General features: G+C 41.4%; 1 protein-coding gene across 1 annotated transcript; it reads left to right on the top strand.

Annotated features, from left to right (window-relative positions):
- Nucleotides 1-20,603: 20,603 nt before the first annotated feature.
- LOC142204483 (zinc metalloproteinase-disintegrin-like VLAIP-B) lies at nt 20,604-91,916 on the top strand. Its single transcript, XM_075275795.1, has 29 exons — nt 20,604-20,682; nt 22,319-22,401; nt 31,527-31,603; nt 33,841-33,919; nt 34,431-34,507; nt 35,392-35,572; nt 37,562-37,624; nt 37,733-37,804; nt 38,948-39,117; nt 40,224-40,308; nt 41,402-41,535; nt 41,846-42,017; nt 43,693-43,782; nt 44,479-44,674; nt 45,541-45,601; nt 45,856-45,994; nt 51,455-51,535; nt 53,066-53,129; nt 54,154-54,259; nt 54,921-55,017; nt 56,399-56,461; nt 77,789-77,865; nt 79,005-79,083; nt 79,193-79,269; nt 79,692-79,872; nt 88,307-88,369; nt 88,462-88,533; nt 88,748-88,917; nt 91,751-91,916. The coding sequence occupies exons 1-29, from the start codon at nt 20,631-20,633 to the stop codon at nt 91,914-91,916; spliced, it is 3,027 nt and encodes a 1,008-aa protein (XP_075131896.1). The 5' UTR covers nt 20,604-20,630.
- The last annotated feature ends 33,048 nt before the right edge of the window (nt 91,917-124,964 follow it).

Consider the following 124,964-nt stretch of genomic DNA (forward strand, 5'->3'; position numbering starts at 1 on the left):
ACCGGTACAGAAACACCTTTATCCACAATGGCTTCAGACACTTTATTTGTGGGGACAACATATCCCAGATCATTTTTCTTAGGGACTCTTGTTCCACACTTTTGATGACCCTGCACCTTATTTAATATCTCATGACTCTCATAGCACTGGACCCGCTCTGTCACAGGCAGTGTGTGAGTAATCGCAGTCTGTTCTGTTGTTGAACCTTTTTTGGCTGTTTTATTGTATTTTGCAGGAAGTCCTCCTACACCAGGAACTTGAGGAGGTCGGAGTTCTCCCGAACCCGTTGGCTTTTCATCAATAGTTACAACTTGCAGTGTTATAAGTTTTGCATCATCCACTGTAGCATCATCTTCCTGGGGAACTATACCGTTCACCTGAAGTTTTACACAACATGCTGCTCCATTATAATCCGATCCTTGTTATCACCATCACTGGACAGGTCACTTATGTCTGTCTGAGTCTTTTCCTCTCCTGTAACTCTAAGGCAAAGACTAAGAAATTAACACGGATTACATTCCACTTTTGTTGAACCAGTCAACATGTGTACCGTATATACTCGAGTATAAGTCGACTCGAATATAAGCCGACCCCCCCTAATTTTACCACAAAAAAATGGGGAAAACTTATTGACTTGAGTGTAAGTCGAGGGGGGAAAATGTATGACATTCTGTTTGTGCTCATGTTAATCCTAGCCGGCTTCAGGCCTATATGGTAATATCCCAGATGTCACATGGTCTGGGATATTACCATATAGGCCCAAAGCCTGTGGTAGTAGTAATAGCCTGTTTGTCAGAATCTGTGTGTAAGAACCTGTGTTTCATCATCATGTGAAGATACTGTTCCAAGGATCTCCACTAGTGGCCGCTATTCAAGTGTCATTACTACTCCCACCACTGGAGGCTGCTGTTCCCTGACTCTTGCCCACAATTAATATGGCGAGTATTGTCTCATGACCATGGCCATCTTGTTTCCTGTTTAGCCCTATATATACCCAGAGCATATTATAAACAATGCTTGAGTATTGTGTTTGTTCCCAGTCCTCTAGCTCTGAGGTATTCTTGCTCAGTATACCTTGGCTTCTCCTGCTTACCCGCTCTGTGTACCGACTCCTTGGCTTCATCTGACTACCCGCTCCGTGTACCGACTCCTGGCTTCCTCTGACTACCCGCTTTGTGTACCGACTCCTGGCTTCCTCCGACTACCCGCTCTGTGTACCGATCTCTGGCTATCCATTGACCAAGTCTCCTACTCCGCAGCATCTGCCGTCCTTCCTGGCTATCGGATTCCAGCTGTATCACCAGTAGCGTAACACTGTTACTGCTAGCACAGGCTTTGGGCCTGTATGGCAACAGGCTGCTACTGCTACCATAATGCTTTGGGCCTGTATGATAATGCCCCAGACGTCTTATGGTAATTCCACTTTCCTTTCTCGGCCTCTATGCCGGCAGCTTTCTCTGATTCCAACGTTTTCCATAGCGCACTAATCTCCATTTCTAGCTTCAGAACTTTCTTTACTGCCACATCTTTCTGAGCAGTCTCAATCTCAATTTTTATTAGCGCAACTTGCAAGTCTTCCACCTGTTTGTCTACTTGCACCTTTAGTTTAGCATTATGCATTATTAGATCTACAATCTGAGCAGATAAATTAGACATGTTTTCCTCAAACTGAATCCTCATGTCTTCTATCTGGAGGTCCAATTCTTTCTTGGCCTTTTCCAGCTTGTCTTAAGCTTTGGCTTTGTCTTCATACAGTATCTGCCGAGATTTCAGGTTTGTTTCAACTTCTTTGTGATTCGTCTGTAATCTTTGTAAATTCTGAGCATGGACAGAAGACATCTCCATCAACATTGCATACTTTCTTGCCATCAGCAAGCACTTTACAGACTTCTGCGCCACAGTAAACAAAGTCCATTACCTGGATTCCTCTTCCAGAGTTTTACTTTCACCAGTTTGCACACAGGTTGCAATTTTGTTCCACTCACCCCTCCTGGGTTTCTTTTTCAACTGTAGGCTGCAATACACATTCAGCGATACTGCAGTTTACCAAACACTTGTCATCCAGAACTTGCGTGGATCTCTTTATGCCCGCATTCTCCACCATATGTGACAATTAGAGGAAGTTAGCATCAAAGGTAGCGGTTTTGCTGGACTCAACAGAGGTGTTGATGGCGCTGGGTGCCAAATAAACAGCAGGTCCGGTGATGCAATCCAAAATAAGTGCCTTTATTCAGCTTATAACAGAACAAAAATAACAAACAGCCTAGCCCACATATAGGGCACTACCTCACTTCTTGAACCCTGACATATTTACTAAGGGCAAGATACTTCTCTGAGGCTTCTTGTCAGCAGTCTGGCTCACACTGAGCTTAAACAAGTCCCATTTGGTTTTCAGTTTCCTTTGGACAGACCTCCTGTCTGTCTCCAACTGGTCCACAGTCCACTCCTGCTCCTGCAGGTCACCAGCAGCCCTCTCCTGCTGTGTGCACTCCCTCTGGAGTTGAGCCCCTTTCTCCGGTATGGGTGTGGTCAGAGTCCTTTTTAACCCTGTTTTTGGTCATTCTACAGCGCCCTCTAGGTTCACACCTTCACACTATAGACATTACATGGATGTTGGGCAGCCATGAAATATGCATGGGGGTACTCCTGACTTTCCTTCAACAGCGGATGTCAGGGAAGATAAGGATTGGGCAGTTGGAGTTCAACATGTCCCATCCTTTTGGTGCTGGAGAAATAAGCTGCTGCCAGAGGAGTCTGGGGGCTTCTTTTTTTTCTTCCTCATCTTGTTTAGACCATATGCCAAACTGGATTGTGCGTGTGTGTGTGTGTATGTGTGTGTGTATATGTGTGTGTGTGTGTGTGTATGTATATATATATATATATATATATATATATATATATATATATATATATCTGCTGTGTATCATTAATAACCCTGCTATTCTCTTGTTACAGACAACAGGACCCGGGTGGTACTGCAGCCCCTCTAGTTACATCACTGAGACCTGCGGGTGACTGCACCTACATTGTCCATCTATTCTGTTGTTCATTAGTTTTAAGCAATGTCTTTATAGTTCAGTAACTTTTCATTTAAAGTTGTTATTTTATAGGGTTTTTCTGTTATAAGGGATTTCAAGTGTTCATCTGCAATTTATAGGGGAACCTGTTAGCAAATGTACATGTTTGTTGCAGCGCCACTACAGGAAGAATGATGTATTACATAGATGTCATTAAAATAAATAGTCTGTAACCGTTCTCTAATTTCTCTAATAAATGAGGATAATGAAATCGGGTGTAGTGAAATAGGTTTTAAAATAGTCCATCTAAATGGGATATTTCCTCCAGTGACGACATTCCAAATTCCTGAGAACATAGAAATTGTGAAATCTACACGGTACTACTACAACTATTGCTAACTTTTAGCTCTTGATCCCCAATGCAAAATATGTAATGGGCCCCCATGTACCATGTGTTACATATAATACTGCTGCTCTATTCTCCAGGATGTAATTAGGAGAACAGTGCCTCTGTATGCCGCCCTCTAGAGGGCAGCCTCCTTAACATCATGCATGACTCAGTTAATAAGCCTACTAACATGATGCGGATTTAATTGCCAAATTAGTATTTCTATTCCAAAAGGAATAGAAAAGGAATGGCGTTGGAATATTGCATTTTACACAAAACCTTACAATTCTGAAACATCACTACAGTCAGTAATACTCTTCAGTCCTCCTGACAAACGGTCTACAGGCTTAAAAGCAGCCTTTTATTCCTAAGCAGATAAGCTAAGGCCTGCTTTCAGAGAATGTTCTGGGGTGATTGATCATCTATACAACATCTACTTGTTCAATACCTCTCCTGGCAACAATGGCGGTAGCTTTGAATGGTCACACAGGGCAAGTTGTGTGTTATTTGGTATACAAATTTGTGGCTGTCGGCTACTGGAAAAGTGATGAAGAATTGGCTTTTCAAAAAAGAAAAAAAAAAGCCACCAAAATTATCCCTTTATGGGAGCAGGTGTGAAATCAATTTTTTTTTTTTTCATATGAACAAAATTATTATTTTTCTTTAATATCAACACTGTGTTAATGGCACCAACAGTGTGCTATGGTGGAATGTGATGGTGGACCAGGCTGTAGGACATCCCAAATCACTTTGGAGGAAGAAATGAACCTGTATGATGCTGTCAGTTATCACTGTATGGGAGTGAATTCCACATCAACATCGTGTTAACGGAGTGCCAATTGACAAAATTTTAAGAAAAATTTGCACACCACTTTTCTGGCCCTGTCATTTTTAGCATCATTTACTTCAATTTTCTAGTATTAATGATGCCAGAGATCTATACCAGCAAGAAACTGGTGTGGAGTTATGTTTAGGTGCAACCTAGAACAGGCACCAGCGTAACAATACGGTGGGAAGTTAGCTGAGGTGGGGACGACAACTCTCAACAGCTCCAAGGCATCAGTGAAATTGAAAGATTTGGGGGAAAAATAAGGGAAAAAGTTATTTTTGTGTGTGTAGAAGTAGTACTTACCTTCCACACTGCTGGTCTGAGCTCCTCTGCTGAATCCTGCCACTGTGCACAGCGTCAGGATGTCGGTGACACTTGGAAAAGCAAGTGCAACTGGATTGGCTATCACAACTGTCCATCAGGAGTTAGGCTAGGCTACAGGGGGCGGGCCCACAAAAAGGTACTGACGTTCTCTTGCCACTGCGCTACGCCAGCAGCAGGCCATCTTCACGGCAATGTTTCCTGCTGCACCTTGAGGTGCCCGATCCAGCCCCTGACCTCTACCAGTGTTCATTTTGGCAATGCAAATGCATTGCTCAGGGGCCCAATCGGGATGGTCATGGGCCCTATCAGGCCCCTAACTATTCTGATTCGGCCCCTGACCATCAGGTCCCTGATCAAAGCATTTGCATTGGCAAAATGAGGACTAATAGTCAGGACTTGGGGCCCAGTAGGAGATTCATGGAGATTCCCCAAGAGGCCAGTCCGACCCTGCTGCCAGGCAAGGTCCCCAGATCAGTCCTGTGACTGAGGACATAAGGTAAAGTGAAATTTTTGAGATGTGTTCACATGGTGCCAGGCTGTATGGTGTCTGTTACTGCTGTAGAGCTGTGTATGTGGGGTGGGGTGGCCCACCTGGTGGCTTGGCCTGGCAGCAGGTTGGGTCACTCTACCTGTGGTCGTTGTGCTGCAGTGATGGTGGTTGCTGTGCACTGCTGCAACCAATAGAGACACAGTATATGGAAGTTGCTGTGAAGTGTCTAATGCACTTATATAGACAGATAGATAGATACGGGTAGGTAGATAGATAGATAGATAGATAGATAGATAGATAGATAGGAGATAGATAGATAGATAGATAGATAGATAGATAGGAGATAGAAAGATAGATAGATAGATAGATAGATAGATAGGAGATAGATAGATAGATAGATAGATAGATAGATAGATAGATAGATAGATAGATGTACCGGGATGTGCGGTCCATTTTTTTCTTTTTTATCTAAAATGTTAGTTTATTATATTTTCTGTATATTGGTGATTCATTAATATTTAGATTTCTAAGGAAATGCAGAAATAATTTTTATTTCATTATTACTTCTTGTCTAGATAGGTCAACCCCCAGAAGTTATCCGCAATGTGGAAAAACCTGGCTGTATGTGTTCACTTTGCCTGCATTACTACCGCAGAAGAAACAGAGCATTAAACAATTTTCAATAGAATCAGTAGCTTGTCTGTGTAATGAGCACACATTTCACAATTTTCACAAAGAATTACCAAAAGTGGGAAGTGGATTTTCTAAACTTCAGTATAAACTGTTCAAGCAGACTGGCCAAATAATAATAATAAAAAAATCATCTGTATTAAATATAGTGACATTTTAATAATTTTTCATTTTCAAGTCCCAATATTAAAACAAATCTATAAAACAACTGTGGGATTAAGGCCTGGTTCACATCTGCTCATGGGTTTCCATTGGGGGGTCCGCTTGGGTTAAGCGGTTATCTTAGGAAGCCCGTGAACCCCATAGATAATAATGGGGTCCGTGTGGTTTCCGCACGAAAAATGCGGAGAGAAAAGTGCTTCTTGCAGGACTTTTCTCTCCGCATTTTTCATGTGGAGAGGGGAACGGAATCCCCAAACTCAGATGTGAACCAGATGCTCACTATACCCCTTAATAAATTCCTTAATGAAAAGCGATCCCTTTATGGAAGCAGAATGCCACACCAACATTGCACTGGTATTATAAGAATCATGGGGTTATTTATTTTCTTTTCTTGTTATTATGCCAATAGAATGGCAGTGGCCACAACAGAATTTTAAGAAAAATTTGTGGCACATTGTCAACATGCCTGCTATTTGAAAAGTGACGTGATAAAGAACTGACTTTATGAAAAAATACAAAAATTATCCCTTTATGGGAGCAGCTGCAACACAAATGAGTAACAATTACAGAAATTGAAGAAAAATCTATAATATCTTCTGAAATGGAAGTATTTTATGACCCTGAGAATTGCACTTTGGAGACAGAATAGAACCTGGAAAATCCTGATGATTATCTCTGTATAGGAGCAAATGCCACATTAATATTGTGTTGGCAGAGTGACAATTTACCTAATTTCAGGAAAAAATTGTGACACTAAATCAGCATGCCTTTCATACAGGCTGAAAAATCTAGAATATCTTCTGACATGGAAAGGATTCTATGTCCACACTTGAGAGCCAGAAAAGAACATGGATTATCCAGTCAGTTATCCCTGTATGGGAGTACATGCAGCACCAAAGTTTGACAATTTAGAGAATTCAAAGAAACAATTGTGACACACTATCAGTGTGTCTGTCCTGCCAGTTGAAAAAGCTAGAATATTTACTAAAATGGAAAAGATTCTCATGACTATAAGAAGAACACTTGGGAGCCAGAAAAGAAACTGGATTATCCTGCAGGTTATCCCTGTATGGAATCACATGTGGCACCACGTTTCTAGAAAAAGTTATGAAACACCATTAGTGTGCCTGCCAGTCCAAAAGTAATAAAGAATTGCGTATAGAAAAAAAGACAACAAAAATGATCCCTTTATGGGTGCACATGTGGCACCAAGTAGTGACAATTTACAGAATTTCAAGAAAAATTTGTGGCACAGTCCAGGGTATAATAGGGTAAGGATATCTTTCCAATTGTGGCATCCTCTTAGGGTGCATTCAGACTACGTAACGCCGGGCGTGTATGAGAGCCGTACACGCCGGCATTACGGCAGACTGCCGAACACTTCCCATTCACTTCAATGGGAGCGCTCGTAAACGCCGCTGTTACGAGCGCTCCCATTGAAGTGAATGGGAAGTGTTCGGCAGTCTGTCGTAATGCCGGCGTGTACGGCTCTCATACACGCCCGGCGTTACGTAGTCTGAATGCACCCTCACTTTGGACTTCTCACTCGGGACTTGAGCCATTCTTACTGATCCTCATCTTTGTTACTTTCTATTTACCGTATTTTTCGGACTATAAGACGCACTTTTTTCCCCCAAAATTTGGGGGGAAAAGAAGGGTGCGTCTTATAGGCCGAATGTGGCGCCTGGCACCCGCCGTAATAGAGAGGCGGAAGCCGGCAAGTGATAGACGCCATTACAGGTGCCGGGGCCTGAGACATCGCTGCCCTGCCCTGCATGAAGCCAGCAGCGGGAGGAGTGATGCTATTCCGCTCCTCCGTGCCCCCGCCGCTGGCTTCATGCAGAGCAGGGCAGCGATGTCTCAGGCCCCGGCGTCTATCCCTCCCCGGCATCCGCCTCCCTAGTACAGCGGATGCCGGGTCAGTATCAGCGGCCCCTTCTCCCCCGGGGCCGGTCCCCACCGGCCCCGTACCTGTAAAGATGCAGGCCGGCTCCTGCGTGGCGATATCGCAGGAGCCGACCTGTTCGGGTGACAGCCGGGAGCCTAATGAGGCTCCCGGGCCTGTCACTGCTGTATTAGTATTGCGGCTGGTCTCTATGACCAGCCGTAATACTAATAGATAGAATGTCCCATAGACGGCAATACAGTTGTATTGCCGTCTATGGGACTTGCGATCAAGTGACCGCAGGTTCAAGCCCCGGGGGGGGAATAAAATAGTAAAAAAAAAAAAAAAAAGCATTAAAAATATATAATAAAAATATGAAATAAATAAAAGTTCTAAATCACCTCCTCTCCCTAGAATATATATATAAAAGTAGAAAATCATATATCATAAACCACCGGGTTTTTTTTTCAATAAAAGGTGGTCTAAGCAATAGATATTCCCCAAAATGGTATAACTAAAAAGTACTTCTGGACCCGCAAAAAAAACCACTCTATGCGTCCCCGTACAGCTGCAGGGTCACCTGTCAATGTGGCCTTGCAGCTGTTGCAAAACTACAACTCCCATATATTAAATATTTTACCAGTTTTTTCTTCAAAATTTTTTTTCCCTATTTTTTTCCTCTAAAACCTAGGTGCGTCTTATAGTCCGAAAAATACGGTACTTACGTTTCCTTTTTATATAACCAGGAATAATGGATTGGTATTCGGTATTTTTTACGGAATTGGTTGGCGAATCCATATTTGTGAATTCTAGACATTGATGTTTATGTTCTTGTGCTATGTGTAGGCCACTATCGCTCTTTTTAATCTTAATTTCTTAAAGGTTAAATTTTATGTAGGTCCATTTTGCTGAACTAATATTTGATACGTGAACCAAAACTGTGTTGACAAATTTATGCTCGGCCTACATTTTGCAACATACACGGTGACTTGTGCTGTAATAGTGTTTAGTGTAATTTCCTTGATCTGTGATGTTGTCTATCTATAAACACACAGATGAGGATGTTTCTCCACTTTTCTCATGAATGACTGAGGCAGACAGAGACCCCCCTTCTGCCTCCGCTCCCATTCACTGTAATGAAAAAAAAAAAAATTCCTGTGGTTGCAACTTTTTCTTCTGTTAGAAAAGTAAACAAACTTTATGGCAGAAATCTTAAATGGGTTGACCAAGTTAACCATTTATTTACAAGGAGGCTGGGGAAGGTAAAATAAACCCCCCCAAAACCAACCCATACTCACCTGTCCCTGGTGTGCTGTTGTCTCCCATAGTGGTGCGGTCCTGCTACGCTAAATTTTTGTTTTGGCAGAATTCCCACCACATGTAAAGGAACCGGGAAATCATTAGAACATTAGTCATGTGTGGGGTGGACTTCCATCAAAACAAGACCCCGCAGTATTAAGACAGGACACCTTCCACGGCCTCCTTGCAAAAAACCTGGTTATCCTGGAAAACCCTTTCAGGCTGAGTCGACATGTTCCAGAAACGCAGATTTTTTGTTGCAGATTTTGCTGCAGTTTCTTGAGCCAAAGCCAAGAGTGACTACAAAAGGAATGGAAAATATAAAGGAAGTTTTTAGGATTCAGAGTTCAGACGGAGTTTTTTGGTCAGGATTTTGAGGCGTATTCGCCTCAAAATCCCGACCAAAAAGACGGCTCCTATTGAAATCAATGGGAGCCACTCAGGAGCTTTTTCCAGGAGCCGGCACAAGCGAGGTGCTTCAGGCTGTTTCGCCTAGTGATTCGGCCTGAAGATATACCCTCCTCCGGACTAGGCCCATTCATTGGGTCTAATCCGGAGAGCAGTGCACGATTGGATGCTGGTGCAGTGCACCGGCTTTCAGTCGCGGCTACCTGGTTTTTGGACCGGAACCTGTTCCAATCCAAAAAACCTCATCTGAACTCACCCTTATACTTCTCTTTTCTGCTCAATCCATTTCTGACTTTGGCTCCAAAAAAATCTGCAACAAAAAAATTGCAACGTGGGGCCTCAGCCTTAAGTCACTTTTTATACATTGGAATGAATGGGAATGGAAAGCGAAAATATTCTTGGGGCTGCTATATTGTGAGACCCATAACATTATTATTTCTCACTGGCAGAGCTATGTGAGGGCTTGTTTATGTGAGGCGAGCTGTAGATTTTATTGGTACTATATTGAGGTGCATATGACTTTTCATCATCACTTGAACATATAAGAAAATCAAAAACATACAGGAGATTGAATAATTATGTGTAACCAAATATAAAATCTCCTATGTCCAATAGGCCCTCAAAAAAGCGTGTCCTTACCATGTATAACAGTACCACCAACCAAAGAAAAGGTAAGTAGGACACTCAACATATGAAGAATATGCAAATCTGTCTTCCATGATGTAATTAGGAAGTCAGGTGCCTCAGTGTTGCAAACCAATAGAGGGCGCTCACTGGAATGTGCAAGCCTGTCTTCCCTGATGTAATTAGGAAGACAGAATCTCAGTGATATAGCCCAATAGAGGGCGCTCCCTTTAACATCATGCTCGACCTTCCAAGAGGCCTTTGTTTTGCAATGATGCTGGGATTATTACCAGGTATAGTCTCTCAACCGAGGACGTTGTTCTGTCCCCACATGAGGCGAATGAAGATGTGGCAGGTGGATAGGGGCTGGGAGAGGTCCTACCTTCGTTTCCTCAATGCAGGGCAGACAGGACCATGTTGCTCAGCGTCCGGAGAGATGATGCACATCAGGAATGGTGAAGTTCAGGCTTGTTTATTTGGAAGACTGGACATACAGCATGTGATGGAAATGCAGCACTTCTCCAGGAATACAGGTGTAACAAGCAGGATGGTACAGCAAGTGTGAGCAACTACTCATAAGTGAAGTTTGTGATAAGTGAGTGTGAGTATGTGTGGTCGAAAACTGATGCCTTCTGCTGCTCAGTCCAAGGGTGTCTCTCCCAGAGAAAATGGAGACTAATGATAAGTGAAAACAGGAAACAGTTACCCTGAACCAGGAAGTGAAGGCATGTACAGAATTAACTACAGGCTGTCATACAGAAAAAGGACAGCAGGTGGCAGCAAGCATTAAAAAGAATACAATCTATGAATGAACGGTATGATTATATCTGGATGAAACAGCACACTCCCCGTCTGAAATTCCGTAAGGGATTTCACTATATATATTTTTTAAAGTCCAATAACCTAGAAAACAAACACAAATATGCATACAATGTAATAATAACTTCAAACGAGGTAAATGACAGGCAGTTCCTGAGATAATCCAAAGATACCCATCTTCGGATCGGAGAAGCCGCACTAGGCCAAACTATCTCCGACCCAGTTGTAATCCAATGAACGAAGTACTAGGGTAGTGTTCTGTTCATGGTTCATCCTACCGGAATGTCCTCAACTGGTAGTATCAGTACGAGCTCGTGGATTGGCCTCTGAAATATCTTAGGTTCACCTTTCCTAAGGACCTTCAGCTCCACCTTCCGGACCTTACCGTCTTGACTTGGGAAAGTCTTTGTAACGATTCCCATAGGCCAGTCGATTCTTTGAGCTTGTGGTTCCTTCATTAGCACCACGTCTCCTTCTTTCAAGTTTGGTTTATTCTGTCGCCATTTTCTTCTTCCTTGGAGAATCACGAGATATTCCTTTCTCCACCGGTTCCAAAAGTAATCAGCGAGGTATTGCACCCGTTTCCATTGCTTCTGATAGGTGTTTGCGTGAGTAAACTCTTCGCTGATGGTTAGTGGGTTCCCAGTCTTTTGGGTGAGAAGAGTAGCTGGCGTAAGAATGGTCGACATTTCGGGATCCATTGACACTGGGACGAGTGGTCTTGAGTTGATTATGGCCGAAACTTCAGCCAGGAGAGTGACCAGAGTCTCATGGGTGAGCCTTGAAGAGTTCACGTCCATAAGCATAGAGTTTAGGATGTTGCGTGAGATTCCAATCATTCTTTCCCAGGAACCTCCCATGTGAGAACTATGTGGAGGATTGAAGATCCAGGTACAACCTCTTTCTGCCAATTGATCCTGAATTGGCTTGATGTTGATATCCAGATCTCGACAAGCACCAATGAAGTTGCTTCCACGGTCGGACCTTAACTGTTTCACTGGTCCTCTGATCGCTAGAAAACGCCGGAGAGCGTTGATCAGGCTGGAAGTGTCCATAGACTCTATTACCTCTATGTGGACAGCACGTACACTCATACAAGTGAATAATACAGCCCAACGTTTGCTGTTGGCATACCCGCCTCGAGTTTTGCGTGCGGATATCATCCATGGCCCAAAGACGTCTAGGCCAACGTAGGTGAAAGGCGGTTCGGCACTCAGTCTGTCAGAGGGCAGGTCAGCCATTTGTTGATGTACCTGTTTTCCCCTGGTTTTACGACATTGAACACAGCGATGTAGTGCTCCTGCTACACGTCTTTTCATACCTATGATCCAAAGTCCTGCAGACCGTAATTTGCCTTCTGTAATCTGCCTGCCTTGGTGTTCGGTTTTTTCATGAAAGTGCCGGATTAATAGATCAGTGATATGATGTTTACTGGGTATGATGCAAGGATGTTGCTCTGAAGCCACAATCTTGGCTTGATTCAAACGACCACCGACTCTCAGCAAACCAAAACTGTCCATCACTGGATTTAAATGAGCAATGGGGCTTTTGAGAGGGATTTGCTGCTTGTGGTATAGGCATTTCCATTCAGTACTGAATACGCTCTGCTGGACGCAACGTATTATAAGGGACTCACAGTGAGAAATGTCCTCGGCAGAGAGTGGTTTATGGCAAACGTGCCAACCGTGACAGTCTTTGTCTTCATGTGAGTTGTTATAAGATCTCGCAATGTGGACTAACCTTGCTATAGACTTGACAAGTTTCATCCAATTGGAGAAGCGTTCAAAGCGTTGGCAACCGAGGCTGGAGGTTGTTTTAGTGTTTGTTGTCAAAGCACTAACCTCGGAGCGGACTTCTGGGTCACCATCCGGATCCTGAATGCTGAAGACTTCCTGGACACATTCACTTCCCTTCTGTTCCAACAGAAACTTAGGACCTGAAAGCCAAGAAGAGTTAGCGAAGGAACTTATAGACATACGTCTAGTGGCATGGTCAGCTGGATTAAGTTCGGATGGGATATAGTACCATTGTTCGGGCTTGGAAGATCTCCTTATTCTCTCAATGCGGTTACTGACGTACACATAGAAGCGTCTTGTTTGGTTGTAGATGTAACCTAAGACGATCTTACTGTCACTGTAGTATTGTACGTTATCTATGTTGACGTCCAGCTCGTGCTGTATATAGTCTGCGAGTTCTACTGCAAGCACGGTGCCACAGAGCTCAAGCCTGGGAATAGTGTGTTCAGGCTTAGGAGCCAACTTAGCTTTGCCGAAAACAAACCCAACGTGATCTTGATTGTCGGGTCCCGTTACCTTCAGATAGGCAACTGCTGCAATGGCCTCCATGGATGCATCCGAGAACACATGAAGTTCCCTTCTAGTGCTAGCAGCGAGTGAGGTTCTGGCGTAACATCTTGGTATATGGATTTCATCCAAGGCACACAAAGATTGTTTCCAGGTTTCCCATTTTGATTCCTTATCAGGGGGAAGTGGGGCATCCCAGTCTTTGACTGTTTCGGAAAGTTGTCGCAGAAGAGATTTACCTTGTATGGTTATTGGTGCTACGAATCCCAGCGGGTCGTATAAGCTATTCACCACTGACAGGACACCACGTTTAGTGAATGGTTTATCTGCGCAATTGATTTGGAAACTAAAGGTATCGGCTGACAGGTTCCACCTCAAGCCTAGGCTTCTCTGCACAGGTGGACAATCTGATCCCAGGTCTATGTCCTTGAATACTGGAGCGTAGTCACTCGACTCAAAGGCTCTCATGACAGCCGGACTGTTTGAAGCAATTTTGTGCAGTCTAAGATTAGCTCGGTACAGCATACCTTGGGTCCTCTTGAGTAGGTCGATCGCCGCTTCTTCTGTGGGTAGAGATTTTAGTCCATCATCTACATAGAAGTCTTTCTCTACAAAGTCTCTGGCGTCTATTCCATATTCGGACTCTCCTTCTTGTGCGGTTCTCCGCAGACCATAGGTTGCCACTGCGGGGGAAGGGCTGTTCCCGAATACGTGCACCCTCATGCGATACTCCACCATCTCTTTGTTGGGGTCATTGTCCTTGTACCACAGGAACCTGAGGAAATTCCTATGGTCCTCTCTGACTATGAAACAGTGAAACATCTGTTCAATGTCAGCGGTGATGGCAATGGGCTCTTTCCGGAACCTCATCAACACTCCTACTAGGTTATTTGTTAGATTAGGACCTGTGAGGAGGACATCGTTGAGAGATACGCCTTGATGTTTGGCACTTGAATCAAAGACAACTCTAATTTGCTTAGGTTTCCGTGGGTGATACACTCCGAATGAGGGTAGGTACCAGCACTCTTCATTTTCCTTTAAGAGAGGCGCTGGCTCCGCATGGTTATTCCGGAATATTTTGCTCATAAAGGTGATAATGTGTTCTTTCATCTCTGGTTTGTTGCTAAGTGTACGCTGGAGGGAGTTGAATCTGGACAAAGCTTGTTCACGATTGTTCGGGAGTCTTACCCTGGTGGCTCGGAAGGGTAAGGGAAAAACCCAGTGATTAGTCTTGTCTTTAAGGAACTCATTGTCCATTATCCTGACAAATTCCTTGTCTTCCATTGATGGGGCTACCTTGTTGTCATCCTTAGTTGTATGAAACACTGATTTTCCCAAGTCGTCTGCATAGGGAGAAGGAATGGCATCAGGTAGTTGTACGGGATCTGGGGGCTTCTCTTTCACATCATAGTGACGAGGGCATGGTTTGCAGAAAGTAGTTCGACCGTCCCGGCGTACATAGGTCTTAAAGGAATCAACACATGTTCGGTCCAAGCACACATTTCCTATGATTACCCACCCTAAGTCAAGTCTCTGTGCGTAGGGGGCGTAGTCAGGACCATTGCACTGTTGGCGGACCTTATGTATCCTTAAGTTGTCTCTGCCAAGCAGAAGTAGTATTTCAGCGTCTGTATCCATAGGTGGGATAACGTTGACTAGGTGCCTTAGGTGTGGTTGATGGAACGCAGCTTCTGGGGTAGGAATCTCATCCCTTTGGTTTGGTATTTGATCGCATTCAATTAGAGTAGGTAGGGGTATTTCTACGCCTCCATTGATGGGAGAAGCGATGAAACCTTGTGCCCTCCTGCCACTAGTTTCTATGCGGCCTGAGCAAGTGTTCAGAGTGTAGGGCATCGCTGGTCCTTTGATTCCAAAGACTTCAAAGAACTTAGGTCCAGCTAGGGATCGATTGCTCTGATCATCAATGATGGCATACATTTTTACTGCATTCTCTGGTTGCCCTTCTGGATAAACTCTGATTAGGCATATCCTAGCACAACATTTATCACTTTGGCTCTCCCCACATACTTCTGAGCATGAGCAGGAGACCGCTGTGGTAGACTTGGTGTTAGCCTGTGGCTCCCCGCCATGGCTTGTAGCCGGACTAGAGGTAACTGCGACTGCTGGATCGCTGGTGGCTGAGGTTGGATGCAAAGCTGATGGGTGTTTGTCACTATGACACTCTTCACACTTAATGGCAGATTTGCAGTCCTTGGCCATGTGTTCTAAAGAGGCGCAGCACTTGAAACACACCCCAAGTTCACTGAGTATTTTCTTGCGCTCCAGCATAGTTTTGGACCTGAAGCCTCTACATTTGTTCAACGAGTGTGGTTTTTTGTGAATGGGACACTCACGATTGAAAGATTTATCTCTTGAGGAAACAGTGTGCTGTTTATCAGTGGGTACCGCAGGTAGTGGCAGGTTAGTCTTTCTGACACTTACACTGCTCTTCAAATCCTTGCGTTTATGTGTGACGCTTTCATACCTTGGTGAGGATGTTGCTGTGGCTGCGGTGTTAGACTCCAGGAAGTCTAGGCTAGGGTCATTCCTCATTTGGGCCTGTTCGTCGATGAACTTGCAGAATTGAATGAATGGAGGAAAGGTGACATCATGTGACCGTTTGTACCTGGAGACACATACCGCCCACTTCTCTTGCAGACTATGTGGCAGCTTTGAGACGATTGGGTTCACCCCATGGGCGGTGTCTAGGTAGCACAATCCAGACAGACGAGGATCTTTTTTTGCAAGTTCCAGCTCCATAAGCAGATCACTCAAGTCCAGAAGCTTGTGGGCTTCCTTAAGGTTGATCCTTGGAACATTTTGCAGTCTCTTGAATAGGGACCTTTCTATGGCTTCAGCGCTACCGTAGGTTCTTTCGAGTCTTAGCCAAGCAGCAGCGAGACCTGATTCCGCTTGCCCCACATAGACGGTCCGAAGACTTTTGATACGGTTTGAGGAGTCAGGACCCAACCATTTAACCATAAGGTCGAGTTCCTGTTCCGCAGATAGGTTGAGGTCGGCAATGGCGGCCTTGAAGGTAGCCTTCCAGGCTCTGTAGTTCTCTGCACAATCATCAAACTTTGAGAGGCTGGTACTGATCAGCTCTCTGCTCACCATAAACCTGGCAAATTCAGACATGTCTGATCCTTCACTCCTTGTTGCCGTGTTAGCTTGTGGTGCTCCTTGGGCGTATAAGCTGTGTGGCGTGAAAGGGTGAATTGCTCCTGGGTAGAATGATGTCGCTGCAGGGTTGAGCTGTGGTTTAACCTCTGGAGATTTCGATGACTGCGGCTTGAACTGTGGAGATGGGCTGGAATGCGTCTTGTGGTCGTCTTGTGATGATTGCTGCTCCTGAGGGGACACATTATGTATGTGCTGTATAACTAATAAAGTGCATGGTCAGAGTCATAAGATCTCCAAATTACAAAAACAGTAAGACTAATGAACAACCACGTATTGAACATAATATTACCAGTAGAAAGAGATAATGAATCAGAACTGCTGACAAATCATGTATCACTAAAAGTCAGTGTATCATGATCACCATTGTATACAGAGCCTTGCAAAAGTATTCGGCCCCTTGAACTTTTCAACCTTCTGCCACATTTCAGGCTTCAAACATAAAGATATCAGATTTTAATTTTTGGGGGAAGATTCAACAACAAGTGAGACACAATTGTGAAGTGGAACGAAATTTATTGGATATTTTAAACTTTTTTAACAAATAAAAAACAGAAAAATTGAGCGTGCAAAATTATTTGCCCCCCTTGCGTTAATACTTTGTAGCTCCACCTTTTGCTGCGATTACAGCTGCAGGTCGCTTGGGGTTTTGTCTCTATCAGTTTTGCACATCGAGAGACTGAAATTCTTGTCCATTCTTCCTTACAAAACAGCTGGAGCTCAGTGAGGTTGGATGGAGACGTTTGTGAGCAGCAGTTTTCGGCTCTTTCCACAGATTCTCGATTGGATTCAGGTCTGGACTGTGACTTGGCCATTCTCACACCTGGATACGTTTATTTGGGAACCATTCCATTGTAGATTTTGCTTCATGTTTTGGATCATTGTCTTGTTGGAAGATAAATCTCCGTCCCAGTCTCAGGTCTTTTGCAGACTCCAACAGGTTTTCTTCTAGAATGGTCCTGTATTTGGCTCCATCCATCTTCCCATCAATTGTAACCATCTTCCCTGTCCCTGCTGAAATAAAGCAGGCCCAAACCATGATGCTGCCACCACCATGTGTGACAGTGGGGATCAGGGTGTGTTCAGGGTGATGAGCTGTGTTGCTTTTATGCCAAACATATCGTTTTGCATTGTGGGCAAAAAGTTGGATTTTGGTTTCATCTGACCCGAGCACCTTCTTCCACGTTTGGTGTCTCCCAGGTGGCTTGTGGCAAACTTTAAACAAGACTTTTTATGGATATCTTTGAGAAATGGCTTTCTTCTTGACACTCTTCCATAAAGGCCAGATTTGTACAGTGTACGACTGATTGTTGTCCTATGGACAGACTCTCCCACCTCAGCTGTAGATCTCTGCAGTTCATCCAGGGTGATCATGGGCCTCTTGGCTGCGACGTGCGTTTAGGCGCTATCACCTTCATCGGTGGATGGGGTTTATTACAGGTCAGAAGGGTTTTAAATGAGTAGCCGTTGCTAAAATTATTCAATCAGCGTGGTTCAAAAGGCCATGGTAATAGTGTTGCCCTATCGATGGTCCGTATCGGCGCATGAGAGCATCACGTGACCTGATCACACGCTGAAAACGAGGCCCGGGTAAAGTAAAAAGCATAATATGTATTCCAGGCCTTGTTATGATTCAGCTGCGTCACGTGACCAGAGATGCTCAGTGAGCATGCGCACAGGGCCACTCAGTGGCATGTAGATTGAATAAAGATCCTATAGAGCTGCGGTGATTGGCTGGATTCAATAAACTGTAATGGAAAGGATATGGCACCATTATGTATAACAAAAAAACTGTCTTTATGGAATATTATTGAAAATAATGTATCATTGTGCAATGGTGAACCGCTTACTGCAATACCACATTTATATACTTTTTCATGTGTTTTATTACTTTGACAAAATAAAATCCCCTTTTTTAAAGCAAAATTATTCTTGGGGCTGCTATACTGTGAGACCCATAACATTATTATTTCTCACTGGCAGAGCTATGCGAGGGCTTGTTTATGTGAGGCGAGCTGTAGTTTTTATTGGTACTATATTGAGGTGCATATGACTTTTCATCATCACTTGAGCATACACTAGCTTGAAAAGCTTGTATAATATGCTGCAATACTTTTTTTTAATGTAGATTGTCAGCCCCACATAGAGCTCACAATGTACATTTTTCCCTATCAGTATGTCTTTTTTGGAGTATGGAATGGAAATCCACGCAAACATGGGGAAAACATACAATTGCAGATGTTTTTTTGCCCTTGGCAGGATTCGAGCCAAGAACTCCAGTGCTGCAAGGCTGCAGTGCTAACCACTGAGCCACTGTGTGACCCCTCAATGTGCTGCAATACTTCTGTACTGTGGACCTGCATATTAGACATTTTGGTAGATACCTACATGATTTCTGATCATACTTGAACATACAATTGCTTAATCACTTGAGCAGTATACTGCAATATTCTGTACTTTGGTGCTGCATATTGTATATTTCAGCAGAGGCATATTAGGCCCTGCCTCTGGCTGAGCCTAATAGCATACCTCCCAACTTTTGAAGAATCGAAAGAGGGACAAAATGTGCGGCGCGCATAGCGCGCTGCGGTAAATTGAGCCCCGCCCACTTTTGTGTTGACTCCGCCCACTCATTAATTTTTCATGTGCCCGCACACAGTATAATCCTCCTACAGTCACCAGTAAATTATATGTCCCCCCTCTATCTCTCCCCCAGTTTCATATACACCCTTCATCTGCCCCCAGTTTCATGTCCCCATTCCATCTCTGCCCCCAGATTCATGTCCCCTCCATCTCTGCCCCCAGATTCATATCCCCCATCTCTGCCCCCAGATTCATGTCCCCCTTCCATCTCTGCCCCCAGATTCATGTCCCCCATCTCTGCCCCCAGATTCATGTCTCTACATCTCTGCCCCCAGATTCATGTCCCCCCAGATTCATGTCTCCCCTCCATCTCTGCCCCCAGATTCATGTCCCCCCTCCATCTCTGCCCCCAGATTCATGTCCCCACATCTCTGCCCCAAGTGTCATGCCGTCCTCTCCATCTCTGCCCCCAGTGTCATGCCGTCCTTTCCTTCATCTGCCCCCAGTTTCACGTTCCACCTCCACATTAAACTTACCTTCTCCTCCGCTCCCTCGCCACTCTCTGCGCGCCTCTCTCGCTGACACCTATGCGGCTGAAGCGAGGAGCTGACCTGTGTCAGCTCCTTGCTGCGCCGCTGCTGCCGGCTACTGGCTTGTAGACGCGATATGTCACATGACACATCACATGTGTCACATCGCGTCTACAAGCCAGGAGCCGGCGGCAGCGGCGAAGCGAGGAGCTGACACAGGTCAGCTTCTCGCTTCAGCCGCATGTGTCAGCGAGAGAGGCGCGCAGCGACGAAGCGAGGAGCTGACCTGTGTCAGCTCCTCGCTTCAGCCGCATATGTGTTCAACTCAGATCTGCGTCCTCTGGACGCAGATCTGAGTTGAAATCGGGACATGCCTCCCTCCAACTGGGACCGCGGGACATGTCACCCAAATCGTGACTGTCCCGCGGAAATCGGGACGGTTGGGAGGTATGTAATAGGCATTAGTACATGGCAGGCTTCTAATAGTCATAACAACCCCTCAGCACCCTATGGCCGCCTCATGAAGGGTGGATGAAGGAAAGAAAGGGAGTCCACTAAGCAACCACATAGATGATATGATCAGTATTGGTAGGGGCGAGGTTTTTGTCATTGTTTCATGACTGTTTGACCTTGTTCTTAGCTTGCTGCTAAGTATTAACAGGGTTCGAATGAGACACCGTGGAAAGTGTTGCTACAGCACTTTATGGCTACTTGTTACTCTGAACTTAAAACCACACAAACCTCGTCATACTCTTGTGGTCATGTCAAACTCTTCAGGTCATGTCATACTCTTGTGGTTTGTTTTTTTGGGGGGTTTAAAATACTTACATTAACAGTATGTAGGTGGAGACGAACTAAGAAATCACACATTACATCACACAATTGTTGTTATTAGATTGTAACCTAATAAGGAATTTTGGAATTTAGGCTGCAATATTTGCTACATATATATATATATATATATATATATATATATATATATATATATTTATATTTATGTAAAGTACCATTGATATCCATCTGCAGACACAGACTATAAACCCTTGCACTCACTTCCTCTGACCCTTGTTCGTCTGAGACAGAATAGTGAACATCAGCAATGCAGAGGACTATACTGTTCCTCCTCGTACTGGTGAGCGTCCATGGCCAAGGTAAGTCCTTACAATAATATATAAGTGTCAAGGTCTACAAGGATTCTTAAGATTGATTCTATTGGTGCTTAGTTGTGATTGTTTTACAAATAGAGGACAATATAGACTTCTTAGGATAGTTGGGTCCTGTAGCAGATTTTGCACGGGAGTCCAGATACATCAAGTAATATTCACCTCTCAGGGTTGGAGTGTGTGCAGATATCTCATGAGCCTCAAATCTCATTTAAGGTTGACCTTGAAAGTGTTCAGTATTAGAGATGAGCGAATAGTATTCAAAACTATTCGTCAAATACTTTGCTCCCATAGGAATGCATGTAAGCGGCCAAACACCAAGGGGTTACGTGGCGCCGCCGCTTACACGCATTCCTATGGGAGAGAGGTATTCGAATCTGCTATTCGGTCAACACTATTCAGTATATAAATTACATTTCCATCATTTTTTAACATTGAGGTGCATGCAGAAAGACAATTGACGGAGGAAGGTCATCATTGAATGCCTGTTGCTCTCATCTTGTATGGTGCTGCCATATTGGACCCGATCACCACCTATCAGAAAATCATTGGAGGCCATAGACAGCGTGTAATAGAAATGAATGAATTACACAATATACTAAAATACGGTTTAATTGTGGTATATTGTATGGGCAATAAGAAACCCTAGGGTTCAAGTACATTATTAGAATTATTACCATTAGGCTTACTTATATAACACCATCATATACTGCAGCGCTTTACAGACATTGTCAGTCCTGTCCCATGGAGGGCTCACAATCTACATGACCACAGAATATAGGTAACGTGTCATTTTTTTTCTTATGAACGATGAATAATGTAATAACAAAGTCTGTAAGAAAATTGTGCAATTGCGTTTTTTTCCCCATTCCATTCTCATTTTTTTTTCCAGCTTCTCAGCTTTTATGGAAAATTACTTGGTACCCCTATGAAATACAAAAAATTGGCTTAAAGGGTTAAATAACAGAAGCGTGAAAAGTGTGAATTTACCCTTATAAAATAGTTTCTCTCCACAGCATCAGTCTTGCTCATGGGATAGGTTTGGTAGTTCTTTTCCTAGATTTTAATATCAATAGCCTTAGGCTGCTGCAGCCATTATTACTATGAGATACCTTATGAAGTTTTACTAGTCTGTGTAACTGAATCCACTGAACAGTCCCCCAGATTGTCATACGGGGGTTTACAAGAGGATATGGAGTCGTGTGGTATGTATGATCCCTTGTCAGGATCTTGGAATGAAATGTTGAGTTGTCAGGTTCTGGGATTTTGTAACTATTTAAATTACTATATGGAAAAGGACAACAGCTACAAGGAGTTTGCAGGTCCCCCTGTGTATGTGTGGGTTTCCTCCGGTTACTTCAGTTTCCTCCCACACTCCAAAGACATATCGATAGGGAATATAGATTGACAGTCCTACATGGAACAATGTTAACTGTGCAAATCTAATAACAAGGGGACAATGGCTGAGAGTCTGTAAAGCGCTGCAGAATAGGTTGGTGCTATACATCCAACATATACAAGGGTATAAGAGGGCGGTAAGCTCCTGTCCAAGCTTCTTCTATGATACCAGTACTATATGTAATGTTACTATATGATATCAGTAATCATTGACCATTCCCTGCAGGCAGTAATGATATACCAGCGGGGCAGAAATATGAGGTGGTGTTCCCCCGAAAACTGCATGTACATCACAAGAGAGATACTAAGGTATTTATCCTATTAATATTATAAATGTGAAAGTTTGTGAGTTTGTGGGTTTGTGTGTTTGGATGTTTGTTCCTCAATCACGGAAAAACCGCTCCACCGATTTGGCTGAAATTTTCCACAAACATAGTTAATACACCCCATTGCACAATAGGCTACTTTTCGTCACAATAGCGCACATACGTTTGTGCCAGGACCCCCACAAAACCCAAACTCACACCACCATCTCTGCAATCTCACACACTTTGGACCATAGCAAGCCACAAAATTCATATTGCCCTCTACAGCCTCGCCCCTAACCCCACACAATCTCGTATACATATACTTTACCACTTTGCCCCTCACCTTAACGATACTCCAGGAGGCTCTCTTTAACGCTCCGGAGCAGCCATGTTTGCCCCCACCGCTCTGACAATCCGCGACACCGCCCACCCATGTCAATACCCCTAGGTGGTCTAATAAATGCAAAAAAAAAGTTTAAAAAAAAGTAAAAAAATATAAAAACAAATAAAAAGGATTAAAAATTCAAATCACCCCCCTTTCCCTAGAACACATATAAAAGTAGTTAAAAACTGTGAAACACATACATGTTAGGTATCCCCATGTCCGAAATCGCCCGCTCTACAAAGCTATACAAATATTTTTCCTGTTCGGTAAACGCCGTAGCGGGAAAAATGGTCAAAAGTGCCAAACCGCCATTTTTTCACTGTTTTGATTCTGATAAAAATTTGAATAAAAAGTGATCAAAGCAATAACATTTCCCGAAAATGGTAGAACTACAAAGTACACCCGACCCCGCAAAAAAGACACCCTATACATCCCCGTACACGCATGTATAAAAAAGTTACGGCTGTCGGAATATGGCGACTTTTCAAAAAATAATTTTTTAACACAGTTTTGGATTTTTTTAAGGGGTCAAAATGTAAATAAAACCATATAAATTTGGTATCCCCGGCATCGTAACGAAACACAGAATACAGGGGACATGTCATTTTAGTTGCACAGTGAACGCCGTAAAACCAAAGCCCGCAAAAACCACCCCATTCTGAATTTTTTCCCTGCTTCCCAGTACATTATATAGAATAAATAATGGCGGCATCATAAAGAAAAATTTGTCCCAGGAAAAATTAAGACCTCATATGGCTCTGGGAGCGGAGAAATAAAAAAGTTATGGGGTTTAGAAGGAGGGGAGTCAAAAACGAAAATCAAAAAATGCCATTGGCAGGAAAGGGTTAACTTCAAATACTTCTGTCCCAAAGTCACTATGTAAAGTTTATACCAACACCGTATATATAGCAGCTCAAATACAAATTAACTTCAACACAAAAGTCTCACGTATTCTCAGAATTACAGAAAAAACAAGATACAAACTTACATTTCATATCCCAGACCTTATACACACTACGAAAACCTTACCCACGCCTGTATATACCCACTGCTACAATCACCGCAGACGAAGTCGCGGGTACCAGCTAGTATTGTATATCTGCTTTATATCAACCTATCTGCTTATTTAATTTAGATCAGTATTTTTCCTATCTATCTATCTATCTATCTATTATCTGTCTATCTAAACTAATATCTATCTATTTATTTATCATCTATCTATCTGTCTATCCATCCATATCTATCCTATCTATCTATCTATCTATCTAACTATCTCCTATCTATCTATCTATCTATCTATCTCCTATCTATCTATCTATCTATCTATCTATCTATCTCCTATCTATCTATCTCCTATCTATCTATCTCTCTCCTATCTATCTCCTATCTATCTATCTAACTATCTCCTATCTATCTATCTATCTATCTATCTATCTATCTATCTATCATCTATCTATCTCTCACCTATCTATCTATCTATCTATCTATCTATCTATCTCTCTCCTATCTATCTATCTCCTATCTATCTATCTATCTATCTATCTATCTATCATCTATCTATCTCTCATCTATCTATCTATCTATCTATCTATCTATCTATCTATCTCTCTCCTATCTATCTATCTCCTATCTATCTATCTATCTATCTATCTATCTATCTCCTATCTATCTATCTCCTATCTATCTATCTATCTCTCTCCTATCTATCTCCTATCTATCTATCTAACCATCTCCTATCTATCTATCTATCTATCTATCTATCTATCTCCTATCTATCTATCTATCTATCTATCTATCTATCTATCTATCATCTATCTATCTCTCATCTATCTATCTATCTATCTATCTATCTATCTATCTCCTATCTATCTATCTATCTTCTATCTATCTATCTATCTATCTATCTATCTATCATCTATCTATCTCTCTCCTATCTATCTCTCTCCTATCTATCTATCTATCTATCTATCTATCTATCTATCTCTCTCCTATCTATCTATCTATCTATCTATCTATTTCCTATCTATCTATCTATCTATCTATCTATCTATCTATCTCCTATCTATCTATCTATCTATCTATCTATCTATCTATCTCCTATCTATCTATCTATCTTCTATCTATCTATCTATCTATCTATCTATCTATCTATCTCCTATCTATCTATCTATCTATCTTCTATCTATCTATCTATCTATCTATCTATCTCCTATCTATCTATCTATCTATCTATCTATCATCTATCTATCTATCTATCTATCTATCTATCTCCTATCTATCTATCTATCTATCATCTATCTATCTCTTATCTATCTATCTATCTATCTATCTATCTATCTCCTATCTATCTATCTATCTATCTATCTATCTATCTATCTATCTCCTATCTATCTATCTATCTATCTATCTATCTATCTATCTCCTATCTATCTATCTATCTATCTATCTATCTATCTCCTATCTATCTATCTATCTATCTATCTATCTATCTCCTATCTATCTATCTATCTATCTATCTATCTATCTCTCTCCTATCTATCTCCTATCTATCTATCTAACCATCTCCTATCTATCTATCTATCTATCTATCTATCTATCTATCTCCTATCTATCTATCTATCTATCTATCTATCTATCTATCTATCTATCATCTATCTATCTCTCATCTATCTATCTATCTATCTATCTATCTATCTATCTCCTATCTATCTATCTATCTTCTATCTATCTATCTATCTATCTATCTATCTATCTATCATCTATCTATCTCTCTCCTATCTATCTCTCTCCTATCTATCTATCTATCTATCTATCTATCTATCATCTATCTATCTCTCACCTATCTATCTATCTATCTATCTATCTATCATCTATCTATCTCTCACCTATCTATCTATCTATCTATCTATCTATCATCTATCTATCTCTCTCCTATCTATCTCTCTCCTATCTATCTATCTATCTATCTATCTATCTATCATCTATCTATCTCTCACCTATCTATCTATCTATCTATCTATCTATCTATCTCTCTCCTATCTATCTATCTCCTATCTATCTATCTATCTATCTATCTATCATCTATCTATCTCTCATCTATCTATCTATCTATCTATCTATCTATCTATCTATCTATCTCTCTCCTATCTATCTATCTCCTATCTATCTATCTATCTATCTATCTATCTATCTCCTATCTATCTATCTCCTATCTATCTATCTATCTCTCTCCTATCTATCTCCTATCTATCTATCTAACCATCTCCTATCTATCTATCTATCTATCTATCTATCTATCTATCTCCTATCTATCTATCTATCTATCTATCTATCTATCATCTATCTATCTCTCATCTATCTATCTATCTATCTATCTATCTATCTATCTATCTCCTATCTATCTATCTATCTTCTATCTATCTATCTATCTATCTATCTATCTATCTATCATCTATCTATCTCTCTCCTATCTATCTCTCTCCTATCTATCTATCTATCTATCTATCTATCTATCTCTCTCCTATCTATCTATCTATCTATCTATCTATTTCCTATCTATCTATCTATCTATCTATCTATCTATCTATCTATCTATCTCCTATCTATCTATCTATCTATCTATCTATCTATCTATCTCCTATCTATCTATCTATCTTCTATCTATCTATCTATCTATCTATCTATCTATCTATCTATCTATCTATCTCCTATCTATCTATCTATCTATCTTCTATCTATCTATCTATCTATCTATCTCCTATCTATCTATCTATCTATCTATCTATCATCTATCTATCTATCTATCTATCTATCTATCTCCTATCTATCTATCTATCTATCATCTATCTATCTCTTATCTATCTATCTATCTATCTATCTATCTATCTATCTCCTATCTATCTATCTATCTATCTATCTATCTATCTCCTATCTATCTATCTATCTATCTATCTATCTATCTATCTCCTATCTATCTATCTATCTATCTATCTATCTATCTCCTATCTATCTATCTATCTATCTATCTATCTATCTATCTCCTATCTATCTATCTATCTATCTATCTATCTATCTCTCTCCTATCTATCTCCTATCTATCTATCTAACCATCTCCTATCTATCTATCTATCTATCTATCTATCTATCTATCTATCTCCTATCTATCTATCTATCTATCTATCTATCTATCTATCTATCTATCTATCATCTATCTATCTCTCATCTATCTATCTATCTATCTATCTATCTATCTATCTCCTATCTATCTATCTATCTTCTATCTATCTATCTATCTATCTATCTATCTATCTATCATCTATCTATCTCTCTCCTATCTATCTCTCTCCTATCTATCTATCTATCTATCTATCTATCTATCTATCTATCTATCTCTCTCCTATCTATCTATCTATCTATCTATCTATTTCCTATCTATCTATCTATCTATCTATCTATCTATCTATCTCCTATCTATCTATCTATCTATCTATCTATCTATCTCCTATCTATCTATCTATCTTCTATCTATCTATCTATCTATCTATCTATCTATCTATCTATCTATCTCCTATCTATCTATCTATCTATCTTCTATCTATCTATCTATCTATCTATCTCTTATCTATCTATCTATCTATCTATCTATCTATCTCCTATCTATCTATCTATCTATCTCCTATCTATCTATCTATCTATCTATCTATCTATCTATCTATCTATCTATCTATCATCTATCTATCTCTCTCCTATCTATCTATCTATCTATCTATCTATCTCTCTCCTATCTATCTATCTATCTATCTATCTGTCTATCTCCTATCTATCTATCTATCTATCTATCTCCTATCTATCTATCTATCTATCTATCTATCTATCTCCTATCTATCTATCTATCTATCTATCTATCTATCTATCTTCTATCTATCTATCTATCTATCTATCTCCTATCTATCTATCTCTCTCCTATCTATCTATCTATCTATCTATCTATCTATCTATCTATCTCCTATCTATCTATCTATCTATCTATCTATCTATCTATCTCCTATCTATCTATCTATCTATCTATCTATCTAGCTATCTCCTATCTATCTATCTATCTATCTCCTATCTATCTAACTATCTATCTATCTATCTATCTATCTCCTATCTATCTATCTATCTCTCTCCTATCTATCTATCTCCTATCTATCTATCTATCTATCTATCTATCTATCTATCATCTATCTATCTCTCTCCTATCTATCTATCTATCTATCTATCATCTATCTATCTATCTATCTATCTATCTCCTATCTATCTATCTATCTATCTATCTATCTATCTATCTATCTCCTATCTATCTATCTATCTATCTATCTATCTCTCTCCTATCTATCTATCTATCTATCTATCTATCTCCTATCTATCTATCTATCTATCTATCTATCTATCTTCTATCTATCTATCTATCTATCTCCTATCTATCTATCTATCTATCTATCTATCTATCTCCTATCTATCTATCTCTCTCCTATCTATCTATCTATCTATCTATCTATCTATCTCCTATCTATCTATCTATCTCCTATCTATCTATCTATCTATCTATCTATCTATCTATCTATCTATCTATCTCCTATCTATCTATCTCTCTCCTATCTATCTATCATCTATCTATCTCTCTCCTATCTATCTATCTATCTATCTATCTATCTCTCTCCTATCTATCTATCTATCTATCTATCTGTCTATCTCCTATCTATCTATCTATCTATCTATCTCCTATCTATCTATCTATCTATCTATCTATCTATCTCCTATCTATCTATCTATCTATCTATCTATCTATCTTCTATCTATCTATCTATCTATCTATCTCCTATCTATCTATCTCTCTCCTATCTATCTATCTATCTATCTATCTATCTATCTCCTATCTATCTATCTATCTATCTATCTATCTCCTATCTATCTATCTATCTATCTATCTATCTATCTAGCTATCTCCTATCTATCTATCTATCTATCTCCTATCTATCTAACTATCTATCTATCTATCTATCTCCTATCTATCTATCTATCTCTCTCCTATCTATCTATCTCCTATCTATCTATCTATCTATCTATCTATCTATCTATCTATCATCTATCTATCTCTCTCCTATCTATCTATCTATCTATCTATCATCTATCTATCTATCTATCTATCTATCTATCTATCTCCTATCTATCTATCTATCTATCTATCTATCTATCTATCTCCTATCTATCTATCTATCTATCTATCTCTCTCCTATCTATCTATCTATCTATCTATCTATCTATCTATCTCCTATCTATCTATCTATCTATCTATCTATCTTCTATCTATCTATCTATCTATCTCCTATCTATCTATCTATCTATCTATCTATCTATCTATCTCCTATCTATCTATCTCTCTCCTATCTATCTATCTATCTATCTATCTATCTATCTCCTATCTATCTATCTATCTCCTATCTATCTATCTATCTATCTATCTATCTATCTATCTATCTAGCTATCTCCTATCTATCTATCTATCTATCTATCATCTATCTATCTATCTATCTATCTATCTCCTATCTATCTAACTATCTATCTATCTATCTATCTATCTATCTCCTATCTATCTATCTATCTATCTATCTATCTATCTCCTAACTATCTATCTATCTATCTATCTATCTATCTATCTATCTCTCTCCTATCTATCTATCTCCTATCTATCTATCTATCTATCTATCTATCTATCTATCATCTATCTATCTATCTCTCTCCTATCTATCTATCTATCTATCTATCTATCTATCTCTCTCCTATCTATCTATCTATCTATCTATCTATCTATCTATCTCCTATCTATCTATCTATCTATCTATCTCCTATCTATCTATCTATCTATCTATCTATCTCCTATCTATCTATCTATCTATCTATCTATCTCCTATCTATCTATCTATCTATCTATCTATCTATCTCCTATCTATCTATCTATCTATCTATCTATCTCTCTCCTATCTATCTATCTATCTATCTATCTATCTATCTATCATCTATCTATCTATCTATCTATCTATCTATCATCTATCTATCTCTCATCTATCTATCTATCTATCTATCTATCTCCTATCTATCTATCTCCTATCTATCTATCTATCTATCTATCTCCTATCTATCTATCTATCTATCTATCTATCTATCTATCTCCTATCTATCTATCTATCTATCTATCTATCTATCTCCTATCTATCTATCTATCTCCTATCTATCTATCTATCTATCTATCTCCTATCTATCTATCTATCTATCTATCTATCTATCTATCTATCTCCTATCTATCTATCTATCTATCTATCTATCTCCTATCTATCTATCTATCTATCTATCTATCTATCTATCTCCTATCTATCTATCTCCTATCTATCTATCTATCTATCTATCTATCTATCTATCTCTCTCCTATCTATCTATCTATCTATCTATCTATCTATCTATCTATCTCTTTATCTCTTATCTATCTATCTACAGTATCTATCTAGCTATCTATCATCTATCTATCTATCTATCTATCTATCTATCTATCATCTATCTATCTATCTATCTATCTATCTATCTATCTCCTATCTATCTATCTATCTATCTATCTATCTATCTCCTATCTATCTAGCTATCTATCTCTTATCTATCTATCTATCTATCTATCTATCTATCTATATTCTATCTATCTATCTATCATCTATCTATCTATCTCATATCTATCTATCTATCTATCTATCTATCTCCTATCTATCTATCTATCTATCTATCTATCTATCTATCTCATATCTATCTATCTATCTATCTATCTATCTATCTATCTATCTCCTATCTATCTATCTATCTATCTATCTATCTCCTATCTGTCTATCTATCTATCTATCTATCTAATCCAATATCTATCTATCTATCTATCTATCTATCTATCTATCTATCTCCTATCTATCTATCTATCTATCTATCTATCTATCTATCTATCTCTTATCTATCTATCTACAGTATCTATCTATCTATCTATCTATCTATCTATCTATCTATCTATCTATCTCCTATCTATCTATCTATCTATCTATCTATCTATCTATCTATCTCCTATCTGTCTGTCTATCTATCTATCTATCTATCTATCTATCTATCTATCTATCTATCTACAGTATCTATCTATCTATCTATCTATCTATCTATCTATCTATCTATCTATCTATCTATCTATCTATCTATCTATCTGTCTCCTATCTATATGTACTTCAGAATGATTAGCCTCATGCATGTTGTGCAGCACTGCAGGGTATTGTAGCTTCATACTGATCACATAAATGGGGTGGAACTGTAATACCCGGTATTTTCCCTACAATAGTAAGTAGACATTATGCTTGTAGGTGGACCAAGGTAAACAATATAAAATCCGTATGACCTGTACAAGCACTGCAGTCTCTTCAAACCAATCTATGGTCTTGTTTAAGTGACTGTCCACATATACAGATATATTTCTGGTCCCGTGCAGTGAGAGGCGCTGCTTGTAACTACTGTGTATTCTGGGCAATAGAATAAGGTCCAAAAATGCCCCCCCCCCATTATTATGGGATAACTTAATAAGGTATTTGATATTAGGTGTTTCATGTATTGAGATGACTATATTTCGCCGTCACGTCTGCACTATTTCTCAGTCAGTCACGTACATGTGCTTCTCCTCTCTGCAGAGCGACTATCCAGACCTGGTACAATATGGCCTAGAAGTGAATGGACAACCAGTGGTCCTTCATCTAGAAAAAACTGAGTGAGTGTCCTCTGTATGTCCACAATGGGCTATTTACTGTATATTTGCTCACAATGTCATTGCAGAAGTTTTACGTATTACGGTATCTTAATATTCTGATGGATATCAACAGCTATTAAATGGTCACTCATTTTTCAACAAACTTTGGATAGTTATATAGTTAGAACGGGGGAACAAAGACATATGTCCATCAAGTTCAACCAGGGGGTGGGAGAGGACATGACATTCTAAATTCTTCCATAGCTATCAATGCTATTTAGCTCTAAAAAGACATATAAATCTTTTTTTGAAGCTGTCACTGCTGTAACCAGCTCCTGGGCTAGACTATTCTACAGATATACAGTCCTTTCGGCTCTTGGATAAATCTTTTTTCCCCAGATGGAGAGGGAGACCCCTTGTCCTCTGAGGAAATTTTCCATGGAACAGTTTTCGCCATATTTCTTTTATGGGCCATTTATATATTTACAGTCCTATGAAAAAGTTTGGGCACCCCTATTAATCTTAATCATTTTTTGTTCTAAATATTTTGGTGTTTGCAACAGCCATTTCAGTTTGATATATCTAATAACTGATGGACACAGTAATATTTCAGGATTGAAATGAGGTTTATTGTACTAACAGAAAATGTGCAATATGCATTAAACCAAAATTTGACCGGTGCAAAAGTATGGGCACCCTTATCATTTTATTGATTTGAATTCCCCTAACTACTTTTTACTGACTTACTGAAGCACAAAATTGGTTTTGTAACCTCAGTGAGCTTTGAACTTCATAGCCAGATGTATCCAATCATAAGAAAAGGTATTTAAGGTGGCCAATTGCAAGTTGATCTCCTATTTGAATCTCCTCTGAAGAGTGGCATCATGGGCTACTCAAAACAACTCTCAAATGATCTGAAAACAAAGATTGTTCAACATAGTTGTTCAGGGGAAGGATACAAAAAGTTGTCTCAGAGATTTAACCTGTCAGTTTCCACTGTGAGGAACATAGTAAGGAAATGGAAGACCACAGGGACAGTTCTTGTTAAGCCCAGAAGTGGCAGGCCAAGAAAAATATCAGAAAGGCAGAGAAGAAGAATGGTGAGAACAGTCAAGGACAATCCACAGACCACCTCCAAAGAGCTGCAGCATCATCTTGCTGCAGATGGTGTCACTGTGCATCGGTCAACAATACAGCGCACTTTGCACAATGATAAGCTGTATGGGAGAGTGATGAGAAAGAAGCCGTTTCTGCAAGCACGCCACAAACAGAGTCGCCTGAAGTATGCAAAAGCACATTTGGACAAGCCAGCTTCATTTTGGAAACAAAAATTGAGTTGTTTGGTTATAAAAAAAGGCGTTATGCATGGCGTCCAAAAAGAAACAGCATTCCAAGAAAAACACATGCTACCCACTGTAAAATTTGGTGGAGGTTCCATCATGCTTTGGGGCTGTGTGGCCAATGCCGGCATCGGGAATCTTGTTAAAGTTGAGGGTCGCATGGATTCCACTCAGTATCAGCAGATTCTTGAGAATAATGTTCAAGAATCAGTGACGAAGTTGAAGTTACGCCGGGGATGGATATTTCAGCAAGACAATGATCCAAAACACCGCTCCAAATCCTCAGGCATTCATGCAGAGGAACAATTACAATGTTCTGGAATGGCCATCCCAGTCCCCAGACCTGAATATCATTGAACATCTGTGGGATGATTTGAAGCGGGCTGTCCATGCTCGGCGACCATCTAACTTAACTGAACTTGAATTGTTTGTCCAAATACCTTTATCCAGGATCCAGGAACTGATTAAAAGCTACAGGAAGCGACTAGAGGCTGTTATCTTTGCAAAAGGAGGATCTACTAAATATTAATGTCACTTTTCTGTTGAGGTGCCCATACTTTTGCACCGGTCAAATTTTGGTTTAATGCATATTGCACATTTTCTGTTAGTACAATAAACCTCATTTCAATCCTGAAATATTACTGTGTCCATCAGTTATTAGATATATCAAACTGAAATGGCTGTTATAAACACCAAAATATTTAGAACTAAAAATGATTAAGATTAATAGGGGTGCCCAAACTTTTTCATAGGACTGTATATAGGTTTATCATATCTGCCCTTAAACACCTCCACTCCAGACTAAACAGATTTATCTCCTTTAGTCTCTCCTCATAACTGAGGTCCTCCATGACCTTTATCAGTGTCCCTCCGTTGTACTTTTTCCAACTCAAGAAAAATCCAATTTTTTTTTTGCAGAGACTTAATTTCTGAGAATTACACAGAGACCCATTACCTGAAAGACGGTTCCCTGGTCACCACCAGCCCTGAGATAAAGGTGCGGTATATTATATTACTCTTCTGTGTATGTATGAGGCACGAACACAGGAGGTTTTCAGTGTGTGTATTTTTACATGTGGAAGGAGTCACTAATGGGAGGGCAAGAGGGGCAATCATGTCAACCCTCCCAAGAAGAACATCATGCTAGTGAAATCCAACGTGTTGGAACCATGAACCATGGCACTGCCCTCATAAACATTACATTGTCCTTTGGTCTGATCGAACATATTGGGATTTGTCAAAAACTGTGTAAGCTATTGCTAGTGGGGAGCAACGCCACAAATTTTTGGCATTGTTTTCACCTATGTTGATTAGATTCTTCCTACTCATATACACACACACAATTGGCTTGTCTTTAGTGGAAAAAGGGGAATAAATTGCTATCAAACATCCCTCGCAGTGGCTTAAATCCAGGTGGAAAGCCAACATGCAAGACCGCCACACGCAGGAGATCCTTAATTTCTTATGTGTATGGCCAGGTGACAATTTTATCTATCTGTATCTTGTAGGATCATTGCTTCTATCAAGGATATGTGAAGAATGACAGCAGTTCACAGGTCAGCCTGAGCACGTGCAATGGATTAAGGTGAGACCCAGGGGTGAATCTGACCCCCATACACTATAATACACCCTTTTGTAGCCCTCAACTCATAATTTGACCCTATTTTTTTTGGCCCACACACAGTATATGGCCTATTTTTAGCTCTCGGACAGTATATGGAACTTTTTTTTCTTGGCCCCCAGGTATATGGCCCTCTTTTTTTCTTGACACAGAGTATGTAACCCCCTTTTTCCTTGATGCCCACGCAGCATTTGGCCCCTTTTTGGCCTAATCACAGTGATATGTTACATACCACCCAACTTTCAAAGGACTGAAGGAGGGAAGGAATGTGTGACGTTAGCCCCGGCTACTTCCACTTCACCCATTACCATCCATTAATGGCTGGCATTCTTCAGCGTTGTGAAATAACATATGACAGATGTGCCCTTGGTGAGACCTATATAGCAGGAAAATATTCTGTTATAGCAGGAAAGCAACAAGTCATGAAGACACAATGAAAACTAGAAGAAAATCCGAGGCCCTTCCCTAATCTAGTAGTAATTTACAGGGATTATATTGATGCAGAAAACGCCTCGTCATACACCTTATTAATTCTCAGCTATTTTAGAGGGGTCAGTATCCTCATCTCTTGGTCATAGTGAAGAGTGGTGTGACAAAGTGTGTTTGGAGGACTTATCTTGTCCTGCATTACACAGACAACCCATTGATTTGAATTGGGGGCGCTACAGAAAAATGGCACTCTGTTTTCTCCACAGCTTACAGCTGGTTAGCATGGGGATACTGAGATTTCTTTATTGGCAAAGTCGGGATTGTCTATTGCAGAAATGTTTTTAATATTAGGAGTTATACGCATTATTTCTGGAGATGTAGAATTGATCTGAACCTGATATTGTAATATTTCCCTTTAGTGGCATTATTGCAACACAAGAAAATAAATTCTTGATTCAACCTCTGAAGATGTCTGAGCCTGGAGCGCATGCTATTTACCAGTATCAGGCCCAGGAGACTCCAGAAACCTGTGGAGTGGATGATACAAGTATCAATGAGACAATAATGACCAAGACAGACTTCTCAAGTAGTAGTCAAGAGGTGAACGAGAAGCTACAATATCTCACATCTATCTATCTATCTATCTATCTATCTATCTATCTATCTATCTATCTATCTATCTATCTATCTATCTACAGTATCTATCTATCTATCTATCTATCTATCTATCTATCTATCTATCTATCTATCTATCTATCTACAGTATCTATCTATCTATCTATCTATCTATCTATCTATCTATCTATCTATTATCTATCTATCTATCTATCTATCTATCTCCTATCTATCTATCTATCTATCTATCTATCTATCTCCTATCTATCTATCTATCTATCTGCCTATCTATCTATTATCTATCTATCTATCTATCTATCTATCTATCTAACTATCCTCATAGACATAACTGTTGGCACCACTGAAAATGAGGTATTTCTCAAAGAAAATTATTGCAATTACACATGTTTTGTTATACATATTTTAATTACATTTATTTCCTAATTGTGTAATTGCAACAACATAAAGAAATCAGAGAAAAAATACAAAAATGGGCCAAACAAAATTGTTGGCACCTTTCAAAAATTGTGTGCAAATAACTTTGTGATGGTCAGTCAAACTCAACTATGGCAAGTAACAGGTGTGGGTAATATAAAAATCACACTTGAAACCAAATACAAAAAAAGAGACGTTGACCCAATCTTTGTATTGTGTGTCTGTGTGTGCCACACTATGGAGAACAGAAAGAGGAGAAAAGAATTCTCTGAAGACATGAGAACCAAAATTGTGTAAAAATATCAACAATCTCAAGGTTACAAGCCCATCTCCAGAGATCTTCATGTTCCTTTATCCATGGTATGTAACAAAATCAAAAAAATCACAACCTATGGCACTGTAGCTAATCTCTCTGGATGTGGATGGAAGAGGAAAATCCATAAAAGGTTTCAATGCAAGATAGGCCGAATGGTGGATAAACAGTCTCGATCGAGTTCCAAAGAAATTCAAGCCGCAAGCTCAGGGCGCATCAGTGTCAGAGCAAACTATCCGTCATGAGATCCAAGCTAGACCGCAGTTTACAGCCAATATGTACTTGAATGAGGGTTGGTTCACACTAGCGCTTGTATTCCGTCCGCAAGCAGTCCGCATGGAGACCTCCCGGACGGAATACCAATGCTAATGCAAGCGCTGTGCAGTTAAGCACATGGAGCCCATAGACTATAATGGGCTCCGTGTGCTTGGCGCACACTGCCCGCACAATTCATTCATGTGGGCAGTGCGCGGCAAGCACACGGAGCCCATTATAGTCTATGGGCTCCATGTGCTTTGCAAGCACATCGCTTGCAATTGCGATTGCATTCCGTCTGGGGTGGTCTCCATACGGACTCCATGCGGACGGAATACAAGCGCTAGTGGGAACCAACCCTAAGCCAAAATCCTACTGGGAAAAGTCTTGTGGACAGATGAAACCATGATAGAGCTTTTTGGTAAAACACATCATTCTACTGTTTCCCGAAAACAGAATGAGGCCTACAAAGAAAAGAACATAGACCAGACAGTCCCATATGGTGGAGGTTCATGAACTACTTTCCTCTCCGCATGACTCGTGCGGAAACCGCACAGAAATCACACAGACCCCATTATAGTCTATTGGGTCCGTGTGCTTTCAGTGCTCACTGCTTGTCAATGTCCCCATGCGTACTCCCCAAACAGAATACCCAACACAGATGTGAACCAGGTCTTAGGCAACTTTAAACAGAGTATGGCTCTGGATCCTACTTGCTCTGTGTTCACATTTGTAGACCTATTCCGGGTCCAAGACAGGTGTGTTTATTTAGTGAACGGATTGAAAATTAGCACCAATCTGAATGAGGTCACCTAAGGAAGAATGTGTAATGTCTATGTGTAGTGCTGGTATTTAGCTATAGGACTAGGACAGACTGAACCTTCTCCCCAGGTGAAGATAAGTCTGACCAGGATAAATGATAACTCCATGATATAACATGATATTGATATTCCTCTGCTTTATCTATATAGAAACAAGAATTCCTAAAGTCAAGAAAATATATCCAACTTGTTATGGTGGCAGATAATGCTATGGTAAGTATATATATCATCTGTAACACGGCATATCTGTAACACGTAGTATATGTTATGTAACATGGATATTACATGTGCACATATTATTAATGATCTCCTTTCTTCTAGTACATTAAATATCAGCGCAAAAGTGATGAAATCCGGGAAAGGATATATGGCATTGTTAATTTTCTCAACCAGGTGAGTTACTGTAGTCATATACAGTACATATGTATGTACAGAAACACATGGGCGTAACAATCAAAATTGGGCCCCCCAGTAAACTTTTGACTTAGGCCCCCCCCCACACACACACACTGTATAGTGCTCCCTTTCCTGGCCCCCAGACAGTATTACACCCCATTTATGCACACTATAATGTCCCAAAGTGGCCTCCAGACAGTATAATGTCCCATAGTGGCCCCTTCACATGGTGAGATGTGCTATAACCACTCCTTCACACAGTATAATGTCCCACAGTGGCCCCTGCACACAGTATTATATCTCATTGTGGCCCCTGTACACAGTATTATGTCTCACTGTGGCCCCTGTACATAGTATTACGTCCCACAGTGGCCCCTGCACAGAGTATTATAACCTGCAGTGGCCCCTGTACACAGTATTATGTCCCACCGTGGTCCCTGCACATAATGACACTGGCCTGGCCCGCATGATGTCTGGGACATCACTAAAGAGTCCCGAAGACTGCCTGGAGAATGCAGAAGTGTAGGAGAGTAGAATAATGCTGTTTCTTATGTTAGCTTACATCTCCTGGGCCTCCGATCATTATACTGCAGAGTCTGAAAAGACCCCAGAATATAATAATAGTAGTATTTATTGGAGTTCATTCAAAAAAATAATCTTGCCGCGGGCCCACAGCCTTACTTACAGGTCCCCGCTCCTGCTCACAGCCACCTACGCTTCCCCTTCTTCCCTCCAGAGGGCCCCAGAGACATGATATGGGAGGCAGAAAAAGAAGCGGAGATGGCCATGAACAGGAGTGGGGACCGGTCAGTAAATAGGGCTTTTTACCTGCTGGGGTTACTTCAGCAGGTAACGGCCTATTAAAAAAAAAAGCATCCGTAGCCCGCTGGGCCCCCTAAGGTCCTGGGCCCTGTGGCCACCGCAACTGCTGCTATCGTGTATTAATGCCACTGCAGAAACCTGTTTACCGTGACCATCCTAAATGGCTCCCACTGTGATAGACCCGGTCCACCCATGCATTACATGGTCAGCCATTGGTGAATGGACAGTATGCAGTAGAATTACCCCTTTGGCGGTGGTATTTTGTGACAAATGACAGTCGCTCATCATAATACATGTCATATCTAACCCCGACCTTAGGTATATAAACCCCTAAATATTTTTGTGGCTCTAACTGGACTAGAAATTTGGAGCAATGGAGACCAGTTTGAAGTGGTTAGAAATGCAGGTGTGGATCTAGGGCGATTCTCCGAATGGAGGCAGAAAACATTGTTACCTCGAAAACCTCATGACAACGCTCAGTTCCTAACGTAAGTCTAAAATCTGGAATCTGTGAGAATGTTTATGGGGCAGTTTTCAAATCTGGGTAAATTTGGTGAGGTGCAGTTTATTAAATGGGAAATTTTGGTTATGTTGAATCTTTTCATGTTACATTCTCCATTCACATTCATAGCGTTGCTTTAAAAAAAAAAAAAAAAAATGGTTGCCCTTGTATACAGACAACATATCTTCAGTGTGTTGTCAGACGTGTTCTGTATAAGTGTGTCTGAGCTCCCATAAGGCACTGCTGTCTGGGAACAGGAAAAAATGCAGAATCAGATTACTAGTAGATATGAATGATAAGGAGACAGTATGTATTCCAACATAAGTAAGAGCAAGGAAGATACGCAAAGATACTCAATACTATTTCTAAATTTTATTTTCAGAGTTTGATTTTCCCCTTGAGGGCTAGTTCGCACGGGACAAAATGGTCAGGATTTTGACGCGGAATCCGCGTCAAAATCCTGCCGCCTCCCATTGAAATTAATAAGAGCCAGTCATTTCCTTTTTCCGTGAGCGGTTTGTTACCGCTCGCGGAAAAAAGAAGCTAGCTGCCCTTTCTTCAGGCGGATTCCGCGGCTGATTCAGCCCCGGCGTCCGCCTCGCAACACCACCCTCCAGACTAGGCCCATTCACTTGAGCCTAATCCGGAGCGGATAGCCGCGACAGGATGCCAGTGCACTGCACCGGCATCCCATCATGGCAGCCGTGGCAGAATGTGTTCACGCGGAACCCCGTGTGAACTAGCCCTAAGGGGAGTCTGTCACCATACCCCAGCATATCAACCCAGCCCCATAGATAGATGGGTTAGGATCACCTGAATCAAATGGTATATTCCACTTATGCCTCTACAAAGTTACTGTTTTTGTGAATATGCAAATGAGCTCTTATCTATTTGGAACAATGGCTACGTTCTCATTGCTCTGAAGAGCTCATTTGCATATTGTTTATTCTTCAGTATATTGGCGACAGAGGGATAGTTAGTTCTGGTGATGATAACTAATCTATCTGCAGTGCGGGATTTTGGTGACAGATTCCCATTCATTTATACCATGTATAAGAGCAGTCTCACAGTTTTCCACCTTGTGTTTCTCAGGGCCATTGATTTTGAAGGCAGTACCGTGGGCGTTGCCTTCATGAGAAGCATGTGTAAAGCTGCCCATTCCATAGCAGTTGTACAGGTAAGGCATATATTATTAGAAAATACATTACTTATTAAAAAAAAAAAAAAAAAACCTCCCTCTTTTATTGCCCATGCCCAATAAACTGAAACTTGTTAAAGTATAAAGGTATAAAATATATTTGATATATGTATATACCCTGGCAGTCTAGTTCCCCTTAGCTCAAACAGCACAGGGGCGTCCCCTGTGCTGTCCAAAAACTCTCCAGGAAAATGGCCGACAGCCATGTGCAGTCGACGCTTTTGGATGAAGGACCGGCCAATGACCCAGTGAAGAGGCGGTCTGGAGAAGAAGGCAGAGGGTTTGCTGGAGAGTTTTTGGACAGCACAGATGAAGCCCCCAGTGCTGTCTGAAAGCTTATTTACATATGGAAGAAATAAGAAATTTCTCAGGAACTGCGGCACAGATCAGCAAAAGAAAGGTAGGAGAAGAATAACCTTTCTTAAGGCTATTCCGAGGTGTACTTAGTTAAAAAAGAGATTCTAATGATAGAATCTTCTTCAGTTCTTGCAAGGGTTCACAGCTTGAGTTTGTGCTCCTGTTCCTTATTGATTATCTGTGTACTGACCTTGGCTTGTTTCTCGACTTTGTTACTGACTCCGTTCCTGCCCTGCTGATCTGCAGTGTATGACCCTTCGGCTTTCCACTTGACTATGCTTTTGCTTGACTCTTTGGTGCTTCACACCGGTGTCTCTCTTGCCTTTGGGTCAGCTGCCACCTATAGAAGGACTACCCCTAGAGGTAGCAATATGGTGGTCCCCTGCAGCAAAGACCAGTCCCTGTACAGTGGTTTAAGGGTGAAAACAAGAGGACCACTTAGAAGGCACCCTCAGGAGTAGCCCAAAGTCATACCAATTGGGTCCACAATCCACTGTCTGTGACATCCAGTAATGGAGGGAGGTTAAATTCCTCTCACAACCAATGGACGGAGAAAGTTAATATCTAGGGTGCCCAATTCTTGACATTCTGTGATTTCCGGAGGTGAAAGTGACATTACTCCATCCTATAATATTCCAAATTTACTTATTATCTAATATTACTGTTGTGTAAAGTGTCAACCTCATATCATCAGGTTTTAATATTATGTTCCCAGGATCACAAATCTAATTATATTCTTGTTGCCGCAACTGTTGCTCATGAAATGGGACACAACCTGGGAATGAAACACAATTATCATTGCCACTGTCCAGCCGAATCTTGTATCATGGCTCCAAGGTGGGTACATTTGTTCCCATACACGTAGAGTAACTGAACCTGCTGACTTTCTTGTTAATGGTCTATTATCTAATATTTATGGGATTCTCTTTACGCTACCCCTACAGATAATGATAGGGGAAAGAAGTATCAGACTTGTTCAATTGTTGAATTTCATCAAGCCCGCTCCTTTTGTTTGTAGGGGAGATAGACAGCTGTGTGAGATTTCTGGCAGCGGCTTAATCCCCTCTCCCTATTTCGGAACACATAGGAAATACCCTCTTATCTGTAGTAAATATCTCACTGGTGCAATTGCCTCTTTCTCCACAAACAGAGGTTCTAGCGTCCGAAGAATCTTCAGCTCCTGTAGTCAGCAAGACTATCAGAACTTCATCTTGAGTTATATGCCTCTATGTATGAAGGACAGGCCAATGAAGGAGGAAATCCTGTCCGATCCTGTGTGTGGTAATAATTTCACAGAAAGAGGAGAGGAGTGTGACTGCGGCATGGAGGAGGTAACTAAGTCTTTGTCTCCCTACTGTCAGTGCTCCTATTACATTATTGACTCTATAACGTCTTTTCTGTAAGGGCCCCTTCACACGGCGTAAGCGCTCAGCTCATTCCGAGCCGTACACGCGAGCGCTTCTAAACACTTCCCATTCACTTCAATGGGAGCACGCGTAAAGCCGGCTTTACGAGCGCTCCCATTGAAGTGAATGGGAAGTGTTTAGAAGCGCTCGCGTGTACGGCTCAGAATGAGCCGAGCGCTTACGCCATGTGAAGGGGCCCAATCCCATTGCCTGGAAGCTCTATGCCCGGCGGACTCCCAGCTGACTAGTCCACCTACCCAGCTACAACTGCTCCATTTCCATCACACCAACTGCCACCAGGAACTCCACCTACACTTGTACAGAGCTCCGACCTCCACCTAACAAAAACAGCATAGCAAACCATAGCACACAACCCACTCACCTATTTGTCGATCCAGGAAAAATCCTCCCATGAGTCCTGGTGCATGGGAACCAAGCCTCTCGGTTAGAGGTAAACATAAGTCCAAAAGTATTGACTATGTAGCCAGCATCCAAAAGGAATCAAACTTTGACTTTTTTTTAGATGGTGGCTACACAGTCACTACTTTCCACTCCACTCCATCAGAAAAGTGTCCATATTTACCCCTTAAAGATTCAAAAAAAGTCAAAAAGTCATGCCCCATTTTTCAAAATCGACATGTGTCACTTTGTGGCAATAACTTTGACATTCTTTAACTTAACCATATGATTCTGAGATTGTTTTTTCGTGACACGCTGTACTTCATGTCAGTGATAAACATTGATCAATAATTTTTTGCATTTATTTATATAAAAAAATAGGAAATTTGGAAACATTTGCAGTTTTTTAAATGCTAAATGCTCTGCCATACCACCCATTAATAAATATTATCTGCCATATATCTGCTATATAAAATTGTCCTTTAATCTATTTTGGATGTTAGAAGGCTTACAAGTGTAACAGCGATTTTACAGATTTACAAGAAAATTTCACAAACCCATTTGTTACAGACCACTTTAGTTCTGAAGGGCCTTTATAAAAATATTAGTAACTTCCCATAAATCAAAAAATTTAAAAAAATAAAATAAAAAATGAAATGTGATCAGTGTGACGTTTGGACATGTCTAATGATTCTGATTGGTATATTAGAGGATCATATCCTTGGAATACCTTATAATGACAGTAATACACTGAGACACTTTGGTTAAATTAAAAAAATCTAGAAATGTGTTTATGACATTGCTCATATTACACGGACAGCCCATTGATTTGAACAGAACGGCGTAATACTTAACTTCTCCTGTGGGGGTGCTGCAGGAAAATTGAACACTTGCTGCTGGATTGTAATTTACAGATGATCACTGTGGGTTCACAGATTAGGAAAACTAGTAACAAAAAGAAAAAATTGGCAAAAGCAGACAACCCCTTTAACTGTGTAAAAAACTTCAAAGTTATGGAAAGATCTTGTAAAGTCTTTCTTAAGGTATTATACATGTAAGATAAATCTTTGGGGTGGTCGTTATAGTTAGTGCATGATCACGTTTATTTCCATGATCATATAACATCATCTCATGATCACAATGTCTACTTTAGGAAATATTTTGGGTACAGGGGTAACCATCTATCTCCTTGACATTGTAGGAATGTACTGACAAGTGCTGTGATGCTGCCACCTGCAAACTGAAAGAAGGTGCCCAGTGCAATGAGGGTGAATGCTGCTCCGACTGTAAGGTGAGTTATATCTCACAGCTAGTCTATGCTTCTGTATCAGGTTATCTTCCCTCGTTGAGGACCAGACATTTTTTAGTTTTTTTGGTACATGCGGTTCTAAAGGCTGTTACATTTTTTTTCCTTTGGATTATTCAAGTAATTTTTGCATCTTTTTTCGGTAATAAATAGGGCTTTGTTTTTATGTTTTTATTTTTCCAGGTTTTTTAAAACTTTTAACTCCTTCCCAACATCCACCATAATAGTACGGTGGATGCCGGGTATTTAAATATGGTGGCCTCTCAAGAGCAGAGCAGCTGCCATAGCTGCCGGGTCTCTGCTGTATTATACAGCAGACACCTGACACTAATGATGATCGTGGGCATTAAGCCCCTCTGGCACCTTAGTCAAAGCTCACCGAGGCGCCATTTTGCCAGGAATCACCGGCACCTGGAGCTAGATCCGGGGACGGCGTCCCAATGGCATGACATTCGGGAGCTTATTGAATGCTCCCAGGCTTGTCTGCCATTTACTTCTATTGCAGGCTGCAATGAAATTTTTTTGCATTTAAGCTATAAAAGTACATATAAATAGGGGTATGTCCTAGTGAGGTAGCCTTGTCAATATAGGGGTCTCTTAGTAGAAGATGGCATAAGTTGGGAAGTAATGTAATTAATGGCTTAATGTAATTAATTGGCTTCATGATTTTTCCACCTGCAGTTCAAGTCAGCTGGATCTGTATGTAGATCTGCCAAAGATGAATGTGACTTGTCCGATATGTGTAATGGGAGATCTTCTACGTGTCCTTCTGATCGCTTCCAGATAAATGGTTCCCCTTGCAAAAATGGGGAGGGTTATTGCTATAATGGGACGTGTCCCACGCTTAGAAGCCAGTGTGAAACATACTGGGGAGCAGGTAAACCATACAATATTAACCTCATAACCCCAGGAATTATCTTTATCATCCATGTGTTATTTTTATGTGGCTGGCAGTTCCTGCTTTCTGAGCCACTTTATACAGTCATGGTCATCTTTGTTGGCACCATGAAACTTTTCCAGAAAAAAAGCCAAAAATTATATAATTTAACGCAAAACTCCAAAAATGTGCCTGACATCCCCGGCTTAATATTTGGTTGCACACCCTCTGGAAAAAATAACTGAAATCAATCGCTTTTTCTGACCATCATCAGGCTTCTTACACCTCTCAAATGGAATTTTGGGCCCCTCTTCTTTTGCACACTGCTCCTGGTCTCTCATGCACACACTGTGGAGATGGATTTGTAACCTTGAGATTGTTGACATTTTTCCCATTTCAGTTCTCAAGTCCTTAAACAGTTTTCTTCTCCTCTTTCTGTTCTCTGTGCTTAATGTGACACACAGACACACAATACAAAGATTGAGTCAACTTCTCTCCTTTTCATCTGGTTTCAGGTGTAATTTTTATATTGCCCACACCTGTTACTTGCCACAGGTAAGTTTGAAAGCAGGTTATTTACCCACAATTTTGAAAAGGTGCCAACAATTTTGTCCAATTTTTGGAGTTTTGTGTGAAATCATGTTCAATTTGTGTTGCTCCAATATACAGATAAGAAGCAATAATTTTCTAAGAGAAACACTTCATTTTCTGGAAAAAATTCAAGGGTGCCAACACTTACAGGCATTACTGAATTAGGATGTTATAAGTTTCTTCAGGAGGTGATAGTTCCTTTTTTGTATGATGTTTTTGATTATGTCTTTTAGAAATTCACTCTTCTTAAAAGTTTTGTCTTGTTCATGTACTAGGGGCTGTACCAGCGGAGAAATCCTGCTATAATACTAGTCAAAATCATTGCCCTCAGTCTAGGTAGGTGTTGCCTTCAGATTATAAGAACATGATAAATCATGCATGCTTATACTTGCCAACTCACCCAAAAGCTTCAGGAGACTCCCAAAATAGAGGACTCCCACTAGAGCAGGCAATGCTCCCAGGCCGCTATATATGTGACTTGGACACTTTATGTGCTGGGGCAAAAATGGACTCCCCCAGCCAAACCTTGGCAAATATCTGTATGGAGTATCTTGCAGTGGGTCTAATTTTCTATCTCTCCATATTTTTAGATATGGGGAATGTGGAGTTTTATACTGCTCCGAAGGTCAGAGTAAACCCGTCAGGTCTGATCACTGCACTGTTGAAAAATGTAAAACTCTGAAGCCAGAAGTATTTGTGGAAGATGGAACAAAGTGTGAAGATTGGGGAGTAAGTTCTCTACATTGTTATACTCCTAACTATGGTCAGTACTGTTCTCCAAACCCCCTGTTTAGATATTTAGGCATAGTTTACCTGCTTGACTGTCATTGCCACTAAGGGGAGGTAAGGAGTATTAAAGGGGTTGTTAATTGATACTTTTACACTAAATTAAACACTTTCCCCCACCTATCTTCTAACTTACTTATTACCAAAAATATATATTTACCCAGTTCACACCAGGCACATTTTCTGATTTTCTGGGGACATTCCGTTTCCGGAAACAGAACATCACCAATAGTACCCCCTCCACCCAACCCTTCCCTGTTTTCCTGTCCGGATGTTGCTGGGCACAAAACATCATTTCCTTCAGCACACTGGCTCTAGGCTCAAGGTGAGAAGGAACCAGATGAAAGTGATCTCCTCTGCCACGAAGATCCAGATAGGAAGACAGGAAAGTATGATGGGGTGGGCTGAGTTCGTTAGGAAGGGCTAGTAGTGGGTGGACTAACTAGGGAAACAGGGAGGGGGTGTGAGGGAGTGAAAGAAAAAGGGGGAGGGAATGAGAGGGGGATCTGAGTGAAGTGCAATGCATCATGGTAGTTGTAGAATAAAAGTACAGGAAACTATCCATGTAAACAAATGCAGAGGATGCCAGGAGCTCCTAGATAAACCCAGAAATCACTCAAAACACTGGGTGCACTTATTAATCCATTAATAGCATTAACAGATTTTTTTTTAAGTTGTTTTTTTTTTGCCTGGAAAACCCCTTTAAATACATTGAATATACAGTATATGTAGTAAGTTCCGGGGCACCCTCTAGAGGTGGCAGAAGAAATGTATAATGTCTTAGTGAGGGATTGAGAAATGAAATTTACATTACACGGGGATGGGAACTTTCCAGTCTTTGGGTTCCAAACTGTGGTGCCGGAATACCATGTGGAGATGTAGTTGGGTGCAGCAGAGGCTGAATGAGCCCTTCTGTTATGGGGCTGTAGGTGCCCCGTGTGTTACCATATGGAGCTTCACTGTGTTTGTAGGATAGAATAGCCCTGTATTACAGGACTCGAGGAAGAATAGTGCAGATCTATTTTGTCTGATTCCGTTTCTGCCTCTGTATGGATCCAGAGGCCTCCAGACGTACACTATATCGCCATACACTTGTATAAGCACCATAGTGCCTAACATGATGCGAGCATGAATCCTTTCTCACACTGTGGGAAGGAAGTGATTTGGCTGAGTTCTTCTTTATCATGATTTGCAACACTTCCCCATGCTGCATACCATTTCAATCTTATGTCTTGAGAGATAGTCTAGATATGCTTTAGCCGCTGACCTTACCTTCTGACTTTACCCCCTTTGTTCCTTTTGTTTCTTCCCCTAAAAAGAATACTGACACCATAGTTGGAAGGAAAGGCCACATGAGTGTAACATCTCTGCCTGTTCGGGTCATTGCGCCACCCTCTGCTCACATGCTGCGATGCAGGAGGCGTGTGCAGATTAATTCCTTGCTTAGAGTTTTTGGTTGCACTGTGTGAATACGGCTCTAGTTCTGTAATTGAATTTCCACAACACCCGTCTTCTGCTCTTGTCTGCCTCTGTTTATGAAGTGGTTAAGTTTAGCCTTGCCCTGTGATTGACAGCCTATTTACCTATCAACTCCAGGGCGGGTTCTTCCTCCCTATTTATTCTTGACTCACATTCACACTGGTGCCTGTTATTGCCTCGTGCTTGCTGGTTTCTCTTGCTGTTTAGTCACTTGTATTCTTTATCCTGACTTTGGCTTTCCCTATTGACTATTCTTTTGGACTCTGATTTGACACTGCATTGCTCGACTGTTACCGAACCCTGGCTAGCTGACCTCCCTTTGTTGTTGTTCGTCTTGTCTGCGTTTTGTGTGTCATGTACTGTATATAGGAAGGGATCGTCTCCAAGTTGCCACCTATTACGTAGGATAGGACTAGGCAAGCAGGAAGGGACAGTGGCGGGGTTGCAGTTGTGCCAATTGACCATTTGGTAGTGGGGCTCCACTGCACCCTAAGCAGTAAGTAATGTCATCTTACAGCTCATGCATTTAGTGGTGTCATTACAGATTATGTACATAGTGATGTCACAGTACAGGGTTAATATACACAGTGATGTCACAGTACAGGGATAATACACACAGTGATGTCACAGTACAGGGATAATACACACAGTGATGTCACAGTACAGGGATAATACACACAGTGATGTCACAGTACAGGGATAATACACACAGTGATGTCACAGTACAGGGATAATACACACAGTGATGTCACAGTACAGGGATAATACACACAGTGATGTCACAGTACAGGGATAATACACACAGTGATGTCACAGTACAGGGATAATACACACAGTGATGTCACAGTACAGGGATAATACACACAGTGATGTCACAGTACAGGGATAATACACACAGTGATGTCACAGTAACAGGGATAATACACACAGTGATGTCACAGTACAGGGATAATATACACAGTGATGTCACAGTACAGGGATAATACACACAATGATGTCACAGTACAGGGATAATACACACAGTGATGTCACACACAGTAAAGGGATAATACACACAGTGATGTCACACACAGTACAGGTATACTGCACATGATGATATCACAGTACAGGAATAATGCTCACTAGGACATCATAAAAGGAAAATGTTTGTTTTGGTACTGTGTTAGCCAGTGGTTATAAAATATAAAAAAAAAAAAAAAACTTTGCAAGTCTTCAGTAGGTGATACCTTTTTTAATGGCTAACTCATAATGATGACAGAATATGACGTTTCGAAGCTTTCCTCTGAGCTTCTTCTTCAGATATAACTAAAAAACACTCTGTAGAGGCTGCATATTTATAACTGGACACAGGGCTAGAATTACAGGAGGGAGGGGGGAAGAGGCTTATTACTATATACTTATAACAACAAACAATCAATTGCCAGATCCCCCAGTTCTTATCTTAATGGCTGTCTTAATGATGTGTATAAAAAGACATAAACCCACGTGAGATGTTCATCCCATTGTCCAACGTCTGGAATAGGGTCATGGCCTTGTACTCATAAATCAGTCGCTGTTTCCTTGATTTAAAGTTCCCTTTTAAGATCAAGATTTTCATGTCATTGATGATGCTGTGGTGTTCCTGGCAAAAATGATTTGGCACGGGAAGATCAGTTCTCTGTTGTTTGATTGTATGGCAATGTGAATTAATTCTCATTCTGAGTTTCTGACCAGTCTCTCCAACATACAGATTTTCAGTGGAACATTTGGTGCAAATGATCAAATACACTACATTAGGTGTGTTACATAGGTTCATTCAGCTGTCTGTGTGCCTCCTGTATGTAGTCTGATGTGAAGGATACAGCCAGCTACCTACAGGATACTACAGACCTATTAAACAAACTATCCACTATAGGTCCCCTTCCAGATGGAACCATCCTGGCCACCATGGATGTAGAATCCCTGTACTCCAACATCCCACACCAGGACGGTATAAATGCCTGCCAGTTTTTCATGGAAAAGCGAGGTATGAACGCTGAATCGGTGGTGAAACTGACAAAATTCATCCTCACTCACAATTACTTCTCCTTTGGTGACTGCATCTATTTACAACGGACCGGCACCGCAATGGGGAGCAAAATGGCGCCACAGTACGCTAATCTCTTCATGGCCAAGCTGGAGAGTGACTTCCTCTCCACCTGCACCATTAGGCCTCGGGCCTACTATCGCTTCATTGATGATATCCTAATCATTTGGACCGGGTCTGAGGAACAGCTGAAAACCTTCCATGAACAGTTCAACCAGTTCCATCCCACCATCAACCTGACGCTCAATCACTCCTTCTCCGAAATAAACTTCCTGGATGCAGTCATCAAGATACAGGACAACAAAATTGAGACATCGCTGTATCGGAAACCAATTGACCGCCCTACGTACCTAAGATGGGATAGTTTTCATCCTAAACACATAAAGAACTCCATTGTATACAGCCAGGCCATCAGATACCATCGCATATGTTCAAACCCTGCAGATAGGGATGAACACCTTGGGGGCCTCAAAAACACATTCTTGAGGCAGGGTTACCATCCAAGAACAGTTGATAACCAAATCACCAGGGCCACCAGGATACCAAGATCGGAGTTATTAAAATACAATACCAAACAGGAGAACACTCGGGTACCCCTGGTTGTCACATATAACCCCCACCTGGAGACGCTGAGAGGTATCACACGCAAATTACATCCACTACTGCAAAAAGATAACCGTCTAAAATCCATATTTTCTGACCCCCCTCTCCTATGCTACAGACAGCCACCAAACCTCAGGAATATGATTATTAGCAGCTCTCTGTCACCTCCAACTAACAAAGGAACATTCCCATGTGGACAGAAAAGGTGCAAAACCTGCCCCCACATACTGACCACTGACAGGATAGAGATACCAAACTCTAACAGGGAATATAAAATCCCAGGTACGTTCACCTGTAACACACCCAATGTAGTGTATTTGATCATTTGCACCAAATGTTCCACTGAAAATCTGTATGTTGGAGAGACTGGTCAGAAACTCAGAATGAGAATTAATTCACATCGCCATACAATCAAACAACAGAGAACTGATCTTCCCGTACCAAATCATTTTTGCCAGGAACACCACAGCATCATCAATGACATGAAAATCTTGATCTTAAAAGGGAACTTTAAATCAAGGAAACAGCGACTGATTTATGAGTACAAGGCCATGACCCTATTCCAGACGTTGGACAATGGGATGAACATCTCACGTGGGTTTATGTCTTTTTATACACATCATTAAGACAGCCATTAAGATAAGAACTGGGGGATCTGGCAATTGATTGTTTGTTGTTATAAGTATATAGTAATAAGCCTCTTCCCCCCTCCCTCCTGTAATTCTAGCCCTGTGTCCAGTTATAAATATGCAGCCTCTACAGAGTGTTTTTTAGTTATATCTGAAGAAGAAGCTCAGAGGAAAGCTTCGAAACGTCATATTCTGTCATCATTATGAGTTAGCCATTAAAAAAGGTATCACCTACTGAAGACTTGCAAAGTTTTTTTTTGTTTTTTATATTTTAGGACATCATAGTACATTGATAATGCATACACAAAATGATCTCGGTGTGCACCATGACATCACATTATACATGAAAAAAGTAATTCTAATGATGTCACATGCAGGTATTATGATGTCCCAGTAAAGTAATGGAGGGACAGTCAGTTTTTCTCATCCCCTTCCATCATCCATAGTTATCATTAATTGCACCCTATGTATTAGTAGAGATGGGCCCCCTTAGGTGTTAGACCCCACAGCAGCTGCTATGTCTGCAACCTCGGTGGTTACATCAATAGCTGACAAGTCTTCTAATCCTGGATCTTGGTTATTAGATTATTTTTTCTATTTCTAACAGATCACATTGTCATTTTCTAGGTGTGTGTGAATGGGAGATGTACTGCAGTCCCAACAGCCCGCCAGTCTGCAGATTGTGCCGCCAAGTGCCCCGGACATTCGGTGAGGCCTGGCCATATACACTTGTATTACATTGTGCTTGCTCTTTACCCCATGTTAATCTGGTTGTGTATGGATTTAGAACTCAACATTTCAACCCTCTATAAAGAATAAAATATCAATGAATCTTGGTTCTATAAGCTGGAGGTTTGTTACATTGTATCCCCTGCAGCCAGTCCCTGAACCGTGCAGATCTCCTGCCCTGCCTGCACTGATACATAGGAACAAACTTCAGTTATGTGGCCAAGACCAGATCTAGAGCCCCAATGGTTCTCTCCATATGATAAGTACCTTGTATCCATCATTCCCATTTATGCTTACTTTACAACTTTATTATGTTGGTCAGAGCTGGTTTCAGGTATATGTGGACGCTGGGTGGCATAGTACATATGGGCCCCCTGTGTACTTCACCCTAGGCTTGTTTAAGGTAGTGTTCACACATAGGAATTTGATTCTGAATTTGAGGAAGAATCTGCACCAAAATCCTCTTCAAATTCTGCCTGAAATCTGCCTCCCATTCATGTAGCTGATTTTTTTCTGTTAGTGGAAAAAATAACTATCCTGCTCATTTTTTCAGACCAAATCTACATGTAAACTCCCATTGTAATGAATTGGAGGTGCAGAATTTAACGTGGAATTTGTTAAAATCTGGTCACAGAATTTGGCCCTGCCCAATAAAGGTAAAATAGGGAAAATACAGTGTCACTTTTCTTCAAATTATGCTGCAAATTCAGCATCAAAATCTGCTTCAAATTCCTAAAATTTAGAAAATTGAAATTTTCTGCTTGACAAATTAAGCATCAAATTCCTATGAGTGAACACGACTAGCAAGATCATCAATCGAGCAACGCCAGGTCCTTTCATCCCTGGTATCTGCATAGTGCTGACATTGCCCTTATCTTGGTAAAAATAGAAATATCATATATATTGTAAGCCGGTGGCTGGGATAATACCGGAGGGGGTTTACATCTCACCCAGATTGCTTAGATGGGTGAGATGGTGAAAATTCAGAAAGAGTTTGGTTTTCATCAAACAGCTTGGTTTGCGGAGCATTGTTTAGTGCCGTGCACTGGGCTGGATTTTTAAGGAATGACAGGTAGGTTGGTAGTGGGACTTGTCATTTCCATCCCCTCCATTCCACACCTTGTGGACGTTCCTGCAGGAACCCAGCTGTGTCAGGTTGTCTCTCCCAGCAGACTGGGTCAGAGCTTGGCTAGAAAGCCACCTGAGAGGTTCCTGACTATTTGAACTGGTTACTATTAATAGTTGTGGCCACCAACTTTTATTTAGTTAGAGCCCAGACGGGCAGGTGTTTATTTTGCATTTTTCTTTGCTGCTGCATGTACCGCTGACTGGGAGTGAATAAAACGCTACATTTTGGACTGACAACTTGGAGTTTGTGTCTATGCAAATCATCTAGTAACCCCAGATCCTGACAATATATATATTATTTTATATTTATTATTTTATTTATTTATATATATTATATTTATTTATTATTTTATTTTATATTTTATTTTATTTTTTTTACAGGTTTGTGACCATGAGCTTCAATGTTATTGTAAGGAAGGCTGGGCACCCCCTAACTGTAACAATGGTAAGTGCAAAATATATATGTGCAAGGACAGACCATGAAAGTAGGGGGACCCCGCACAAGTACAATATATGACTACTTACTCTTGAATCCCGTAGCATAGAGCGCACTCTTATATCTCTGTAACAGTCGACCAGTAATTCTAAACCATAACTTCAATCTCTCAGACAGTAGGAAGCTGCTAGATGCTTTAGGGGCCGTTCCTCCATGTCAACTTACCCTTAGGCTAAGACCCCACACCCAAAGCCAAGAATGGTTGCAAAGAAAATAGGCATAGGAAATATATAGAAGGCTCTTATACTTCTACATTTTGCTCAATCCATTCCTGACTTTGGCTCAAAAAATTACCAGAAAAATCTGCAACAAAAAAGCTGTGTTTCCGCAACGTGGAGCCTCAGTCTTAAGGTGGAAAAGAAAAATTTTAAATTGTAAAATTCTTTAAAAGGGTTTCCTGGACTTCAATATCTACGCCTAATTTTTAGGGTAGGTGATCACTATCAAATTGATATGACTTTGACCCCAGCACCGCCACCGATCAGCTGTTCAAATCAGCATCATCCAGTGAGCACCACGTCACAGACCATATCACATTCATTGGTCACATGGCTTGTTTGCAGCTCAGTCCCATAGAAGTGAATCGGGTTGAGCTGCAATACCAAGCTCAGCCACTATATAGTGTACAGCGCCATTCTAAGCAATGAGGAGGTTGTCCAAGATAAGCGTTTTTTTGCAAATGAGGCCAGGAAAGGTGAAAAAAAAAAGGAAAGGACACAGGTTGAGACGTCCTGTGTCCTTAGCTGAGGCCGCTGGTTGGCCGTAGTGGTCACATGAAGCAGGGACCGTAAGAAGTCTCAGGGAACAAAAGGACTGGAGACATTGGAGCACCAGGACAGGTGAGTATTTTTTTTTTTTTTACCCTTCCCAGGCCCTCTTGCAAAAAACTTGCTTATCCTGGACAACCCCTTTTTAGGATATCAATAATTCAGCTCCATAAAAACCCTTTCATTCTATTCTGCTTTGTGAATAGGTAACTTGGGCACCATTATACTTGCTGTCTTTATCGTCTTCGTGGTCCTCATCTTGGTCGTTGTGGCTTTTGTGTTCTTCAGGAAGTCTCAGAGGAAGAAGCAGAGGTATGACCAGCAATGGGAGTGATGGGCGATATAGGCAATATATGAGTCACTACAGGATACAATAAGGAGACCCGGGGACTATCACATCAGTGACATATTAGGTGTTAAGTGTTGACTGCTGAGTTGCTGGACGTCCATCTGTCTTGCTACCTAATGCCTGGATATAACATTGGATTTCAGTACCAAATGTTTGAGTCGGAGTCAGAACAAGCACTACCAATATACACGTACAATGTAATAAACTCATAGACTTTCTGTCATAAGGACTTGACCCTAGAAATAAGTCAAGACATTCCACAAGAATTACTTTACCTCTATACACTCCCTTTAAGTGTTATTATGAAGGGTGCTAAAGGGGTCTCCTTTATGTATATGGTGGTTACAACTCCTTATCATCCTGTCTGACAATAGATCCCTATGTTGGAGGAGATATAGTGAGATCTAGATTCTTCCTCCTTACTGGTGACCACTTTAGAAGAGCAGAAGATCTAGTAGTCCTAGTATCAGAGACCGGTCCTATATAGAAGCAGATAAGCCGTACTTTACAATAGTCAGTACTGAAAGCGGTGACATGACATAACCCGGGCCTTGATCTGGATAGTTGTATATTGCACTTATTGAATATGATGTGAATGTGACACAGCTTATTCTTTTGTCTCAGGAATTCTGGTGGAGAAGACAATGGTGTCACCAACCCCACCTTCAGCATCCAAAATGAGACACCTAAGCGGCCAAGTCCTTATCCCTACAAGCCACAAGTAAGGAGGTCACATTCCCTTGTCTGACATGAACACACTGTTGGTGCATCTATCTGACATGTTAGTGCTACTATTTTAGTTTGGTTATTGCCCAGTGTGTTGTAACACAGAACAGGTCAGCCCCCGACCCAGTCTCAGAAGCTGCGGGTACCATTGTTATCCTCACCTCTCAGCGGTGTTACGTGGATTATTTGTGGTTAGGTTTAGAATAGTCGAGAACAATCCACTTTTGTAATCGCCCATATGTAAAGAGATTTTCACTAGTCTCCCAGCAGTGCCCGAAAAATTTAGACAGCAAAGACAGCCATAAGTGCAAGGCACAGTGCTGGTGATAAGAGCCCTAGAAACATTACAAGGGCAGACTGGACACTGCAGGGAGGGACAGCACTAGGGATAGCGTAAGGAAGGACACTACAGGGAGGGACAGCACTAGGGATTGCGTAAGGAAGGACACTGCAGGGAGGGACAGCACTAGGGATTGCGTAAGGAAGGACACTGCAGGGAGGGACAGCACTAGGGATTGCGTAAGGAAGGACACTGCAGGGAGGGACAGCACTAGGGATTGCGTAAGGAAGGACACTGCAGGGAGGGACAGCACTAGGGATTGTGTAAGGAAGGACACTGCAGGGAGGGACAGCACTAGGGATTGCGTAAGGAAGGACACTGCAGGGAGGGACAGCACTAGGGATTGCGTAAGGAAGGACACTGCAGGGAGGGACAGCACTAGGGATTGCGTAAGGAAGGACACTGCAGGGTGAAGAGCAATGAGACAGCACTAGGGACAGCACAAGCAGGGAAGCACAGGACAGACTGCAGAGAGGGGCATAGTGCAGAAATAGATGCAATAGTGCGTATTTATGAAGCTTGGCATTACTCATTCCTGTCTTCATAGCACTAGAGTCAGCAGAAGGTGTACCTGGGAGGAAATGTATACCCACTCATAGCTGGCGTATATTCCCCCTATCATCTACGCCAGATTTCTACCATAAATGATAGCAAATGGCCCTGCCCCCAGTCCATCTCCACCACCCTCCGCTTTCAGGAACGTGGCCAAGGTGGAGCAGATTTTAAAAAGCTGCCATTTTGTAGTGTAACTTATGGCTCCAGTGGCAGATTTTGGCCAGTCAGCCATGACATGACAGTACTAGAAAGCAATGTATTGAAAAGTTGCTCCAAATCTTTTAGAATGGTGTAATATATTAGTTATAAATCGTGACCAGTGCCAGAGATTTTTTTTTTTCTTTCCCAATATACCCAAGAAAATGGTTCATTTATTTAATGAATATGGTTAGTGGAACTACATGTGAAAGAAACTACATGTGAAAGAAACTACATGTGAAAAGTATTACTCTTCTCATTTTATTGATTTATCTAATCTTAGGTATATCAGCAGTCTGCCGCCCCTTCTAAGATGGCGATGTATCCCCCCATCCCACCCCCTCAGGTACTGTGTATAGTTACTGATAGACCTCACTCTTCTACAAAAATAGGAATTATGGATAATACTGTGTGCAGGAGCCACTATGGGGTATAATACTGTGTGGAGGGGCCACAATGGGACATAATACTGTGTGCAGGGGCAACTATGGGGGATAATACTGTGTGGAGGGGCCACTATGGGGGATAATACTGTGTGCAGGGGCCACTAAAGGACATAATACTGTGTGCAGGGGCCACTATGGAGGGCAATACTGTGTGCAGGGGCCACTATTGGGGATAATACTGTGTGCAGGGGCAACTATGGGGGATAATACTGTGTGGAGGGGCCACTATGGGGGATAATACTGTGTGCAGGGGCCACTAAAGGACATAATACTGTGTGCAGGGGCCACTATGGAGGACAATACTGTGTGCAGGGGCCACTATTGGGGATAATACTGTGTGCAGGGGCCACTATGGGGGATAATACTGTTTGCAGGGGCCACTATGGGGGATAATACTGTGTGGAGGGGCCACTGAGAGACATAATACTGTGTGCAGGGGCCACTAGGGGGCATAATACTGTGTGCAGGGGCCACTATGGGGGATAATACTGTGTGGAGGGGCCACTGAGGGACATAATACTGTGTGCAGGGGCCACTATGGGGGATAATACTGTGTGCAGGGGCCACTATGGGGGATAATACTGTGTGCAGGGGCCACTATGGAGGACAATACTGTGTGCAGGGGCCACTATTGGGGATAATACTGTGTGTAGGGGCCACTAAGGGACATAATACTGTGTGCAGGGGCTACTATGGAGTATAATACTGTGCACAGGGGCCACTATGGGGGATAATAGAACCTGCAAATGTGCGTAGGAGGGGTCGGTCGAGGTCGTCGGTGTCGGTGTGGGGGGGCCATGTCAAAAGTTCACCACGGGGCCCCGCCATTCCTAGTTACACCACTGGATAGATAGATAGTTAGATAGATAGATATTTCATAGCTATATATAAGATAGATTAGATCAATATAGTTACAATTACATTATAGTGTCTTTACACACACGACTAATATTGGGTGAACCCAATGATTTTGTTGGAGTCCGTGCTCAGGATCATCCACATAATCCCTATAATATTACACTGTGCTAAAAAAGCGGACATGAGAGGACCTCAATGTAATAAATGCGCCCCAACGCGCGTTTCGCCACTATGTGGCTTCGTCAGGGGGAAGAAACGTTATCTTCCCCCTGACATCGGGGCGCGTTTATTACATGGAGGTCCTCTCATAGGTAAATACTATCTTTGTACTATGTTAACTTTGTTTTGTATATGCACTCTAAAATTCATGGGTATTGTATACGCCACTATATGTATTTAATAGGAGTGACATCTACTTATCATTATATAGTATCATTTCTATTGGGCCTCCATGTTTTTGTATGGTTGTACCACCCCATCTATTACTTCCCTCTTTATATATCTTTTAATATCTATTTAAATAAAGTTTGATATATTTTTGCGAAATATTGGTTGTGGCAGTCCGCTTTTTTAGCACAGTGTAATATTAACGTAGTTCTGTCAATTTTTTGCCCTTTGTTCTTTAGTACATTTTGATGATAATGTCTTATCCTTACATGTTCCTATTTAATCCTATTTCAGATTTGTAAACCCAACTACAGAAGATGACGTGGACACTCCTGGGTGAAGACATTGGAGACCATAACTGTATTATACTCTGCCCTCTACTGGAAAGCAATGATCATGCACCAATGTGTATATCTCTGTTTTATGCTAAATATGTAACACGTTTCCTATATGGATATAGCCTGAACCTTTAACCCCTTCCCGCCAATGACATTTTCCGACTTTCATTTTTCGATTTTCACAGCCCTCCCACCCCCTTCCAATCCCCATAACTTTTTTATTTCTCCGCTCCCAGAGCCATATGAGGTCTTAAAGTTTGCAGGACAAATTTTTCTTCATGATGCCGCCATTTATTATTCTGTATAATGTACTGGGAAGCTGGAAAAAAAATTCAGAATGGAGTGGATTTGAATAAAAAATGCATTTCTGCAACTTTCTTATGGGCTTCGTTTTTCCGGCGTTCAGTGTGCAGCCAAAATGACATGTCCCCTGTATTCTATGTTTTGGTATGATTTGGTACAAATTTATATGGTTTTATTTACAGTTTAACCCCTTAACAAAAATCTAAAACTCTGCCAAATTTTTTTTTCTAAAATCCGCCATATTCTGACACCATAACTTTTTTATACTTCTGTATATGAGGATGTCTAGGGCGTTGTTTTTTGCAGCATCAGGTGTACTTTTTAGTTCTACGATTTTGGAGAATTGCTTTTGCTTTGATCACTTTTTATTCCAGAAGGGTTAATGCCCGTGGTCAATGCGGGTATTAGCGCATGGTGTCTGCTGTATGATACAGCAGACACCAGGTAGCTATGGCGGCTGCTCGTCTCCCGGACAGCCACCATAGTTAAACACCCGATACGGCGGATGTTGGGAAGGGGTTAAAGGGATTATTATCATTAAAACACATTTTAACCCCTTGGCATCGCAGCCCGTTTTGGACTTTAAGACACAGCCCCATTTTTAAAATATGACATGTGACACTTTATGTGGTGATAACTTTGGAACACTTTAACTTTTCCAGGAGATATTGAGTGTTTTTTTCATGATACATTTTCACTTCATGTTTGAAAACTTGGGTCAATATGTTTTGTGTTTATTTATGAAAAAATAGGAAATTTGGTGAAAATTTGAAAAAAAAAAAGCAGTTTGAAATGATCTTCTTTTCATATATAGAGTTATACTACTCAAATTAGATAATAAACAACTTACCAGATCTCTGCTTTATGTTAACATCAAATTTTAAACATTCCTTTAATTTTTTGGATGTTATAAGGCCTATAGTCTAACAGGAATTTTCAAGAGAATTTACAAAGCAAATTTTTTTTAAGGGACTACTGTATTTTTCGGACTATAAGACGCACTGGACTATAAGACAGTGTTGGCCAAAAGTATTGGCACCCCTGCAATTGTGTCAGATAATACTTTTTTCTTCCAGAAAATGATTGCAAGCACAAACTCTTTGGTATTAATATCTTCATTTATTTTGCTTGCAATGAAAAATCACAAAAGTGAATGAAAAAATAGTCAAATCATTGATCATTTTACACAAAACTCCAAAAATGGGTCGGGCAAAAGTATTGGCCCCCTCAGCCTAATACTTGGTAGCACAACCTTTAGGCACAACCGCTTCCGGTAACCATCAATGAGTTAAACTGCTCCAGGTCCCCCCTGAGATGTGAAGGGGGCCTTCTCCAAACTGCCGTCAAGAGATCTCCCCCACAGATGTTCTATGGGACTCAGGTCTGGACTCATTGCTGCCACTTTACAAGTCTCCAGTGCTTTATCTCAAACCATTTTCTAGTGCTGACCTGAAGTGTGTTTTGGGTCATTGTCCTGCTGGAAGACCCATGACCTCTGAGGGAGACCCAGCTTTCTCACACTGGGCCCTACATTATGCTGCACAATGTGTTGGTCGTCTTCAGACTTCATAATGCCATGCACACGGTCAAGCAGTCCAGTGCCAGAGGCAGCAAAGCAACCCCAAAACATCAGGGAACCTCCGCCATATCTGACTGTAGGGACTGGGTTCTTTTATTTGAAGGCCTCTTTTTCAAGGGCAGCTTGAACTTGTTTGGATGTTAGTCGAAGTTCTTTATCCACCATCCGCACAATCTTGCGTTGAAATCTGTCGTTAATTTTTCTTTTCCGTCCACATCTATGGAGGTTAGCCACAGTGCCATGGGCTTTAAACTTCTTGATGACACTGGGCACGGTAGACACAGGAACATTCAGGTCTTTGGAGATGGACTTGTAGCCTTGAGATTGCTCATGCTTCCTCACAATTTTGCTTCTTAAGTCCTCAGACAGTTCTTTGGTCTTCTTTCTTTTCTCCATGCTCAATGTGGTACACACAAGGGCACAGGACAGAGGTTGAGTCAACTTTAATCCATTTCAACTGGCTGCAAGTGTGATTTAGTTATTGCCACCACCTGTTAGGTGCCTCAGGTAAGTAACTGGTGCTGTTAATTACACAAATTAGAGAAGCATCACATGATTTTTCAAACAGTGCCAATACTTTTGTCCACCCCCTTTTTTATGTTTGGTGTGGAATTATATCCAATTTGGCTTTTTGACAATTCTTTTTGTGGTTTTCCATTGAAGACAAATTAAATGAAGATAATAATACCAAAGAATTTGTGATTGCAATCATTTTCTGGAAGAAACTGATTATTATCTGACAGAATTGCAGGGGTGCCAATACTTTTGGCCAACACTGTATATCTGTTTGAGGCTTCGGGAACATAAGTATAAAGGTGTAGTCTTCTCTTGTGATACATTTAATTGGAAAATAACAAGATAACGTTATGCATTTATATGTGTGTCTGAAGGATTTTCCGGATCATGTTTTATTTTTGTTTATGTTGTTACTACTGTTGTCTTTATTTTTTACAACATAACCTCTGATCATAGTAATGCTGACTCATACATATAATTTTTGTCATGTTTGTATAAAACATCTGTCATGTATTGCTTGTTTTTAACGCTGTGCAATGTTGTTTTATGTTCATGGGTGTATATGGAGTTAACTACATAATTGATCTCACATGTTAGACATGTGCAATGGGTCTCTCTATATAAGTGTTGTTTACATACTTAGTGGTTAGGCTACGACTAAGCAACTGATGTTCCGAAACGCGTCAGGAGAAGCCAAAGTAATACTCATTGTCAGGATACGGAGTCGCCGCGGTCTCCTTGCTGCGCGGCATCTCTCTGGGAGACGTGTTAGGAGTTCTATTGGGTGTGCTTAGGTCATTAAGGGTTAATCTTTTCCTTGCCTTCAGTCTCCATGTCATTAGCCATCAGGTGTGTTCTCTGCTGCTATTTAAACCCCACCCAGGCATGGATCCTTGCCAGCCATTCACTTTGGGTTTCCTGGTCCCCCTGCTCAGTCTGTTTCCCTGTCTGTTTGTATTCGGTCTGTTCCTTGATTATATACCCGGCTTGTATTTTTGGCTATCCCTTGTCTTTTGATTCGGTACCTTTATTATATCTCCTGGCTTGACCTCTTGCTCGTCTGACCTTGCCTTCTCTTCTGTGTCTTGCTGGGACTTGTGGTCCTCCCTGGTTCCATGCTGTTTAGTCTTTTGTTTTGCATTGCAGTTACACTGTGCTTTCTGTTTAGGTGTGACCCCGTGACTCCAGTCCCTAGGACTTTCAGGGCCTCCTCTTCCCTTATCCTAGCCGCCGGGATAGAAGCGTAAGGAGTCGTGGTAGGCGCACTTCAATTAGGAAGTGCATTGGTCTGCCTCATCTCAGATATTACAGCATAGTTATAGCTGCAGGGCCTACGACCCCTTTTGTCATTAGCTGCACAGTGTTGCTTTCCCAGCTGTGTCACTTTGCACTACCTGACCCTGACTCCAATCCTTACACTCATGTTTTTCTGGGAAATACCTTTTTGTACGGTTCTTAAATGGACTGAATAAAGAAGTTTTAAATTTTAATCTGCAGTTGCTGTACTCATCCATAGGCTAGTACTGAGAGGTGTTCCTCACAGCTTAGCGTCATCACTCGGCGGTAAGGAATGCCCCCTTTGACAGTACAGGGCTATGGACGAGTACTGTCAGGGAAGGGGGGGGGGGCGTTCCTCACAGCCCAACTAGACTGTCAGGAACGCCCTTCTGACAGTGGGCAGAGATTGATGCCCAAACTAATGGAATAGATATCTCCAGCCCCGGGGCACATAATGGGAAAGACAACAGTGTGTTGAATTCAGTGCACTGTTTGCTTTCTATAGGTATATAAAACCGCATGTGCCTGAGGATATGAAAGGTCCTCTTTAAATCTTGTGCTAGCAAACCTGGTTTCACAGTGTATAGCTGGGTAGTAGGAAGGAGCGTGTATAGCCAACATTTCAGATGCTTAATTTCTGCCATAAGACCTTCTCTACCATGTCATAATGGATGTAATTTAAACACAAGATGATGTTGTGAAGACCTCATCGCAGAAGAAGATGGAGTCGGCACTGGAAAGGTCTCTGGCAGCATTAGGGACGCCCCCAGTGCTGTTTGAGCACTGAGGCCCGTCCCCAGTGCTGCAAGAAAACTCATTTGCATACCGAGAAAAACCGGGATTGTAGGCGAACGGCGTCACGGAGAAGAAAAGGAAAGGTAGGAGACGAATAGCCTTTCTTAAGGCTATTCCGACATGTTAGGGAGAAAAAATTGTGTTTAAAAGATAGGATCCCTTTAAATCTCTGATAGAAATGAAGGCATCTATTCTCAACAAACAGAATTTGTTATGAATTGCCAAAAATTTCAGATTTGGAAAAATGGCAGCCATCATTGCATTCCATCGCTCCATTATCATCACGTTGACATTGAAGTGTTGATGTAAGAGCTTTAGACCATGATGATGTGACTCTCCCTTTATGTCACTACTGTGGCCAACCAAAGACCTCAGTGGATCTATGGGGGCCATATTATGTCATGAAGATGGTGGATGGAGCCCAGAAAGGAAATTGGAAGACTTGTGACTGCTACAGTAGGGCCAAAGACAAATCAGGAAATTATTTTTTGGTGTTTTTTAGTTATAACACCATTAACTGTCCTCAGATTATTATAATTTGGGGCCCGAAGAGATCCCTGAGTATAATAAACAACTTTCAGGCCGTAATTCATTTAGACCAGGGATGCTCACACTTTGTCAGTATGTGAGCTACTTTATAACATTACCAAGTCAAAAGATCTACTACCCACTTCTTGTGGGCGGGGGCGAGGCAGGCCCATGGGTGGGGCGGGGCGTGTTTGTGGGCGGGGCCGGGCATGTGGGGGAGGGGCGGATCGTGAGAGCAGGAGACAGCGGTGTTCTGTGGCCGCCCAGGGATCCCCGCTGTCTACTTGTTCACAGCGCAGGCGGAGAGTTATCTCTGGACATTGGTAGGCTGGGGCCCCCTCCATGCCTAAAAGCGGCCTGCAAGTGTCCGGAGTGCTTGTTCACAGTGCAGGCTGAGAGTCGACTCTCAGCTTGCACTGTAAACAAGCAGACACCGGGGATGCCTAGCTGCATCCCGCGATCGACCCATACATCTATTGCGATCGACCGGTAGATCGCAATCGACGTATTGGGCACCCCTGATTTAGACCAATTTTATTTTCATCCATCTTTATTCTCATGAGGTTAGGTTATCTCTAGCTCTGATGTCATGACTGTTTGATGCTGCGGTCCTGTCCCAATGGGGTATCAAGCATATTGAATAAAACATTTTTTTTTGTGCTAATCCTTTTTCACTTGATTTAGGCAATCACATGATTAGGAAGATACAGAAGAGCCGTCTTGCAGCGTGGTGGGGATTATAATGCAGAATACAGGTGACAGGTTCCCTTTATAGAATGCAGTGGTTATCTATCTTACTAATGCCCATAGAAGTGTGCAACCTTGTAGCTTTAATCTACAGTGTCCTATTTCTATTAATATTGCTGGAGAAAGTTAATACTGTCGAAGGATAGATATATAAAATGCCCTACACACCGTGCAGGAGACAACAATTCATGTAAATGAATGCTTATTAGTTTTAGGATTAACATTTTAATTTTTCCACAGCTTTTATAAAATATTTTAAAAATATAGGATGAAGACAACCGTCTGTGGCTTCGGTCCGACTGCCCCTTTCTTTGAGTGGCCCCTCAATGTTTTGGAAATGGGTGGAGGACATTGTCTTCATTAGAATGGGCCCTCCTGAGGTGCTGATGCAGTTTGGACTCTGCCATGACATGAAGGTTTAGAGGAATGGTGATTTCCCAGACCCTAGAACCCGGTGTGGACTCTGTGCATTAGCATCACATGGGCAAACTGTATTTAGAAGTTTAGATTGTGAGCCCTAATGGGGAGAGAGACTTATTTGAGTAATGAATATCTGTACAGTATGTGAGTCAACAAGGGTTGGACCTTGATTGTTATTGACTTACAATGTAAATGAGAAATGATGTATTCCTAAATAAAACTTATTTTTTTTAGTTTATATTGTAATTTCTTGTATCTGAGCTCTTTGTACATGCTCATGTGTTTTGAAATAACACCACACTCATTGTACAGTGATATGATTTAGTATAGTACCAAGCATTACGCTGTAAGGTAAAATATATATTAACCTTCTGCTGTCATCCACTCCACTTCACGAGCTCCATAAAGATGAATGGACAGGTAGTGCATATGCATAATTGAGACTTCTGTTATTACCCAAATGCAGTACAAGAAAGATAGTTAGTGCCAGGAAATTGGACTCCCCTACACACAGAGGTAAAACAGCGTTGAGTGTCCAACGCCCTCCAGACCAGAGCAGAACCAGCCTTCACAGGTCTACACCAGAGCTTCTGATGGTGGAGATGGACTTGGCTGCTTCTTTTGGCTGGAACTGCAACTGCACAAAGAGTGCCGATCGCACAGCGCACCACTAGTCGCAGTAGGGTTTAGAAACCTGAAAACCACTCACTTGTGCAAGTGTGGAGCCGGATGGAAACTGGGAGAAGACGATGCAGCAGCAGGAAGTCTCCAGGAGATGGCAGCAGTACAATAGAATGGTCGTACAGTCCGAGTAGACAACAGGTGTTCACGCAGTACCAATGGAAGAAACGTAAGCAAGGTCAGGAAGGCCGGGCTGGTATCAGGAGGTCACGCAGCATAGAATCAGTGGTCAAGGAGAGGTGGTCTAGAAGGCAAGCGGAGTCACAACAGAGTGCGAGCAGAGGCACAAAATCGGCCGGCAGAAAGAGTAGTCAGGAAATCAGAAGCAGATAATCACACAGCAAATCAACACCAGGAACGCAGAGTGGAGCTAACACCCAAGAGATCTGAATAGCCAGCAGGCAGGAGTGGCGGAAGTCAGAAGATATACACGAGGAAGAAAACATTAACCCCTTAAGGGATGAGCGCACCCCTGGCACATGCAGGCAAAGGAGCGGCACCTTACAGCGCAAATGCCAAGGTGCCAGCTCCTGTCCTAACATCTTCATTCATTCATTCTGGGGAACATATGACCAATTTTCCTGTTATTTGTAGGGGTCCCAGCAGTCGGACCCTCCCCAGTCAGACACTTCTCATCTATCCTGTGGATAGATGATACCTTTACATCTTTGAACAACACCTTTAAGAAGGAAAATCCAGTTTTACCACTACTCTTATGGGCAGTGGCGTAACTAGGAATGGTGGGGCCCCGTGGCGAACTTTGACATGCGGTCCCCCCAAAGACCCCGCTTGACTGCCTCCCCTCCTGCATTCCTGCAGGCACTATTATGCCCCATAGTGGCCCCTGCACACAGTATTATACTCTATAATGGTCCCTGCACACACTAATATGCCCCATACTGGCCCCTGCACACAGTATTATAGCCTATAGTGGTCCCTGCACACACTATTATGCCCCATACTGGCCCCTGCACACAGTATTATACCCTATAGTGGTCCCTGCACACACTATTATGCCCCATAGTGGCCCCTGCACACAGTATTATGCCCCATACTGGCCCCTCCACACAGTATTATCCCCCATAGTGGCCCCTGCACACACTATTATGCCCCATACTGGCCCCTGCACACAGTATTATACCCTATAGTGGTCCCTGCACACACTATTATGCCCCATACTGGCCCCTGCACCCACTATATACCCGATAGTGGCCCCTGCGCACAGTATTATCCCCCATAGTGGCCCCTGCACACAGTATTATACCCCATAGTGGCCCCTGCGCACAGTATTATGCCCTATAGTGAACCCCGTACACAGTATTATACCCTACAGTGGCCCCTGCACACATTATTATGCCCTATACTGGCCCCTGAACACAGTAGTATGCCCTATAGTGGCCCTGTACACAGTATTATGTACTGTAATACATAATACTGTAATAAGTTTCCTGCCTGGGGAAGAAGCAGATACAAGTGCCACATTCAGTGTCAGTGAAGAGTGATCTCAAAGTTCTCACTTAAAACACTCTTCACAGACTGAATGTGGCACTTGTAACCCCTTCTTCCCCAAACAGCACACTTACAATTGTTGGAAAGAAGAAATTGCAGCAGGCAGCAATGACATCCCCCGTGATTCAGTGTCATGGCTGGGCAGTTAGGAACGCCCCCTCCGACAGTACAGTGCTACAGACACTACTGTCAGGAGGGACGTTCCCAGCTAGACTGTCAGGAAAGCCCTTTTGATGGTGAAGAGCTATCAGTAATTTCACCGATATCTCTTTCCTCGGGGGCACATAACAGGAAAGCAGACAGTGCTCTTAATTCAGAACACTATTGGCTTTCTAGCGGTATATAAAACTGCATGTGCCTGAAGACATGAAAGGTCCTCTTTAAGGGGCTTTTAATGTCAGCTGCATGTAGCTGAAATTTTGGCTCTCCTTAAAAGGGGTATTCCCACGTCGCATACTCACCAGTCTTCGTTGCTGTAAAATCTTCTGTCTTCCTGCTTTGTTGCGTCATTGGTGGGCGGGGTTACATATGCAAAGCCGAGCGGCGAGATGCCGCTGGCCCTGCGTGCACCCTCATAGATGGTGAGACCAGTCTCGCCTTCACAATGCGAATACAGACCCGGCATCCGCTGTAATAGAGAGAGGCGGATGCTGGGGAGGGTTAGACGCCGGCACAGGTGCCTGCAACAGGGCAGAAGCATAGCGATGTTGCTGGCGTCTTAACCCTCCCCGACATCCGCCTCTCTATTACAGCGGATGCCGGGTCTGTATTGGCGGCCCCTTCCCCCCAAAGGGTAAACTACCCCCCCTCCAGGCTCGCTCCCGTGCACTTAGCCCCTCCTCCCTCCCCCCTGAGAGCAGCAGATACATCACTTGACTTATGACCAGATAATTCAAGTGATGTGTCAAAAAAAATGAATAAAGTAAGATAGTGGACAAACAAAGCAGTTTTGCTGAAGCAGTGTATTTACGAAAAGTCTTACATTCACATTAACAAGCAGTATAGATAGGATCCTTGTGATGGGACAACCCCTTTAATAAGTCAAATACATTAGCTATAGGGCAGCTATATAGCGTGCTTGAGAGGACCAAATGATCAAGGGCAAGGCTACAAATGACTATGACTACTGTACAATATATCTTACAGACCTCAGTAGACATTACTCATTGTCAGCCTTCCGACTTCTCAGCAAAATATACAAAACTGAACATGAGGTTCTTAGTATAAATTTTGATCATCGTGTATAAACCCACTGCCCACTTTATGATAATCAAGGTTGTGGTGCTACAGGGTGAGAACCACCTCTAAGACAGCACCCACAAGGGAAGCGACCCAGCAGTCCATCAGTACCTCTGCTGCCAGGCTAAGCCCCCTACTCTCAGTCCTTTAACTGGGGCCAAGGTGAGCTTGGCCTGGCAGCAGGGGTGCTGTTGGACTGCTGGTTCATGGACGTGCGGTACATTGGAGATCCATTAATATTGTTTTATATATTGATGTAAATTCATTATTCATTGATATCTGTGACCTGTACGTGTTCACATTCCCTGCAGCATTACTGCAGAAGAAACTAAGTATTTCATAATTTTCATTACAATCAGTAGCCTGTGTGTGTAATGACCAGACTGCTGTGACTGACCACTCTCACTCTTAAATTAACCGCCCTGATGTAAAACACCGCAACAAAAAACACACAAAACCAAGTGGTTTTAAGTGGGTTGGCCACAGCTTTATTTACAAACGTATTAACATAATTAAAGCAAATGAAAACAATTCTTCATCCGTGACGGACTCCCGAACAGCCTGCTGGTGGACAGCGGGCCCCCTCATGACATCTCAACTCGCCACGGAATATGGCGCACTCCAGCCTGCTGTGACGACAAAGAAAAGTTAGAAAAACACAGAACAAAAAAGAAAACCAAATACCGTGAGGGCAAGGGTGGGCAGCCGGCATGGGGCCGCCGGGTAGCAGCCTCGGCCCGGCAGGTAAGGGGAGCTCATCTTAACCCCCCGCTCCTGCAGGGGGCACGGATTCCGCGGCGGGGCTATTACTGTTGCGCCGGCGGGCCATGTGGTGGCTGCGGGCATCCAGGGGAGAACGGGGATGCATCCTAGCAGGGGGACGGCTGTCACTGTGGGCCCCGGCGCTCAACCTTCCAGCCCCTGGCACACTCCGCTTACCTCCTCGTGCCGGCGGGCTAGGGCTGAGATGGGCAAGCCTCCTGACCTGCTGCTGTGGCCTCCTGGACACGCGGCCGGGTTGGATCGGGGCAGAGGCCTCTTCCTTCAGGGTACCGGTCTCTGGAGGCAGCTGGGCAGCCGCTTTCTGCATTATATCAGTGATCCAAAGACGTCCTCTCTCCTTTGCCTTTTCCAGGATGAAATTCTCCAGGTCAGCCATTGATGGGTAACTGGGAGCTCGATTCCTCACGTCGGACACGACGAAGGATAAGAGACCTGAACCCCACGTGCCCCCGATTTATATAAATTGTATTAACCATAACAAGCGACATCATATCACAAACACGGGGCGGGTAATATTTCAAAACTCCATCTCTATAGCAACCCCAGCACAGCAGTCCTAGCCCTTTTCCTTAGGCAGTGCAAGGGCTGCTACAAATTTCACAATTTTCACACAAAAATGCTGACTGTGCTAAAGTGAGAGATACTTAGAGCTGCTACTATCAGCTCTCAGTAATAGATGGGAGTCTTAGGCTAAGGCTACACGTAGCAAGCTGCAGCCAAAATCTCTGCAGAAAAGACAATGGAGGAAACTCATGACTTTATCAGGGCATTATATTATGTCCCCCCAAAAGTCCCCGTAACCCCCACGGAGCCAGTCCCCACTGCCCCTGTCCTGTTCCTATGACAGCTGAGAGCCTAATGAAGGCTTCCTGGCATATTGCAAGTCCAGGCCCCCTAGGGAGTCTAATAAACCAGTTTAAAAAAAAGTTTTAAAAATTTACCCCCTTTCCTTTGAGAAAAAAATATAAAAACAGACAAATAAATTATCATAGCATAGATCTACTATGCACATGGAGATCTATGATAGACACAGGGAGCTGCAGCCCCTGCTCTGTATAGATCACTACTTAAAAGATGACAAAGGACCTTGTAGTGACGTCATCACAGGGACAAGCCAATCACAGAGTAGTAGTGACGTCATCACAGTGTCCATATGGCTCTGTGAATGGAAGAATAAAAAAAGGTTATGCCTCTTGTAAGGCGGGGTATGAAAAACGAAAATCGAAGATCAAAACATGGTTAATACGTTTCTAGGAGGAATAACGTATCATAATATATAGTGGTTACAAGGAAAAACTCCAGAATTATTATTTAATGGGGAATGCAGGAAATGAATTAACCCTTAATTAATTAACACTCTGTGCAGTACTACGTCGAGTTAATGCTCAACACTGTACTAGTATGACACTTGTAATGCTGTTTGCGAATTAACCCCTCAGATGCCATGATCAATAGCAATCATGGCATTCAGGGAGTCCAGGGGCAAGATTTCCTGGCCTATGTCTTTGCTGCTGTAATGTCCCGGTACTGCTTGTGCCCATTCCCTTTAATAGTCCTTGCAGACCGAGATGGTATGGACATTGGCATATAAGGTAAAGAGGTTTCTCCCCCATTCCTTCTATATATTTAACAGTATTTCTATTTCACTAGAGCCAGCACACCTGGGGGTCTATTAATGCGCCATCTTGTGGATGTTTTGTGAACTGCACCTGCCTATACTTTCCATTGTAATTTATGTTGCCAATGTAAAGGAGTGTCCAGTATGATCAGGTGACCTTCAGGACCAATCAAGCTCCCTTGACTGGCCTGGAGGAGGAGGAGTTACACCCCTCTCTAGAGGGGGTTGGGAACCCTTTGTGTTCCTTTATGTGAAGAGATCTACACATGTGGAGTTGAAAATGGCAGCCAAGCCTCAGGGCACTTCAACCAGAGATGTCTTTTCCTCTGTGCTCAAGATTCTCATCAGAGAGTGTTTTCCTCTGAAGCTCCAAGTCTGCAAGTACTAAAGTATGCTGACCTGCTATCCATCTCATCTGGGATCTCTGCACGTATCTCTCTGCAAGTAAGTCTTTGGAACAAATCTATATTTAAGGAGCCCATAGCTAGTCTGACAGAATTTGAGGGTCTCCCGCTGTCGACACCCCTATTTCCTCTCCTACATACGTGTACCCAGTTTGTTGAGGACTAACCCCCTGGATACAGGGCATCTTTACAAGTATATACAAGTTTAACTACCCAAGCAACTACTAATTAAACTATCCAAAGCATTCCTGCTCCAAGATCCATCACCTGCTTAACTGGACTCTACCTACAAAGATCACAGTATTGTATGTGAAGAATTACTCCATATGTACATTTGTATTACCTTGTCCTTCTAGTAAAAGAGCAACGACTACCCCCGAGACCTGGTTGTCTGTTGTCATTGTCAGGTACCACGTGGGGGTGGGTAGTCGGGGACATCAAAAAGGAGGCTTTGTGCACATTTGGGACCCAGGGCCTCTCTACAAGCCGGCCACATGTGACATACTGTATTAGCCGTGATATCAGCCCTGGCCCTCCTGAGTGTTACACTGGTTTTTCTTGTTGTTACTAACCAGAATCCTTGGCCCAGCTAAGAGGAGTGATTTGGAAGTGGTGTGTGTTCAGCTTGGTAGAGTCTGTTTTTCCCTCTTCTTTGCTACTCCACCCCTGTTCATCACTTTCTGTTTGCCTGACACTATCTTTGGATTACTGAGGTTTTGTTTTGGGTTTCAGTTTGTTTTGCCCCAGTCCTGTGTTAACCCTTTCCTCACTATTCCACTGTTCCTCTCCTCATTCTCCTGTTGCGTGTTTATGTTGTGCTGCGTGTTTGTTTTCCAGCACGTCCCGTCCTGTTTGTTTCAGTTGGCAGCTGCACCTTTGTTTCGGTAGGGGTGACCACCTTTAGCATCCCAGTCCCTAGCCTCTTGCAGCTCTTCCCCTATCTATCCGTTAGGTCTGCTTGTTTAGAGAGCTAGGAGTTGTCGGGGCCAGGACTAGCTTGGGAACAGCCGACCAGCCAGGGCCTAGTCAGCCACCATAGAGTCAGGGAAAGTTTTGTACCCCTATTCCCTTAGAGGTGCATGCTGCATTCCATCTTCAGTGCCTGGGCATAGACACGAACATGACATGGTAGAGGAAAATCATTAAAAATTTCTCCATACAGGAACCATCTGTATCCGCTTTGCGGTTACATCTATGCTCTCATAAGTTGGACATATGGTTCCTGTATGGAGAAATTTTTAATGATTTTTGAATAAAAGGTATTTTTTATCCATCGACCGATTCGTGCTGGATTTCCTTTCTGTGATTACAAGTTGTTCCAGCTGGACAAGTCCACAGGCTTCCGTGCACATCGGGTCGAATAGGAATTCAATGGACTCCATACAAGGGTGAGCTGAAAAAATTCCTTTGTTAACATAAAATTCTGTCCATTAAAAACAGCACCACTCTTGTCCAAGGCTGTGCCTGGTATTGCAGATTACCCCAGTTTATTGGAGACTTGCATCACTGTGACAATTCACAGGGCAATGGTGAACTCTTGCTTATAAAGAAAATGATTCTGAAGTGTATAGTAAAGGGTTATTCCCAAAAAGAGAAACAACATCATCCAGATAATTGATAGTGGTCTCTTGCCCAAGAAAATGTGAAAATGTGAGTGCCATGACAGTCGTAAGAATACGAAATGAAGGCCATCCATCCATTCAAAAGCCAAGAGGTGGACGTCCAGGCAAAATATCGGAGTCAACGAGTTGGCTCATCACAAGGTCTATCAGTGACAAACACAGCAATAGAGTTGGCTTGTATGCGTCGTAATAGTGAGATCACTGATGTCTATGCAAACACCATGCAACGCACGTTACACACATCTGGAATGGTGGCCCAAAACAAGGTGAAGAAGCCAATGGCCATTGTTAGGCTTTTCACTGGCATGACACCTCCTTGGCTAACAATCACAAGTTACAACACACAATTGTTGTTGGGTTTCCTCCTAATAAGGTATTTGGGAAGTTAGTGCAGCATGTTTGCAAGCTCTATATAAAGCACCATTGATATCCATCTGCAGACACAGACTATAAACCCTTGCACACACTTCCTCTGACACTTGTTCATCTAAGACACAAAAGTGAACATCAGTAATGCAGAGGACTGTGCTGTTCCTCCTCGTGCTGGTGAGCGTCCATGGCCAAGGTAAGTCCTTACAATAATATGTCAAGGTCTACAAGGATTCTTACGATTGGTTCTCTCGATATGTTGTGAGTTTTTTATAGTTTTTCTATTTTTCTTTTGTGAAGACATAAAAAGGACTACTCAGATATCTTCAGTGTTCTGGATTGTGGCTGAGATTCCTCTTTTCTTTCTTCAGCCGTTCTATAGGCTTAAGCAATGTAGTGAATTTATGTCCGCGATCTTGAGCAGTGCGTACGATTTCAGGCCTGTCCAGAGGTCTAACTATAGGAAGTAAAGATGAGCGAACACTGTTCGGATCAGCCGATCCGAACAGCACGCTCCCATGGAAATGAATGGAAGCACCTGTGACGCTGACTTTGCCGCCGGCCGGCGTCACAGGTGCTTCCATCCATTTCTATGGGAGCGTGCTGTTCGGATCGGCTGATCCGAACAGTGTTCGCTCATCTCTAATAGGAAGTAATGGTTGTATCCAAGCAATATGAGGAAAGTCATAGGCCAATACTATAAATGATGTAGGATAGTTGGATCCTGTTGCAGATTTTTCACAGGAGCCCAGATGCGTCATGTAATGTCCACCTCTCGGGGTTGGAGTGTGTGCAGATATCTCATGGTGCAGATATCTTATGAACTTTTGCAAGTCTCATTGAAGGTTTACATTGAAAGTGTAGATATAAAGTACTTACTTTTAGGGTGTGTATTGGACAGCACGGTACTGGCATTGTTTATTATGGCAGATGGTCCTTGCAAAACCTGAATTTTTCAGTATTAGGATATGTTCACACTACCGTTCTTAATGTCCATTGCATTGATGAGCGAGTAGTATTCGATCAAATACCTCCCCTGCATAGTTATTTGTGTAAAAAAAGTGCCAGGGAAGGTGGGAGGGGCATCGAATTTTTACTGCGTTTACCACGTAGTATTGCGATCGATTGCACCAATAGCTATGCAGGGGAAGTATTCCATCGAATACTACTCGCTCATCTCTAGTACCTGTATATTTTTCCAAGACACTTTTTAGTGATCAGGTTCCACTCCCGCTGTAGGCTTTATATTATGAAAGCAAAACACTGACCAAATCTGCAGTGTGTAAATAAGCCCTAAGGCAACAAGACCTGGGCTCCTGTTCCGCAGTACAGGCAAGTATCAGGACAGGATATATGCTTCTTTGTAGATGGTTGGATAAACTGGATAAAAATACAGCAAGTCCTAAAATGTAAGTAGGATTAGGTCTGTACTGGGTTTAAGCCATTACACATAAAGTAGAATGTCTTCACCCAGTGATATTATAGTAGCGGGTGAAGAAAATTTGCTGACAACAAGCAGAGATGAAAAATGGTGAACACATTGTCATTAGACTATGGCTCAGCTACAGATATTCCATGTGTTTGCTGAATCTCGGGGAAAATGTTTTGCCCTTTGCTAATATGAGAATTGACCGCAAACAGATTATGAAGATGGAAGTGACAAACTCCTGTCCAGTCTTCTTCTATGATACCAGTAATATATGTAATGTTACTATATGATATCAGTAATCCGGTGACCATTCCCTGCAGGCAGTAATGATATACCAGCGGGGCAGAAATATGAGGTTGTGTTCCCCCGAAAACTGCATGTACATCACAAGAGAGATACTAAGGTATAGTACAGAGCAAATGGTAATGGCAACATTTCTGAAAATATCGATGGATATTATCTATCTATCTATCTATCTATCTATCTATCTCCTATCTATCTATCTATCTATCTCCTATCTCATATCTATCTAATTTATATCAGTATAGATCTTATCCATTCAATATCTATAGATTATCAATCTTTATAATCAATGTCTAGCTAAACCTTAAGGACACACAGCACTTTATCTGTCTTGATATTGTTTGTCTATTTCTAATCTATCTATAATCCTACTGAAAGTTTGTGTGTTTGGATGTTTGTGTGTTTGTTACTCAATCACGCAAAAACGGCTGAATGGATTTAAACTTCTCTACAACTTTGTCTCTGACCCAGAGGCGTAACTACCGGGTAAGCAGTGGAGGCAGCTGCCACAGGGCCCGGGACATTAGGGGGTCCAGCGACAGCCACTACCACTGCGTTTTTGTTTTTTTTTAATAGGCCCTACTTACTTATTAATCCTGGCAGGGGCCGGGATCGGTAGGTGACGCCGCGGGCCCTGACAACATCATTATTATACTCAGGGGTCTTTTCAGACCCCCGATTATAATGATCGGAGGCCCGGGAGAGGTAAGCAAACATAACAAACACTGTTACTTACCTCTCCACACTCCGCGAAGGCTTCAGGGCCTACTTGTGTGATCTCTCAGACGTCACATGACCGGGGCCTACATTCTTATGCGTCGCGACACAGGCCCCCGGTCACATGACATCCCTGACGTCATAATAATAATAATAATAATAATAATAAATTTTATTTATATAACGCCAACATATTCCGCAGAGCTGTACAATTTGTAGGGTTCAAATATAGACAGAAAGATACATTACAAAGAAAGTCATTTCACACAATGGGACTGAGGGCCCTGCTCACAAGAGCTTACAATCTATGTGGTAGAGGGGGTGACACAAGAGGTAGCAGGGGCGGTATTGCTTATACAGTATTCAGACAATTTTGTAATAGAGGTGACTGTCATTACACAAACTTAAAACTTTATGAGCCATCACTAGTGGTGTCCTGTAACATGTGGATGGAGCTTGGACAAATAAAGTTAGCCTGAAAAGACATCATATCGTGGGGTAATGTGGGAGCGGGGATAGAAGAGGGTTAAATTTTGGGGATTCTAATTATAGTACGGAAGGGTTTACGTTAGGAATTGTGATAGGCCTATCTGAAAAGATGTGTCTTTAGTTTGCGCTTGAAACTGTAGAAATTGGGAGTTAATCTGATTGTCCGGGGTAGAGCATTCCAGAGAAGTGGTGCAGCTCAGGAGAAGTCTTGTATACAAGCGTGGGAGGTTCTGATAATAGAGGATGTAAGTGTTAGGTCATTGAGTGAGCGGAGAACACGGGTTGGGCGGTAGACAGAGATGAGGGAGGCAATGTATGGGGGTGCGGCATTATGGAGAGCCTTGTGGATGAGGGTGATAACTTTATATTTTATTCTATAATGAATAGGCAGCCAATGTAGCGACTGGCACAGACCGGAGGCATCGCTGTAGCGTCTAGACTGATAGATGAGCCTGGCCGCTGCATTCAGAATAGATTGTAGAGGGGAGAGTTTAGTGAGGCGAAGACCAAATAGTAAGGAGTTATAGTAGTCAAGGCGAGAATGAATCAGAGAGACAATAGTGTATCTCTGGTGAGGAAAGGGCGTATTCTGGAGATGTTTTTGAGGTGGAGGTGACATGAGCGTGCGAGTGATTCAATATGAGGGGTGAAGGAAAGGTCTGCGTCAAATATGACCCCAAGGCAGCGGGCATGCTGCCTAGGAGTTATAGTAAGGCCTGAGACTACAATGGATATATCAGGGACAGATCTATTAGATGGTGGAAACAGTAGTAGTTCAGTCTTAGAGAGATTTAGTTTCAGATAGAGCGAGGACATGATATTAGAGACAGCAGAAAGACAGTCACTGGTGTTCTGTATGAGTGCAGGGGTGATGTCATGGGAAGATGTGTATAATTGGGTGTCATCAGCATAAAGATGGTACCGGAAGCCAAATCTGGTGATGGTTTGTCCAATGGGGGCTGTGTAGAGAGAAAAGAGCAGGGGCCCCAGGACCGAGCCCTGAGGAACCCTAACAGCAAGGGAAAGCGGGGAGGAAACAGAGCCCGCAAATGATACACTGAAAGTGCGGTCTGAGAGATAAGAGGAGAACCAGGAGAGCGCAGTGTCATCATTGAAGATAGCCGACAGCGGGGAGCGCAGAGATAGGTAAGTAACAGTGTTTATGTTTGTATCCCTCTCTCAGTCTCCGATTATTATACTCTGGGGTCTGAAAAGACCCCAGAGTATAATAATTGTTAATGGGTATCCACAATGGAGCATAATACTGGGTGATGGGGCCACTATGGGGCATAATAATGAGTGAAGAGGCCACTATGGGGTATAATGCTGTTTGCAGGGGCAACTATGGGGCATAATAGTGCGCAAAGAAATGGGGGGGGTCGGGGTCTTCGACGTCGGTCGGGGGGAGCCCCATGTCAAAGATTCGCCATGGGGCCTCGCCATTCCTAGTTATGCTACTGCTCTGACCTGTCTGGTGAGTTCCTTGGTCTTCATGATGCTGTTTGTTCACTAGTGTTCTCTAACAAACCACTGAGGCCTTCACAGAACAGGTGTATTTATACTTAAACTAAATTACACACAGCCAGACTCTATTAACTCATTAAGTGACTTCTGAAGGCAATAGTGTGCTCTGGACTTTATTTATGGGTATCAGAGCACAGGGGGTTGAATACTTTTGCACGTCACATTTTTCAGATTTTGTTTTTATTAAAATTCTGAAAACCATATATCATTTTCCTTATACTTCACAATTATCGCCTACTTTCTGTTGAGCTATCGCTTAAAATCTCAATAAAACACATTTAAGTTTATGGTTGTAAGGCGACAAAATGTGAAAAAGTTCAAGGGTATGAATACTTTTGCAAGCCACTGTATTTATGTATCTATTTTGTATGTATATACTATATACTTAGACTTATTATATGCCTAGAGTTCAGTACATTGACAGGTTATTTTATGCACAAGCACTGATGTGGATATTTGTATAGTTGTGGTTTATTTTGTGGTTACTTGTTCAACCTACATCCTTTTCCTGGTTGTATATAACTGGCTTCTACTTTGTATTCTTCATTGTGGTAAAATACTTAATAAATCATTAATCATGTTAATGTGGAAGCAGCGATATCCCCGATAAGACTGTCTTTCATTGCTATGACTCATGTAAGTACTGCAATATCCTGCACCACCGCTAAGTCGCTTAATAAGGTATTATATTTTTAACAGAACCTTTGTGGTGTATTGAGATGACTATATTTCGCCGTCACGTCTGCACTATTTCTCAGTAAGTCATGTACATGTGCTTCTCCTCTCTGCAGAGCGACTATCCAGACCTGGTACAATATGGCCTAGAAGTGAATGGACAACCAATGGTCCTTCATCTAGAAAAAACTGAGTGAGTGTCCTCTGAGAGTTGTGAAGCAGATTCTCCTCTAGTTTCTGTGTGCAGTATCTGGAAGCTGGAAGCTATTCTGCATCCACCAAAGATGAAAACTGCTAAAAAAAAAATTTGCAATTTTGAAAATGTAAATAAAGGATAATGGAAAATATAAGTAATACAATGGCCATAAATTGTATTATTCCTCATGTACATGGATTGTACTATTAGCTACACCTTAAAGGGATCCTATCATTGGATACCCTTTTTTTCTAACATGTAGGAATAGCCTTAAGAAAGGCTATTCTTCTCCTACCTTTAGAAGTCTTTTCTGCGCAGCTCCGCGTATGCAAATGAGTTCGGGATATCTACCGAACGATGGCGCGGAGAAGAGATCTAAAGGTAGGAGAAGAATAGCCTTTCTTAAGGCTATTCCTCCATGTTAGTCAGAAAAAAAGGATCCCTTTAAACTGTCCAAACCTTGTGTGTGCAGGTGCATTATATAAGCCTGGTCCTTGTGCCTAAGGGAGTTCAATGCCCTCTCTGACACAAAAGAAGACCCTAGTATTACCAATGACATGTGGTTAATGGGGAAGTTACAAGATTTTGCAGCTTTATGTTACGTCTCTGTATGTCTCTTGACTAGAGATGAGTGAACACTGTTCTGATCAGCCGATCCGAACAGCACGCTCCCATAGAAATGAATGGAAGCACCTGTGGCGCTGACTTTGCCGGCGTCCGGCGTCACAGGTGCTTCCATTCATTTCTATGGGAGCGTGCTGTTCGGATCGGCTGATCAGAACAGTGTACGCTCATCTCTACTCTTGACCCTTATCCTAAAGTCAACCCATTGGATAAGATACTTATATACTAACCTTGATCCACACGTCCTTGACTCCTTAATGTTAGAAGTAGTCACATCCCTGTTAGGCTAGGTTCACATCTGTGTTCGGGTTTCTAACCTAATCCGCATAAAAAAAGTGGTTACTTTAAGAAACCCATGGACTTCATAGACTGTAATGGGGTCCGTGTGGTTTCCTGCTTGCAGCACTTTTCTCTCTGCATTTTTCATGCGGAGAGGGGAACGAAATCCCCAAACACAAATGTGATCCGGGCCTTACAGTGTATTCTAAAAAAAGATCCAATTCTTTTTGCAGAGACTTAATTTCTGAGGATTACACAGAGACCCATTACCTGAAAGACGGTTCCCTGGTCACCACCAGCCCCGAGATAAAGGTACTTTATATCACTTATCACCTTTGTAAAACCACCACACAGCAGAGATCATTGGCTGATTCCTTGAGTGAATGGCCACATGACAATTCTGTCTATCTGTATCTTGTAGGATCATTGCTTTTATCAAGGATATGTGAAGAATGACAGCAGTTCAAAGGTCAGCCTGAGCACATGCAATGGATTAAGGTGAGTCCTATATAGCAGCAAAATGTTCTAGCAGGAAAGTCATCAAGACGCAATCTAAAAAAGAGGGGTCAGAATCCTCATCCCTTGGTCAGCATGAAGAATGCTTACAAACAGTGTCTCCCCCCTGGAGGACCTGTCATGTCTTGTATTACACAGACAACCCATTGATTTGAATGGACACTTTGTAACGATTCATTTCCTCTGCGGAGGCACTGCAAAGAAATTGTGCCCAGTTTTCCCCACAGATTACGGCTGGTCTCCAGGGATAGTGTCAGCCAGGGGACACTATGATTTGCTTATTGAAAGGGATTTTTACAAGTAGGGACTGTCCATTGCAGAGAACCCCTTTAATATTAGGAGTTATACAGTTGACCTTTGGAAAAGTAGAGTTAACCTGAACATATTGTAATATTTCCCTTTAGTGGCATTATTGCTATACAAGAAAGTAAATTCATAATTCAACCTCTGAAGATGTCCGAGCCTGGAGCGCATGCTATTTACCAGTATCAGGCCCAGGAGACCCCAAAAACCTGTGGAGTGGATGATACAAATATCAATGAGACAATAATGACCAAGACAGACTTCTCAAGTAGTAGTCAAGAGGTGAACGAGAATCTGCAATATCTCATATCTATCTATCTATCTATCTATCTATCTATCTATCTATCTATCTGCCTATCTATCTATCTGTATCTATCTAGCTATCTATCTATCTATCTATCTATCATCATCTATCTGTCTATCTCCTATCTGTCTATCTCCTATCTATCTATCTGTATCTATCTATCTATCTATCTATCTATCTATCTCCTATCTATCTATCTATCTATCTATCTATCTATCTATCTATCATCTATCTGTCTATCTCCTATCTGTCTATCTCCTATCTATCTATCTATCTATCTATCTATCTATCTATCTATCTATCTCCTATCTGTCTATCTGTCTATCTCCTATCTGTCTATCTCTCTCTCTATCTATCTATCTATCTATCTATCTATCTATCTCCTATCTGTCTATCTCCTATCTGTCTATCTCCTATCTGTCTATCTCCTATCTGTCCATATCCTATCTGTCTATCTCCTATCTGTCTATATCCTATCTGTCTATCTCCTATCTGTCTATATCCTATCTATCTATCTATCTATCTATCTATCTATCTATCTATCTGTATCTATCTATCTATCTCCTATCTATCTATCTATCTCCTATCTATCTATCTATCTATCTATCTATCTATCTATCTATCTATTTATCTATCATCTATCTGTCTATCTCCTATCTGTCTATCTCCTATCTATCTATCTATCTATCTATCTATCTATCTATCTATCTATCTCCTATCTGTCTATCTATCTATCTATCTATCTATCTCCTATCTGTCTATCTCCTATCTATCTCCTATCTGTCTATCTCCTATCTGTCTATCTCCTATCTGTCTATATCCTATCTGTCTATCTCCTATCTGTCTATCTCCTATCTATCTATCTATCTATCTATCTCCTATCTGTCTATCTGTCTATCTCCTATCTATCTATCTCCTATCTGTCTCTCTCTCTCTCTCGCTCTCTCTCTCTATCTATCTATCTATCTATCTATCTATCTATCTCCTATCTGTCTATCTCCTATCTGTCTATATTGTATCTGTCTATCTGCTATCTGTCTATCTCTCTATCTATCTATCTATCTATCTATCTCCTATCTATCTATCTATCTATCTATCTATCTATCTCCTATCTATCTATCTATCTATCCATCTCCTATCTATCTGTCTATCTCCTATCTATCTCCTATCTGTCTATCTCCTATCTGTGTATATCCTATCTGTCTATCTCCTATCTGTCTATATCCTATCTGTCTATCTCCTATCTGTCTATCTCCTATCTATCTATCTGTATCTATCTATCTATCTATCTATCTATCTATCTATCTCCTATCTATCTATCTATCTATCTATCTATCTATCTATCATCTATCTGTCTATCTCCTATCTGTCTATCTCCTATCTATCTATCTATCTATCTATCTATCTCCTATCTGTCTATCTGTCTATCTCCTATCTGTCTATCTCTCTCTCTATCTATCTATCTATCTATCTATCTCCTATCTGTCTATCTCCTATCTGTCTATCTCCTATCTGTCTATCTCCTATCTGTCCATATCCTATCTGTCTATCTCCTATCTGTCTATATCCTATCTGTCTATCTCCTATCTGTCTATATCCTATCTATCTATCTATCTATCTATCTATCTATCTATCTATCTGTATCTATCTATCTATCTCCTATCTATCTATCTATCTATCTCCTATCTATCTATCTATCTATCTATCTATCTATCTATCTATCTATCTATCTATTTATCTATCATCTATCTGTCTATCTCCTATCTGTCTATCTCCTATCTATCTATCTATCTATCTATCTATCTCCTATCTGTCTATCTATCTATCTATCTATCTATCTCCTATCTGTCTATCTCCTATCTATCTCCTATCTGTCTATCTCCTATCTGTCTATCTCCTATCTGTCTATATCCTATCTGTCTATCTCCTATCTGTCTATCTCCTATCTATCTATCTATCTATCTATCTATCTATCTATCTCCTATCTGTCTATCTGTCTATCTCCTATCTATCTATCTATCTCCTATCTGTCTCTCTCTCTCTCTCGCTCTCTCTCTCTATCTATCTATCTATCTATCTATCTATCTCCTATCTGTCTATCTCCTATCTGTCTATATTGTATCTGTCTATCTGCTATCTGTCTATCTCTCTATCTATCTATCTATCTATCTATCTATCTATCTATCTATCTCCTATCTATCTATCTATCTATCTATCTCCTATCTATCTATCTATCTATCCATCTCCTATCTATCTGTCTATCTCCTATCTATCTCCTATCTGTCTATCTCCTATCTGTGTATATCCTATCTGTCTATCTCCTATCTGTCTATATCCTATCTGTCTATCTCCTATCTGTCTATCTCCTATCTATCTATCTGTCTATCTCCTATCTATCTCCTATCTATCTATCTCCTATCTGTCTGTCTATCTATCTATCTATCTATCTATCTCCTATCTATCTATTTCCTATCTGTCTATCTCTCTCTCTATCTCCTATCTGTCTATCTCCTATCTGTCTATATTGTATCTGTCTATCTCCTATCTGTCTATCTATCTATCTATCTATCTATCTATCTATCTCCTATCTATCTGTCTATCTCCTATCTGTCTATCTCCTATCTGTCTATATCCTATCTGTCTATCTCCTATCTGTCTATATCCTATCTGTCTATCTCCTATCTGTCTATCTCCTATCTATCTATCTATCTATCTATCTATCTATCTATCTATCTATCTCCTATCTATCTATCTATCTATCTATCTATCTATCTGTCTATCTCCTATCTATCTCCTATCTATCTATCTCCTATCTGTCTGTCTATCTATCTATCTCCTATCTGTCTATCTGTCTATCTCCTATCTATCTATTTCCTATCTGTCTATCTCTCTCTCTATCTATCTCTTATCTGTCTATCTATCTCCTATCTGTCTATCTCTCTCTCTCTATCTATCTATCTCATATCTGTCTATCTCGTATCTATCTCCTATCTGTCTATCTCCTATCTGTCTATCTCCTATCTGTCTATATTGTATCTATCTCCTATCTGTCTATCTCTCTCTCTATCTATCTATCTCATATCTGTCTATCTCCTATCTATCTCCTATCTGTCTATCTCCTATCTATCTATCTCCTATCTGTCTATCTCCTATCTGTCTATCTCCTATCTCTCTATCTATCTATCTATCTATCTCCTATCTATCTATCTATCTATCTATCTATCTATCTATCTATCTCCTATCTGTCTATCTCCTATCTATCTATCTCCTATCTGTCTATCTCTCTATCTATCTATCTATCTATCTATCTATCTATCTGTCTATCTCCTATCTATCTCCTATCTGTCTATCTATCTATCTATCTATCTATCTCCTATCTGTCTATCTGTCTATCTCCTATCTATCTCCTATCTGTCTATCTCTCTCTCTCTATCTATCTATCTATCTATCTCATATCTGTCTATCTCGTATCTATCTCCTATCTGTCTATCTCCTATCTGTCTATCTCCTATCTGTCTATATTGTATCTATCTCCTATCTGTCTATCTCTCTCTCTCTCTATCTATCTCATATCTGTCTATCTCCTATCTATCTCCTATCTGTCTATCTCCTATCTATCTATCTCCTATCTGTCTATCTCCTATCTGTCTATCTCCTATCTATCTATCTATCTATCTATCTCCTATCTATCTATCTATCTATCTATCTATCTATCTCCTATCTATCTATCTCCTATCTGTCTATCTCTCTATCTATCTATCTATCTATCTATCTATCTATCTATCTATCTGTCTATCTCCTATCTGTCTATCTCCTATCTATCTCCTATCTGTCTATCTCCTATCTGTCTATCTCCTATCTATCTCCTATCTATCTATTTCCTATCTGTCTATCTCTCTCTCTATCTATCTCCTATCTGTCTATCTATCTCCTATCTGTCTATCTCCTATCTGTCTATCTCCTATCTATCTCCTATCTATCTATCTCCTATCTGTCTATCTGTCTATCTCCTATCTATCTATTTCCTATCTGTCTATCTGTCTATCTCCTATCTATCTATTTCCTATCTGTCTATCTCTCTCTATCTATCTCCTATCTGTCTATCTATCTCCTATCTGTCTATCTCCTATCTGTCTATATTGTATCTGTCTATCTCCTATCTGTCTATATCCTATCTGTCTATCTCCTATCTGTCTATATCCTATCTGTCTATCTCCTATCTGTCTATCTCCTATCTGTCTATCTCCTATCTATCTATCTATCTATCTATCTATCTATCTATCTATCTATCTCCTATCTATCTATCTATCTATCTATCTATCTATCTCCTATCTATCTATCTATCTATCTATCTATCTATCTCCTATCTATCTATCTATCTATCTATCTCCTATCTATCTATCTATCTATCTATCTATCTATCTATCTGTCTATCTCCTATCTATCTCCTATCTGTCTATCTATCTATCTATCTATCTATCTATCTATCTATCTATCTATCTATCTCCTATCTGTCTATCTGTCTATCTCCTATCTATCTCCTATCTGTCTATCTCTCTCTCTCTATCTATCTATCTATCTCATATCTGTCTATCTCGTATCTATCTCCTATCTGTCTATCTCCTATCTGTCTATCTCCTATCTGTCTATATTGTATCTATCTCCTATCTGTCTATCTCTCTCTCTCTCTATCTATCTCATATCTGTCTATCTCCTATCTATCTCCTATCTGTCTATCTCCTATCTATCTATCTCCTATCTGTCTATCTCCTATCTGTCTATCTCCTATCTATCTATCTATCTATCTATCTATCTATCTCCTATCTATCTATCTATCTATCTCCTATCTATCTATCTCCTATCTGTCTATCTCTCTATCTATCTATCTATCTATCTATCTATCTGTCTATCTCCTATCTGTCTATCTCCTATCTATCTCCTATCTGTCTATCTCCTATCTGTCTATCTCCTATCTATCTCCTATCTATCTATTTCCTATCTGTCTATCTCTCTCTCTATCTATCTCCTATCTGTCTATCTATCTCCTATCTGTCTATCTCCTATCTGTCTATCTCCTATCTATCTCCTATCTATCTATCTCCTATCTGTCTATCTGTCTATCTCCTATCTATCTATTTCCTATCTGTCTATCTCTCTCTATCTATCTCCTATCTGTCTATCTATCTCCTATCTGTCTATCTCCTATCTGTCTATATTGTATCTGTCTATCTCCTATCTGTCTATATCCTATCTGTCTATCTCCTATCTGTCTATATCCTATCTGTCTATCTCCTATCTGTCTATCTCCTATCTGTCTATCTCCTATCTATCTATCTATCTATCTATCTATCTATCTATCTATCTATCTCCTATCTATCTATCTATCTATCTATCTCCTATCTATCTATCTATCTATCTATCTATCTATCTATCTATCTATCTGTCTATCTCCTATCTGTCTATCTCCTATCTATCTCCTATCTGTCTATCTGTCTATCTCCTATCTATCTCCTATCTGTCTATCTCTCTCTCTCTATCTATCTATCTATCTCATATCTGTCTATCTCGTATCTATCTCCTATCTGTCTATCTCCTATCTGTCTATCTCCTATCTGTCTATATTGTATCTATCTCCTATCTGTCTATCTCTCTCTCTATCTATCTATCTCATATCTGTCTATCTATCTCATATCTCATATCTATCTATCTATCTCCTATCTATCTATCTATCTCCTATCTATCTATCTATCTATCTATCTATCTATCTATCTATCTATCTATCCATCTCCTATCTATCTGTCTATCTCCTATCTATCTCCTATCTGTCTATCTCCTATCTGTGTATATCCTATCTGTCTATCTCCTATCTGTCTATATCCTATCTGTCTATCTCCTATCTGTCTATCTCCTATCTATCTATCTATCTCCTATCTATCTATTTCCTATCTGTCTATCTCTCTCTCTATCTCCTATCTGTCTATCTCCTATCTGTCTATCTCCTATCTGTCTATCTCCTATCTCTCTATCTATCTATCTATCTATCTATCTATCTATCTATCTCATATCTGTCTATCTCCTATCTATCTATCTCCTATCTGTCTATCTCTCTATCTATCTATCTATCTATCTATCTATCTATCTATCTCCTATCTGTCTATCTCCTATCTATCTCCTATCTGTCTATCTCCTATCTGTCTATCTCCTATCTATCTCCTATCTATCTATCTATCTATCTATCTCCTATCTGTCTATCTGTCTATCTCCTATCTATTTCCTATCTGTCTATCTCTCTCTATCTATCTCCTATCTGTCTATCTATCTCCTATCTGTCTATCTCCTATCTGTCTATCTCCTATCTGTCTATATTGTATCTGTCTATCTCCTATCTGTCTATATCCTATCTGTCTATCTCCTATCTGTCTATATCCTATCTGTCTATCTCCTATCTATCTATCTATCTATCTATCTCCTATCTATCTATCTATCTATCTATCTATCTATCTCCTATCTATCTATCTATCTATCTATCTGTCTGTCTATCTCCTATCTATCTCCTATCTGTCTATCTATCTATCTATCTATCTATCTATCTATCTATCTCCTATCTGTCTATCTGTCTATCTCCTATCTATCTCCTATCTGTCTATCTCTCTCTCTCTATCTATCTATCTCATATCTGTCTATCTCGTATCTATCTCCTATCTGTCTATCTCCTATCTGTCTATCTCCTATCTGTCTATATTGTATCTATCTCCTATCTGTCTATCTCTCTCTCTATCTATCTCATATCTGTCTATCTCCTATCTATCTCCTATCTGTCTATCTCCTATCTATCTATCTCCTATCTGTCTATCTCCTATCTGTCTATCTCCTATCTATCTATCTATCTATCTATCTATCTATCTATCTATCTCCTATCTATCTATCTATCTATCTATCTCCTATCTATCTATCTCCTATCTGTCTATCTCTCTATCTATCTATCTATCTATCTATCTATCTATCTATCTATCTGTCTATCTCCTATCTGTCTATCTCCTATCTATCTCCTATCTGTCTATCTCCTATCTGTCTATCTCCTATCTATCTCCTATCTATCTATTTCCTATCTGTCTATCTCTCTCTCTATCTATCTCCTATCTGTCTATCTATCTCCTATCTGTCTATCTCCTATCTGTCTATATTGTATCTGTCTATCTCCTATCTGTCTATATCCTATCTGTCTATCTCCTATCTGTCTATATCCTATCTGTCTATCTCCTATCTGTCTATCTCCTATCTGTCTATCTCCTATCTATCTATCTATCTATCTATCTATCTATCTCCTATCTATCTATCTATCTATCTATCTCCTATCTATCTCCTATCTGTCTATCTCCTATCTATCTATCTATCTATCTATCTATCTATCTATCTATCTATCTATCTCCTATCTATCTATCTATCTATCTATCTATCTATCTATCTGTCTATCTCCTATCTATCTCCTATCTGTCTATCTATCTATCTATCTATCTATCTATCTATCTCCTATCTGTCTATCTGTCTATCTCCTATCTATCTCCTATCTGTCTATCTCTCTCTCTCTATCTATCTCATATCTGTCTATCTCGTATCTATCTCCTATCTGTCTATCTCCTATCTGTCTATCTCCTATCTGTCTATATTGTATCTATCTCCTATCTGTCTATCTCTCTCTCTCTATCTATCTATCTCATATCTGTCTATCTCCTATCTATCTCCTATCTGTCTATCTCCTATCTATCTATCTATCTATCTATCTATCTATCTATCTCCTATCTGTCTATCTCCTATCTATCTATCTATCTATCTATCTATCTATCTATCTATCATCTATCTATCTATCTATCTCCTATCTATCTATCTCCTATCTGTCTATCTCTCTATCTATCTATCTATCTATCTATCTATCTATCTATCTATCTATCTGTCTATCTCCTATCTGTCTATCTCCTATCTATCTCTTATCTGTCTATCTCCTATCTGTCTATCTATCTATCTATCTATCTATCTATCTATCTCCTATCTATCTATCTATCTATCTATCTATCTCCTATCTGTCTATCTATCTATCTATCTGTCTATCTTCTATCTATCTATCTATCTATCTATCTATCTATCTAACTATCTATCTGTCTATCTCCTATCTGTCTATTTCCTATCTGTCTGTCTGTCTATCTATCTATCTATCTGTCCCTATATTGTTGAATATGTTTAGAACTAGATCAATCCCAATTAGCACCTGCCATTATAATGCTGTCGTATTCATCATATTTAGATATAGGACTAGGACAGTAAACTGAACCTTCACCCCAGGTGAAGATAAGTCTGACCAGGATAAAGAGTCCATCTATCACATGATATTGATGTTCCTCTGCTTTATCTATATAGAAACAAGAATTCCTAAAGTCAAGAAAATATATCCAACTCTATATGGTGGTGGATAATTCTATGGTAAGAATATATATCATCTATAAAATGTAGCATATAGTATGTGGCATAGATATTACATGTACACATATTATTAATGATCTCCTTTCTTCTAGTACACAAAATATAAAGGGCGAAATGATAAAATCCAGGAAAGGATATACGGCATTATTAATTTTGTCAATCAGGTGAGATACTGTAGTAATATATAGTAGATATGTATATACAGAAACCTGTTAACAGTGACCATCCTAAATGTCTGATAGTCCCGGTCCACCCATGCATAACATTGGCAGCCATTGTGTGAATGGACAGTATGCAGTATTACCCCTTTGGTGGTGGTAATTTGTGACAGATGACAGTCACTCATCATAATAATATCATATCTAACCCCGTCCTTAGGTATATAAACCCCTAAATATTTTTGTGGCTCTAACTGGACTAGAAATTTGGAGCAATGGAGACCATTTTGAAGTGGTCAGCAACGCGGACACCAATCTAAAGCGATTCTCTGAGTGGAGGGAGAAAACATTGTTACGTCGTCAACCTCATGACAACGCTCAGTTCATAACGTAAGTCTACAATATGGAATCTGTAAGAATGGGGCAGTTTGCTCATTGCTCCGAACTGCTAATTTGCATATTGACAAAAACAGCAATATCTTGGCAATGGGGGCATGATTAATTAAGGTGATGCTTATTAACCTACCGCTGTGTGGGGTTCTAGAGAGAGACTCCTCTTAAAGGGGTATTCCCATGACGCCTGTTCACTAACCTGCAGGCTGTTGTGCTCTCTTCACTTCCTGCTTTTCTCGGCACATAGGTGGGCGGGGTTTCACTTGCACGGGATTGGTTGTAAATGAATTACCACAGTGTGAAGCTGATGTAGCAGAGCTGGATTTGAGTCAGTTTGCATTACATACAGAGGTAATGGACCCCCTATCTCAGCCCTTATCAGCCAAATTCAATTAAACTGACTGATAAGAACTCAGAAATCCCGGAGCTCTCACCTCCCCTATCTGAGAAGCTCTGCTACTTAAAAGACACAAACAGCTCAGAGCTGCTCCCTTCCCCTCCCTCCCCCCCTGAGAGCAGGCAGCTACATCACTTGAAAAATGAGCAGATAATCCCAAGGGCCATAGAAACAAAGTGTAAACAATGAAGTGAATAAATTAAGATAGCGGCCAAACAAAGCAGTTTTGATAAAGCAATGCATTTAGGAAAAGTCTTAAATCCACATAATCTAGCAGTATAGATAGGATCCTTGTGATGGGACAACCCCTTTAAGTCATTTATATCATGTATGTGAGCAGTCTGTCACAGTTTTGCATCTTGTGTTTCTCAGGAATATTGATTTTGATGGCAGTACAGTGGGACTTGCATATACAGGCTCCATGTGTACTGATAAACATTCTGCAGGAGTTATACAGGTAAGACACATATTATTAGAATATATGTTACTTCCATTTTATGTCCACACCCAACAAATTTAACTTGGTCCTAGTATAAAGGAATAAAATGTATTTGATATATGTATATACCCTTGGCAGTCTAGTGTGGGGAAAATTATACTATTCCAGAGGGGAAACCTTAGTGGTTGAAATTTTTTGTGGGAACTAAGTGATTTTGATCTAGTAAAGGGAATTTCAGGGGCGTAAGTACCGGGGTATCAGTGGTAGCAGCTGCCACAGGGCCCGGGACACTAGGGGGCCCGGTGGCAGCCGCTACTGCTGTAGATTATTTTTTTTTTAATAGGCTGGAGTAACTCCAGCAGGTAACGGACCCTATTCACTGCAGCACCGGGTGCTGCCTCCTCCACAGTCCATCTTTTAACAGTGATGAAGCCAGAAATTGCTGGCTTCACTACTATACCCAAGCAGGGGCCGCATGCTGTCTGAGCCCCTGCCTCCCGGGACTTGCATGGTGACAGCGGGCAGGAGAAACTTCTATCTCTTGCCCGCTGTCCCAAGCACTGTGTCATGATATCATCAAAGGTCCTTAACCTACTAAGATAGAATCAAACTATTGTGTGGGCAGAGCTATCCATATTATACAGGTCAGTGTACAATGGGGGGAATGAATTACAGGCTGCCTGTGAGCAAGAGGGGTACATGGGTGTGAAGTTGTGTGTGAGAAAGTCTGCACCCCCGTACCCCCTTTCTCATACACAGCCTGCACCCCCCCATTACCCCCTATGTGAGTATGAGGAGGGAATGAGTGGTGCAAGCTGTGTGTGAGCAAGAGGGGTACATGGGTGTGCAGGCTGTGTGTGAGCAAAGAGGGTGACGTGGGGCGCAGGCTGTGTGTGAGAAAGAAGATGGAATGGGTGGTGCAGACTGTGGGTGAGCAAGAGTGTGGTGGAAAGAGGGGTTCCCCGCTCCACATCACCCACTTGCTTGCACACAGCTGTCACCCCCATTCCCCCCTTAAAAGTTCGCCACAGGGCCCTGCCATTCCTAGTTACGCCATGTGTACGGAGTGGCTGTCATTTCTATTCATCTACCTCTGTGATGTAGATGTACTCCCTGGTTAAAGAGGACCTTTCAGGTCCTCAGGCACATGCAATTTTATATACTGAAAGGAAGCTGAAAGTGAGCTGAATTCAGCGCACTGCCGGCTTTCCCGTTATGTGCCCCCGGGCTGGAGATATCAGTACTGTTACCGATCTCTACCCACTGTCAGAAGGGCCTTCCTGACAGTCTAGCTGGGCTGTGAAGAACGCCCCACCTATCAGTACTCGTCAAGTGCACTGAATTCAGTGCACTGTTGGCTTTCTAGCAGTATACAAAACCGCATGTGCCTGAGGACATGAAAGGCCCTCTTTAAGGTTCAGAAATTTGAGCCTCTATGGAGCATCTGTCAATCAACAAATATAGTGTCAAATATACCAGTTAAATTATAAAGAAAGAATAAACACGATACCAGTAAGTCAGTATCAAATTTATTACAACTTGCTTCATTCACGATTAAAAAAATAATACCACATCTATATATCTGCTTACCATTGGGAGTAGTTAATATTCCTTGTTGTTCAGTAGATGAAGAGATTGTGTTCCCTGGTGTTCAGTAGATGAAGAGATTGTGTTCCCTGGTGTTCAGTAGATGAAGAGATTGTGTTCCCTGGTGTTCAGTGTGAGAAGTGGTTGTGTTTCCTGGTGTCCAGTGGGAGAAAAGGTTGTGTTGCCCATTTTTTTAGTGGTGGTAGAAGATTACATTTCTCACTTTCAATGGGTAGAGAAAGTTATTGTCTGTGGTTTCCAGTTCTTGATATTCTGTTGGATAGTATTAGGTTGAGTTCCCTGGTGTACAGTAGGAGACGAGGTTGTGTTCCCTGGTATTCAATCGGAGAAAAGGTTTTATTCCATGGTGTTCAGTGATAGAGATGGTTGTGTTCCTTGGTGTCCAGTGGGATTAAAGGTTGTGTTCCCTGTGGTCAAGTAGGAGAAGTGATTGTGTTCCCTGGTGTCCAGTGGGAGAAAAGGTTGTGTTCCCTGGTGTCCTTTAGTAGGAGAAGTTGTGTTCCCTGGTGTTCAGTGGGTGAAGAGATTGTGTTCCCTGGTGTCCTTTGGTAGAAGAGATCGTGTTCCCTAGTGTTCTTTGGTAGAAGAGGTTGTGTTCCCTGGTGTCATATGGTAGAAGAGATTGTGTTCCCTGGTGTCCTATGGTAGAAGATGTTGTGATCCCTGGTGTGCTTTGGTAGAAGAAGTTGTGATCCCTGGTGTGCTTTGGTAGAAGAAGTTGTGATCCCTGGTGTCCTATGGTAGTAGAGGTTGTTTTGCCCTGGTGTCCTATGGTAAAAGATGTTGTGATCCCTGGTATCCTTTGGTAGAAGAGGTTGTGTTCCCTGGTGTCCTATGGGAGTAGAGGTTGTTTTGCCCTGGTGTCCTATAGTAGAAGATGTTGTGATCCCTGGTGTGCTTTGGTAGAAGAGGTTGTGTTCCCTGGTGTCCTATGGTAGTAGAGGTTGTTTTGCCCTGGTGTCCTATGGTAGAAGATGTTGTGATCCCTGGTGTGCTTTGGTAGAAGATGTTGTGATCCCTGGTGTGCTTTGGTAGAAGATGTTGTGATCCCTGGTGTGCTTTGGTAGAAGAGGTTGTGTTCCCTGGTGTCCTATGGGAGTAGAGGTTGTTTTGCCCTGGTGTCCTATGGTAGAAGATGTTGTGATCCCTGGTGTGCTTTGGTAGAAGAAGTTGTGATCCCTGGTGTGCTTTGGTAGAAGAAGTTGTGATCCCTGGTGTCCTATGGTAGTAGAGGTTGTTTTGCCCTGGTGTCCTATGGTAAAAGATGTTGTGATCCCTGGTATCCTTTGGTAGAAGAGGTTGTGTTCCCTGGTGTCCTATGGTAGTAGAGGTTGTTTTGCCCTGGTGTCCTATGGTAGTAGAGCTTGTTTTGCCCTGGTGTCCTATGGTAAAAGATGTTGTGATCCCTGGTGTGCTTTGGTAGAAGAGGTTGTGTTCCCTGGTGCTCACTAGGTGAAGAAATTGTGTTTCCTGGTGTCCTATGGTAGAAGAGGTTGTATTCTCTGGTGTCCAGTGGGATAAGAGGTTGTGATCCCTGCTGTTCCCCGTTTTCTAGTGGTGGTGAAGAATTACATTTCTCTCACATCCAGTGGGTGGAGAAAGTTATGGTTCCCAATTCATAATATTCTGTTGGAGAGTATTAGGTTGCATTCCTGGGTGTTCAGAGGTGACAATGACATTACTCCATCCTATAATATCCCCAATTTACTTATTATCTCTCATTACTGTATCAATGTGTTAACTTCAGATCTTCAAATCTTCCATATTATATTCCCAGGATCACAGTACTGAATATATTCATGTTGCTGCAACTCTGGCTCATGAAATGGGACACAACCTGGGAATGAATCACGATGATCAATGCTACTGTCCAGCTAAATCTTGTATCATGGCTCCGTCTTTAAGGTGGGTAAATTCCTTTCCTTTGGAAGGTGCCCATACACATAGCCGAGTCAGCTGATTTTGTTGGTAATGGCCTACTATCTTATATTGATGGGAGTCTCTTTACAGATTATAATGGGGGAAAGAAGTATCAGTTCAATTCCTGAATTACAACATTCCTGCTCCTTAGACAGCCGTCTGAGGGTACGTTCACATGTATCAGTTGCATCAGTATCAGTTTTTTTGTCCCCTAGTCCTTACAACTGATGCGAAAACTGTTGCGAAAATGCATCTACTTCAAAACCATAAGTTGTCATCAATTTTACCCTCTGTTTTTACCATGATGGTCCATGAGGCATGATGGGCTACCGAGACCAATAGAGTAGGGGTACTGCCATCAAGTAAAGGTCTAAACTGACAAAAAGAGTTGTCTGTCTATAAGATGCATGCCAGGTTTAGACAAGAAAAATTAGGAATGGGGGGGGATGACTAACGTGGCATTATACTGTGTGTGTAGGATGACTAATGTGGCATTATACTGTGCAGGGGCACTAGCATGGCATTATACTGGGCAGGGGGCAAATAATGTGGCATTATATTGTGCAGGGGGCACTAACGTGGCATTACACTGTTTGTGGGAGACTGTTTGTGGCATTACACTGTTTGTGGACATGACATTATACTGTATGGGGGCAACTAATGTGGAATTATACTCTATGGGAGTAACTAATGTGGTATTATACAGTGCAGGGGCAACTAATGTGGCATTCTGTATGGGGCCAACTAACGTGTCATTATACTGTGCAGGGGCATTACCATGGCATTATTCTGTGTAAGGGCACTATTGTGGCATTATACTGTGGGGGGCACTAAGGAACACTATACTGTGAGTGGGGCATTAAGGAGCTTTATACTGTGGGGGGAACATTCTATAATGCCCCATTATTGTGCCTCCTCAGTATGCTGCTTAGTATTCCCCCCACCCCCTATTAATGCCCCCCATATATAATTTACATTAACAATGGGCGGGAGGAATATTTACCTCCGGCTTGTGTGCAACACACCAGAGGGAAACTGATATCTAGCCGTACATATGTGAACGCACCCTGAGGTTTTTGGCAGCGGGTTAACCCCCCTCTCCCCATAATCGGAACACATAGGAAATATACTGTCATATACAGTAAATATCTGACTGATGTAACTGCCTCTCTCTCCACACACAGTGGTTCTAACAACCCAGAAATCTTCAGCTCCTGTAGTCACAAAGAGTATCAGAACTTCATCCTGAACAGTATGCCTCTATGTATGAAGGACAGGCCAACGAAGGAGGAAATTCTGTCTGCTCCTGTATGTGGCAATAAATTCACGGAAAGGGGAGAGGAGTGTGACTGCGGCACCGAGGAGGTAACTAAGTATTTGTCTCCCTATTGTCTGCGCCCCTAATACAATTCTTTTTTTTTTTTCCAAATATAGAGCTCACAATCTACATTTTTTCCTATCAGTATGTCTTTGGAGTATAGGAGTAAATCCACACAAACATGGAAAGAACATACAAACTCCTTGCAGATGTTGTCCTTGGCAGGATTCAAACCCAGGACTCCAGTGCTGCAGCGCTAACCACTGATCCACCATGTTGCCCCAATACAATTCATTATTGACTAAGGGATTTTGTTTCTGTAATTCCAATTGACTAGCGTTGAGTTTGCGCTGATATGTACATACAGTAATCTGTTTGTGTATGAGATGTCACTTAGGACATAAAAGGTGGGTCCAACTCTGACCCCCTTTGATCAGTGTGTACTGTGGACATATTTGATTCGTATATTAGGAGATCATACTGTTTGAACACGGTAGTTTGAAGCTACAAGGGCCCGAAGCAAAACCTATAATGATGCTCCTACCTGCTATGTACCATTTAAACTGCTATTGTTGCACCCATATAGTTAAACCAATGAATACCCCTATAATGACAGTAATACATCGTGGGACTAACATAAAACTATAGTGAAATTAAAAAAATCATAGAAATGTGTATATGACATTGCTGATATTACATGGACAGCCCATTGATTTGAACAGAACTGCGTAATACATAATTTCTCCTGTGGGGGTGCTGCAGGGAAACTGAACACTTGCTGCTGGGATTGAGCTTAAAAACAATCACTGTGGGTTCATTGGCTACAAGTAGAGATGAGCGAGTACTGTTCGGATCAGCTGATCCGAACAGCACGCTCGCATAGAAATGAATGGACGTAGCCGGCACGCGGGGGGGTTAAGTGGCCGGCCGCTGTCAAAGCGGAAGTACCAGGTGCATCCATTCATTTCTATGGAGCGTGCTGTTCGGATCGGCTGATCCGAACAGTACTCGCTCATCTCTAGCTACAAGTAATAAAAAAGGACTGTCAAATGCAGACTTCAATCATGTAAAAAATTACATGTTTAAGGAGGGACCTTGTAAAGTCTTTCTTAAAATATTACTGTATTTTTGTAACAATTGCAAAGCCACATTGACAGGTGACCCTGCAGCTGTACAGGGATGCATAGGCCATTTTTTTTTGCGGGGTCAGATGTACTTTTCTGTTACACCATTTTGGGGAATGTCTATTGCTTCGATCACTTTTTATCCAAATGAGAGGTGAAAAAAACCAGCAGTTCGACACTTTTGATATTTTTTTCCCATTACAATGTTCACCCGACAGAAAAAATATTTTTATAAGTTTATAGACTGGGTTACCTAATGTGTATATGTTTCAAAGTAACTTTTCTACTTTTACATGTAATCTAGGGAAAGGGAGCAATTTAGAACTTTTTTTTAATTTTTTTTTTTTATTTATTTTAAATTTATTTATTAATTTATTAGTTTTATTAGCCCCACCCCTGGGGATTGAACCTGCAATCATTTGATTGCAAGTTCCATAGACTGCAATACAAGTACTAGTAAGGTTACTATGACAAGCCTGGGAGCCTTCATTAGGCTCTTGGCTGCCACAGACACAAAGTTCTTTGCACAGCCCGCTTCTCATCTCTGTGCTCCACAGGTCTTTGCGGGCTAGTGACAACAGTCTCTTTAAGGAGCGCAATTTGCTCCATCAGCAAATGATTCGTTTGTTGTTGCTGCACATTGGACTGTACAAGATGCTTCAGTATCTCCTCCATAGTCTGGGTCTGTATAGCGTCAGCAGCCTTCAACCAGGACATACTTTTTTTTTTCTCCAGCATGGAGTGGACGTGTCATTGCCCCTGGTGGACCCTTCAAGCTCTATTAGGAAGATAAATCTTGCTGCACACAAAAGTAGTATTGAAGGAATATAATGATCTGTTTTACAATAGAACATACGCCATTGACACAATGCAAAATAATAGTTTTGAAAGGCAAACTAGATCAATCAGTATTGACGTTTCGGTCACCTCGCCTCATTAGAGGTGTGGCGCTGTTTGGGGGGTCTTACAGTTACTAATGCCTGCGATCAGAGTGGACTCCGATCGCAGGCATAAGCTCCCAGTCTCCGCTGTACATTATAACGGAGACTGGGAGTTGCTGCCATCATCTTTACAGGCCCTCCCACGGCATAGCGCCTCATTTTATGGCCCCCACATGGTATAATGTCCCATAGTGGCCCCTCCATGTGGTATTATGTCCCATAGCAGCCCCTCCATGCATTATAATGTTCCTTAGTGGCCCCTATGTGCAGTTTAATGTCCCATAGCGCCCCCTCCATACAGTATAATTTACCACAGTGGCCCCACGTTCAATGCAAACATTTCAAAACTTTTGGGTTCAGCAGAACCCGAAATTATTGGGGTTCACCAACCGTGAACTATTATTATATTTGGGGGTCTGTCTCTTCAAACCCCAGAGTATAATAAGCAGAGGGCCAGGGGAGGAGATCAAACATAAAAACAGTGTTACCTTTCCTGAGCTCTGGTGCGGGTCCTTGGGCCTCTTCAGTGATGTCACAGATGTGGGTTATGCCGGCATCATTATATGTTATGATACTAGCCAAACTCCAGCAGGTAACAGCCTATTGACAAAAACAAAAAACAAAACGGATCCATTGGGACCCCTGAGGTTGTGGGCCCCACAGTAGTCGCTATAACTGCTACAGCATTATTTCCACTATTGACTATAGGAAATATTTTGGGTATGGGGTAACCACCTATCTCCCCATTATTGTAGGAATGTACTGACAAGTGCTGTGATGCTGCCACCTGCAGACTGAAAGAAGGTGCCCAGTGCACGGAGGGTGAATGCTGCTCCGACTGTAAGGTGAGTTATATCTCATAGCTATTCTATCCTTAAAGTGCTGCTTTATTGCAGGAGATTTGGAGCTGTGTATCAGAAACATAGAGCTCTGGCTGCTATAGAGACCTATGAATGAAATAGCTTACAAAATGGCAGGATTTTAATAGAGAGGCATTAACCATTGCATTACCTTTTCTGAAGGCATTGAAGGTGACATCTAAGGGCTCGTTCACATCTGCGCCCGGTCTCCCTGCATACAGGTTTCCGTTTCCTGCACAAAACAGAGCAGGAGACGGAAAGCTGCAGGACTCTGCCAAACCCATTCATTTGAATGGGTTTGAAAGATGTCCAGCCGTGAGCACTGGTGAGCGTTTTATGCTCTCCGCCACGAAAACCGGGCACAGAGTCAGACATGCCATACTCTGTGCCCGGTTTTAAAAAAAACGGTTTCGCGGTGTGAAAATTACCATCACATGTTTGTAGTACCATGTGAGTAAAATGTATTACATACAATATATACATTACATGCCAATTTATAATATAGTAATCTGAGGCTTCCTGGTTGTTTTTCACCTACAGGTGAAGTCAGCTGGATCTGTGTGTAGACCTGCCAAAGATGAATGTGACTTGTCCGATATGTGTGATGGGAGATCTTCTACGTGTCCTTCTGATCGCTTCCAAATAAATGGTTCTCCTTGCAAGAATGGGGAGGGTTATTGCTATAATGGGAAGTGCCCCACACTTAGGAGCCAGTGTGAAACATACTGGGGAGCAGGTAAACCATACAATACTAACCTCACTGCTTCAGGACTTTAGTAGTTCACTTTTATGTAACACAAACACACACACACACACACACACACACACACATATATATATATATATATATATATATATATATATATATATATATACAGTCCTATGAAAAAGTTTGGGCACCCCTATTAATCTTAATCATTTTTAGTTCTAAATATTTTGGTGTTTATAACAGCCATTTCAGTTTGATATATCTAATAACTGATGGACACAGTAATATTTCAGGATTGAAATGAGGTTTATTGTACTAACAGAAAATGCGCAATATGCATTAAACCAAAATTTGACCGGTGCAAAAGTATGGGCACCTCAACAGAAAAGTGACATTAATATTTAGTAGATCCTCCTTTTGCAAAGATAACAGCCTCTAGTCGCTTCCTGTAGCTTTTAATCAGTTCCTGGATCCTGGATAAAGGTATTTTGGACAAACAATTCAAGTTCAGTTAAGTTAGATGGTCGCCGAGCATGGACAGCCCGCTTCAAATCATCCCACAGATGTTCAATGATATTCAGGTCTGGGGACTGGGATGGCCATTCCAGAACATTGTAATTGTTCCTCTGCATGAATGCCTGAGTTGATTTGGAGCGGTGTTTTGGATCATTGTCTTGCTGAAATATCCATCCCCGGCGTAACTTCAACTTCGTCACTGATTCTTGAACATTATTCTCAAGAATCTGCTGATACTGAGTGGAATCCATGCGACCCTCAACTTTAACAAGATTCCCGGTGCCGGCATTGGCCACACAGCCCCAAAGCATGATGGAACCTCCACCAAATTTTACAGTGGGTAGCATGTGTTTTTCTTGGAATGCTGTTTCTTTTTGGACGCCATGCATAACGCCTTTTTTTATAACCAAACAACTCAATTTTTGTTTCCAAAATGAAGCTGCCTTGTCCAAATGTGCTTTTTCATACCTCAGGCAACTCTATTTGTGGCGTACGTGCAGAAACGGCTTCTTTCTCATCACTCTCCCATACAGTTTCTCCTTGTGCAAAGTGCGCTGTATAGTTGACCGATGCACAGTGACACCATCTGCAGCAAGATGATGCTGCAGCTCTTTGGAGGTGGTCTGTGGATTGTCCTTGACTGTTCTCACCATTCTTCTTCTCTGCCTTTCTGATATTTTTCTTGGCCTGCCACTTCTGGGCTTAACAAGAACTGTCCCTGTGGTCTTCCATTTCCTTACTATGTTCCTCACAGTGGAAACTGACAGGTTAAATCTCTGAGACAACTTTTTGTATCCTTCCCCTGAACAACTATGTTGAACAATCTTTGTTTTCAGATCATTTGAGAGTTGTTTTGAGTAGCCCATGATGCCACTCTTCAGAGGAGATTCAAATAGGAGATCAACTTGCAATTGGCCACCTTAAATACCTTTTCTTATGATTGGATACATCTGGCTATGAAGTTCAAAGCTCACTGAGGTTACAAAACCAATTTTGTGCTTCAGTAAGTCAGTAAAAAGTAGTTAGGGGAATTCAAATCAATAAAATGATAAGGGTGCCCATACTTTTGCACCGGTCAAATTTTGGTTTAATGCATATTGCACATTTTCTGTTAGTACAATAAACCTCATTTCAATCCTGAAATATTACTGTGTCCATCAGTTATTAGATATATCAAACTGAAATGGCTGTTGCAAACACCAAAATATTTAGAACAAAAAATGATTAAGATTAATAGGGGTGCCCAAACTTTTTCAAAGGACTGTATATATATACAGCGGGGTGGATTACATATCCCCACAGAGCTGGCAGAAGCTGTGCCTCACATATGGCGAGACACACCTCCTGTTTAGAGATGGACAAACCTCTCAACATCCATTTCATTTTGGGTATGAGTGGCTCGGGTCCAAGATTCATTTTGGATAAAAGAAGTTTGGTAAAAAACACAGCTAAAACTGGCTTAAAACATAGTGTAGAACACTGTCAGGGCTCCTAGGAACCCATCTATAAAACATAGTGTAGAATACTGTCAGGATTCCTAGGAACCTATCTATAAAACATAGTGTAGAATACTGTCAGGATTCCTAGGAACCTATCTATAAAACATAGTGTATGACACTGTCAGGGCTCCTAGGAACCCATCTATAAAACATAGTGTAGAATACTGTCAGGGCTCCTAGTAACACATCTATAAAACATAGTGTAGAACACTGTCAGGGCTCCTAGGAACCTATCTATAAAACATAGTGTATAACACTGTCAGGACTCCTAGGAACCTATCTATAAAACATAGTGTAGAACACTGTCAGGACTCCTAGGAACCCATCTATAAAACATAGTGTAGAATACTGTCAGGTCTCCTAGGAACCTATCTATAAAACATAGTGTAGAACACTGTCAGGACTCCTAGGAACCCATCTATAAAACATAGTGTAGAATACTGTCAGGGCTCCTAGGAACCTATCTATAAAACATAGTGTAGAACACTGTCAGGGCTCCTAGGAACCCATCTATAAAACATAATGTAGAATACTGTCAGGGCTCCTAGGAACCTATCTATAATACATAGTGTAGAACACTGTCAGGGCTCCTAGGAACCTATCTATAAAACATAGTGTAGAACACTGTCAGGGCTCCTAGGAACCTATCTATAAAACATAGTGTAGAACAGTGTCAGGGCTCCTAGGAACCTATCTATAAAACGTAGTGTAGAATACTGTCAGGGCTCCTAGTAACACATCTATAAAACATAGTGTAGAACACTGTCAGGGCTCCTAGGAACCTATCTATAAAACATAGTGTATGACACTGTCAGGGCTCCTAGGAACCTATCTATAAAACATAGTGTAGAACACTGTCAGGGCTCCTAGGTACCTATCTATAAAACATAGTGTAGAACACTGTCAGGGCTCCTAGGAACCCATCTATAAAACATAGTGTAGAATACTGTCATGGCTCCTAGGAACATATCTATAATACATAGTGTAGAACACTGTCAGGGCTCCTAGGAACCTATCTATAATACATAGTGTAGAACACTGTCAGGGCTCCTAGGAACCTATCCATAAAACATAGTGTAGAACACTGTCAGGGCTCCTAGGACCCTATCTATAAAATATAGTGTAGAACACTGTCAGGACTGATAGGGGCTGTTATCTGACCTCCACTACCAGCCAAGTTCTCATTGCAGGGAAGAGTGGAGAAGGGAGGGGTACAGAGAGATAGAGATAGCAGGCAGATAAATCATGGGAAATGTGTCCTCAGATTCACTGCATGTAAATAACAGGGATACAAGGAGCAGCAAGTAAAATAAAGCCAAGCAAAGGAACAAGGAACAATGAGGATTTATCATTGTTGTGGATGTATTTGTAGATAATTTTTTTTGTTAGTTTGTCCAAGACTAATCGCCATTTATTTGGTTTAATTAAAAACCTAATAATTTGGAATATCGGGGTCGAACCTGGCTTGGAATAAATCTTTTCACCCCTTTCTAATCCTCATAAGTGAAGCACACCTTCCCCCGTGCTATGTGCCTGGGGGGAAATGTACGCCAGTTCCTTTCAAAGGGTGATATTTCTTTTTTTATGTATTATTTTTGATTTTACCTCTTGTCTTGACCATATACCAGGCGCTGTGCCAGCGAAGAAATCCTGCTATGAACCTAGTCAATACACTTGCTCCATGTCTAGGTAGGTATTGCCTGCAGATTATAAGAACATGATAAATCACGCTGTATACATGCCAACTCCCCAGAAACTTTGGAAGACTGCCAGGGTGCTGGTCATGTACAATAAAGGGGAGAGGTCAGCACATTTAGAGGCCAAAGGGGTTATGATGGAATGGGCATGGGGGTTGTAACTTTGCCTGAAACTTTGTTGCTCTGTTACCACACCATACTCCTTGACGCCCCCAGCCAGGTCTTGGCAAGTATGACTATGGTGTATCTCACAGTAAAGTGTGTCTAATCTGCTATTTTTCCATATTTTAGGTATGGGCAATGTGGAGTTTTGGTCTGCTCTTTAGGTATGAGTAAACCCACCACGAATGGTTACTGCAGTGACGGAACGTGTAAAACGCTGAGACCAGAAGTATTTGTGGAAAGTGGAACAAAGTGTGATGATAGCAGAGTAAGTCCTCTACATGGTTACACTCATCACTGGAAAGCAGGAGGATGTGGACGGCACATTTCTCCAAGCCCCTTATTTAGACATTTAGGTACATTTTACATGCTTATAACCACTAGGGGGAGATAAGGAGTGATGAGGGTATGAAATGTATGTAGTAAGCTCCTGGGCACCCTCTAGAGGTGGGGGAAGGAAATATAGTATCTCAGTCTTTTACGTGGGGTTGGGAACTTTCCTGCCTCTGGGATCCAAAGTATGGTGCCGGATTACCATGTGGAGATGTAGTTGGGTGCAGCAGAGGCTGAATGCGCCCCCCTGTTATGGGGCTGTGTGTTACCATATGGTGCTTCACTGTATATATAGGATAGAACAGCCCTGTATTACAGCACCCAAGGGGAGAATGGAACACATTGTTTTTGTCTGTTTCAGGTTCTGCCTGTGTATGAAAGCAGAGTGCAAATAACTTAGCTGTGGGCAAGAATCCTTTCTTGAAGGAAGTGGTTTGGCTGAGTTCTTCTTTATCTTGATTTCTAACACTTCCCCATGTTATGTGACTACCATGTCCATCTCAGGAATGATGGTGCTTACTAGTGCCGAGGAAGGGGTTGGGGGATGAGAATGTATGAAACAGATGCAGAAACATGATGTCTACCCCGCAGCGTAGCCACTCTGACATCATAGCGCAGGGATAATGTGCACACAGAACAATCACTGTATATGAAGAAAGTAATTCTGATTATGTCATATGTATAAATAATGGGGTCCTAGTAAAGTAATGGAGGGACAGTCAGTTTTCCACATCCCCGAGATGGGCCCCCTTAGGTGTTGGGCCCCAGAGCAGCTTCTATGTCCCCTATCCTTGTAGTTACGTCCATGGCAGACAGGTCTTCTAATCCTGGAACATGTTTATTAGAATATTGTTTCTATTTCTAACAGATCACATTGTCATTTTCTAGGTGTGTGTGAATGGGAGATGTACTGCAGTCCCAACAGCCCGCCAGTCTGCAGATTGTGCCGCCAAGTGCCCCGGACATTCGGTGAGGCCTGGCCATATACACTTGTATTATATTGTGCTTGCTCTTTATCCCATGTTAATCTGGTTGTGTATGGATTTAGAACTCAACATTTCAACATTCTATAAAGAATAAAATATCAATGATGTTATGTGTTTTACAGGTTTGTGACCATGAGCTGCAATGTAATTGTAAGGAAGGCTGGGCGCCCCCCAACTGTGACACAAGGGCAGACAAAGGTAAGTACAAAATGGATGAATATACTGCATATAGTGTGTGCTAGGGCAGACAATGAAAGTAGGGGGACCCTGTGCAAGAACAATATATGGGCCCCTTACTCTTGAATACCATGGTATAGAGCACCCTCTTATATCTCTGTAACAGCCCACCAGTAATCTCAGCCAGTAATGGGGTTTTTAACACTTTTGGCCTATACTTAGGAAAGGCTATCAATGTTAGATCTGTAGTAGTCCCATAGACTTAACCTTTAGAAACTGAATAACTCCTTTAATTCGGTCTCTTGGTCCCTTATATCAGTGTTTCCCAACCTTTTCAAGCCAATGGACACTGGTGCGGTGACTGCTCCTGATCTCAAGTTGCGAAGAATTGGCACCCATAGTGCACCAGGCAAATCCTTTGGATTATGGTCAGCACACAAGAAAAACTTTGGGAGCCTTTTAGCTTCTAACCAGCTTTTTTCTCATGAATTGTAGCTCAGGGACCAGTCTATTTGGCACAGTCTAAGCCAATGTCATCTGATATTTACCTCTACTTGGCGGCCTCTTTACCTCAATATTTAAAGATTGTTGGTGAATTGGGTGGTACTAGTCCCCCAGGGGCCTCAGAACCTGGGTACTCACTAAATCTGCAATGGCTTCCTATTCCTAAATATTGATACCCAGTCTTTAGGGTATTTATATCAGATTGATAGGGCTTCAACTTCTATCACCCACACCAATTGGCAGTGGAGCATGGGAGAGCACCATTCTGCTTCACAGGCCAGGTGATGTCACCTTCATCAGTCACATGGCCTGTTTGCAGCACAATCCCATAGAAGTGAATTGGGTTGAGCTGCAATACCAAGCACAGCCACTATACCCTGTACAGCGCTATTCTAAGTAAGCAAGGAGCAGGCCTAAGGATCCTAAGGCTAGGACATCAATACTTCATCCCCATAATCCTTTAATTCTGTTCTAATTTGTGAATAGGTAACTTGGGCACCATTATGCTTGCTGTCTTTATCGTCTTCGTGGTCCTCATCTTGATTATTGTCGCTTCTGTGTTCTTCAGGAAGGCTCAGAGGAAGAGGCAGAGGTATGACCAGCAATGAGAGTGATGGGGAAAATAAGTTTCTGTTGCTGGAACTTGGCCCTAGACATAAGATGCTCCACAACAGTTACTTTACCTCTATACACTCCCTTTAAGTGTTATTATGAAGGGTGCTAAAGGGGTCTCCTTTATGTATATGGTGGTTACCACTCCTTATCATCCTGTCCCTATGTTGGAGGAGATATAGCGAGATCTAGATTCTTCTGGTGACCACTTTAGAAGAGCAGAAGATCTAGTAGTCCTAGTATCAGAGACCGGTCCTATATAGAAGCAGATAAGCCGTACTTTACAATAGCCAGTACTGAAAGCGGTGACATGACACAACCCGGGCCTTGATCTGAAGTTCTGTGCTGTAGATATAGAATATGATGTGACTGTGACACAGCTTATTCTTCTCTTGTCTCAGGAATTCTGCTGGAAAAGATGTCGCCAACCCCACCTTCAGCGTCCAAAATCAGACACCTCAACAACCAAGTCCTTATCCCTACAAGCCACAAGTAAGGAGGTCACATTCTCTTGTCTGACATGAACATACTGTTGGTGAATCTATCCGACATGGTACTATTTTAGTTTGGGTATTACCCAATGGTCCAGTTGTAACATAAAGCAGGGCAGCCCCAACCCAGTCTCAGAAGCCGCGGGTACCATTGTTATCCTCACCTCTCAGCGGTGTTACATGGATTATTTGTGGTTTTATGGATTGGATATTAAAGTGTAACCATTAGAACAATATATTGTACAGTACTGGTCTCCTCATATGGAGAAGATCCACCATATGGGCCCCTTAGGGTTCCTGGGTCCGGGTGCAACCCTAGTTTTATGTTCCAAAAATATGAAAACCAATAGTTAGGGAAGGGATAGTGTGAACATCCATAGTATTCCATAGCCAAATGTTCAAAAAGGCAGATATAAAAGTGCACATCTACTGTATGTGCCGACATATTCATTCTATCATGTCTGGCATGAGGTATACTAGAAGTCTACGTCAGTTCCTAAATGCATAGGTTTCCATTCTGCAAAAAATAAGTCCCCTATGTCGAGTGTCACCCCAGTGTCTTGTATTCACATTTGTAAACTACAGTACTAATAGAAATTTATCTCATTTTAGGCATATCAGCAGCCTGCCGCTCCTCCTCAAAGACCCATGTATCCCCCCATCCCACCCCCACAGGTATTGTGTATAGTTACTGATAGACCTCACTCTCCTAAAAAAAAAAAAATAGAAGATATTATTAAGATAAAATATTATTATTAGATAGAACAAAAGATCGGTAGGTAGATAGAGTAGATCAATATATATATTAGATAGACTGATATGTGATAGATAGATAGATAGATAGATAGATAGATAGATAGATAGATAGATAGATAGATAGATAGATAGATTAGATCAATATATATTGGATGGATGGATGGATGGATGAGTATTAAGGTGTCTATACACATCAGACCTTATTGGATGAACCCAATGATTTTGTTGGGCCACTTGACCTCCTGACTCTCTATAACAGTAGATATTGAGTGTAAGACAGATTGGGCAGATGGATTTGAACATACCTTATCCTTTTCTTTTTATCTCCTCTCCCCAGACTCAGTTAGGTAGGAGGAACATTAGGTCTTTATATTTTGATGGTAATATTTTATCCTTACAAGTCCCTATTTAATTCTATTTCAGTCTTGTAAACCCAACTACAGAAGATGACGTGGACACTCCTGGGTGAAAACATCGGAGACAGCCATTATTGTATTCTACAGTGCCCTCTACTGGAAAGCAATGATAGATCTTAAAGGGGTTGTCCAGGATAAAATGTTATTTTTTAATCAGGCCGGAGTATGTGAAATTTTTTTATTTTTTAAAAAATATACTCACCTACCCCCGCTGCTCCGATTCCTCCTAGCTTGGTCAGGTCCTGAACCACATGTAACTGCTGAGGTCAATCAGTGGACCGGTGAGACAGCTGATTGGACTCAGTGGTTATGTGACCAATGAGACAATCTGCAGCCTCAGCAGATGGGACCCGGGATGTCACAGCCGGCGAGAACTTGCGCAAAAGAAGACAGCCAAGCAAGAGGACTGGACCACGCTGGTTGGACACTGAAGCACCGGAAACAGGTGAGTATGTTTTTTTTTTTTTTTCACTTCCCCAGCCATATTAAAAAATAAAAATTTAGTCTGGACACTCTTTAAGGCCCCATGCACCCTGATGAATTTAGGACAGAAGATACTGTCCATATACTGCCCAGATATCTTGACTTGTCCTCAGCAGACCAGAATTCCTTCAATCATATTGATCTATAATGCTGAGAGTCCTGACCTCCTCACGGCTCCACTCTAAGACCCTCGTACTGGCAGAGACTTCAGGCATTATAGATTACTATTACTCAAGGAGTCCTGATCTCCTGACTGGGTGTGGGCTGGGAAATCCGACTGATCTATCCAATTTCTAGAGGGTAATCGGTGGAGGCCCATGGTAGGTGGAATAAATAAAAAAAAAAATTCATACTCACCCTTTGTTACCTCTTTAGGGCCTTTTCGTGACATTGTCCACTCTCTCCTCCTTGGTGATGTCATGTTCCCAGGAGAGCGCCAGACACCACTAGTAGACCCAAAAGAGGGAGAGGAAGATGATTCTGAATATTTCTTTTATTTTTGTCATCTCTGAAGAGACTGCAGAATATAATATTGCTGCCATTTTAGTTTGCCTGGGACAAATCTCCATTTGTTCAGTTTTGAACAATAAGGAATATTCAGGTCGAGGCTTGGTATGAATTGGTTCGCCAATCTCTAGTCCTGGATTCAGCTGGACAGTCTTGGATTCATGGCACTGTTCTAGGTGTCTCCTCCCCATCAGATCCCAATTGTAGTGAGAATCATTAGAAGCCTCGAGTCATGTATATAGTAGCTGCCTACATCTATCAGGCTAGACGCTACAGTGATGCCTCTGGTCTGTGCCAGTCGTTACATTGGCTGCCTATTCATTACAGAATACAATATAAAGTTATCCCCCTCCTCCACAAGGCTCTCCATAATGCCGCACCTCCATACATCTCCTCCCTCATCTCTGTCTACCGCCCAACCCGTGTTCTCTGCTCACTCAATGACCTAACACTTACATCCTCTATTATCAGAACCTCCCACACTCGTATACAAGACTTCTCCCGAGCTGCACCACTTCTCTGGAATGCTCTACCCCGGACAATCAGATTAACTCCCAATTTCTACAGTTTCAAGTGCAAACTAAAGACACATCTTTTCAGACTAGCCTATCACAATTCCTAATGTAAACCCTTCCATACCATAATTAGAATCCCTAAAATGAACCCTCCTCTGTCCGGGCTCCCACATTTCCCCACATGATATGATGCCTTTTCAGAATAACTTTATATGTCCAAGCTCCATCCGCATGTCAAAGGACACGACTGGTGACAGCTCATACAGTTTTATGTTTGTGTAATGACAGTCACCTCTATTACATAAATGTCTGGACCCCTGCATAAGCAATGCCGCCCCTGCTACCTCTTGTGTCACCCTCTCTACCTCGTAGATTGTAAGCTCTTGTGAGCAGAGCCCTCAGTCCCATTGTGTGATATGACTTTCTTTGTAATGTATCTTCTAGTCTGTATTTGAACCCTACTAAATGTACAGCGCTGCGGAATATGATGGCGCTATATAAATAAAATGTATTATTATTACAGTGGTCCCTTGACTTTCGCGGGGGATACGTTCCAAGGCCACCTGCGAAAGTCAAATTTCCACGGAGTGGAGATGCGGTGTTTAATCTCATGTTAGGGGATGTCCTTCAATACTGTTCATATCCAAAATAGTCTACATACAGTACAGTACAGTATATGAAATGATATGGGTACTCACCATTGAAGAAGATACACAAAACTGTTCTGATGATATTGATGAGCGGCCGCGGGAAAACCCGTGGTGTTCAAAAAAACAACGGAGTATCCTTCCATTAATATTAATATTAAAACCCGTGATATAGCCCTTCCGCGAAGGTCGGACTGCAAACGTCAAGGGACCACTGTATTATTATTTCTTATGTCACTGACATCATTAACTCTGGGCTCTATACACTGTATTAGAGCAGATTTCAGAAATAAAAGCAACAACCTGACTAGTTGCCATGGTAACTGCACCACTTTTTCCTTGGACTACTTTTATGTGCTACTAGTAGAAGGACCGCGGCTTCGCACGGGTATATTTCATTTACTGTTTGTGTAGTGGCCCCATAAGAATTGGAACTGTTCAACTTTGTATGTCATTTGTGTGTAATTTAAATACATTTTAATTTCTAAGAATGCTGACATCCAGTATGGCAGTCCAGTATAGGTACAGTCTATTTATGGCTGTGTTGTTATGGAATCCTGGTAAATGAAATGTGAAGTTATATTGACTGATACACGTCATATGACTGAATATTTAAGGACCTGCAAATTGCTAGTGACTAATACAGTTTCTAAATAGCTTGCTTGCTATGAAAATCTGGTGTAAAGCTTTGTGCATGTCAAGAGTGAAGAACCTGAAAGTTCCCATTGGTAGATAAGCGTCATGTGATCATGTGTGTCTCAATTTGGATATAAGTGAAAAACCTGCGATTGGTTGTTATAAAAAACTGGAGTAAAGCTATGTGTATGCAACCTTGTGCAACAATGTCATCCACTGCACCCTTCCCCATTAAAGCTGCCCTACAGCAGTGAAGAAAATGGCTGGGTTGTTTTGAAAACCTGGAGCAAAACTGTGAGTATGTGACCATGTGTAACAGTGTCATCCACAGCTTATTTAGGTGTGGTAAAGTCACTGGGAGTTATAGACTGTGGGATAGGGTCCCAATCCGTAGTCAGTATATATAGAAGGATCCCACTGTTTTTTATGATTGCAATTCCGATTTATTTCAGATAACAGGAATTCGTTACAACAAATGGTATATGTGTAAACGTTTTCAGCTCAAATAAAGCCTTCCTCAGACTCTATAAGTTGAATACATAACATAGAACAAAATGAGCAGACATAAACACCAAATGTGTACACAAGTAAATTACATTTGTGGAGAAATAAACTAATAAACTATATACATAATGTACAAAAAGCAATGTCACATGGGTATAGTACAGTATTCCAGGCCCATATAATGAACTCCTCGTATGTAGTGTACTGTAAAGGTTAGTGCCCTCAATATACATCAACAAATCATACAGAACCTTCTGGATCAGTACCATTTGAGATACCATCTCATAAATGCCCCTTCTGTACTGTGATCCCACGAACGGGTAATCGGAATGCGTAGAAAAATAGTGAAAGGAAAACCGGATTCAGAGGAGAAACAGGACAAATAAAGTAATAGCAACTCACCAGTTATTGAGGTTAGTATAGTGCGAATAAGCTGCAAGGATGTACTGTAAATTTCTATAGCAATCATGGTAGAATTCTCCCTACAGGGAAAACATGGTAGTAATGGTAAGCGAGGTAAAAAGTGCGCTTCATTACATTAAAAGGCTAAAGAGGCAGAAGATAAATACCTGGGGTTAGAGGTCTAGAGGTAATCGAATCCCAAAAGGGTAGGAGATTATTCTAGGGTCTCCCCTGGGGAAATCCTTGTCTGGGGTGTCAGATATAGGCCGGCTAGTATGACCACAGGAATAAAACATAGGGGTAATCAAGAATAGTGTGGTAAACTATATTATGAGACTATAGGCTATATCCATGATGGCGAACCTATGGCACGGGTGCCAGAGGTGGCACTCGGAGACCTCTCTTTGGGCACCCATCTATGGAACAGATTACACTGTGTGGGGACCATTGTGCAGCTGATTGTACTGTGTGGGGGCCACTGTGGAGCAGATTGTACTCTGTGGGGGCCACTGTGAAGCAGATTATACTGTGTGGAGGCCACTGTGGAGCAGATTGTACTGTGTGGAGGCCACTGTGGAGCAGATTGTACTGTGTGGAGGCCACTGTGGAGCAGATTATTCTGTGTGGGGACCACTGTACAGCAGATTATACTGTGTGGGGACCACTGTGCAGCAGATTGTATTGTTTGGGGGCCACTGTGCAGCAGATTATACTGTGTGGGGGCCACTGTGAAGCAGATTGGACTGTTTTGGGCTCACAGCCCCATTCATATGACCATATTTTGCTGATCTGTGATTGTGTGCAATTGTGGATCTGCACAGTATTAAGGTTAAATTGCTGTGTTGGCACTTAGTAATACATTAGTGGGTTTTGGTTTGCAGTTTGGGCACTCAGTCTCGAAAAGGTTCGCCATCACTGGGCTATATCATCATGGTGAGTACCTGTGGTGGAGCCTGGAGTAAATATCCTGTATGGTCACAATAGATGTTGTGATATCACAAGGACAACTCCTGGGGATCCATAGGATTACGACATCTATTGTGACCACTTGTGTACACATTTGGTGTTTATGTCTGCTCATTTTGTTCTATGTTATGTATTCAACTTATAGAGTCTGAGGAAGGCTTTATTTGAGCCGAAAACATTTACACATATACCATCTGTTGTAACGAATTCCTGTTATCTGAAATAAATCGGAATTGCAATCATAAAAAACAGTGGGATCCTTCTATATATAGTGTCATCCACAGCGTCCTGCGCCTTTACAGCTGACCTACAGCAGTGAAGAAAAATGGCAGGGTTCTTAGGGAAAATTGGAGTAAAGCTGTGTGCATGTGGAGACTAAGTGCCTGTGAGCTTCTATTGGCTGATAAGTGACATGTGACCGTGTGTATGGCAGTTGGAATATGAGTGAAAGATTTGCAGGCTTCTATTGGCTAATGCAGGTCATTTTTTTGGGAATACTGTATCTCAGGAACGGTACGTCCTAGAGAGCTGAGACCCAGTCTAAAGCCTTCCCGGACACCTGATGTACCCGTGTGCCAAATTTTATGAAGATCAGTCCAGGCATTTGGTCGCATATAAAGAACAGACAGGCAGATTGATGGACAGACAGAAACTCATTTTTAGAATAAACATTGTAGTGAGGAAAAACATCAAAACAGCCAAATGAATTCAGTGACGAGTAATTTACTCAGTATTATAAGTATCACAGAAAGAGTAAATCTAAAATATAATGTTTGATGATATTTAAGATAAAAAAAAACAAAAAGAAAAAACCCCAAATGTGTAATAAAAAATGTGAGACAAAGTGTGTATTTATATATATGCACCCAGAATGATGGTATCCGGGTGTACTGATGCACTTCTCTCACACAAGAGATACCATCATTCTGGGTGCATATATATATATATATAGATACACACTTTGTCTCACATTTTTTATTACACATTTGGGGGGTTTTCTTTTTCTTTTTTATCTTAAATATCATTAAAAGTTATATTTTAGATTTACTCTTACTGTGCTTTTTCAATACTTTGTCTCCAAAAAAAATTGAATAGAAAGAGATCAAAATTTCCCCAAAATGGTATCAATAAAAACTACATCTTGTCCCGCATAAAAAGACGCCTTACCCAGCTCTGTACATGTAAATATGAAAAAGTTACAGGTCTCACAACAATGGCAACACAAAGAAATTTTTCTATTTTGCAAAGTTTTAAATGTTTTTAAAAAGGTAATGTAAGCCGATGGCTGGTCAGGTAATGGAGGGGGTGTACATCTCACCCAGACTACTAAGGTGGGTGAGATGAGAAAACTCCAGAAAGAACGTTTCTCAGCAGATAACTATTGTCTGCTGAGGATTATTTCAGAGCTCCGGTTACTGGGCTGGATTTTTAGGAATGGCAGGTAGGTTGGTAGTGGGACCTGTCATTCCACCCCCCTCCAGTCCACACTTTGGGAATGTTCCGGCAGCAACTCAGCTGCAGAGAGTCTGCTCATTAAAGGAGCTTAAGAAGTCAGCTCCAGCAGCAACACTTCGGCAGAGCTTGGCTGGAGAGCCGACAGAGAGGTCATATTTTTGGAGCTGTGTCCTGAATGATTCTACTGGATTTTGGATTTCTGTGATTCTAGGTGAGGTAACCTATTCTATGTTTAGTTAGAGCCTAGCCGGGCAGGGATTTATTTTTGTATTGTTTACTTTTGTTGCTGCACTGTATTTTTGAGTGAAAATAAAACTCTTCCTTTGTTTTGGACTAAAGTAACTGGACTTGTGTGTCTATGCCACCCCACCTAGCAACCCCAGACCCTGACAGTAACAAAACAATACTATATAAATTTTGTATCGCTGTGATTTAAAAAAAAAAATTACATTCATCTATACTATACATTTATAAAAAAAAAAGTTGTTTATGATTGAAGATACAATTTAATAATTCTGGTGTTCCACAAGAGGACCCCGTGAATGGAAACCTGAACGCAGGTGTGAACCTAGCGTTAGGCTGAAGAGACCCGTTCCAGCCCACCTTGATCCTTGACTAGGGTTGAGCCGATCTTGACTTTTCAGGATCGATTTCCGATCATTTTTCATTCGAACCCGAACTCGATCCCAATTCCGATCCCAATGCAAGTCAATGGGATTTTTTTACTAATCGGAGATCGGATTTTAAAAACGATCCTATTTACTACACAGCATGGAATCTAACAATTGAACACTTTAATTGTTAGAATCCACACTGTGTAGTGATTTTTTTTTTAATCACAAAGTAGCCAGAGGATTTTTTAAAATCCTCTGGCTACTTAATCCCATCTGGTGTCCACTTACCTGTAGAGATGGCTGGTCCAGTGCCCGGTGTTCGCGTTCTTCTTCGCCTTGCTGCCCCCACCTCCCAGGTTAGGAGAGTGCGGACGGGTACAGGGCGGGGAGACGTAACGTTTCCCCTCCCAGTACCCGCCCACACTCTCCTAAGCCACGCCTTCTTCCTAGCTCTTTAACACTAACCTGGGAGGTGGGGGCAGTGAGGCGAAGAAGAACGAGAACACCGGGCGTTGGACCAGCCATCTCTGCAGGTAAGTAGCTAATAGAGATGTTAGCTAGTCCCATTAGAATGAATGGACGCAGCCGGCGCGCAGGGGGTTAAGGCTGTGTGCCGGCTGCTTCCATTCATTCCTATGGAACCACAGCGGAGCCTTCACACTGAGTATACGCTCCGCTCAGAATGAGTGGAGCATATACAGTCCTATGAAAAAGTTTGGGCACCCCTATTAATCTTAATCATTTTTAGTTCTAAATATTTTGGTATTTGCAACAGCCATTTCAGTTTGATATATCTAATAACTGATGGACACAGTAATATTTCAGGATTGAAATGAGGTTTATTGTACTAACAGAAAATGTGCAATATGCATTAAACCAAAATTTGACCGGTGCAAAAGTATGGGCACCTCAACAGAAAAGTGACATTAATATTTAGTAGATCCTCCTTTTGCAAAGATAACAGCCTCTAGTCGCTTCCTGTAGCTTTTAATCAGTTCCTGGATCCTGGATAAAGGTATTTTGGACAAACAATTCAAGTTCAGTTAAGTTAGATGGTCGCCGAGCATGGACAGCCCGCTTCAAATCATCCCACAGATGTTCAATGATATTCAGGTCTGGGGACTGGGATGGCCATTCCAGAACATTGTAATTGTTCCTCTGCATGAATGCCTGAGTTGATTTGGAGCGGTGTTTTGGATCATTGTCTTGCTGAAATATCCATCCCCGGCGTAACTTCAACTTCGTCACTGATTCTTGAACATTATTCTCAAGAATCTGCTGATACTGAGTGGAATCCATGCGACCCTCAACTTTAACAAGATTCCCGATGCCGGCATTGGCCACACAGCCCCAAAGCATGATGGAACCTCCACCAAATTTTACAGTGGGTAGCATGTGTTTTTCTTGGAATGCTGTTTCTTTTTGGACGCCATGCATAACGCCTTTTTTTATAACCAAACAACTCAATTTTTGTTTCCAAAATGAAGCTGCCTTGTCCAAATGTGCTTTTTCATACCTCAGGCAACTCTATTTGTGGCGTACGTGCAGAAACGGCTTCTTTCTCATCACTCTCCCATACAGCTTCTATTTGTGCAAAGTGCGCTGTATAGTTGACCGATGCACAGTGACACCATCTGCAGCAAGATGATGCTGCAGCTCTTTGGAGGTGGTCTGTGGATTGTCCTTGACTGTTCTCACCATTCTTCTTCTCTGCCTTTCTGATATTTTTCTTGGCCTGCCACTTCTGGGCTTAACAAGAACTGTCCCTGTGGTCTTCCATTTCCTTACTATGTTCCTCACAGTGGAAACTGAAAGGTTAAATCTCTGAGACAGCTTTTTGTATCCTTCCGCTGAACAACTATGTTGAACAATCTTTGTTTTCAGATCATTTGAGAGTTGTTTTGAGTAGCCCATGATGCCACTCTTCAGAGGAGATTCAAATAGTAGAACAACTTGCAATTGGCCACCTTAAATACCTTTTCTCATGATTGGATACACCTGGCTATGAAGTTCAAATCTCCGTGAGGTTACAAAACCAATTTTGTGCTTCAGTAAGTCAGTAAAAAGTAGTTAGGAGTATTCAAATCAATAAAATGATAAGGGTGCCCATACTTTTGCACCGGTCAAATTTTGGTTTAATGCATATTGCGCATTTTCTGTTAGTACAATAAACCTCATTTCAATCCTGAAATATTACTGTGTCCATCAGTTATTAGATATATCAAACTGAAATGGCTGTTGCAAACACCAAAATATTTAGAACTAAAAATGATTAAGATTAATAGGGGTGCCCAAACTTTTTCATAGGACTGTACTCAGTGTGAAGGCTAACATTGCTTTTCCCACAATGCTTGGCCAGTAGCAAAGCATTGTAGGAAATAATCACTGATCTACCACTGACCACCTAAAAAGATAGAGTTCGGAATTCCAATCGTGATCGTGAAATTTTCTCGATCGCCGATCGGAATCCGATCTTTTCTGAACACGATCACTCAACCCTATCCTTGACCAATTTTTTCAAGAGTTTAAACTGCAAAAAGCCAATTATTCTGAAAGTAAGTAGTACAGTGCTCACACCACCACCGACCCCATAGCAGTGACTAGTCTCCTTTATGTTAGGTACGCCAATGATCTGGTTTATATGGCAAGTTACCACTGTGGCAATAATGTACAATAAGATGGCACATCTCCTCATTCCTCCTGCCCTGAAAAGTGATCTTGCAATGCCATCCAACTTTCTTTTTTTTTACTATTTTTGTGTATACGGAGTATCCTACTAATTTTATAAATGTGAAAGTTTGTGTGTTTGGATGTTTGTGAGTTTGGATGTTTGTTCCTCAATCACGCTAAAACGCCTGGACGCATTTGCGTGCAATTTTCCACAAACATAGTTTTCCCTCAGGATTGAGTCACAGGCTACTTTTGGTGCCACTAAACAACATGGCTTCCTAGCAGGAGACTCACAAAAGCAGGACTCCTAGCCCCAGCTATAGACTCACACACACTGACTTGCATTTCCTGCCACACACTGCCTGCACACTCCTTACTGTCTCCTCAGGAGTAGCCCTCACTCTACTCACTCACATTTACATATAGCTTTCCACTATACATACACAATACAACACATTACATTGTAATTACATGTATTACCTATCACTGCTATATACAGTACCTGATACGTATATATACTCCTGTACACAGGCTGTATATACTATATAATTACATGTATCTCCTATCACTGCTATATACAGTACCTGATACATATATACTCCTGTACACAGACTGTATATACTATATAATTACATGTATTACCTATCACTGCTATATACAGTACCTGATACATATATACCCCTGTACACAGGCTGTATATACTATATAATTACATGTATTACCTATCACTGCTATATACAGTACCTGATACATATATACCCCTGTACACAGGCTGTATATACTATATAATTACATGTATCTCCTATCACTGCTATATACAGTACCTGATACATATATACTCCTGTACACAGACTGTATATACTATATATTACATGTATCTCCTATCACTGCTATATACAGTACCTGATACATATATACCCCTGTACACAGGCTGTATATACTATATAATTACATGTATCTCCTATCACTGCTATATACAGTACCTGATACATACATATATACTCCTATACACAGGCTGTATATACTATATATTACATGTATCTCCTATCACTGCTATATACAGTGCCTGATACATATATACTCCTGTACACAGGCTGTATATACTATATATTACATGTATCTCCTATCACTGCTATATACAGTACCTGATACATATATACTCCTGTACACAGGCTGTATAACACATCACATTGTCTGTATCACAACATACACAATATAACACATCAAATCACATTTGCTAGCCCACCAAACTTTTTAAAGAACTTTTACAGTTTCACACGTCTGTGTCCGCCCAATTCTCAACTCACCACAGACGAAGTCGCGGGTAAAAGCTAGTTCATAATAAAAATGTTCTATACCGTAAGTACACACTGTAAATAACTACATACTCTACATCCTGTATAACTGGGAAAGTTAATGCCCCCCTCCATGTGACTCATCGGACACAATATATTGCACTGTATATATTCACACCTCCTTTATGCTCATATTCAGGATATCCTTAGCAGTTATAAGTAATAGAAAAGAAGAAGTGACTTATGATAAGAACCAGTGCCGGCTTTCTTTTTTAACCCTTTCAAACCAAGGTCTTCGGATACTTAATTATCCACGGCAAAATTTCACCTTTTTTTTGGTCAAATATTTTCTGGTATGAATAGTGACCGTGTCTATAATCTATCTAACACCGATCTTGATAAATCTACCCCTTAAAACAAAAGTCAGTGGGACCAGCCCAAATTTGTCCATGCATGGTAACATATTCAAGGATCGTTGATATTCCATAGACCCTTTAGCTTAATGTCAATACCCAACGCCAGAAGGGTCCCAACAAGAAACATTCCCACAACATGGAAGAGTGGTTCTCCTTCTCCCCTACACCTGGGTATTTATTGTCTTACCTATGTAGTGTCCCATAGATCCTGCATGGCATAAGTAGCTGGGAAAACCTTTGGGTGACACAAAGGGAAGGGCCAGGGGTACATTCCAATATGGTAGTCCATGAGTGGGCCCACATTGGCCTCTCATTTTTACTTGCCACTCAATGGAAATTTTGTATGCAAATGTTTATACATTACGGAAATAATACCCCTTATATCCCATCAGAAAATAACACGTGCCTAAGAAATTTTAATAGGCCGTACAGCATAATAGTCAAGAACGGTATAAGACTACTTGCACGTGCCCGTGTACATGTGCTGGTCCCTAGGAAAACGGAATGGATGGCACATGGATGTCATTCATATAACGCCCAAGTTCTTAAGAGACCCATATATTTCAGTGAATTATCCCAAGCAAAGCAGACAGGAATAGAACTCCATCTGCACCCTAAACTGATCCCGACTCTGACTTCACAGCCCCGGTCCCAGCTATCAAGGTACATCTCTACACCCTATACTTGGAAAGCACATTTGGCTCATGTGCAGTAACTGTGCACCAACTATATTAAGAAATTGTGGCTTTCCTACAGTAAGTATAGAACATTGGGCAATTCCTGACAGCAAATACAGTCTGTGCCTCTCCTGTATAATAACGTAATTTCCACACTTACAGTAATCCCTACATGTAACTTACCTCATCCCGTGTGTCATCCGCCGATTCATTTCCTAAACTTTTCTATTTCACTGAAAATATGTCTATTAGAAATCATATCTATGACTATAGAGGTAACTAAAGATACACATAGCTATAGGGCAGCTACATAGGGTGCAGTGGTTGCCAATGTCTAAGAGCAAGGCTACAACTGACTCCGACTACCCTACAGTATATCTTATAGACCTCATTGTTAGTATATCTTACAGACCTCATTGTGATCAATGACATTATATGTAATGAGTATGGCCAGCTTTAGCACAATACATTGACTAGTCATGGGATTAAAACCAGTGGATCTACTTTATATAAACATAGACTTCATAAAACCTCTGTAGGTGACCTGTGGTATTGGGCATGATGATCCTATAAGCCCTATATGTTGTGAGGTGAGGCTGCCGTGGGTCAGCCATTTTTCCCAGTACATCACCTAGACACTTTGCACCTAGATGAGATTGAAATATGGAGACACCTTGACCTCTTTGTTATGTGATGGTGGAGCTCAGTGGGGAGAAGCTCCTTCTGCAGTCAGTTGGGTTATAGGTGAGACATGGACAAAATGAGTGGAATGTATTGTTCCCTCTACATCGGGAAACTGCCCATTTATGGCCCATGGCCTCCCCTCTTTCTGTGCCCCACTTACATCTTTTCATGAAAGTCAGGGCGGAGACAAAGGCAGGCCTGATAGTAATGCCTCGCCCCATGAAATTTACTCCAACCCATGCCAGAAAATGGTAGTGAGTTATGTAGGAGAACTGATTTCCATCGGTGCGCACAGGAACGTGAATGAATTAACAAGAAACCACATAAAAAAACCAAGAGTTCCACAATTATCAATAGAATCAGTAGGATATTTCACAGTTTTCACACAAAAATGCTGGATGTTTCAGTGGCGCTACGATCAGTTCTGGGAAATAAGTGAGGGTCTGAAATGGGGTCCTCCAAGATGTGAAAGTAGATTTTCCAAACTATAGAGTCCCTTTAAGACCTTATGTACATGACCATGTGCACAGTCAGTGTGCTGTGTTTTTCACGGCTTGCAGACTGGCCCATTCATGTGTATGGCCCCATACACACGACCATGTATTTTCACAGTCTAGTGTATGGGACCGTGAGTAAAACTCAGAACAAGTCTTATTACTGTCCGGTTTTCTGGCCAATAAATGGGGCTGTGGACACATGGCTGGTGCATGAATGGCACATGGATGGCATATACCTTTATGCAGTCATAACTTGAAGCTCCAGGGTCCCAGTGCACCATTTGCAATGGAGCCCCTACTTAACTGGTGCCATTTAGAATTGTCTTATTTTTTTGTTGTAGAGGGATCTTTGGAGCCCCATCCTGGCCCAGGGCCCACTAGTGTCTGCTACCGTTGCACCCCCCTATATCTATGCCAAATGATAAAGCAATGCAGATCCTGATTTACCTATAGACAGCCGTGATGCAAACAGAGGCTGAAAATGGCAAACAGAGCTAAAGGTGATAATTCCAGAGGAGATCTGGGGCACTTGCAGCTGTTTGTAGGCAAACCTGAAACATCTGGCCTTACCCCTGGTGCACTGGCAGGTTAAATTCCATATCCATATATAACTTCATAGATCTTTGGCCAGACGGGTAAGTTTCTGCTCCTAGTAAGACACAATACGCATCATTATTATTGATTTCGGAGGTATTTTAGACCAGTCTGCTGCTGTTTGTAGTCAAATCTTGCAGGTCAAGGCTATGCATATCCTTAAAAAATGAATAGTAAGAGCCCTACACACCATTATTATTGTATTGGCAGCAGCATTCTTATGTATTTGGGAGGTATTTTGGACCTAGTGGTTATACAAATGCAAATTTAATGAAGATGCTAGAATCTCTCCTGGTTACTAGTTTCCAGGGACCTGTGTATTTGGGTACAGTCCTACATCCTGAGTGATCTGCTTATACTTTGGTGAGGACATATTTGCTTTTGGTGAGGGAATCTTTAGTAACAGGTTCTATATAATTGATTTCATCGAGTTCCTTCCTCAGAAAACCTTAAGATGAAGAAATAACGCCCTGAGAAAACCACAATGCATTGGACGGAGGGTATGTCAGACCATGCAACCAGGACTTACTAATAAAAAATCCATGTAGTATCGTAGGAAAGATGAACTATATAGCTATATAAATTTGTGACCTTGGTGACTCTTAGGGTGCATTCACACGGAGTAACGTGCTGCGTGACCTGGCACGTATACGCCGTGTGAGATTTTGAGCGCCGTATACGCTCCCATTGATTTCAAAATAACGCGGCGTATACGAGACTAACTACCATTGAAATCAATGGGAGCGTATACGGCACTCAAAATCTCACACGGCGTATACCTGCCAGGTCACGGGGCGCTAGACTGTACGTATTTGATTATTTTAGGTATATATGTAAATACGTAAGCTACGTGTTACAATATCTTGTGCTATGACTTGTTCTCCCAGTATTTTTCATTGCTATTTAGTTGATTCATCAGATTGTAGGTCATACTAAACATATTCCTCAGAATTGTCTCACTTGACATAGATATTTGTCTATTATTATCGTCTGTTGGTTTTTCATCCTATGACATAGTTGTTATCGATAAACCACATTGTATACAATAACCATATGACCTAATGGAATTGCTAAAATTAATAAAAAAGGGAAGTGTGAAAAAAGCAAAAAAAGGCCAATTCGTCAGTTTTGTGCTAGTGCAAGATTTTTGTAAAGCTTTGGTGGAGATGACAGGCTGACAGTTCTATTTATATGAGACTAGCATTCACCCGCGACTTTGTGGGGATGATGTTGCAGTTCTTGGCATTGTCTACTACGTGCAATCTGGAATTGTATGGGGCCCTCCATGCTTTGCTACCCTCATTCTAAACTATGGCTTGAAGATAATAAAGTGGAACCTATATGATTTTTTTTGAAGAAGACATTGGTTGGCTATTAGAGAAGAAAACTGGAGCACTTACCACTGTCTTAGACAAATCAGGCTCCGCCCCTGATGCACTTGCAGGATGATTTGTATGTACATAAAAACATTATTATCTCTGCATTGCTTCATTGGTTTGTAGCCACAAGGGTATGTCTCTGCTCCTATTAAAGGCCCCTACACTGCATTATCAGTTGGCGGGTATTATATATTATACCTAATAGATCCCATTCACATCTAGAAGCGGAGGCAACCCAATAAAGAAGGTAAGTATTGGGGGGGACAAAAACTTTTTGCAATTATACGATCAGGGTTGGAGAGGGGGACAGGAGGGGCAAGGGAATGAAAGAGACTAATCCTGGGTCAACATCTGATATTCACACCACAGGCCCCAAATATGACCAAATTTACCAGGGCACTTTGGATTATGTTAGACTACTTTCTGAAGTGGGAGGAAGTCATTACTCAGCTTAATCCACATGGATAACGTTGGGTGGCAGGGACCATCCACTAGAGTGCAATGGCCTTAAAGGCCATAAAGAGGGATTCACTCAAGAAAATCTGTTGGTGGTGGGTCCAAACCCCCCAGTTTACATCAACTCAAATAGGCAGAGCTTTGGTGACAACAACACCATGACATTCAGTAGAGAACTGAGAATGTTTATAACCTCCTTCCCTCCAAATGAGAAATCTGTGCTGTCCTCCTGCCTCTTTGGACAAGAGACTTGAGGGATGATGCCATCCCTGTGGAGGAGCAATGGCCAGATGTAGGCCTGATGAATGATATATAGCTGGGAGAGCTTGTGAGTGATCGCAGGGGACTCTGAGGCCTCCTTCTACTCCTCTGGACATAGTGAGGGAACACACCGTAGCCACTTGGCATGGAAGGGAGGGATCTATTATTAGGAAATCTGGAGAGCAATGAGCTATACATGTCGGAAAAACACTAAACTAGTCTACAACTCCTCACCTCCAGCTCACGATAGTTTAGGAATTGAGATTATGGGGCATGCCTCAGTTGTAAAACCTGCACAAGGATTGGTAAGGGAAATCACAGGCCCCCTGCAAATGCTCAAACATCAACCAACCATTGTCCCCACATCAGCAGATCACATGTTTTACATTTTTGTAGCATATCCCTTCATTGGCAAAAGACGGACACAAAGGGATGGCCATTGGATGACTATCTGTTTACCTAATTACGTCTGCATCTTGTTAAGAAAAAATACTCCAGAATTCTTATTTCTTATTTACTGGAATAGTTACTTGAACCAAAATGTCTGGAGAGATGTTAGAAAGTAAGAAACAAACGATTCCCAGACCTTAGTAGAAGGTATGTTTTTATTATTCTATGTGGTAATAGCGTCTTCTGTAATTTCCTGGCTCTATGACTGTGTTTAGCTACATCAACACACAAATAAGGATGTTTCACCACTGTTCTCATGTCATGTAATACATTACAAGACTCCTTACGGTTTCATTGCCCAATTTTGTTGTGTTAGTTTTATATTCTAGTAACATAACATCTGTAGATTTTATAGATTTCTTCGCAAATGTGGGGGGAGAATGAGGGTGCGTCTTATAGTCCGAACGTGGACTATAAGGGAGGGTGGAGGAGTGGAATTGAAGCATCGCCACGCTCCTGCCGCTGCTGGCTTCTTGCAGGACAGGAGTGTAGCGATGCCGCAGGTCCCGGCACCTGTGTCGACGTCTAAAACCCTCCCCGGCATCCGTCGATCTATTACAGCAGTTGCCGGGTCTGTAATGGCGGCCGCTCTGCTGCAGAGCGGCCGCCATAGCGACTGGGTTTCCGCTATATGCGGAGGCCCGCAGCTAATGCCCGCAATTAGAATGCATTCTAATTGCGGGCATAAAAACTGACACACACACCCCTTCCCCCAAAAGTGTAAAATACCCCCCAGGGCCGGTCCCCACCAGCCCCATACCTGTAAAGTTGCAGGCCAGCTCCTGCGTGGCGATATCGTAGGAGCCGACCTGTTCTGGTGACAGCGGGGAGCCAACTGAAGGCACCCAGGCCTGTCACTGCTATATTACTATTGCGGCTGGTCCATGACCATCCACAATAATAATGTATGGACTCTCCCATAGACGGCAATACACTTGTATTACCTTCTATGGGACTTGCAATCAAATGATTACAGGTTCAAGTCCCCGGGGGGGCTAATAAATAGTTTAAAAAAATAAAGAAAAGTTGTAAATCACCTCCCTTCCCTAGAATACATATAAAAGTAGAAAATTACTGTGAAACACATACACATTAGGAATCCCTGTGTCCGAAAATGCCCGCTCTACTAATATTTTTCTGTACAGTGAACGTCAAAATCAAAAGTCCTAAACCTGCCGGGTTTTTTTTCACCGTTTTGCCTCTGATTTAAATAAAAGGTGATCTAAGCAATAGACATTCCCCAAAATGGTATAACTAAAAAGTACATCTGGCCCTGCAAAAAAAATGCTCTATGCATCCCCGTACAGCTGCAGGGTCACCTGTCAATGTGGCCTTGCAGCTGTTGCAAAACTACAACTCCTATATATTAAATATTGTACCATTTTGTGCTTCAAAAAATTTTTTCACTATTTTCCTCCTCTAAAACCTAGGTGCGTCTTATAGTCCGAAAAATACGGTTACCAGGGACATAAAACATTGTATGGGATTAAAAATAGCACCGCTCTTATGGCTGTGGCTGGTACTGCAGATTATCCAAACTTATTGGAAAGTTGTATCACTGTAGCTATTTGCAGTGCAATGGTAAACTCTTGCGTATGAAGAAAATGATTCTGAAGTGTGTATTGAAAGATTACAGCACATTTAGCTAGGCTGTTTTTGTAACTGTGGAATTTCCATTCATCTCTATGTGAGTTACAAAAACAACATGGTGGTCGGGTGTTGTAGGCAGCTCATTGTGGCTCAGAATCACTATCCTGATATCAGCAGGAGAACCACTATGGTTGTTGTACTGATTAATGTTTAATCATCAATGTCATCTTCAGGAACGGACTGGTTGTATACTATATATGGAAGATTGCTGGTCGGCTGATCTTTTTGACCACACATTGGGCCGGGCAAAGCCTGGTCTACCGTCTAACCCTATGTATAAATCAGCATGTGTTCAGGATTTTTCAGGCTCTTCATTGAACCTGAACCCTCTGCCAATAAGGAGTTGGCTCACTGACCTGTGTCTTGTAATATTTACCCCTTTTGCACGTCCAATATATATCATGATAAGCACTTTACTCTCTATGCCTGGTGATCTCCATTGACCTCCTGCAGAGATAGCAGCCCTTCCTGAAATGTGAGTGGGACACATCTCCTCCATCCCTAATGCAGCTGGTGTTCAACCTCAAGATCTGGTCTCCAGTGAGGTTTACTAACCCTTGGTTCACATCTGCGTTTGGTAATCTGTTCGAGGAGTCCGCATGGGGACCCCCCTGAATGGACTACCAAACACATTTGCAAGATGTGTGCGGGTGAAAGCACACGGACCCCATAGACTATAATGGGGTCCATGTGCTTGCCGCAAGATCTCCACCTGAATCATGCAGACAGGAAAGTAGATTGTGAAGTCCTTTCCTGTCTGCATGTTCCCTGCAGAGATCTCGCGACAAGCACACGGACCCCATTATAGTCTATGGCAGGGG

Source organism: Leptodactylus fuscus, chromosome 5 (genome assembly GCF_031893055.1).
Source record: "Leptodactylus fuscus isolate aLepFus1 chromosome 5, aLepFus1.hap2, whole genome shotgun sequence".
NCBI lineage: Eukaryota > Metazoa > Chordata > Amphibia > Anura > Leptodactylidae > Leptodactylus > Leptodactylus fuscus.

Coding starts and splice junctions, on each gene's coding strand:
- LOC142204483 (XM_075275795.1), top strand. CDS start 20,631: ATGCAGAGGACTATACTGTTCCTCCTCGTACTGGTGAGCGTCCATGGC. Junction 51,536..53,065: donor CCAAGTGCCCCGGACATTCG/GTGAGGCCTGGC, acceptor TTTTTTTTACAG/GTTTGTGACCATGAGCTTCA. Junction 53,130..54,153: donor ACCCCCTAACTGTAACAATG/GTAAGTGCAAAA, acceptor CTTTGTGAATAG/GTAACTTGGGCACCATTATA.